This window comes from Taudactylus pleione, unplaced genomic scaffold (genome assembly GCF_031769625.1).
Source record: "Taudactylus pleione unplaced genomic scaffold, aTauple2 ptg000068l, whole genome shotgun sequence".
Classification (NCBI taxonomy): domain Eukaryota; kingdom Metazoa; phylum Chordata; class Amphibia; order Anura; family Myobatrachidae; genus Taudactylus; species Taudactylus pleione.
This window is the reverse complement of record NW_028284470.1, coordinates 2716769-2860947: the sequence shown is the minus strand read 5'-3', so window position 1 is coordinate 2860947 and position 144179 is coordinate 2716769. Positions and strand designations below refer to the sequence as shown.

Genomic DNA, 144179 nt, shown 5'->3' with positions numbered 1-144179 from the left:
AAGTTACATCGTGAATGGTGTTAACCATGTGATTTAGGTGTTCATAAGGTGTGAATGAAAGAACAAATACATATATGATGTACATTGTGTGCAGTAAAACGAATTAATAAGTATCACGTGTTAGAACCATAAACTGATTATTAGTTTAAAGTGTAAAATAAAGAAGGTTTACCTATAGACATAATGTGCAATAGAAAGGAAAAAGAAGGTACTTCTTGTTCCGTGCTAAGTTGTATAAATCATATACTCGAAGTGTTTTGTTTCAAACTGTGGGAAACTGTGAAATTTTTTTTTTTTTTAAATAAACCAAAAATGTAATAAACCAGTGATGTAAGTGAATAAATATAATGAGAAATATCCTCTCTAATAAGATACATATTATAGAGAGATTGGTTACTAATATTATTCAAAGTGTGTGGATTAATCCATTGATAAGGATATTGGTATATAATATAAAATTCATATTATGAATATCCCCAATTCCCCAGATATGGATCCCTTCCCCTAAATCCCTTCCCACTGGATCGATTCCTGCGGAAAAGGACCAAAGTGGGTATTAAATTGTTGGTAAAATAAGTTGCATCTAAGAAGGACCAAGGTAAGTATCCATACTAGGTAATTTATATCAATTATATAGAAAAATATTAATTGGGATTCCATCTTAAATAATATATACATTAATTACAAATAACCCTTCCCTTAATTTATCATTACCATTATATTGGAATATCATTAACCACGATATTGTCTATGATCTATATCTTTTTCCCATGGTTCATTATAATAAAATCAGATCTCAGGTGAAGAAAGGGGGATTTTAGTTATCATAATAGAAATGAAATAGAAAGATTTGTTTAGCAAAGGAAAAGGGTAGTTTTTAAGGCTCATTGGGAGAATGAGTAGAAGAAACTATTTTCTCTCAAAGAAAAGGGGAATAGCTATTGTATTAATTTAGAGTGACCTCTCGGATATAAACTAACCATGAGAAAAAGCATCTTGGTTTCTACTTTAAGGAGCTCCTCATCAAGATTTCCTCCACGGATTCCCATTTGGATGTGTCTCATACCAAATGCCTGTAGGGTATTAGGATTGCTGTTATAATACTTGTGGAAATGCCTGGCTAGGAAATGCCTGGCTACTGATGTAAGAGTTTTAAAATTAGCCAAATCTCTACTTGCACTCCGGATTGTTCCAACATGTTCCAAAATCCTAGTTTTTAGTGGTCTTGAGGTCTTGCCTATATATTTCTTACCACAGGGGCATTCTAAATGGTATACCGTCCCCACTGTGGTGCAAGTAACTTTGTATAGTCCATTTCTTTTTATATTTATCAAAAAAATTTTTTTTTTGGGACCATATATATACACAGGCCTTGCACTGACCACATCCATAGGATCCCTTCTTATTGTACAGTGTTTTTTTTACCGTGGAAAGATGACTATGGACCAATTTGTCCTTGATGTTCCATGATCTCCTCCAGTTAGTTTGAACCTTTTCAGGTAAAATTAGTGCCAGGTCAGTATCAGTGTGTAAGATTGGCCAGTGTTTTTGAAGGATTTCATTTATTTTTCTTCAATGTACAGTACATTCAAGGTCCCAATGTACCTGATCGATACTTCCTCATCCTGTTTTATTTTGGGTTTTGTCGAAGCTGGATAATTGGCTGAGACAAGATCAGTTTAAAATTGAAGCGTGCACGACGCCATCTTGCGAATGGCAGCTAGACTCCATTTTAGAAACAAGAATCTACAAGACGCCATTTTGCGACCAGCGCCATTTTAAGTTACAACTCACAAGCTAAGTACAGATGGCAATGTTTTTGATAATCTACCAAGGGCAACTGGAAGAACAGCCTCCTGAGAAAAAGTAAATAGAATAGACAATGAGTGTTTTACATACAAATTGGGAATCCCTGTATGCAGACATGTATAGGTGTGGCAATTGTAATATAACCCAGGCATTGATCTACACAATTGAATTTGTCTGAATCCTAAACAGGTTTTAGTCCCACACCCAGACAGAATGGCTCCAGCTTCACAGCTGGGGGTAACACATTTTGCATTCACACAAGAGTTTGGGAGAACAAAGGACTTTTCTTTTGAGCCTGGGAAAGGTGGGGGCTGCTGAGAGAGGGGGGGCATGTGGAACTATAAGGCTCAGCATTCCACACTGCTAGGTGTTCACTTTGTAATAGTAAGTGCACCATTTCTCATACACACATTAATACGCACAATTGCGCTGGTAACTAATCGCATATTAGCGAATGCATAAGACCTTGTATGAAAACACTGTTTTATTATCTTCATGCGCACGCATCTGCCCCAAGTTAACTAGCGTCTTTACATCACACCCCTCATACTTACACATTACATATTCACATAAAAGGTTTAATAAGCTATAAAGTATAAGATTTAAGTTTGCTCAGTTAGTATAAATGCTGTGAAATAAAGATTATTTGGTAACTAAGGTTTTATACATGCTAAGTAAGCTGTGTTTGGTTTTGTACTGATGCGTACTCTTTCAACAGAATTCCGGTATTATCGGTGTGAAGATCGCATCATGCATTCTCAACTTATGGACTGCAGAGACTTCAAGTAACAAAATGTATATTATATGAACAACTGTTAGGATGTTGCATGGGGCGGGAGGGCAGAGACCCCCAGTTGGAGGCTGGGTTGAGTCTATTTGAATCAGCCTGTTAAACGCTCTGTAACAGATGCTTCCCCCTTGAGGACCAATGGCATCAACAACAAACTTCTCTATTGTGTTGTCTATTTCTGGGGGTATAAATGTGTGCTCCAACACTGGGTTCTTAGTCTTCTTGCTGAATGCTGATGGACGAGGGGTTTCTTGCTGATGCCTAACATCTGGACCAGAGAGCGCTGCGTATGTATACTGTACTTGGGTCTGTATAATTCCTTTGCGCCGAATTGTGTCTGGATCAATAGCGTGTAACTCACTGTACTTTTACTTGAATAATACTTTGTGCTTTGGAACCACACGTTCCAAGTCTGGAGTCTTTATTTACTGCATGACTGCGTATGCAAAATAGCGTCATCCTTAGAGGTTTATAGGTAAGATATTAGAAGGTATAGGCAGGGGTATATAGAGGTTCAAATATAGATTCCTTAGTTTCAATAGTGACTCTCTTGAGTATTCCTTAGTTTCTCTTATTGCTTTTTTGACGAGTGTTCGGCTATATCCCCTATTCTTAAGTCTTCCACTTAGTTGTTTTTGTCTAATTTTGAAAAATTCAGGGGTAGAGCAATTTCTTTTAGTACACAATAATTCACACTTTGGTATTGCTCGTATTGTGGCAGGTAAATGAGAGCTGGCTGAGTGTAGGATGCTATTTGTAGCAGTGCTTTTCCTAAAATTGTCAGTTGTGATTTGACCTCTCTCTCTGATTTTTATTGTCAAGTCTAAGAAATTAATTTCTTCTTGACTCATCACATATGTCAGTTTTAGGTTAAAGTCATTGTTGTTCAAGACAGAGATGAATTCTTCCAAATCACCTCTTTCACCCTCCCACAGCATAAGGATGTCATCAATGTAGCGGAGATATAACAAGAGATTCTTTGTATATTTGTCATGATGTTCATTAAAGACCACTTCTTTCTCCCACCACCCCAGGTAGAGGCCAGCATAAGTGGGGGCAAAAGCTGTCCCCATTGCTGTTCCTCTAAACTGGAGGTAGTGGTGCTCATTGCATAAGAAATAATTTTTGGTCAAAATAAACTCTAGAAGATTGGTCAGAAAGTCATTAAAATCACTTGATATTCCCATATCAAGGAAATATTTGACCGCTTGGACATCATTCTTGTGCTTGATGCTATTATATAGACTTTCTATATCCCATGATATTAACCATAAACCCGGATTAACATTCTGATCTTGAAGTTTAGTCAACATGTCCATCGTATCTCTCACATACGATGGTAGTGTGAGTACATGTTTCCGTAGATGTTGGTCTACAAATATACTGGCCTTCTCTGATAGATTTCCCATACCTGATACTATGGGTCTAACTGGTGGTACCCTCTCGTTCTTATGAATTTTAGGCAGAAGGTAAAAGGTAGATGTTTTGGGATTGGTAGTAGTCAAAAATTCAAAATCTCTTTTATTGATAGTCCCATTGTTATAGGCTGTGGTGATTAAATTGGTATACTGTCTGAGAAAGTTTTGAGTTGGGTTAAATATGTTGTTTGTAACAGCTACCATCACTTAGTTGTCTATTGAGTTCTTCATTGTACATGGATCTGGGCCATAGGACGATGTTGCCCCCCCTTGTCCAAGGGTTTGATCACAACGTACTCCCATTTAGTGATCTGTTCTAAGGCCAATCTTTCACCCTTTGTGATGTTATCTTTATATGGGTTCTTATATAAGAACAATTTATCCAATTCTTTGAAAACCAAATCCTGATACACCTGGACCGCAAGAAATTCATATATTTGCAAATGTATGTAACTAATACATCTGAATCTCTATTATCATGTAGGATTTAAGTATTTTTGATTTTGCTACAGTGTGCTGGGGGGCAAAACCCTTTTTTCTGTGTTCAGTGTAAACCCCGCCCTATACAAGCACCTGTGGTATGTCATTAAGCTGATTTGAGCAACTACCATATTTTTTGTTTACACCTGAACTGCAGGGCATGTTTTATTACCAGGAAAGAAGGTTGATTTTTTCTTTAGTTTAGTACTATCAAAAGGTATCTGAGTATGAAGTTCTAATGGATCATTTTCTTATTCCAAATCCTCCAATATTTATAAGGCTGGTCATCTGATTGAAGGATATTGCTATCATATCTGGATATTGCATATTGTTCTTATTTGGAGGATTGATGAAGAAATTTTTTTTTCAAAAGAATCTTCCTAGTAAACAAGTGTAGATCTTTTTCGCATTCAAAGCTGTCTGGTTCTTGAGCTGGAGAGAATGATAGACCTTTACTTAAAATTGAGACTTGGTCCTCACTGAGAATCTTCTCAGTTAAATTGTTGATCCTAAGTAAATCATTTTGGTTGGCTAAATCTGTTGTTATTTCCAATACCTCCTCTGTTCTCTTATTTCTTCCTTCCAATCTAATAAGTCTCTTTTTTTCTTTGTTCCCATTGCCCCTGCTAATTTTCCTCCATCCATTTCCATGTTTGTTCTTGCAGTTTTTGAGTTTTGATCTAAAAAATCCCTTCTGTATTTATTGGTCATTGACATGTTATTTGCGATCTCACCATCTGAGGAATCTATTTCAGATGTACTGTAATTGGAGGAATTAGAGTTTCTTTTCCGTTGCATTTGTATATTCCATCTATATATCCTACCTTGTGCGTAATCATCTTTGTCTCACTGAAATTTCCTCCGTTTCCTTTCAACTATTCATCCTCGAATTTTTCAATCTCCTTTTTATATTTTTCATATCTTTGTTGGAACTTTTCCAGAGACTTAAAAGGTTTAAATTTTTCACCTAGTTGTGATATCTCTTGGGTCAGATGATTTAATATAATTTCATCATACTTGATTAGTATTTTAATTAAATTCTCAGAACAATTTGTCAAAGTAGTTTCCCATTCATGTTTCAAATCTTTATTAACCAATTCAAACATGGGAAATAACTTCATTCTCAGACCTCTTGGAATAAGATCACCTTTCAAATAGTTATCAAAAGTAGATCTATTCCACCAAGTTTTACTTTGTTTCATTAGAGTGGATTTCAACATGTAAAGATCATCAGACCAATCATTTGTAGTTGAGTCCTGTCTATCCGAATTAGTTTTGAACAAGGTTTCCGTAGCGTTTTTAAGTTTGTCTCGTCTATCCTCCAAGTCTCTCCTGAGACTGAATGATGTCATGATAGGGGCGTAGTTCAATCAGATTTTGGTGATAAATATATGTACTTAATATTTAGTAAAGTGTAATTAATTCTGATGATCAATAATATCAGAACTGAGTGAACTGACTCAAAATGGTGGTAGATGTGAAAGACTGAATTAACAGTCAACAAACTAGTTATGCATACAAAGGAGTAAATACATCTGCACACATTTATTGATCGAAAATAATGAAAACCTCAAATTGTTATCCTAATATAATTATTCTAAATATTGAGGGTGCTGTCAAACGACAAAAAGTGGCAACAGTCATAGAAGCAAAAAAAAAAGAAAGGTTTTGTCTTCTAGGTGTTGCACAGAAATATTTTATTTATTAAAAATTAAACTTTTAAACTATAAGGACATTCTTTTAAAGTATATCTAATAAACATTTACTTTTTAATAAATAAAATATTTCTGTGCACCACCATATTATATCACTAAGGAAGAGTTTATTATAAGCTAACTGTAGTAACTAACAAACTGACGGGATACTATACTGGCATGTTATGAGCTGCTATAATGTCATAAATACATTTTCCACCATAGCCTACAAATAAGGGAGATCACATTATAAGATTAAGGAGCTCATTCATGTGTTGGCGAGCGATCACTTTGTGTCTATAGACGCCCATTAGCGTATGTAGAGACGCCCACTAGCGCACGTCATCTCCAGGAAGTGTATTAAAACATTGCTACATTGAGGACCATCGGAAGGGTATGCAGTGCCTGTGGTTGCCTTACCTTACCGCAAGCACTGCGAGGACTTCAGTGTTAAAAACAGGCATGTGACGTGTACTCTGACGCTGGCTGATAATTATGCATGCCTCTGAAACGGCGTTGCTACACTCAGGCACGCCTGCGTTCACACCTCCACTCCCCCATTATTAGTGTCCTGCCCGTTAAAACCCACAAATGGCCTCTTCTGTCACTCATTACACTGGGCTGTCTTTGCTGGGTGGCCGAGCGGATTCCGATCGCTCTGAGTACTTTGTGCACACGCAGAATGAAGCGTACGCATGTGCGGTCTGACAACATCAGCCGCGTACAAGCGAGCAGCCGCTTGCGAGCAGATCTGAATCAGGTCCTAAGCTTCAGACAAGCAGCCAGCGCCACTGGTGGTTGTCGGTTTCTGTAACACATATATTTTTACTGCTAAAATAGGAATCTGAATCTCCTAAAGTAACTAATGAAACCGGAGTTGTTATAGTCCTTGACAGACCAGCTATTGGGTTTAAACTGTGGGCCTGATTAATTACCGATCGCAACTGCGATCATGCACACAGACGGCCGATTGTTGCGTACTGCATATGCATCGTAATGCGCGTGCGCGAAGGCTCCACTGCAATCACACTGCGATCGCAGTGACGACGCAGACCCATCGCAGAGCAATTGACAGGAAGTGACTGTTTGGGGGTGGTCAGCAAAAAGCAGGTGTGCCAGTGCGTTTGAACACCGATACCACTGATACAGGGCATAAAATAGCCACTTCGATGCCATACGCAGATTGGGCTTTTACTGCATGCGATGAAGTTAGCAGCTGCAATTGTACTTTCGATCCGTGATGAAACAGGCCCTGGGTGTTTTAATCTGAGGACAAAATGTTTCAATGAAATGAAACTAGGTTGACACTTGATATCAATGTTATTGCTAAACAGACACAGGGCCTGATTCAGACCCGGTCGCTATCTGCGTACGCTCGCTAGATGTGTATGCAACTTTTTCAAAGTGACGCCACGAGAAGCGATCGCTCGCCAAGGCATAAGCACGCCCACCATGTCTTAGCGAGCAATCACTTTGTTTATGTAGACGCCCAATAGAGTATGGTGAGCCGCCCACGTAATCTCCAGGAAGTGCTGAAAAACATTGGTACATCGAGGACTATCGGAAGCGATTGCAGAGTTTGTGGTAGACCCTGGGCTATCGCTAGCACTGTGAGCATTTCAGTGTAAAAAAACAGCAGGTGACGTGTACTCTGACGCTGCCTGTTAATTATGCACGCCTCTGAAACTGTATTGAGACACTCTGGCACGCTTGCGTACCTTCACTCCCCTGTTACTACTGGACTGCCCCTGTTACCACCCACAAACGGCCTCTCCTGTCACCCATTATACTGGGCTGTCTTTGCCAGGTGAGCAAGCGCTTCCCGATCACTATGAGTAGTTCGCGCACGATCACACCGATGCATACACATGCGCAGATTAGCAAACATCGGCAGTAGCGAGAGGACGGCTGATAGTGACCGGGTCTGAATCAGGCCCTCAGTACCTTCCTCCACGGTAGTTGCGTAGAATGCAGTTAAGGAATATGAGATATAACTTTAGCAACCAAGCACAATAATTCTATAATAAATAATTGTTACTATTTCTGTTTGGATTGTGTTAATACACAGGAATATTATTCTATATTAACAGAAATAGCAACAGCCAGGGACTACAATAATATGTGATGAAATAAATAACCTACCGAGGGAGAATCTAATAACACCCATGCATTACTATCTTATAATAATAGGTACAAATTACAAGCATAGTGGTAGTACCTTGTATTTAATGCACATTTTTCTATACTAATTTTACCAATCTTCACTAATTAAAAAAAAAAATATATATATATATTTAACTTTATATATCTGATCAGATCTCTAACCAATAGGATTTGAAAGAATTATTAACAAAATATTATGTTTTAAAATTGCTGCTCTTCTATATTAACTAGGGGTGTGCACCGGCCACTTTTCGTGTTTTGTGTTTTGGATCTGGATCTTTCTTTGTGTTTTGGATCTGGATTGGTTTTGCCAAAACCACCCTTCCGTGTTTTGGGTTCTGGATCTGTATTTTTTTTAAAAAAAGCATAAAAACAGCTAAAATCACAGAATTTGTAGGTTTTTCTGCTCCTATGCTATTATTAACCTCAATAACCTTCATTTCCACTCATGTCCAGTCTATTCTGAACACCTCACAATAGTGTTTTTATGTCCAACAGGTTGCACCGAGGTAGCTGGATGACTATGCTAAGCGACATGAGTGGGCGGCACAAACACGTGACCCATCTAGGAGTGACACTGCAGTGGCAGACAGGATGGCAGTTTGAAAAACTAGGCCCCAAACAGTACATAATTCAAAGACAAAAAAAGAGGTGCAAGATGGAATTGTCCTTGGGCCCTCCCACCCACCCTTATGTTGTATAAACAGGACATGCACACTTTAACAAACCAAACATTTCAGCGCCAGGGTCTGCCACACGACTGTGGCTGAAATGATTGGTTCGTTTGGGCCCCCACAAAACAAGCTGGCAATTAATCTGTCCCTGCACAAACTGGCTCTACGGAGGCAAGATGTCGTCCTCATCCTCCTCATCCACCGATTCCTCACCCTCTTCAGTGTTGTGTACATCCTCATCCTCACAGAGTATTAATTCGTTCCCGCTGGAATCCACAACCACAGGTCCCTCTGTACGTTCTGGAGGCTGGTCTCCCTGGAAGAGTTGATAATTAATTTTATGAACATCATCTTCTCCACATTTTGTGGAAGCAACCTCCTACGCCTTTCGCTGACAAGGTTCCCGGCTGCACTAAACACTCTTTCGGAGTACACACTGGAGGGGGGGCAACTCAGGTAACATAGAGCCAGTTTGTACAGGGACCTCCAAATTGCCTTTTTTTCCTGCCAGTACAGGTACGGACTGTCTGACATGCCTACTTGGATGCTGTCACCGATGTAATCCTTTAACAGACAGACGCATGCTTGTTGCTGCTGCTTTGAGGATACAGGTGCGGCAACAGCCCACACAATTCACAAAGACAGAAAAAAAAGAATTTTTTATTTTTTGTGGAGCGCACTTTGAGGGTTACACCACCCTTTAACAGACAGACGCACGCTTGTCGCTGCTGCTTTGAGGATGCAGGTGCGGCTACTGCGCATACATTTCACACACAAACACAGAAAAAAAGATTATTTTATTTTGTTGGAGTGCACTTTGGGGGTAACACCACCCTTTAACAGACAGACGCACGCTTGTCGCTGCTGCTTTGAGGATGCAGGTGCGGCTACAGCCCACACAATTCACAAAGACAGAAAAAAAAAGAATTTTTTATTTTTTGTGGAGCGCACTTTGAGGGTTACACCACCCTTTAACAGACAGATGCACGCTTGTCGCTGCTGCTTTGAGGACAGTATCATATGCAGTGACAGTAGACTTGTCAGAAATTGTTGGCACGTCCTTCAGTCCGGACCAGATGTCCAAGCCGGCCCTTGACTTATGACACAGGCGCACGCTTGGCGCTGCTACTGTGTTGATGCACGTGCAGCTACATCGCACACAAGTCACAAACACAGAAAAAAAAAAGTTTTTTATTTTTTGGAGCACTTTGGGGGTTACACCACCCTTTAACAGACTTATGGGACACAGGCGCACGCTTGGCGCTGCTCCATTGTTGATGCACATGCAGCTACAGTGCACACAATTCACAAAGACAGAAAAAAAATAATTTTTTATTGTTTGTGGAGCGCACTTTGAGGGTTACACCACCCTTTAACAGACAGATGCACGCTTGTCGCTGCTGCTTTGAGGATGCAGGTGCGGCTACAGCCCACACAATTCACAAAGACAGAAAAAAAAAGATTTTTTTTATTGTTTGTGGAGCGCACTTTGAGGGTTACACCACCCTTTAACAGACAGACGCACGCTTGAGGATGCAGGTGGAATCTAGACGGGATTTGGAACCAGGGACACACTCCCTCCATCAATTGTCTAAATCCCACTGCACTAATGGTGGATACCGGACGCACGTCTAACACCAACATAGCAGCCAAGGCCTCAGTTATACGTTTTGCTTCAAGATGACTGCTGTCGTACTTCATCCTCCTCGCTAAGGACTGTTGGAGGGTCAATTGTTTAGTAAAAGTAGTGGTGTTCCTACTTCCTCTCTGGGATGATGAACAACTCCCAGCAGCAGCAACAGCACTAGGAGGAAGTGGTTCTTGATCTTTCCCTATTTTATTTTTATCAGAGAAAGTTTGGTCCTCCACTTATGTTATATTGATATATACGTGTGGCTAAGGTGCACACAAACACAGAAAATTATTTTTTATTTTTGTTGGAGACTAGTGGACTTTGTGGGTTACACCACCCTTTAAGAAATGAGCCAGCTGGCCCTTTACTTATGGGACACAGGTGCACGCTTGGCGATGCTCCTTTGTTGATGCACGTGCAACTACAGTGCACACAATTCACAAACACAGAAATTTTTTTTTTATTTTGTTTGGAGTGCTCTTTGGGGGTTACAGCACCCTTTAACGGACAAGCCAGTTGGCCCTTTATTTATGGGACACAGGCGCACGCTTGGCACTACTTTGTTGATGCACGTGCGGCTACTGCGCACACAATTCACAAACACAGAAAATATTTTTTTATTTTGTTTGGAGTGTACTTTGGGGGTTACAGCACCCTTTAACGGTCAAGCCAGCTGGCCCTTTACTTATGACACAGGCGCACGCTTGGCACTACTTTGTTGATGCACGTGCGGCTACTGCGCACACAATTCACAAACACAGAAAATATTTTTTTATTTTGTTTGGAGTGTACTTTGGGGGTTACAGCACTTTTTAACGGACAAGCCAGCCGGCCCTTTACGTATGGGACACAGACGCACGGTTGGCGCTGCTCCTTTGTTGATGCACGTGCAGCCAAAGTGCACACAATTCACAAACACAGAAAATAATTTTTTATTTTTGTTGGAGACTAGTGCACTTTGTGAGTTACACCACCCTTTAAGAAATGAGCCAGCCGGCCCTTTACTTATGGGACACAGGCGCACGCTTGGCGCTGCTCCTTTGTTGATGCACGTGCAGCTGCAGCCCACACAATTCACAAACACAGAAAATATTTTTGTTGGAGACTAGTGCACTTTGTGGGTTACACCACCCTTTAAGAAATGAGCCAGCCAGCCCTTTACTTATGAGACACAGGCGCACGCTTGGCGCTGCTCCTTTGTTGATGCACATGCGGCTACTGCGCACACAATTCACAAACACATAAAATATTTTTTTATTTTGTTTGGAGTGTACTTTGGGGGTTACAGCACCCTTTAACGGTCAAGCCAGCCGACCCTTTACTTATGACACAGCCGCACGCTTGGCACTACTTTGTTGATGCATGTGCGGCTACTGCGCACACAATTCACAAACACAGAAAATATTTTTTTATTTTGTTTGGAGTGTACTTTGGGGGTTACAGCACCCTTTAACGGACAAGCCAGCCGGCCCTTTACTTATGACACAGGCGCACGCTTGGCACTACTTTTTTGATGCACGTGCGGCTACTGCGCACACAATTCACAAACAGAAAATATTTTTTTATTTTGTTTGGAGTGTACTTTGGGGTTTACAGCACCCTTTAACGGACAAGCCAGCCGACCCTTTACTTATGGGATACAGGCGCACGCTTGGCGCTGCTCCTTTGTTGATGCACGTGCAGCCACAGTGCACACAATTCACAAATACAGAAAAAATTTATATTTTTTTGCACTTGGGGGGAGCACCCCTGATGGACAGAGCACCCCTTGGACAACACTACAGCACCCCTTTAGGACTGGGACACTGCACAGGACTTTGGAGTGGACACAGCCCCTATGGACAACTGACTGCACAACACAGTCTAGCCAGCCCCTATGGAGTTTGAAGGAGTGGACACAGCCCCTATGGACAACAGCAGCACAGCACAGCACAGCACAGCACAACACTACACTACACAGCCCAGCCAGCCCTAACTCCCACCCTCCCTCTTCACTGTCCACAGCCAAGTGAGAAAATGGCGCAGACGCGGGTACCTTATATAGGATCCAAAACCCGCAAGACCCGGAAGGCGGGATGATGACGTTTTGCCTCGATTTCAGATCCGAGTCAGGCGGGAAAAGTCGAGCCTGACTCGGATCGGCCTCGGATCGGGGGGGCTCGGGGGGTTCGGATTTCAGAAATCCGAACCCGCTCACCCCTAATATTAATCCTCTAGTACGTTTACTTACGAAACACTTTTCTTTCTTTTTGTGTATATACGTAGGGCCTGATTCACTATGGATCGCTATTGCGTTCGCAGCTGTGATTACGCACGCATATCTGCTGCGAAAATATGCTAATGACTGCAATCGCACAGCCAGCATAGAGACGCCCACTACCACTTTCTCACATCCGTAATACCTTGCAGTCCTGCGTATACATCGGGAACATCGAGTAACATCGGCCCCATACGCACAATTACAGCAGGTCTGACCTTACTCAGAATTTGCTAACCTCGGTGCACGCAGTGAGTACACAAGCTGTGTATGCCGTCACAGTGCCTAATTTATGTATGCCCATGCAACGGCGTTCAAACGGACAGGCACGTTTGTGTTTCTCCGACCACTCACCCGTCACCACCCCCAAATGCTGACCTCTCGTCACTCACTGCGATGGCTTTGTATCTGCATGAGATCTCGCAGTGGGCAATGTTAACTCATGAACGTGCACTGCTGTGCATACGCATGTGCAGCACGCACCATCGACCGATCTGCGTACGTTGTTGCAGTTGCGATCAGTGGTGAATCAGGATCATAGATATTATGACCATGTTGACTTTATGAATGGACCCACACTCACATGACATACCGTACACCAGTGGCGGGCTGGGCCGGGGGGCAGGGTGCCATGTGCCCCCTGGGCCGCAGCGTCATGCGGGCCCGTGGGCAGTCTGTGTCACTGTGACACAGACTGCACCGCGTGTGTAGCGCTGACCGGACGGAGTTCGGTCAGCACTACACAAGTGACAAACACACAGCCGCCAGCAGCGGCAGCTGTGTGTTTGTTTTGATCAGCAGCCATTGAGAGTCTGTCAGACTCTCATTAGCTGCTGCTGCGCCCACTGCGGGAACCGCTCCATCTTCCGGCTCACGTAGTGGGTAATGGGAGAGACGTCAAGACGTCTCTCCCATAATGCAGAGCGGCCCGTCCGGGAGGATAGACGGAGGAGCAGATGACGGCGGCGGGAGAGGGGATTCAGGTGTTTTTTTTTATTTTGTTTTTTATATTATGTGTGTCTACTGGGGGGGGGTCTGGCACTACCGGGGGCACTACAGGGGAGGTGGGGGACTACTACTTCTGGGGGCACTACAAGGGGGGGACTACTACTACTGGGGTCACTATAAGGGGGGGACTACTACTACTGGGGGCACTACAAGGGGGGTGGGGGACTACTACTACTGGGGACACTACAAGGGGTGGACTATTACTACTGGGGTCACTACAAGGGGGGGACTACTACTGGGGGCACTACAAGGGGGGACTACTACTACTACTAGGGGCACTACAAGGGGGGACTACTACTACTAGGGGCACTACAAGGGGGGGCTACTACTACTGGGGGCACTACAAGGGGGGGACTACTACTAGGGGCACTACAAGGGGAGGGGACTACTACTAGCGGCACTGCATAGGGGCAGGGGACTACCACTGGGGGCACTGCATCGAGGTACCACTTCTGGGGGCTCTATATAAAGGGCAATACTGGGGGTACTGCATAGGGGGGAGACTACAACTGGGGCCACTATTTAAGGGGCATTGCATAAGGGTTACCACTATTGCGGGCACTGCATGGGGGGTTGATCATTACTGGGGGCACTATATAAGGGGCACTGCATAGGGGGTACCACTATTAGGGGCACTGTATAAGGGGCTTACTACTGGGGGCACAAGGGGCACTGCACAGGGGGGACCACTACTGGGGGCACTATATAAGGGGCTTACTACTGGGGGCACAAGGGGCACTGCATAGGGGGGATCACTACTGGGGGCACTGCTTGAGGCCTGCCTAAGGGTGTTCTCTCCTGTGGTACACGGGGGCACTGCATATGGGCACTGCGACAGGGGGCAGCCCCTAATCTTTATTTTTACCTTACATTAATCCCATATGGACCCGTCTCCTCCCTGGAACACTTGAGGGGGGGGGCACCGTAGCACGCACATTCTTCGGGCACCCTGGCTACATGCTACTCCTCTGCCAGGGCCGCCTGCATGCATTTGCCCCCCAGGCTAAAAGTTGCCAACAAGTCCCTGCTGTACACATTCATATTCTTTACTCTTCCTGCAGCTCACCCTTCTGTACATATTGCTGCCTCTTTAATCTACTCTCCACTTATGAACACACATGAGCTTTTAACTTATCTATACACACTGAAAATAACATTTACAACCTGTCGCCATAAAAATCTTTCGGACAAATCCAACAATTATATATATCTCTCTCCTGCTGCTTCTATTAGCTAGTGACATATCACCAAATCCAGGCCCAACCCACATGCCACATCCAGAACGAACTATAAATCCAGCTAACCTCATAAACATTGCATGCCTCCCTTCACCATCCAAGTCACTAAAATGAGCCTTATGGAATGCACGCTCTGTCTGCAATAAGCTACCATCCATCCACGACCTCTTTATTTCAACCAACCTCAGCCTTCTGGCAATAACAGAACATGGCTTACACAATCAGACACTGTCTCCCCTGCTGCACTTTCACATGGTAACCTACACTTCTCACACACCTCCAGGCCTTATAATTGTAAAGGAGGTGGGGTAGGAATATTACTCTCCCAATCTTTCACATACACAGTTCTCCCACAGGTACCTTCACTCACATTTACATCATTTGAAGTGCATTCTATCAGGACTTTCACCCCTTTCTCTCTGCGAGTTGCTGTTATCTATCGCCCACCTGGGCCACCTCAACAATTTCTGGAACACTTTTCTGCCTGGCTCCCTCACTTTCTATCCTCAGACATCTCCACCATCATTATGGGTGATTTCAATATCCCCATTGACAGCACACAATCTCCTCATGCCTCCAAACTACTCTCTATAACATCCTCTCTTGGCCTCTCCCAATGGACTGACTCCTCTACTCATCAGGAGGGCCACTGTCTTGATCTTGTATTCACCAGACTATGCTCAGTTTCTGATTTCACTAATGCTCCTTTCCCTCTCTCAGATCACAACCTTATCACCTGCACACTCTCCTCCATTACATCAACATCGTTGAAATCAACCAAACCTAAACCCAAAACCCGTAGAAATATTAATGCCATTAACCTTCAACAACTATCTACCTCTCTACAACAACAACTTTCATCAATTTCTACATTCACTTCTCCTGAGACTGCTGCATCACACCTAAACCAGATTCTAGAAAAAGCCCTCGATGAAGTAGCTCCAGCTACCCATCACACACCACGTAGAGTTAGACGTCAACCGTGGCATTCTAGCTTAACAAGGCATCTACAAAAACTCTCGCGTAAAGTTGAACGTCAGTGGCAAAAGTCTCATACTCCACACTCATACTCATACTGCACAAGATCTTGCTTCCTATTTTAGGGACAAGATTGATAAGATCCGAAATTAAATAGTAGGCTCTTCCTCAGCTAGTGACCTGCTCAATTCCTTACCTGAACCCTCTGGCACATTCTCCTCATTTGATCTCACAAACGAAGATGAAGTATCTACACTCTTCTCATCCTCCTACTCTATTACCTCTCCTCTAGATCCTATACCCTCACAAATCAGTAAAGCTCTGTCTCCTGTGCTTATCCCAACCCTAACTAAAATCTGTAATCTTTCTCTCTCTTTTGGCAACTTTCCATCACTGTTCAAGCACGCAGTGATTACTCCCATTCTGAAAAACAAAATTCTGACCCTAGTACTCTCTCAAATTACCGTCCTATCTCCCAGCTCCCATACCCCTCCAAGCTACTTGAGAGACTTGTCTACACCCGCCTCACACACTTTCTTAACTCACACAACTTATTGGACCCACTTCAGTCCGGATTTCATTCCCAACACTCCACAGAGACAGCACTGACTAAGGTAGTAAATGATCTTGTCACTGCCAAGGCTAAAGGCCATTACTCACTCCTAATTCTACTAGATGTTTCTGCTGCTTTTGACACTGTTGACCACTCTCTTCTCATACAAACACTACAATGCATAGGTCTTAAGGGCACAGCTCTTTCTTGGTTTTCTTCCTACCTATCTGATCGCTCTTTTACTGTTTGTTTTTCTGATTCTGCCTCCTCTTCGCTACCTCTATCAGTTGGAGTACCACAAGGCTCTGTCTTAGGTCCTCTGCTATTCTCAATCTATACCACCTCTCTTGGCAAACTAATCAGCTCTTTTGGATTTCAGTACCATCTGTATGCAGATGATACTCAAATCTACCTATCCTCTCCAGATTTATCTCCATCTTGGTCACTGAATGTCTTTCTGCCATTTCATCTTGGATGTCATCTCGCCACCTGAAACTTAATATGTCTAAAACAGAATTAATTATATTTCCACCAGCCAATAACAGTTACCAACCTGATCTCTCTATCACTGTTGATACCTCGAACATCCACCCTGCCCCACAAGCTCGCTGCCTTGGTGTCATCCTTGACTCTGAACTGTCCTTTGTTCCCCACATTCAATCTGTCTCAAAATCATGTTACATACACTTAAAAAACATATTCAAAATTCGACCATATCTCACACAAAACACTTCAAAAACTCTAATCCATGCACTTATAATTTCCTGCATTGACTATTGCAATAGCCTCCTTACTGGTCTTCCCAAAAACAGGCTATCACCATTACAATCCATTATGAATGCAGCTGCAAGGCTTATCTTCCTTGCCAAACGTTCATCGTCTGCTGCCCCGCTCTGTCAGTCCCTCCATTGGTTGCCGGTTTTCTACCATATTCAATACAAAATACTTTCACTTACACATAAGGCTATTAACCAAACCACACCAACATACATCTCTTCACTCATCTCAAAATATCTCCCAACCCGACCTCTCCGCTCAGCACAAGACCTGCATCTCTCATCCCCATGCATTACTTGCTCCCATTCACGGTTACAGGACTTTCTTCACACTGCACCCACTTTATGGAATGAACTACCTCGCACAATAAGACTTTCATCTAGTCTCCAATCCTTCAAGCGATCCCTGAAAACTCACCTCTTCAGGCAAGCTTATCAAATTCCAGAACCTCCCACATAACCTTCATAGCTTCCATATCTAATTACATCCCCTTTTTACAGTCCACACACAATCTTACACATCGTCTTTCTCTCACATCCTCATGACATTTGGTCGACATTCCTGTGTGACTGGATCATGCAGCCAACCAAGAAACTTTGCATTCTGGCTGGACCAAAATGCAATATATATAGCACCTATCCTTGTGTATCAGTGCCTATTTCCCTATAGATTGTAAGCTTGCGAGCACGGTCTTCCTACCTATATATCTGTCTGTTATTACCCAGTTATGTTCTATTAATGTTTACAATTGTAAAGCGCAATGGAATATGCTGCGCTATATAAGAAACTGTTAGTAAATAAATAAATAATAAAATATTCCCCAAGCACACTTAGGGGCACATCTGACTCTGCGAAAGAGCCGAATCTGCAGGCCTTTACGTAAGCCATCTGTATCAGATACCTGGTAATCTCAGGTATAAAGCTTATCCCTAGCTGCTGTGAATTGCTCACGTGACCCACTATTACTTCCTTTACATCTTCCCCCCAGCTCTCTTCTTTTCAATGTTCCAAAAAGGCTGGAGAAAATGACAACTGGAATAGCTTAACTTCATACTATGAAGAACATATATATCCTAATATTGTCCCCATTGACTTTAAATTCTCAAACAACACTGGTCCCCATCACTTTTGACCTTCCCCTATATATACACTAGCCAACTGTGGGCTCCTTGGTCCAATTCTTCATGCCCTGAAATTTAACCAGAAACCTAGTAGGACACTCGTTTATTGAACCAAGCACAATGAACTGCTCACTGCCATAATCGGCCGATTGCGTGCGTATTACCAACTGCGTTCCTTGCTCCTCCTGACTCTGCTCCCCTTCTGGCTCAACTCTGTTCCATGCGGCTTCCCATTGTGTTGGCCATGTCTGGTGGTAGAGTTCCTCTTGGACCATATTTCCTGCCAGTGCTATACTATGGCTCATGCTGCCAAAGGTTCTAAGCAAGGAAGATTCCAAATGTGGTTCAAGGTTGTGGTAAATAGACTTATTTATTACCAGTTATTTATATAGCGCACAAATATTCCCGGGGTGTTTTACAGAACCCATGATCTCAGTACTGTGATAAAGTAATGCTAACCATTACACCAACCGCGCTGCTCCGGGGTCCTGGATCGCAGATGTTTATAGTGGAGCCAGGCTCTAGGTTCTGATCGTGGTCTGTAACCTCTTAGTGATGGACATTCTAAAACAGTTAGGGGTCTATGTACTAAGCAGTGTTAGGAGACAGAGTGAAAAGTGATAAGGTGCCAGCCAATCAGCTCCCAACTGTCATCTCACAGGCTGTGTTTGAAAAATGACAGTTGGGAGCTGATTGACTGGCACATTATCACTTTCTTATCACTTTTCACTCCTAACACTGCTTAGTAATTAGACTCCTTATTTTTTACATCTCCACCACCACTTATCATGTACAGAAGTTTTATCACTTGCCAAATACCAAGAACTCACCACTCAACATCCTATAGACTATTTACTGCCACGACCGTAGGGGCACACTAACTCAGTGGTTCCCAAACTGGGTACACCTTGGGGTGTATCAGGGTACTTGCAGGGGTTTACCGAATCAAATAATTTTATAGTCAATGTGATAGGCAAAACCAGTGCTGGTGGCTGCCAGTAATAAAATATGTGGACAAACAGAAGCACCACCCTGTCCACCACCACATATCTGACCCTTTGGATAGCAAGTCAGCACAATTTACTGGATTTAATCATTTTTGCTGAATTTCCCAATAAGAAACTTTTGGCCTAAGGGTGCCATTAAAAAAATACTGAGGGGTATATTTACTAAAGTGAGAGTTTTGTGTAGATGTTGCCCACAGCAACAAATCAGATTGTACTAAACATTTACCTGGCACCTGCTAGATGATAATAGCTAGAATCTGATTGGTTGCTATGGGCAACATCTCCACTTCTAAAAACTTTAGTAAATATACCCCTGATACTCTAGTGCGCCCGTGATTAAAGAAAGTTTGTGAAGCGCTGCTCTAGCTCGTTTGACCAATGGCCACACTTTATACTCATAACGTTTGCACTGCTAAATATACTTTCTGGGGCAAATGTATGATTTCTAGAGGATAGTCTCCAATTATGGGCCTAATTCACTACGGAACGCAACTACAAATGCAAAAGCAATTACGCACGCAGTACAACTGCGATAGTATGCTAATTCATTGTGATTGCAATGCCATTGCTGCACTACCTAAGGACGTCCACTTTACCTTACATGCATCTGTAATGTTTAGCAAGACTGCAAAACCATCGGTACAATTGAGTACCATAGCAGCCTCATGCACACTTACACAAGCTCTAACCTAACTCAGGAATTGCTAAGTTCACCGCACGCTATCAGGCCTCAGGCTGCTTAGGGCACCGCAGTGGATAATTTATGCACACCCCTGCAACGGCATTCAAACGCATTGGCATTCCTACATTTTTGTTGACCCCCCTCCCCCTCTGTTACCACCCACAAACGGCACTTCCTGTCAATCTCCCTGCGATGGGTCTGCGTAGTCACTGGTTCGCGCACTGCGATGCTTACGCATGCGCAGTACGCATCAATCGGCTGATTGTGGGCCTAATTCAGACCAGCTCGCGAGTGCTGAGCGCTCGCAAGCAGGTCGATGGTGCCCTAGTGCGCATGCGCACAATGGAGGGAGCTCTGCCGTGCGCATGCACGAGACAGCCAAGCTGTCGCTATGGGTCTCACACCAAAGGGGGCGTGCTGTCGATGGTGAGGACAGCATGCCCCCTTTGGTGGGCGTGCCGGGGGCATTGCTGCCCAGATGGAGGCGTTCCCATGGGAACGCCTATCATCTGGGGCCGGCCCCACTGACATCACTAAAGCCAAAAGCACTCCTGGGCTTGCGGCAGCAAGACCCTACTGCAAGGGTCTCATCGCAAGCGCAATGGTCGTGATGGTTTTGACCATCGCGACCATCTTTTTGGCCGCTCGCACCCACAGCTATGCGAGCGGCCAGGAGGCCGCTCCAATTTTAGGTAGGGGGGCCCTGATTCAGAGCGAGCGCTCTGGTCAGAGCATCCGGCTCTGAATCAGGCCCTGTGTTCCTTGATGAATCAGGCCCTACATGCATAGGGAAACCTATTTAGCAAGAATCATGGCAGTACTTGTATCACTACAATGCCTGCTCTGTAATTGTCATATTATGGTAGTGATGCTATATGAAAAATGCAGAGAAGGTGCGAGCAGGGTGCACTGTTTAAACTAAACGGCCACTATGTTTCTTAATCCTCACTTAACTCACTTTTTTTTCCATTTCTGTCTCTTTTGTTTCTTTCTTCCTGTTACTTTTCTCTTGTCTAAGCGCTCTCTTCTTTCTCTGTACTGCAGAATGGCAGGTCTGTTCCTATGGGGAAATACAGGCCTTGCAGAACACTCAGTCACACCCCTTGTGCAGCCTGCAGCTCAGTGCTTGGAAACGCAGAAGGGGAGGAGCCGCCAGGCAGTGAGAAAATAATATTTGCCTCAGTGCAGCGCAGATCATGTGGGTATCACGGTCCTTCCATACTGCTGCATCTCTGATGACTAATCCAGAATATCTCATTCAAGTGCTGAGGAGGGGTTTTTCTGGGCAACCAATAACCCCTCCTAAGTGTGCAAATGACTTTTAACCACATTTATTCCCAGCTCAATTTAGTTTCCCTTCAACAAATCTTTGCTTGTCCCAAGATCAGGCTTCTATATAAATGGGAACAAAAAGGAAATCTAGGTGGCACGTATCTCAAGGGACGAATAACTAATACAAAAGGACCTCTTTTATTGATACATAAAAGTGCAATTTAGTAACAGTAACTTAACATTAATTAACTCCTGGGAGTGTCACAAGCCCCAGCTACAGCTTGCGTCCTGCTCAGGCTCCGGTTGTCGTGAGGCAACCGGGACATCGCTTTTTCCGGCCACAGGCTCCATCAGTTCCTCCGGTTGCTGGGCAACCAGGACACCAGACTGGGACGGCGCCTGCAGTTGCCAGGCGACCGGGATGCCGGGCAGTTGCACGGATTGCTGGGGCTGCCTCTCCTTGATTGGAGTTTATGCTTGACGTGCAGCATCTCAGCTGCTTTTTCAATCATCATGAATCCTGCCTTTTCAGCCTGCAGTGATTGATCTCATTGTTATATAAGCAGTCAGGCTAGCTCCTCCTTGCCAGTTATAGCTTAGACCCTGGTCCTTGTTCGTGGTTGTGAGGAATCTCTGCCAGCTTGAACTTCTGCCTTGATCCTACGAACCTTGTTCCCGTGTCCCAGTTTTGTTATCGCTGCAGCCGCAACTAGATGCACAGTTAAATTTGGAGCAGTGACATCAGCTTGCGGCCTTGCCGCTCATACCACCTCAGTGCTGCGACATCAGCCCACAGGTTTTTAGAAGTGAAGGTGTTGCCCATAGCAACCAATCAAATTCTACATAATTATCTAACACCTTCTAGAAGATAATAGCTAGATTCTGATTGGTTTCTATGAGCAACATTTCCACTTCTATAAACCCGCACTTAAATATACCCTCAGGGGTTAATACATACATACACCTTGGCAGATGGCCAGATACAAATAGTGTAGTAGACAAAAATTAACAAAAATTTAGTTGTCATTTGCAGTTATTCAAATTTTTAAAATGTATATTTTTATTGGTTATACAGTATGTATTTAGTCCTTGCCTTTCTTTGTTATTTTTCTTCTGTCAATCTGTCGCCTATCTAGTAGACATGTGCACTGACCCCCGTGTTTTGGTTTTGGATCTGGATCTCTCCTGGTTTTGGATTTGGATGGGTTTTGCAAAACCTCACCTCCATGTTTTGTTTTTCGGTATTGGTTTTGGATCTGGATTTTTTCTTAAAAAAAATCAGAAAAACAGCAAAAATCACATAAAATGGGCCTGTTTTTGTTCCTACAGTATCATTAACCTCAATAACATTTATTTCCACTCGTTACCAGTAAATTTTGACCACCTCACAGCTCACAATATAGATTTTTTTATCCAGTTAAAGGGCCAAAGGTTGCATCCAGCTAGCTGGCTCAAAACTGATTCATCAATAGAGTTGAGGACTGTGCAAAGATGATGTTTGGGGTACCCCTTGAGGATTGAAGAAGTTATAGTTGATAGTTGGCGCAGCCACTGACTGAAGTAAGAAGAGTTGATACTTGATAATTGGTTCAGCCCCTGGCTGAAGAATTGATAATTGGTGCAGCCACTGGCTGATGAATTGATAATTGGTGCAGCCTCTGGATGAATTGATAATTGGTGCAGGCCCTGGCTGGCTGTAGAATTGATAATTGGTGCAACCCCTGGCTGAAGAATTGATAATTGGTGGTGCAGCCCCTGGCTGGCTGATGAATTGATAATTGGTGGTGCAGCCTCTGGCTGAATTGATAATTGGTGCAACCCCTGGCTGTCGGAAGAATTTATAATTGGTGCAGCCCCTGGCTGAAGAATTGATAGTTGATAGTTAATTGTTGATGCAGCCTCCGGGCTGAGTAGTAGTGGAATACAGAGCTATGATTAGTCCTGCAACAGTCTTGAGGCCTAGAACTCTTGGTAAGTTGTGGCCATTACAGCCTTGAGGGCTGGTGAGGAGTGACAAAAGCTGGCCTTTGGGCCGTGAAGCAAGATGCGGCCTTTGGGCCGTGTAGCAGCCTTAAGGGCTGAGAACCCTTGGCTTAATGTCACTTTTGTGTGACTTGTGCCGTCGGGTTGATACAACAAGCAGCAATTGGCTCAAAATTTGAAAAAAAAAATGAAAGGGGCATGCAGGAGATGCTGTCTGTGGCCATTACAATTTCTGGACATTCATAAACCATAACATTAAAATGTCAGGTAGCAATGCCCCAACCAGCACATAATGGAAAGGAAAAAGTTGCAAGATGGAATTGTCCTTGGGCCCTCCAACCCACCCTTACTTTGTATATATGAAACAGGACATTCACAGTTTAACAAATCAATCACTTCAGCGACAGGGACTGCCACTTGTGGCTGAAATGATTGGTTTGTTTGGACCCCCCACAAAACAAGCTGCCAATGAGCAGTGGACATTGGTGGCAATGATCCCATACTAGAGATGAGCGGTTCGGATTCTGTGTAATCCGAACCACTCCGAACATTGGGGATCCGAGTCCACACGAACGCTGTTCGGGTGTTCCCTGCCTGACTCGGATCCCCGTTGAGGCCGAGCCGCAGCCTCCTGATGTTGGATTCTTGTGAGAGAATCTGACGTCAGGGCTCCTCTAGTATAGGGCAGACCACTGTCATAGCGGTCTGCCCTACACAGACACAAACACACAGCCACCAGCGGCAGCTGTGTGTTTGTAATAGCAGCTAATGAGAGTCAGGCAGACTCTCATTGGCTGCTGCACGGAGGGAGCCGGTTGGAGCTCACTCATAAGCTCCGTCTTCCGGCTCCCTCCTCAGCGCGTGACAGCAGAGTGGACGGCGGCGGGAGCGGGGATTCAGGGAAGTTTTCTTTTTTTTTTTTATGTGTGTGTATAAGGGGGCATTAATGGGGGGTATACTATTACTGGGGGCCTGCTAAGTGGGGGCCTGCTAAGGGGGGGGCACTACTACTACTGTGGGCCTGCTAGTGGGGGGCATACTACTACTGAGGGCCTGCTAAGGGGGGGCATATTACTATTGGGGGCCTGCTAATGGGGGCACTACTACTACTGGGGGCCTGCTAATGGGGCACTACTACTACTGGGGGCACTACTATTACTGGGGGCCTGCTAAGGGGGGCACTGCTACTACTGGAGGCCTGCTAATGGGGTGCATACTACTCCTGGGGGGCCTGCTAAGGGGGGGCACTACTACTACTGGAGACCTGCAAAGGGGGGCATACTACTACTGGGGTCCTGCTAATGGGGGGCATACTACTACTGGGGGCCTGCTAAGGGGGGGCATACTACTACTGGGGCCTGCTAAGGGGGGCATACTACTACTGGGGGCCTGCTAATGGGGAGCATACCACTACTGGGGGCATGTTAATGGGGGCACTACTACTGGGGGCATGTTAATGGGGGCACTACTACTGGGGGCACTGCTACTGGGGGGCATACTGCTTGGGGCATGCTAATGGGGGCACTACTACTGGGGCCTGCTAATGGGGGCACTGCTACTGGTGGGCATACTACTGGGGGGCATGCTAATGGGGGGCATACTACTACTGGGGGCACTGCAAAGGAGGCCCTACTACTAAGGGGACTGCATAGGGGGCACCACTACTGGGGCCATTGTGTAAGGGACACCACTGCTGGGGATATTGTTTAAGTGGCACTACTACTGTGGGCTTTGTGTATAAGGGTCGCTACTGTGGACATTGTGTAAAAGGGTCACTACTGTGGGCATTGTGTAAAAGGGGCACTACTGTGTGTCGTAACATAAATAAGAGACACTACTTTATGGTGTAATGTGAATCAGGCACTATGTGCGGTGTAATGTGAATAAGATTGTGCACTGTGATTCCTTGGGCCGTAGCCCACTATGTAACAAGTACTGTGATTCTGCTGGCCGTACCCCACTGGGTGGGTGCACTACTTTTCATTTCTGCCACTGCTGTGTGGCAATATTTCATAGATGTGCTTTAAATTGTGATGTCTGTGCCGCTGCGCCGCTGCTTTGTTGCTTAGTAACCAGTCAGCTCACTGCGACCTTTTGTACAATAATGTTGAAAACAATATTACAAGATGTGAGGTGGTCTAAATTGACTATAAATGACTGGAAATTAATGTTATTGAGCTAATGATACTCTAAGAAGAAAAAAAAGACAAATTTATGTGATTTTAGCTTTTTTTGTCAATTTTTGTAAAAAAAATCCAAATCCAAAGCCAGTCACAGCAGTTTGGCAAATAAAAATCCAAAGCCAGACGATGAATTAGAACCAAATCCAAATCCTGCAAAAATGGTCTGGCGCACATCCCTATCCCATACACAAACTGGCTTTACAATAAATTAGATTAGATGTCGTCAACGTCTTCATCATCATCATCCCCATCAGTGTGTGCATCCTCCTCTTCTCCACGCAATATGAATTTGTCCCCGCTGGAATCCACCATTACAGAGTCAGACGCTAATGTCATTTTTGGACTTAAGTGCTAGTAAAGGTCATCCTCGTGGAATTTGTAATTCATTTGATGAACATCATCTTTTCCACATTTTGTCGAAGTAACCTCCTATGACGATCACTGACTAGGTTCCCGGAAGCGCTGAAAACTCTTTCAGAGTACACACTGGAGAGTGGGCAACTTAAGTACACCAAAGCCAGTTTGTGTAAGGGACTCCAAACTGCCTCTTTTTCCTGCCAGTAGTGAAACGGACTGTCTGACATGCCTATTTGAATTTTATACCTAAAATAGTCATCCACCATTCTCTGAAAGGTGACCATATCAGACAAAGTCACGGTAGACACGTCACTCATTGTAGGCAGTTCTTTCATACCCAATTAGATGTCATTAGATTTTGCTGACTGATCTGCATCACCACCAGCAGTGGGTCTCTTAGGAAAATGTAGTTTTTTCCTGGCAGCTGTAGAAACTGAAGGAGATGCTGCTGTGTCACGTTCCGCTTGAGCTGAAATTTTTTCACCACCAGCTCTTTGCATCTTATCAGATTTATGTCCGTCAGAAAGAAAGACACAAGGTATGACTTAAACCTACAATCAAGTATGGTCGCCAAAATATATCTGATTTCAAGAGATTGACGACCCTTGGATCCTGTTGAAGCGAATGAAGGGCTTGATCTACAAGTCCCACATACTTAGCAGAATCACTCTGTTTCAGCTCCTCCTTCAGTTTCTCCAGCTGCTTTGAATGACCTGACTCAAGCTGGCAGTGTCTGAACTAATTACATGTGCGGAAAATTCAAAGGGTTTAAGAACTTTGCACAACATAGAAATTGTTCTCCACTGCACTTGACTAAGGTGCATTCCTGCTCCTCTCCCTATGTTATAGGCCATAGTATAGCCTTGGATGGCCTTTTTCTGCTCCTTCATCTGCTGAAGCATATAGAGCAGGGATGTGGAACCTCAGGCCCGGGGGCCATATAAGGCCTCCGGAATCATTTGGTCTGGCCCTCAGAGCTTTTTTCTGTTAGATGAGGCACCTGGCTAGCAGGGTGCCTAGAATGGCACCCTGCACCCAGAATCTATGCAGCAGTGCAGCCTTTGGTGACCTTAGGACCTTTTAGATGGTCACTCTGCTGCCCTTACAGCCCCATGGAGCATCCTCAGAATGCTCTGGGCATTGCTGTAATCACTGGCAATTGTGGCCCCGCCTCGTGTGATGTCACACGGAGAGGGCATGGCCTGCACTGGACCCGCAAATAATGTTATATATATCAAAATGGCCCTCGGTAGAATAAAGATTCCCCACCCCTGATACAGAGGGTAGAATTCCACCTAGTTACTACCTCTTGCTCTAGCTGATGGCAGGGCAAATTCAACAGTTCTTGCTGGTGCTGCAATCTTTGAAACACAGTTGCCTAATGTTGAAAATGCCCAGAAATCTTTCGGGCCACCGAGAGCATCTCCTGCATGCCCCAGTCATTTTTAAAAAAATGTTGCACCACCAGATTAATTGTGTGAGCAAATCATGGCATGTGATCGAATTCACCCACATGTAATGCTTGCACAATATTGCTGGCATTGTCAGAAATCACAAATCCCGAGGAGAGTCCACGTGGGGTAAGCCATTTTGCAGTGATTTCCCTGAGTTTCTTTAAGAGGTTCGCAGTGGTATGTCTCTTACTGAAACTGGTGATACACAGAGTAGCCTGCCTCTGAATGAGCTGGTGTTTCTTAGCTGCTGCTACTGTTTGCACTGATGGAGGCAATACATCTACCCAGTGGGCTATCACAGTCATGTAATCTTTAGTTTGCCCTGTCCCACTTGTTCACATATCTGTGGATAAGTGGACAGTGGGCACAATGGCATTTCGGAGGACATTAATACGTTTTATTTTAATGCCCTTGTAGAGATTGGGAATTGCTATTCTAGAGAAGTGGAATCTAGAAGGCACATTGTAGTGGGGACACAGGACCTCCATTAACTGGGTAAAACCCACTGCATTAATGTCGGACACTGGACGCACATCTAATACACATCTGTTATGGTGTCAGTAATCCGCTGTGCAACTGGGTGTTTGCTGTCATATTTGTTTGCCAATGCAATGGATTGTATGATAGTCAATTGTTTGGTTGTACTTGAACTACTAAGAGTAGTCTTCTTCTTAGTCCCCTTCTGGGATGAAGATCCAGTCATAGAAACCACAGCAGCAGCAGGCGTAATACTCATGGATCCTTCTGAGGAACAACGGATAGAAGAGGAATCAGTCCTTATGATATTGGATGCAAGACTACTTCCGTTCACTAATGAGGATGTTGATTATGATGCAGGTGTTGGTGGTGGGTATTGCAGGTGCTTGGATCCAGATAGGAGGGAGTGGCTTGGTGACACTGGACTGATTGTTGTTTGATTTACTTTACTTTTTGTCCCCAAAGTTTCAATACCATTTCCGATTTGATGAATGTGCTGCAAGTGATGTAACAGGGAGGAGGTATCAAGATGGTTAAGGTCCTTACCTCTACTCACTGTTACTTGGCAACGGTCACAAATGGCTTGGCAAAAGTTGTCCGGATTTGGGTGGAAATAATTCCACACATGAGAAGTGGATTTTTTGGTCCTTTGCCCAGGCATGCCAACAATGGGATTTTTCCCACCATGGGCAACAACAACTGTTGCCTGATTTAGTTTTTACACAAATATCCTCGCCATCAACATCCTCATCATCAGCAACATCCTCATCATCCTTGTTGTTATTGCCAACTACATAAATATCCTCCTCATCCTCCTCGTGCAATTCCACAGAAGCATCCTCAATTTCTACATCAGAAGAAGGCACACAAATGGTGGAAGGTGGATCCTCTTCAAGTACAGTATTACTAGAAAGGTCAGACTCACACATGGCAACAGCGGACCCACTTGTTCTCTCCTCAGGGATTTGTGAATTTTCAGAGCACCCAGTTGGTTCCAGTGTTATACTTGTCTTAACAATTTTTATTTTTTTTGCATCTCTCCTACAAGCAGAGGGGCTTAAATTATCATCACTAGAACCACCAGTCATAACTAATAAAGGCTAAGGCCTTATCTTTTCCTTGCCACTTCGTGTAGGGAATGGCATATTGCCAATTTTTTGTTTCTCTAAAGCTGACTTAGCTTTACATTTTTTGTGCTTTAACAGTTTAAAAGTTAATTTTTTTAGCCTGACTTTTTGGCCTGACTTAAGTCCTGGTACATCGGCCTTCATAGATGATGTTGTTGGCCTTGCATCATCATCATGACTGCTGCCAGCAGCTACACGACTGGTATGTGCATCCTGCTCTCCAGTCATGTGACTGTCCTCCACCTCCATACTCACTATGCACACAACCACACACACAAAAAAATAAATATATTTTTTGTGGCAGCAGCCCTTGACAGACAGCAGCACAGCACCCCTGCACAGCTACACTGATGACATTGACAAGTGTGCAAGTGTGGCTAACGCGCACACACAAAAAAATTATTATTTTTTTTTTTTGGGCAGCAGCCCTTGACAGACAGCAGCATAGCACTCCTACACAGCCACACCGATGACAGTGACAGGTGTGGCTAGAACGCACATGAAAATTTTTTTTTTTTTTTTTTGGGCAGCAGCCCTTGACAGACAGCAGCACCCCTGCGCAGCTACGACGTGGACAGTGACAGGTGTGGCTAACACGCATACAAAAAAAATTGTTGGTACTATTTTTTTTTCCCCGCTATATAGACAACAGTAGCCATCCAGCCCCTATATGGACAACAGTAGCCAGCCGCCCCTTTGGTCAGCAGCAGCAACAGATCCCATCTCCCTCCCTGTGCACGCTCCACAGCCGGAATGAAAAATGGTGGCAATCATGGGACCTTTATAGACTCCAAAACTTGAGAGAATCCGACAGTGGGATGATGACGTTTTGCCTCATTTTCAGATCCGAGCCAGACGGGAAAACCCGAGCCGGCTCGGATCTGAAGCGAATCCCCGATGTTCGGGCGGGTTCGGATCTCTGAGAACCGAACCCGCTCATCTCTGCTATCTATTGGCGAAACAACCGAATAACGCCATTTAGGAAATATAGCAATTTTAATTATTTTCTACGGAGAGTAGTTTTAAAAACCAAACTTCTATTTTTCACAATACAGTAGCATTTATTACAGCCATGAGGTGAAGTGATTTTTCTGCTCTCGCTAACAAGGGACATGTCTCATCTCAGGACCACAAATGAACCATCAGCATCTATAATATGCCATAATAGTTCAGGTTAAATGTTAATGTGCCCTCCTGGTATTCTTGAAATTTCCTTTTTTTGTGTCCGCTGCTGCAGATATTTAACCCTTGAACATTGGAGCGCAGACAATCATTAAAAATAATCATGTTCGTGTTTTCTTGGAGGCGGTTCGTTGTCCTCAAATGATCACATACAGTATGTCATATGGGAGCAGAGGAATTAGAGGCTGAGCCAGGGAACGGTTCATCTGATGCAAGAGCAAATGAGAGCCGTGGTGGTTCTGTGGGTTTTTCCCACAGATATACTGTATGCTTCCAATCTAGATTACAACAGTAATGCTCAGTCTGCATTTAGAAAAATGTTAATAAAATAAAAACAAAACAAAACATTATTTTCTGCAGATTATAAAGAATGGATAAATAATCGTGTGCAGGGATCATCTGTACTGTAGTAATTAGTTTACTTTAATCACTGTGGAGATTCCATGTTCATATATAGCTCTGTAGGGCCTGATTTAGCGAGGACCTGCCCTTACAAGGACACATGGCAAAGCATGTACTGCTGTCAAGCTGGCACACCCTGGTACCAGCTTCAGTTCATTGATCACCCAGGCAGGATATGTCATGAAATATAATTCTAATATATTAAAGCCCACAGCTCTCAGAAGTACAGGGTGTTTCACCAGGGCCGAAACTAGGATTTTTGTCACCCGGGCTAAGCAGCGATTTGGCGGCCCTCCCCCCAACCAAAACTACGTAACTATAGACTTTGTTTTTCAACCCCCCCGCTGTGTACAACAGCTGATATAGTAACAGTGTTTATATATATATATATATATATATATATATACTAGGGGTGAGCGGGTTCGGATTTCTGAAATCCGAACCCCCCCGAGCCCCCCCGATCCGAGTCCGATCCGAGTCAGGCTCGACTTTTCCCGCCTGACTCGGATCTGAAATCGAGGCAAAACGTCATCATCCCGCCTTCCGAGTCTCGCGGGTTTTGGATCCTATATAAGGTACCCGCGTCGGCGCCATTTTCTCACTCGGCTGTGGACAGTGAAGAGGGAGGGTGGGAGTTAGGGCTGTGTAGTGTAGTGTAGTGTAGTGCTGCTGTTGTCCACTACTTCAAAGTCCATAGGGGCTGGCTGTGTTGTGCTGTGCTGCTGTTGTTAATAGGGGCTGTGTCCACTACTTCAAAGTCCATAGGGGCTGGCTGGACTGTGTTGTGCAGTCAGTTCTCCATAGGGGCTGTGTCCACTCCAAAGTCCTGTGCAGTGTCCCAGTCCTAAAGGAGTGCTGTAGTGTTGTCCAGGGGGTGCTCTGTCCATCAGGGGTGCTCCCCCCAAGTGCTAAAAAAATAATATATTTTCTGTGTTTGTGAATTGTGTGCGCAGTAGCCGTACGTGCATCAACAAAGTAGTGCCAAGCGTGCGCCTGTGTCATAAGTAAAGGGCTGGCTGGCTTGACCGTTAAAGGGTGCTGTAACCCCCGAAAGTACACTCCAGTCCAAACCAAAAAAAAATTATTTTCTGTGTTTGTGAATTGTGTGCGCAGTAGCCGCACGTGCATCAACAAAGTAGTGCCAAGCGTGCGCCTGTGTCATAAGTAAAGGGCCGGCTGGCTTGACCGTTAAGGGTGCTGTAACCCCCGAAAGTACACTCCAGTCCAAACCAAAAAAAAAATTATTTTCTGTGTTTGTGAATTGTGTGCGCAGTAGCCGCACGTGCATCAACAAAGTAGTGCCAAGCGTGCGCCTGTGTCATAAGTAAAGGGCCGGCTGGCTTGACCGTTAAGGGTGCTGTAACCCCCGAAAGTACACTCCAGTCCAAACCAAAAAAAAAATTATTTTCTGTGTTTGTGAATTGTGTGCGCAGTAGCCGCACGTGCATCAACAAAGTAGTGCCAAGCGTGCGCCTGTGTCATAAGTAAAGGGCCGGCTGGCTTGACCATTAAAGGGTGCTGTAACCCCCAAAGTACACTCCAGTCCAAACCAAAAAAAAAATTATTTTCTGTGTTTGTGAATTGTGTGCGCAGTAGCCGCACGTGCATCAACAAAGTAGTGCCAAGCGTGCGCCTGTGTCATAAGTAAAGGGCCGGCTGGCTTGACCGTTAAAGGGTGCTGTAACCCCCAAAGTACACTCCAGTCCAAACCAAAAAAAAAATTATTTTCTGTGTTTGTGAATTGTGTGCGCAGTAGCCGCACGTGCATCAACAAAGTAGTGCCAAGCGTGCGCCTGTGTCATAAGTAAAGGGCCGGCTGGCTTGACCGTTAAAGGGTGCTGTAACCCCCGAAAGTACACTCCAGTCCAAACCCCAAAAAAATTATTTTCTGTGTTTGTGAATTGTGTGCGCAGTAGCCGCACGTGCATCAACAAAGTAGTGCCAAGCGTGCGCCTGTGTCATAAGTAAAGGGCCGGCTGGCTTGACCGTTAAAGGGTGCTGTAACCCCCAAAGTACACTCCAGTCCAAACCAAAAAAAAAATTATTTTCTGTGTTTGTGAATTGTGTGCGCAGTAGCCGCACGTGCATCAACAAAGTAGTGCCAAGCGTGCGCCTGTGTCATAAGTAAAGGGCCAGCTGGCTTGACCGTTAAGGGTGCTGTAACCCCCGAAAGTACACTCCAGTCCAAACCAAAAAAAAATTATTTTCTGTGTTTGTGAATTGTGTGCGCAGTAGCCGCACGTGCATCAACAAAGTAGTGCCAAGCGTGCGCCTGTGTCATAAGTAAAGGGCCGGCTGGCTTGACCGTTAAGGGTGCTGTAACCCCCGAAAGTACACTCCAGTCCAAACCAAAAAAAAAATTACTTTCTGTGTTTGTGAATTGTGTGCGCAGTAGCCGCACGTGCATCAACAAAGTAGTGCCAAGCGTGCGCCTGTGTCATAAGTAAAGGGCCGGCTGGCTTGACCGTTAAGGGTGCTGTAACTCCCGAAAGTACACTCCAGTCCAAACCAAAAAAAAAATTATTTTCTGTGTTTGTGAATTGTGTGCGCAGTAGCCGCACGTGCATCAACAAAGTAGTGCCAAGCGTGCGCCTGTGTCATAAGTAAAGGGCCGGCTGGCTTGACCATTAAAGGGTGCTGTAACCCCCAAAGTACACTCCAGTCCAAACCAAAAAAAAAATTATTTTCTGTGTTTGTGAATTGTGTGCGCAGTAGCCGCACGTGCATCAACAAAGTAGTGCCAAGCGTGCGCCTGTGTCATAAGTAAAGGGCCGGCTGGCTTGACCGTTAAAGGGTGCTGTAACCCCCGAAAGTACACTCCAGTCCAAACCAAAAAAAAATTATTTTCTGTGTTTGTGAATTGTGTGCGCAGTAGCCGCACGTGCATCAACAAAGTAGTGCCAAGCGTGCGCCTGTGTCATAAGTAAAGGGCCGGCTGGCTTGACCGTTAAGGGTGCTGTAACCCCCAAAAGTACACTCCAGTCCAAACCAAAAAAAAAATTATTTTCTGTGTTTGTGAATTGTGTGCGCAGTAGCCGCACGTGCATCAACAAAGTAGTGCCAAGCGTGCGCCTGTGTCATAAGTAAAGGGCCGGCTGGCTTGACCGTTAAAGGGTGCTGTAACCCCCGAAAGTACACTCCAGTCCAAACCCAAAAAAAATTATTTTCTGTGTTTGTGAATTGTGTGCGCAGTAGCCGCACGTGCATCAACAAAGTAGTGCCAAGCGTGCGCCTGTGTCATAAGTAAAGGGCCGGCTGGCTTGACCGTTAAAGGGTGCTGTAACCCACAAAGTACACTCCAGTCCAAACCAAAAAAAAAAATATTTTCTGTGTTTAGCCGCACGTATATATCAAATCGATATAACATAAATGGAGGACCAAACTTTCTCCGATAAAAATAAAATAGAGAAAGATCAAGAACCACTTCCTCCTAGTGCTGAAGCTGCTGCCACTAGTCATGACATAGACGATAACATGCCATCAACGTCGTCTGCCAAGGCCGATGCCCAATGTCATAGTAGAGGGCACATACAATCCCAAATGGCAAAGTTCAGGAAAATGACCTTGAAAAAGACATTTAAATCAGCTGAAGAGAAACGTAAACTTGCCAATATGCCATTTACGACACGGAGTGGCAAGGAACGGCTAAGGTCGATCCCTAGTATGTTCATGACTAGTGGTTCAGCTTCACATGACGATGGAAGCCCTCCTCCCACTAAAAATATCAAAAGAGTTAAGCTGGCAAAAGCACAGCGAAGAACTGTGCTTTCTAAGAAGATATCACAAATCCCCAAGGAGAGTCCAAGTGTGGTGGTGGTTGCGATGCCTGACCTTCCCAGCACTGGACGGGAAGAGGTGGCTCTTTCCACCATTTGCACGCCCCCTGCAAGTGCTGAAAGGAGCACCCACAGTCCACTTGCTGATATGCAAATTGAAGATGTCACTGTTGAAGTACAACAGGATGAGGATACTGGTGTAGCTGGCGCTGAGGAGGAAGTTGGCGAGGAGGATTCTGATGGTGATGTGGTTTGTTTAAATCAGGCTCCGGGGGAGACAGTTGTTGTCCGTGGGATGAAAAAGCCCATCACGGTCATGCCTGGGCAGAAGACCAAACAATCCACCTCTTTGATCTGGCAATATTTCTATCCAAATCCGGACAACAACTGTCTTGCCATATGTACCATATGTAAAGGTGAAATAAGTAGGGGTAGGGACGTCAACCACCTAGGAACATCCTCCCTTATACGGCACCTGCAGCGCGTTCATAAAAAGTTACTGTCAAGTTCAGAAACTTTGGCTAAGACCGTAAGCAGTCCAGGGACACCTAAATCCCGTTGTCCTGTTGTATCCAAGCGCCTGCAAACCACACCGTCAACTCCCTCCTCGTCAATTTCCTCCTTAGTCAGGATCGGAAGTAGTCCTGCAGGCCATGTCACTGGCATGACTGACTCTCCTATCCGGGATTCCTCTGGAGGATCCTGCATTGCTACGCCTACTGCTGCCGCTGCTGCTGTTGCTGCTGCTGGGAGTCGTTCATCATCCCAGAGAGGAAGTAGGAACACCACTACTTTTACTAAACAATTGACCCTCCAACAGTCCTTAGCGAGGAGGATGAAGTACAACAGCAGTCATCCTGAAGCAAAACGTATAACTGAGGCCTTGACTGCTATGTTGGTGTTAGACGTGCGTCCGGTATCCGCCATTAGTGCAGTGGGATTTAGACAATTGATGGAGGTAGTGTGTCCCCGGTTCCAAATCCCGTCTAGATTCCACTTCACTAGGCAGGCGATACCGAGACTGTACAGAAACGTCAGAAAAAGTGTCCTCAGTGTCCTGAAAAATGCCGTTGTACACAATGTCCACTTAACCACGGACATGTGGACAAGTGGAACAGGGCAGACTAAGGACTATATGACTGTGACAGCCCACTGGGTAGATGTATCACCTTACGCAGCAACAGCAGCAGCGTCACCAGTAGCAGCATCTCAGAAATGCCAGCTCGTTCCAAGGCAGGCTACGCTGTGTATCACCGGTTTCAGTAAGAGGCACACCGCCGACAACCTCTTAGAGAAACTGAGGGAAATCATCGCCCAGTGGCTTACCCCACTTAGACTCTCCTGGGGATTTGTGATATCTGACAATGCCACCAATATTGTGCGGGCATTACATCTGGGCAAATCCCAGCACGTCCCATGTTTTGCTCACACAATAAACTTGGTGGTGCAGAATTTTCTGAAAAGCGACAGGGGCGTGCAGGAGACGCTTTGGGTGGCCCGAAAAATTTCTGGCCACTTTCGCCATTCAGCGACTGCGTGCCGAAGACTGGAGCGCCAGCAAACACTCTTGAACCTGCCCCGCCATCACCTGAAGCAAGAGGTTGTGACGCGGTGGAACTCAACCCTCTATATGCTTCAGAGGATGGAGGAGCAGCAAAAGGCCATACAAGCCTATACATCCACCTATGACATAGGCAAAGGAGGGGGTATGCACCTGACTCAAGCGCAGTGGAGAATGATTTCCGTGTTGTGCAAGGTTCTCCAGCCCTTCGAACTTGCCACACGTGAAGTCAGTTCAGACACTGCCAGCTTGAGTCAGGTCATTCCCCTCATCAGGCTTTTGCAGAAGCAGCTGGAGAAAGTGAAGGAGGAGCTAAGACGGAGCGATTCCGCTCGGCATGTGGGACTTGTGGATGAAGCCCTTCATTCGCTTTGCCAGGATTCCAGGGTGGTCAATCTGTTGAAATCAGACCACTACGTTTTGGCCACCGTGCTCGATCCTAGGTTTAAAGCCTATGTGGTGTCTCTCTTTCCGGCCGACACAAGCCTGCAGAGGTGCAAAGACCTGCTGGTGAACACACTGTCAGCTGAAGCGGAACGTGACACGTCAACGGCTCCTTCTTCATTTTCTCCTGCAACTGGGGCTGCCAGGAAAAAACTTAGGTATCCTAAGCAACCCGCTGGCGGTGATGCAGGGCAGGCAGGACCAAGTTTGGACATCTGGTCCGGACTGAAGGACCTGGCAACAATTTCTGACATGTCTACTGTCACTGCATATGATACTGTCACCATTGACAGAATGGTGGAGGATTACATCGGTGACAGCATCCAAGTAGGCATGGCAGACAGTCCATACCTGTACTGGCAGGAAAAAGAGGCAATTTGGAGGCCCCTGTACAAACTGGCTCTATTTTACCTGAGTTGCCCCCCCTCCAGTGTGTACTCCGAAAGAGTGTTTAGTGCAGCCGGGAACCTTGTCAGCGAAAGGCGTAGGAGGTTGCTTCCACAGAATGTGGAGAAGATGATGTTCATCAAAATGAATTATCAGCTCTTCCAGGGAGACCAGCCTCCAGAACGTACAGAGGGACCTGTGGTGGTGGATTCAAGTGGGGACGAGTTAATACTTTGTGAGGATGAGGATGTACACACTGAAGAGGGTGAGGAATCGGTGGATGAGGAGGATGAGGATGACATCTTGCCTCCATAGAGCCAGTTTGTGCAGGGACACATTAATTGCCAGCTTGTTTTGTGGGGGCCCAAACGAACCAATCATTTCAGCCACAGTTGTGTGGCAGACCCTGGCGCTGAAATGATTGGTTTGTTAAAGTGTGCATGTCCTGTTTATACAACATAAGGGTGGGTGGGAGGGCCCAAGGACAATTCCATCTTGCACCTCTTTTTTTTCTTTGCATTATGTACAGTTTGGGGCCTAGTTTTTCAAACTGCCATCCTGTCTGCCACTGCAGTTTCACGCCTAGATGGGTCACGTGTTTGTGCCGCCCACTCGTGTCGCTTAGCATAGTCATCCAGCTACCTCGGTGCAACCTTTTGGACATAAAAACACTATTGTGAGGTGTGAGGTGTTCAGAATAGACTGGAAATGAGTGGAAATTAAGGTTATTGAGGTTAATAATAGCATAGGAGCAGAAAAACCTACAAATTCTGTGATTTTAGCTGTTTTTATGCTTTTTTAAAAAAAAATACAGATCCAAAACACAAAACCCAGAACCCAAAACACGGAAGGGTGGTTTTGGCAAAACCAATCCAGATCCAAAACACGAAGAAAGATCCAGATCCAAAACCAAAACACGAAAAGTGGCCGGTGCACACCCCTAATATATACAGTATATATATATATATATAAATGTACATATACTGTATATATATAGAAAGAGTAGAGAAGGTCATATGTATGTTATTTGTATCCTGATGACATATGAGTTTATAAAAACTGAAACGTTGACACATAGAGCCTGTACTTGGAGTTTTTGTTTATATATGCCTTGAGTGCCGCACCTTCTCCTTTCTATACCTACTCGTTTGTGAGGGCACCGGCAGAAGTTGATCACATGGTAACTGTGAGTGCCAAACCATAAAATCTCTGTGTGTGTGTGTATATATATATATATATATATAATTATTAGGGATGAGCGGGTTCGGTTCCCTGAGAACCGAACCCACCCGAACTTCGGGGATCCGGGGCGATCCGAGCCCAAGCTCGGATCTCCCTGTCTGCCCCGGATCCCTCTCCCGAGGCAAAACCTCGAGATCTGCTGTCGGATCTCGAGGTTTTGCCTCGAGCGGCCATTTTAAAAAAAATGCCTTTGCCTTTAATGGGCAAAGTGCTGATTGGCTGACAGAGCCGTCTGTCACGGCTCTCAGCCAATCAGCATTATGGTGCTCATTTGCATGTAGCACGGACTCGTGAGATCCGTGCTACATGCATCTGTGTGATTGACAGTGACACAGAGCACAGATGGGTCAGTGAGACCCGTCTGTGCTGCTGTGTATTTCAATGACACAGATGCACGCACGGACCAGGAGATCCGTGCTACTTGCATCTGTGTCATTGACACAGAGCACTAACGGGTCCGTGAGACCCGTCTGTGCTGCTGTGGTAAAAAAAAAAAAAAAAACCTGTGTAAAAAGAGAAAAAAATGGCGTCCCCCCCCCCAAAAAAAGAGCAACCAGCCCCGGGCATTAGTGACCCAGTGCTGGGTGTGCTTAAATACAGGGGACAAACGACATAGGGGTCCCCTGTACTTAAACACAACCAGCACCGGGCTAGTCAGAACCAGAGCTGGTTGCCAAAATACGGGGGACAAACGACGTAGGGGTCCCCCGTATTCTGCGCAACCAGCTCTGGGCTCTGATCCGGTCCTGGTTCTGGAAATACAGGGGAAAAAAATGAGTAGGGTTCCCCTGTATGTTCCAGAACCAGCACTGGACTTTTTCTAGCGGGGGGCTGATGCCACAGCCAGGGGAGCCCTTTCACCGGGCCCCCCAGCCGCAGCATCAGCCCTGACCGCTAGTCAGCCCAGGCCGGGGATCCCTGGAGAGCTGGGGACCCCCCCAATAAAGGGGTCACCCTCTCCAGGGCTCCCCAGGCCCATGCTGATAGCCCGGGGCTATCCCCGCCACCCCTGGTGGCGGTGGGTGGCGGGTTGATTGTGTGGTGTGGTGTAAATAAAGAATATCAAACATTGTCTTTACAAGTAGAACTGCAAGTCCCAGCAAGCCTGCCCCGCATGCTGGTACTTGGAGAACCACAAGTACCAGCATGCAGGGCATTAAGGGCCCACTAGTACCTGTAGTTCACCTGTAAAAAAATGTTTAAAAAAAACACAGGACACACACACCGTGACAGTATAAGTTTATTAAACATACACACACACACACACACACACATGTACACATACTCACCTATGTAACCCTGTAGCATCGGTCCACTTGTCCGGTAAAGTATCCATAGGGGACCTGTGAAAAAAAACATACTCACCATCTCCTATGCGAGGAGCCGCAAGGTTATTAAAGTTTACCCTGCGGTTCCCACCATTGACTACAATGGAGGGAGCCGTTCATTGGCTGAGAGACGGGAGATGACCTCTCTCAGCCAATGAACGCTTAGCAGCGGGGTTTCCATGGTGATACCCCGCCGCTAAGCTCTCATTCGGGAAGTACCGTTCTATAGAACGGTACTAAGTTCGTGGATCGCGTTTTCGTTTTTTTTTTTTTGCCAAGTCCGGGGATGCCTACTTTGGAACGAAGAGGACAGAACCTTGCATAGGAGATGGTGAGTATGTTTTTTTTCACAGGTCCCCTAGGGATACTTTACCGGACAAGTGGACCGATGCTACAGGTTACATAGGTGAGTATGTGTACATGTGTGTGTGTGTGTGTGTATGTATGTTTATACTGTCACGGTGTGTGTGTCCTGTATTTTTTTAAACATTTTTTTTACAGGTGAACTACAGGTACTAGTGGGCCCTTAATGCCCTGCATGCTGGTACTTGTGGTTCTCCAAGTACCAGCATGCGGGGCAGGCTAGCTGGGACTTGCAGTTCTACTTGTAAAGACAATGTTTGATATTCTTTATTTACACCACACCACACAATCAACCCGCCACCCACCGCCACCAGGGGTGGCGGGGATAGCCCCGGGCTATCAGCCTGGGCCTGGGGTGCCCTGGAGAGGGTGACCCCTTTATTGGGGGGTCCCCAGCTCTCCAGGGATCCCCGGCCTGGGCTGACTAGCGGTCACAGTTGATGCTGCGGCTGGGGGGCCCGGTGAAAGGGCTCCCCTGGCTGTGGCATCAGCCCCCCGCTAGAAAAAGTCCAGTGCTGGTTCTGGAACATACAGGGGAACCCTACTCATTTTTTGTCCCCTATATTTCCAGAACCAGGACCGGATCAGAGCCCAGAGCTGGTTGCGCAGAATACAGGGGACCCCTACGTCGTTTGTCCCCCGTATTTTGGCAACCAGCGCTGGTTCTGACTAGCCCGGTGCTGGTTGTGCTTAAGTACAGGGGACCCCTACGTCGTTTGTCCCCTGTATTTAAGCACACCCAGCACTGGGTTACTAATGCCCGGGGCTGGTTGCTCTTTTTTGGGGGGGTGCACGCCATTTTTTTCTTTTTTTACACAGGTTTTTTTTTTTTTTTTTACCACAGCAGCACAGACGGGTCTCATGGACCTGTCATTGCTCTGTGCCAATCACACAGATGCATGTAGCACGGATCTCCCGGGTTCGTGCTACATGCAAATGGGCACCATAACGCTGATTGGCTTCCTGTCTGCCACTGCAGTGCCACTCCTAGATGGGCCACGTGTTTGTGCCGCCCCCTTGTGTCGCTTAGCATAGTCATCCAGCTTCCTCGGTACAACCTTTTGGCCTAAAAACAATATTGTGAGGTGTGAGGTGTTCAGAATAGAGTGGAAATGAGTGGAAATTAATGTTATTGGGGTTATTAATAGCGTAGGAACAAAAAAAGGCCCATTTATGTGATTTTAGCGTTTTTTTTTTATTTTTTTAAGAAAAAATCCAGATCCAAAACACAAAACCCAGAACCCAAAACACGGAAGGGTGGTTTTGGCAAAACCAATCCAGATCCAAAACACGAAGAAAGATCCAGATCCAAAACCAAAACACAAAACACGAAAAGTGTCCGGTGCACACCCCTAATAATTATATATATAAACATACCAAGGAAAAAAGCGGCACTAGGACTCTGTCAGCAAAAATTTAATTGTGATCCTTCACAATGCCAATACCAACATTTCGGGGCTATATGCGCCCCTTTGTCAAGGTAAAAAGAGTACAAGAAGCTAAAAGATCCTTACCTTATATCCCTAAACAGGATGCAGAGGGGTATCTATTGCTAAAGGGGAAGTCTATAGCTTCACTGACGACGATGCAGAAAGGCTGTGTTTCAAAGATCATCTCAATTACACCGACAAGCTCCAGGGGGCGGAGGATATATATTTCCAATTATTGAAATTGAAGAAAAAAGAAATCGATTTTCTGCTACATGGTATATCTTTATCCAACTATCACAGAGAAAACATGATTCCCCGGGGTTTCAGGGTTCGCAACGTACCCGCGATCGACCGGTATAACCCGGAGTTTTGTAAGAAATGGATAGGGATATTAAACAAATGTAGTCTAGACCTGATTCTTCTAGTAATAGAAGAGGTGGGAAGCGAGCTGGGGGCCTGATTCAGAGCTGAACGCTCTGACCAGAGCGCTCGCCCTGAATCAGGGCCCTCCTACCTTTTTTTGGAGCGCTCGCATAGCTGTGGGTTACCACCCACAGCTATAGCGAGCGTCCAAGATGATGGTCGCGATGGTCAAAGACCATCGCGACCATCGGGCTTGTGACGAGACCCTGCGGTAGGGTCTCGCTGCCGCAAGCCCAGGAGTGATTTTGGCTCTATCAGAGCCAAAGTCACTCCCACTGACATCATTACTGATGTCAGTGGGGCCGGACTCAGACGGTAGGCGTTCCCATGGGAACGCCTCCGTCTGGCCGCCACGCCCCCGGCACGCCCACCAAAGGGGGCGTGCTGTCAGTCACCATCGACAGCACGCCCCCTTTGGTGCGAGACCCCGAGCTCCCTCCGTCGTGCGCATGCACAGTATCACAGCATCGACCTGCTAGCGAGCGAAATTTGCTCGCGAGCGGGTCTGAATGACCCCCTGGGATCTGCCAGGGACAAAATTGTTTGCTTGGAATCCGAACACAAATCGACATTGCTCCAGGATCATTCACACGATTGGGTCACTAAACTTCAATCACAATGTGAAGCATACCGCAGAAACCTGACCAAGTTTAAAAGAAACAAATTTCAGATCGTGATGATGACAATCGTGTATATCGGTGGCTTATGGGAGGGGAGCCGATGTCGCAATCCCAGAGATCATTTAGACATCGGTCGAACTGGCGCTGACGGAGAGAAGGATTCAACCGCACTACAGCCTCCTCTAACAGTGATAGCGAATTCAATCTCATCGACTCAGAGGACCCCCAGGAGGGATCATCAGTTCCTCCAACTGAAGTTGCAAACATCTCCAAAGCATCAAAAAACAGGGGGCGCCCACCCGCAGGGGGGTTCAGAACAAGAGGCTTAGCCGGATTGACTTCCAAAAAGAAGAATTGATATTCAATTTGTCGTCCCGTCAATTAACATCTACCGAAACATCGGTTTTAAACAAAGGCCTTTCTTTTGTACCTACCAACTACCACGATGATCTCTCTTGGAAAATTTATTTACATCAGTTCACACGCAAGTTGAGACTCCAAGAATTTTTCGGTTCAAAATACCCCGCCTCTACACCACCTGAGAGCCATGCCGATTTCATCAAATATAAACTCCGCTCTTCCTTCGATCCTCCTTCATCGAATGCATCCATCAAAGCATTCAATTGTTTACTGGATGATGCAGTCACACGATATACGGCAGCCGCACCTGAGAAACATTACAATCTTTCCAACAGGGAGCAACAAGCTCTGAGGGACCTTGGTCAATACAGGGACATAGTCATATGCCCCGCCGACAAGGGGGGTGGCATCGTCATTCAAAACTTGTCAGATTACAAGGAGGAAATCTACCAGCAATTATCGGTGTCAGACACGTACCAACCTCTCAGTAGTGACCCCACTATTTTGTATAAAAGAGAGCTAGATGACATCCTATTACGGGCCAGAGACAGGAGGCTCTTGACAGATCAATTATTGAAGGCACTAATGACGGAGCATCCAGTAATACCCATTTTATTTACTGTACCCAAAATACACAAGAGCATCACGAGACCACCTGGACGACCGATAATTTTGGCGAGAGGTTCATTATATCAACCTATTTCACAGTTTCTTGACAGCACTGTACAACCTGTTCTATTGAAGCATCCTACCTTCATCAAGGACACCTCAAGCTTTCTGACACTCCTCAACAATGTAGGCCCTGTGCCAGACAATACGTTAACTAATCTGCGTTATGGACATCTGTAGTCTGTATACCTCAATTCCCCATACTGACGGTTTGGAGGCCATAAAAGAATTCTTGATTACAGAGAATGTTGACAACATCGACCATGATCTTTTCTTGCAATTATTAAAATTAACACTCACGAGAAATTACTTCTTGTTTGACGGATGTTTTTTTCTCCAGCGCACGGGTTGCGCAATGGGGAGTAATGTAGCCCCATCATATGCTAACATCTACATGCTGAAAGAAGAACAGTCCATGTTTTATAGTGACATCGGAGTGACAAACAATATCATCATGTTTGCCAGGTACATAGACGATTTGTTCATGCTATGGTCCGGGGGTGAACAGGAATTTATAACGCTGATGTCCCACATCAACTCCAGAGCCTCGCCGATTCGAGTCACTTATCAACACAGCTTCCATTCTCTCAACTATCTGGACGTTCAGGTCTCTATTACTAATGGGCACATTACCACTGGGGTATACTCCAAACCAACTGACAAAAATACCCTATTACTGGTGAGTAGTCATCATCCACCAGTCTTAAAGAAAGGCCTCCCCAAATCACAGATGATCAGGGTGGCCAGGATCACCAGTGAGCGCAGCAATTTTTAAGCAAGCCTGAACGGGATTGTGCGCAAATTTTTACATAGGGGATATGATCCCTCTTTATTACAAAAGCAGAAAGAGGACGTATTGAACATCTCAAGGAATTCTCTATTTCAGCCTAAAGTTAAGAACTCTGAGACACTGATCCCTTGGAAGAGCCAATATAGCACGTCCAGTGCGGTCATTCAACGGGCCACTCGAGCACTTTGGCCTACAGTCACCAGCGACAGGGATCTTCCTTCTCTAAAGGGCAAAAGACCCCTTGCCTGCTATACGCGGGGCAGGAACATCAAAGATATTGTAGTTCACACCGACATCACCAACTTCGGCGTGCATCAGGATGCCCCCACAAGGAATTTTTTATCCAAACAACCAGGGTGCTACAAATGCCTCAAATGCACTACCTGTCAACATATGGTGACCAGCCAAACCTTCACGCACCCCCATTCAGATCGTCTGTTTCACATCAGATATGTCCTGACGTGTACCTCCTCCTTCATCGTATATATTTTGTCAGTTGCCCTTGCAATTTATTCTATGTCGGAAAGACTACCAGAACCATGAGGGAACGCATGGCTTTACATCGTTCAGCCATCAAAGGGGCTCTTGCTGGCAAAACCATCGACCAACCGGTAGCCAGGCATTTTGCAGAGAAGAAGCACAGCCTTTCGGACTTCAAACATATGGCCATTGACCAAGTACCTAAGACCATCAGAGGTTGCGACAGGGCCCTACGACTTCTCCAAGTCGAAGCAAGATGGATTTTTAATTTAAACACCATTAGTCTGGCAGGACTTAATGAGAAAATCGCTTGGAATGTGTTCAACTAATCATCCCTTGTGTTGCCACCTGTTTTTTCCCTCTTGTCCCTTTCCATGCTTCAGTGCACTTGGGTTTTATGTGTTGCACTCAGTTATACCTGAGCAACCTGTTCTCACTTTAATTCTACTTAATAATGTATGTTTATATCGTTAATGCTTTGTTCGCTACAAGTTTCTATCTTTATCCACACATACTGTCATGTGCTTGCATGTTTATTTACCTTTTTGGATGCGTTTTTTTTTCCACCAGCACTGATTTATGGTGCGGTGTAATATAACAGCATTCAAGTATGCAAGCGTTTTGCTCTGCAGTTGCACTTATCGATTAGGCCCTCTACTTTGTAACTTTTAAACCTATTTCTTGTTTTTTAACTGATACATTGGTGTCATGTAGGTGCTTTTCTTTCTTTTCCCTGTTGCCAGGACGACCAGCCGCGTTCTCGCGCCAGCGTCCCCGTTGCCTAGGCCACCAGGGTCACGCAGCGTGACCACGTCATCAGTGCAGGACTCCGGCGACGATACGTGGGGTCCCGGGCGGCGTCCGGGCTCAGGCACTTCGGCGGGCTTCTTTTGACATATAAGGTAAGGCTCTATAAGCTTCTTGTACTCTTTTTACCTTGACAAAGGGGCGCATATAGCCCCGAAATGTTGGTATTGGCACTGTGAAGGATCACAATAAAATTTTTGCTGACAGACTCCTAGTGCCGCTTTTTTCCTTGGTATGTTCATGCATTATGTTAGCTGGCACAGGAGCAACTTAACCACGGTTTAGCAGAGTGCCGGTCCATTTGTTCGCTATATACATATATATATATATATATATTAGGGGTGTGCACCGGCCACTTTTCGTGTTTTGTGTTTTGGTTTTGGATCTGGATCTTTCTTCGTGTTTTGGATCTCTATTGGTTTTGCCAAAACCACCCTTCCGTGTTTTGGGTTCTGGGTTTTGGATCTGTATTTTTTTTAAAAAAAAAGCATAAAAACAGCTAAAATCACAGAATTTGTGGGTTTTTCTGCTCCTATGCTATTATTAACCTCAATAACCTTAATTTCCACTCATTTCCAGTCTATTCTGAACACCTCACACCTCACAATAGTGTTTTAATGTCCAAAAGGTTGCACCGAGGTAGCTGGATGACTATGCTAAGCGACACGAGTGGGCGGCACAAACACGTGACCCATCTAGGCGTGATACTCCAGTGGCAGACAGGATGGCAGTTTGAAAAACTAGGCCCCAAACTGTACATAATGCAAAGAAAAAAAAGAGGTGCAAGATGGAATTGTCCTTGGGCCCTCCCACCCACCCTTATGTTGTATAAACAGGACATGCACACTTTAACAAACAAATCATTTCAGCACCAGGGTCTGCCACACAACTGTGGCTGAAATGATTGGTTCGTTTGGGCCCCCACAAAACAAGCTGGCAATTAATGTGTCCCTGCACAAACTGGCTCTACAGAGGCAAGATGTCATCCTCATCCTCCTCATCCACTGATTCCTCACCCTCTTCAGTGTGTACATCCTCATCCTCACAAAGTATTAACTCGTCCCCACTTGAATCCACCACCACAGGTCCCTCTGTACGTTCTGGAGGCTGGTCTCCCTGGAAGAGCTGATAATTCATTTTGATGAACATCATCTTCTCCACATTCTGTGGAAGCAACCTCCTACGCCTTTCGCTGACAAAGTTCCCGGCTGCACTAAACACTCTTTCGGAGTACACACTGGAGGGAGGGCAACTCAGGTAAAATAGAGCCAGTTTGTACAGGGGCCTCCAAATTGCCTCTTTTTCCTGCCAGTACAGGTATGGACTGTCTGACATGCCTACTTGGATGCTGTCACCGATGTAATCCTCCACCATTCTGTCAATGGTGACAGTATCATATGCAGTGACAGTAGACATGTCAGAAATTGTTGCCAGGTCCTTCAGTCCGGACCAGATGTCCAAACTTGGTCCTGCCTGCCCTGCATCACCGCCAGTGGGTTGCTTAGGATACCTAAGTTTTTTCCTGGCAGCCCCAGTTGCGGGAGAAAATGAAGAAGGAGCTGTTGACGTGTCACGTTCCGCTTCAGCTGACAGTGTGTTCACCAGCAGGTCTTTGCACCTCTGCAGGCTTGTGTCGGCCGGAAAGAGAGACACCACATAGGCTTTAAACCTAGGATCGAGCACGGTGGCCAAAATGTAGTGGTCTGATTTCAACAGACTGACCACCCTGGAATCCTGGCAAAGCGAATGAAGGGCTTCATCCACAAGTCCCACATGCCGAGCGGAATCGCTCCGTCTTAGCTCCTCCTTCACTTTCTCCAGCTGCTTCTGCAAAAGCCTGATGAGGGGAATGACCTGACTCAAGCTGGCAGTGTCTGAACTGACTTCACGTGTGGCAAGTTCGAAGGGCTGGAGAACCTTGCACAACACGGAAATCATTCTCCACTGCGCTTGAGTCAGGTGCATACCCCCTCCTTTGCCTATGTCATAGGTGGATGTATAGGCTTCAATGGCCTTTTGCTGCTCCTCCATCCTCTGAAGTATATAGAGGGTTGAGTTCCACCGCGTCACAACCTCTTGCTTCAGGTGATGGCGGGGCAGGTTCAAGAGGGTTTGCTGGTGCTCCAGTCTTCGGCACGCAGTCGCTGAATGGCGAAAGTGGCCTGAAATTTTTCGGGGCACCCAAAGCGTCTCCTGCACGCCCCTGTCGCTTTTCAGAAAATTCTGCACCACCAAGTTTATTGTGTGAGCAAAACATGGGACGTGCTGGAATTTGCCCAGATGTAATGCCCGCACAATATTGGTGGCGTTGTCAGATATCACAAATCCCCAGGAGAGTCTAAGTGGGGTAAGCCACTGGGCGATGATTTCCCTCAGTTTCTCTAAGAGGTTGTCGGCGGTGTGCCTCTTACTGAAACCGGTGATACACAGCGTAGCCTGCCTTGGAACGAGCTGGCATTTCTGAGATGCTGCGACTGGTGACGCTGCTGCTGTTGCTGCGTAAGGTGATACATCTACCCAGTGGGCTGTCACAGTCATATAGTCCTTAGTCTGCCCTGTTCCACTTGTCCACATGTCCATGGTTAAGTGGACATTGGGTACAACGGCATTTTTCAGGACACTGAGGACACTTTTTCTGACGTTTCTGTACAGTCTCGGTATCGCCTGCCTAGTGAAGTGGAATCTAGACGGGATTTGGAACCGGGGACACACTACCTCCAGCAATTGTCTAAATCCCACTGCACTAATGGCGGATACCGGACGCATGTCTAACACCAACATAGCAGTCAAGGCCTCAGTTATACGTTTTGCTTCAGGATGACTGCTGTCGTACTCATCCTCCTCGCTAAGGACTGTTGGAGGGTCAATTGTTTAGTAAAAGTAGTGGTGTTCCTACTTCCTCTCTGGGATGATGAACGACTCCCAGCAGCAGCAACAGCAGCAGCGGCAGCAGGAGGCGTAGCAATGCAGGATTCTCCGGAGGAATCCGGGATAGGAGAGTCAGTCATGCCAGTGACATGGCCTGCAGGACTACTTCCGATCCTGACTAAGGAGGAAATTGACGAGGAGGGAGTTGACGGTGTGGTTTGCAGGCGCTTGGATACAACAGGACAACGGGATTTAGGTGTCCCTGGACTGCTTACGGTCTTAGCCAAAGTTTCTGAACTTGACAGTAACTTATTATGAACGCGCTGCAGGTGCCGTATAAGGGAGGATGTTCCTAGGTGGTTAACGTCCCTACCCCTACTTATTCCACCTTTACATAAGGTACATATGGCAAGACAGTTGTTGTCCGGATTTGGAAAGAAATATTGCCAGACCAAAGAGGTGGAATGTTTGGTCTTCTGCCCAGGCATGACCGTGATGGGCTTTTTCATCCCACGGACAACAACTGTCTCCCCCGGAGCCTGATTTAAACAAACCACATCACCATCAGAATCCTCCTCGCCAACTTCCTCCTCAGCGCCAGCTACACCAGTATCCTCATCCTGTTGTACTTCAACAGTGACATCTTCAATTTGCATATCAGCAAGTGGACTGTGGGTGCTCCTTTCAGCACTTGCAGGGGGCGTGCAAATGGTGGAAAGAGCCACCTCTTCCCGTCCAGTGCTGGGAAGGTCAGGCATTGCAACAACCACCACACTTGGACTCTCCTTGGGGATTTGTGATATCTTCTTAGAAAGCACAGTTCTTCGCTGTGCTTTTGCCAGCTTAACTCTTTTGATTTTTTTTAGTGGGAGGAGGGCTTCCATCGTCATGTGAAGCTGAACCACTAGTCATGAACATACTAGGGATCGACCTTAGCCGTTCCTTGCCACTCCGTGTTGTAAATGGCATATTGGCAAGTTTACGTTTCTCTTCAGCTGATTTAAATGTTTTTTTCAAGGTCATTTTCCTGAACTTTGTCATTTGGGATTGTATGTGCCCTCTATTATGACATTGGGCATCGGCCTTGGCAGACGACGTTGATGGCATGTTATCGTCTATGTCATGACTAGTGGCAGCAGCTTCAGCACTAGGAGGAAGTGGTTCTTGATCTTTCTCTATTTTATTTTTATCGGAGAAAGTTTGGTCCTCCATTTATGGTATATCGATTTGATATATACGTGCGGCTAAACACAGAAAATATTTCTTTATTTTTGCTGGAGAGTAGTGCACTTTGTGGGTTACACCAGCCTTTAAGAAATGAGCCAGCCGGCTCTTTACTTATGGGACACAGGCGCACGCTTGGCGCTGCTCCTTTGTTGATGCACGTGCGGCTACTGCGCACACAATTCACAAACACAGAAAATATATATTTTTTTGGTTTGAACTGGAGTGTACTTTGGGGGTTACAGCACCCTTTTACGGTCAAGCCAGCCGGCCCTTTACTTATGACACAGGCGCACGCTTGGCACTACTTTGTTGATGCACGTGTGGCTACTGCGCACACAATTCACAAACACAGAAAATATATATTTTTTTGGTTTGGACTGGAGTGTACTTTGGGGGTTACAGCACCCTTTAACGGTCAAGCCAGCCGGCCCTTTACTTATGACACAGGCGCACGCTTGGCACTACTTTGTTGATGCACGTGCGGCTACTGCGCACACAATTCACAAACACAGAAAATAATTTTTTTTTTGGTTTGGACTGGAGTATACTTTGGGGGTTACAGCACCCTTTAACGGTCAAGCCAGCCGGCCCTTTACTTATGACACAGGCGCACGCTTGGCACTACTTTGTTGATGCACGTGCGGCTACTGCGCACACTATTCACAAACACAGAAAATAATTTTTTTTTTGGTTTGGACTGGAGTGTACTTTGGGGGTTACAGCACCCTTTAACGGTCAAGCCAGCCGACCCTTTACTTATGACACAGGCGCACGCTTGGCACTACTTTGTTGATGCACGTGCGGCTACTGCGCACACAATTCACAAACACACAAAAAATATTATTTTTTTAGCACTTGGGATGAGCACCCCTGATGGACAGAGCACCCCCTTGACAACACTACAGCGCCCCTTTAGGACTGGGACACTGCACAGGACTTTGGAGTGGACACTGCCCCTATGGAGAACTGACTGCACAACACAGTCCAGCCAGCCCCTATGGACTTTGAAGTAGTGGACACAGCCCCTATTAACAACAGCAGCACAGCACAACACAGCCAGCCCCTATGGACTTTGAAGTAGTGGACAACAGCAGCACAGCGCAGCACAGCACAACACTACTCTGCACTACACTACACTACACTACACAGCCCAGCCAGCCCTAACTCCCACCCTCCCTCTTCACTGTCCACAGCCGAGTGAGAAAATGGCGCCGACGCGGGTACCTTATATAGGTTCCAAAACCCGCGAGACTCGGAAGGCGGGATGATGACGTTTTGCCTCGATTTCAGATCCGAGTCAGGCGGGAAAAGTCGAGCCTGACTCGGATCTGCCTCGGATCCGGGGGGCTCGGGGGGGTTCGGATTTCAGAAATCCGAACCCGCTCACCCCTAATATATATATATATATATATATATATAAAAAGTTCTAATTGAACTGAAACGTCGATTCAACTTACCGCCTCTTGTCTTTATTGTAATATGCCACGAGTGCCACACTTTGCTTGTTTTACTATCTATAAAATTATATATATCCCCTGTGCCACTTCCTTAATCTGGCCCTGCAGTTGTATGCATAGGAGGTGAGGGCTCAGCTGCATAGATGGGGTGGGTCAGCATTAGCTGTATACATAGAGGGTGCTTAGCTGAATAGGGGGTTTCAGCTCTAAACATAGGTTGTCCCAGCTGTATATTATAACCAGAGCCCAGGCACTTTCCGACTCCCCAGCTGATGTGCGACTACATGTACCAGCAATACATGACACACAGATGATGCTAAGGACATACTGTTCTCCCTGTACCCAAGCCCTCAGATAACACACCTGCCGCGTCCCACACCTGTCTGCAGCCTCACAACATGAAGTAAACATCCAGCTCCAGCAGTCACTCAAGGCCTCATGCCGGAAACCAAAGAAACTACACTTCCCAGAAGCCACTGCATCCTGGAGTGCCATCAGCAGGGTGCCCCAGGAGAGGTGTCAGGGCAGGGGACTGACAGTGGGAGGGCTGTGATTGCTATGGCGACCTGGTTTCCCTTGCCGCCCGGGATCCGGATGCCTCTGCGCAGCCAGAGAGGGAGAGAGGGGAGCGCTGCCAGAGACACACCCGGGAACCACGGTCGGAGGTGAGCTGACATCATCAGTCACATGACATATCTCATCTTGGCTCCCCCTCAAATCCGGCACCCAGTGCACATGCTCCCCTAGTCCCCCCTAGTTGCGGCCCTGGTTTCACTCGCTATTGGCCCCAAAGTTTTCCTTAGAACTTTCAAAGTTTTGACATAGTATAGTGAAATTTGCTACAGCCCCACCTCGTGTCTGTGTGTTACGTGTCAATATGAACGGGTACACAGCTGAACAACGTGTATTTATTGTCCAGTCGTTCTGGAAAACTGAGTCAAGAAAGATTCCTATCAGCACGTAACACACAGACGCGATGAATGTGGACGCCTCAGTACACAACACCACTGTCAGAAGCAGGATTAGCTACTGACTAGCTGTGGTGGCTCCAGAGGTGGGGTTCACTGGCAGTTGGTGTGGTTCCCCTATTTGAATTTTGGACTGCGCATCTGACTAGGGTGGTGAAAGCTGGCCTTCACTTTGCACTTGTGTCATGCCTTCAGCATAGGGTTTATGTTACATTAATTCATATAATCAGCCCCACCAAGTGGTCAGGACAGTAGCAGTTTAAATCTGATCCATTGTGTTCCTCCTAAGATGCCTTAGCAGTCTAGCAATGCATTCTGGGCTAAAGGAGCTGTAAGCAGCCATTTCCTCCACACACATGGTCCTAGACAGACATCACTTCATATGCTCAACCTGTTTGCATATTCCATGTTATGTATATGTTTGCCTTGCATTTCCATGTGCATATTGTAATTGCCTTTTATTGTGTACATTTTCAGTTTTACCATTCACACTCGTTCATACGCACGTATCTGTGTACATTCATACAAGTTCTTCTATTGAATAATAAATTCCGTTCTTCAGATCACATCTGACTGGATTATTGGAAGATAGAGTTTTGGTTATGCTGTCTGATCCAAGTTTGTCAGACACATAGTGAGGGGCAGAACAACTTGTGTGAACAGCTGGCCTGGATGCTAATGGCGAACACTTTCAACACTTGCTATGACTTCCTCATGTTTCTCATAACACTTTAAAAGTTATAATAAAAACTTTGGGGCCAATAGCGAGTGAAACACCCTCTATAAAGGACAACACTGTATTTAATATACACCACAAGCACAGTGAATTTTATCACGCACAGTGCTTGAGTCTACAGTATGCTCACCAGTCAAAGTAGCCCAATTTCAGGAGTCTTAGGGGTAAATTTACTAAAGGTTGGTTTTGTTGATATGTCTGTACTATTTGGCAGTGGTATGCAAAGGTAAATAGCAACACCAGTGGAATTACAGATACACCAAACATCCCAGGTGCATAACCAGGTGAGAGGTTTATTGATGTGTAGTAGTAGTTACTGGTACAGCCGTACTCACAGTTAAGCGGCCTATACATCTATTCGCAATTTCCGTTTTGCTGATGGGGATATTTAGCATGTTGAAAAATCTTGATACTCCGATCCTGACCCAAAAATGGTTGAATCTGCGAGTCAGAGATTCTTTAACATGTTGAGTTTCCACGGTCCACTGACGGATCGGCGATCATTGATGGCCGCTGATCCCTGGATCTGACCGTGGATTGTGCATCAGGTCAGATTGGCAGAAAGGGGAATCAGAGCCATAGATGAATGGGCCCCATTACACACATCTTAATTTGGATGGACCAAAGCTGGAGCGGGACAAACAGAGCACCAGCCGGTGATGTATGTTGGTAGTGGGGAAGACTTTTCCTGTTGAGTATTTTGAGGATCACAAAATTTAATATTTGCAAACTACTTATAATATCTCTTTTGTGGTTTTCCACTGTTTGACCTTGCAGAGGTTCTTCTCTGTAGTTGGATGTCCATTCTGGTAGCCTCTTATTCAGGTATGTCTTCAGCTGCTGGTATATCCAGTAACACATACTTATTTTGCAAATCCAATTCCACCTTTTTCTAAGTGGTGCTGTCTCTTTGAATATGACATTCCTTGACTTGTCAAGCTCTTTGGCATTTGGATTCCAGAGCATGTAACCTTTACTCGCTTGGCAATATCCAAGCAGGATGCATTTCATGGAATTTAGATTGAGGTTACGTCTTCTCTCTTTCAGTATATTTGCATAAGTAGTACACCCAAAAACTCTGGGATGTCTGATAGTTAGTTTCCTCCCAGACCATGCCTCCATTGGTGTCGTCCTTCAAGGCAACTGTGGGAGCACAGTTCTTTAGATAGACTGACATGGACACTGCTTCCACTCAAAACCCCTTGCTTATTTCAGCATACATTAGGCTCTCTCCACTAAAGAATGACTTGCACACTGTGGGGCATATTTATTAAAGTGAGAGTTTTTAGAAGTGATGTTGCCCATAGCAACCAAGCAGATTCTACTTAACATTTAACTAGAACCTTCTAGAAGATAATAGCTAGAGTCTGATTGGTTTCTATGGGCAACATCTCCACTTCTAAAAACTCTCACTTTAGTAACTATACCCCTGTGTATGTGTTTTTTTTATCCTGTTGGTTGATAATGTGGGTATTTTTTTGTACCCTGTGGGGGACGATGTCTGTCTAAAAATTGTATACAGTTTTGCCTAATTTATTTTATTGCACTGTTGTTACTTTTTGGGGGTAATACAGAAGCAAAGAAGAGGCAGGAAGGTTGTCCGCCAAGTGTATGTACACAGCAAAAGCTGCAGCAGCATCCCATTCATTTGTAGGCAGTTTAGCAAAGTCTTTCAGGCAGTGGGTGGCTCCACAGGTGGGGCTGCAGCGCAATCCAAAATTCAAACAGGAGAGCCACACCAACTGCCACCCCAACTGCTGCCAAACATCACCGGCCGGGACTCAGTGGCAGTTGGTGTGGCTCCCCTATTTGAATTTTGGTCTGGAGCTGCCACTGCTCTCAGGTATTATCGGTTGGGGCACTCCAACATTTCTCACACTATATAAGCCACTCAACTCCTAACTGTAATGTTACAGGCTGTTTAACAAATTACAGTTAGGAGCTGATTGGTTGGTAGTTTATCACTCTCCAATTTATCACTTTTCAGAGCTTAATATACTGTATGTGCCCCAATGCGTGCTAGTAGACCTGGAGCCGGCCCTGCTGTTAACCCAATGACTGTATATACTTCTGAAAAAAATAATAATAATTAAAACACATAGGGCCAAATGTAATAGGTAGTCTGTTTTAGTAACAGTACAAACTCGCACTTTCTCGCACTTTTAAAAAGTGCGAGTTTGTACTGAAACTCGCAAATTCAATAGCCTGCAAACTTTTCAGCTCGTGGCTACTGCATTTGCGAGTTTAGGCGAGTTTAGGACTATGTAAACTGACACCTTTAGCATTAAAATGTGCGAGTTTTAGAGAAGCCATCACAGATCAGTGAGATCCGTGATGGCTTCTGTGTGTGTTTTAAAAAAAAAACGTGCATCCCCTCCCCAAAAGCATAACCAGCCTGGGGCTTTATAAAGCCTGTTCTGGTTCTAAAAATACAGGGGCCAAAATGCGTAGGGGGCCCCTGTATATTAAGAACCAGCACAGGGATTTGTTGAGCTGGTCCTGGTTCTGGAAAATCAGGGGACAAAACGAGTAGGGGTCCCCTGAAAATTCCAGAACCAGCACCGAACTCTTTCTAGCGGGGGGATAATGCCACAGCCAGGGAAAACCATTCACCGGTTTCCCCAGCCAAAGCATTATCCCTGACCGCTAGTCAGTCCAGGGATCCCTGGGGAGTTGGGTACCCCCCCAATAAAGGGGTACCCCTCTCCAGGGCACCCCAGGCCTAGACTGATAGCCCGGGGCTATCATTGATGTAACCACAAGATTAACCTCAATTTCGATTTCTCACCATAGAAGGCTATGGGACACACAGGCTGGCCACATTCAGCTAATCAGGGAGCTGCTCCGATGGAGATGCTCCCTGATTGGCTGGCGGCCCCTTCACTGACGGGGCACACGTGTGCCCCGGTCATTTACTTGGAGCAAAGGTATGTGTACACATATACCTTTGCTCAGTCCGGCATGGATCGTTTTTTTGGCGTTTTTTTATTTTAACCCCTGGATTGCCTACTTGGACAAGTGGACGTGATCTACGCATAGGAGAGGTGAGTATGGATTTTTTTTTTTCAGGTACACCCCTATGGATCACTTCGGATACTAGGTGAGTATGTGTGAGTGTGAGTGTGCATGTATATTTTAATAAAATTTTACATTCACGGTGTATGTTTGTTTATTTACGTATTTCTTTAGTTGTGGAACTACAAGTGCCAGCGGGCCCGTAATGCCCCGCATGCTGGTATTTGTGGTTCTCCAAATACCAGCATGCAGGGGAGGCTTGCTGGTACTTGTGGTTCTACAACTAAAGACAATATGGAAAATTTATTTTTACACTTTACACTAACACTATCAACCCGGCACCCACGGGCATAGGGTGCCGGGGATAGCACCGAGCTATCAGTCTAGGCCTGGGGTGCCCTAGAGAGGGGTACCCCTTTATTGGGGGGGTACCCAACTCACCAGGGATCCCCGGCCTGGACTGACATAGAGGATTAATATCACTGTGGAATTGATCCGCACTGCAGCGCTGGGCACTGGGCAGCCGTCACACTGACAGTGACCGTGTACTAGTCTAGCTGCCTTGCTTCCTGTTGACTGGCAGCTGGCCCCTCACCAAGACCAGCCACCTGACAAAGGGCCCCATTTACAAACGAAGGGAAATACCAGCGGGAATTTTCGTTTAGTATCACTGTGATACAAACGAAAATTCCACTGGTATTTAGTAATACTTACCCCTCCGGTGAGGTCCCGCGAAGTTGAAGTCCTCAGCGAGGTCCTCAGCTGGGTTGCTGGCAGCCTAACGCTGCCAGCGACGGGCTCCAGTGTCATGCGCATGCGCGACGGTCCGTCTGCGCATGTGCATGACAGGGAGACCAGGCAGTGCCTGGAAGGCTTCGTTGAAGCCGGAAAGGCACCGCCGGGTCTCCATTGCCGGCAATGGGGCCCGCATCGCTCTCGCCATCTTTTAGATGGCGAGAGCGATGCTGTATAAACAGCGGTAATCTAATATTACCGCTGTTTACTAAATACAGGAAGATGGTATAACCCCTCTAGCGAGCGCTAAAGGGGCTATATTTCGTTTGTAAATGGGGCCCAAAGAGAGGAGAGCACAGAGCAGCCGGCCGGGTCAGCCCACACATGCTGAGCAGCTGCAGCACACTCCTGTCCAGGGGCTGGCTGGCAACTTTTAGCCTGGGGGGAAAATGCATGCAGGCAGCCCTGGCAGAGGAGTAGCGTGTAGCCAGGTTGCCCGGAGCACGTGCGTGCTAGGCACCCCCCCTCAAATGTTTCAGGGAGGAGGCAGGTCCATATGGGATTAATGTAAGGTAAAAATAAAGATTAGGGACAACCCCCTGTAGTGGTGCCCATATGCAGTGCCCCCCTGTGCCCCAGGAGAGGACCCCCTTATGCAGGCCTCCAGTAATGCCCCCAGTAGTGATCACCCCTATGCAGTGCCCCTTATACAGTGCCCCCAGTAGTGGTCCCACTGTGCAGTGCCCCTTGTGCCCCCAGTAGTAAGCCCCTTATTTAGTGCTTCCAGTAGTGGTCCCCCCATGTGCAGTGCCCCTTGTGCCCCCAGTAGTAAGCCCCTTATATAGTGCCCCCAGTAGTGATACCCCCTATGCAGTGCCCCTTATATAGTGCCCCCAGTAGCAGTCCACCCCCCATGCAGTGCCCCCAATAGTGGTAACTCTTATGCAGTGCCCCTTAAATAGTGTCCCCAGTTGTAGTCACCCCCCCTATGCAGTACCCCCAGTATTGCCTTTTATATAGAGCCCCCAGAAGTGGTCCCCCGATGCAGTGCCCCCAGTGGTAATCCCGTCCTCCTATGCAGTGCCCCCAGTGGTAGTCCCCTCCCCCCTATGCAGTGACCCTAGTAGTCCCCTCCCCCCTATGCAGTCCCCCTAGTAGTAGTCCCCTCCCCCTATGCAGTGCCCCTAGTAGTAGTCCCCTCCCCTTGTAGTGCCCCTAGTAGTAGTCCCACCCTTGTAGTGCCCCTAGTAGTAGTAGCCCCCCAGCCCCCTTGTAGTGCCCCCAGTAGTAGTCCCCCCAGTTGTAGTCCCCCCCTTGAAGTGTCCCCAGTAGTGGTCTCCCCCTTGTAGTGCTCCCAGTAGTGATCTACTCCTTGTAGTGCCCTCCCCCTTGTAGTGCCCCCAGTAGTGGTCTCCCCCTTGTAGTGCCCCCAGTAGTGATCTCCCCCTTGTAGTGCCCCCAGTAGTAGTCCCCCACCTTGTAGTGCCCCCAGTAGTGGTCTCTCCCCTTATAGTGCCCCCAGTAGTGGTCTCCCCCCCAGTAGACACACGTAATAAAAAAAGTCAAAACACTTACCTGAATCCCCGCTCCCACCACCGCCATCCGCTTCTCCATCTGTCCTCCCAGTCCGGCCCGCTTTGCATTATGGGAGAGACGTCATGACGTCTCTCCCATTACCCACTGCAGAAGCCGGAAGATGGAGAGGCTCCTGCAGTGGGCGCAACAGCAGTCAGTGAGAGTCTGACAGACTCTCACTGACTGCGACTCAAAACAAACACACAGCTGCCGCCACCGGCGGCTGTGTTTGTCAGTCATTGTGTAGTGCTGACCGAACTACGTCCGGTCAGCGCTACACGCGCGGTGCAGCCTGTGTCACAGAGACACAGACTGCCCGCGGCCCACATGGCGCTGCGGCCCGGGGGGCACATGGCACCCTGCCCCCTGGCCCAGCCCGCCTCTGCTCCTGTCTACAGCAATGCGGACTCCTCCCCAGGCGGCAACAGGGAGCATTGAGGACCCCAAAGCAGCGCACTTTTACAGAGATAAATAGGGAGGGGAGCAGGGGGCACTGTTGACAGACATAAGGGGGGGAGGTGTTACTGGCATATGTGTGGGGGGTGGCACTGACAGAAGGGGGGTGTTACTGACATGTGAGTGTGGGGGGTGGCACTGACAGACAGGAGGGGGGATGTTACTGACATGTGTGGGGGGTGGCACTGAAAGACAGTAGGGGGATGTTACTGACATGTGAGTGTGGGGGGGTGGCACTGACAGACAGTAGGGGGGATGTTACTGATGTGTGAGTGTAGGGGGTGGCACTGACATACAGAAGGGGAATGTTACTGACATGTGTGAGTGTGGGGGGATGTTACTGACGTGTGAGTGTGGGGGGTGGCACTGACATACAGAAGGGGGGTGTTACTGACATTTGTGAGTGTGGTGGGTGGCACTGACATACAGAAGGGGGATGTTACTGATGTGTGAGTGGGGGGTGGCACTGACAGACAGAAGGGGGTGTTACTGACGTGTAAGTCTGGGGGTGGCACTGACAGACAGAAGGGGAGTGTTACTGACGTGTAAGTCTGGGGGTGGCACTGACAGACAGAAGGGGGGTGTTACTGACGTGTAAGTCTGGGGGTGGGACTGACAGACAGAAGGGGGTGTTACTGACGTGTGAGTCTGGGGGTGTCACTGAGACAGACAGAAGGAAATGTTGGAGGATCGCTAAGAAATAGAGGTGGGGGAATGTATGGGGGTGTCACTGAGACAGAGGAATGTGAGGGGATCGCTGAGAGAGAGGTAAATGAGGGAAGCACTGAGGGAGTGAAATGTGGGAGATTACGTCTGCCTGGTACAATAAAGTTTTTTTTTTTTGTCATTACATCATGTGTGCCACACCACTGACAGAGGAACCAGCCACAGCGCGAAGAGGAGCAGCCAGAAGACACAGAAGAGAAGGTAAATGTCTGTAGGCTGTAGGGGACAGAAGGGGTGTTGGCGATGGAGACACTGTGGGGCCAGAGTTGCAGAAACATGGGGGGGTCCTGCCTATTTTGTCAGTCCTGGGCCCCATGGTTTCTGGTGGCAGCCCTGGACGCGGCCCACGCGGCTGCTGCGGGCATGCCCCTCCATGTCCCTCAGCCGGTGGCCACGAGCGATCTGCTGCGTGGTCGGCGGTCACGCGGCTGGTCAGTGTGCTGGATGTGGTTCCCTCCCCTGTTAGCGGCGGCAGTACTCGTCGGTCCGGGCGGGCGGGGGCTTAAGCTGCCATTTTCTTTATCTCCTGGGGGACCAAAATGGCGAGGGGGCGTGGCCGGACAGCGCTAGACTCTGGTGGGGCCCTGTTTTTATTATGTGCTGCAGCCTACAGTTTAGACTAGGCCCATAGTGTTGGGTGGCCTGTTGCTGCACAGCAGGGGCATTTGGGGGCTTCACATAGCCAGTCCGGTTGCGCTGCCCCCTTATATGGTGAGGTAGTAGCTTCTGGGCAAGCTTATTTTGCTCAGGGGCCAATTTTGCTGGCGAACGTTACTGATCTTCCTTTGGCGCATCGTGTTAGATGGGCGCATTTGCGCCAATCGCACATTTTTCCATGACACTGTACACTATGTATGACACATATAATGGGTTACTGTGATCGCTGGTCCGGTGTATAAAAGGAAATTTAATATCCTGAAACAACAATATGACCGGTCATAGAATATCACATATAAGACAATATTATTAACTACAGAAAATTATTATAAGCTAAATAAATCAATAATACACTACAATGTATAAGAAAACCTAAAGGAGGTGGATCCTAAAAAAGGATTGTATTGTGTGATACTCGAAGAATGTAATTTTACATCAATTGATGCAATATGTTTGAAGTCCCGTAGCTAGTGAGCCACGGAGCGAGAGAATTTCTCTCTCGCTCCAGGGCTTGCGTACGCGCAGTGCTACCGCTGCACGTGCGCAGAGCCCACCATCAACCCGCTTGCGAGTGCTCAAGCGCTTGTGAGCGGGTCTGAATCAGGCCCATAGTACACTATGTATGACACATATAATGGGTTACTGTGATCACTGGTCCTGTATATAACAAGAGATATGGTAAGAACTTACCTTTGTTATCTCTGTTTCTACGAAGTCCATAGGGTCCACAGGGTTGACCTTGGGGTATAGCTGGATCTGGATCCATGGGCACCACGCAGTTAAAGCTTTAGCTGCTCCCAGGATGCACTTGGGTCCGTCCTCCTCTATACCCCGCCCCCTAACCACAGCACCTCAGTTGGTAAGCAGCCAAGGCCGGAGGAGGAGACTAAACAGAGAGAAGGAAGACTGGAACACACAAGAAACCATACTCACAGAAAATGGGAGACGGAAAACCGGTGACCAGCCACACAGCCCATTTGAAGCCAGGTGCGTCAGGGCGGGCGCCCTGTGGACCCTATGGACTTCGTAGAAACAGAGATAACAGAGGTAAGTTCTTACCATATCTCTTGTTTTCTACTTCAGGGTCCATAGGGGGTCCACAGGGTTGACCTTGGGGATGTCCCAAAGCAGTTCAACTAAGGGCGGGGACGCTCCTGTGCTGAAAGGAGCACCCGGTGCCCAAAGGATGCATCCTGAGAGGCGAAGGTGTTAAATGCATAGAACCTCAAAAACGTTTGAATTGAAGACCAAGTGGCCGCCTTACACAGCTGAACAGCAGAAGCGCCACGTCTAGCAGCCCAAGAAGGACCCACAGAACGAGTGGAATGAGCCTTAACAGAGGCTGGCACAGGTAAACCCTCCTGTGCATAAGCCTCACAAATAACGGAATGAAGCCAACGGGCTAACGTTTGTTTGTTGGCAGGATAAACAAGGAATCAGAGGATAAACAAGGAATCAGACTTCCTAACCGGAACCGTCTGGTCCACATAGATTCTAAGCGCCCGGACCACATCTAAGGAAGTCTCACCAGCTGAAAGATCAGGGGACTGAAAAGCTGGCACAACAAGTTCATGATTAATGTGGAACTTCGAGACCACTTTGGGCAAAAACTCAGGACGAGTGCGGAGCACCGCTCTGTCCTGGTGAAAAATCAGGAAAGGAGGGCGACAGGAAAGCGCCCCCAATTCAGACACCCTCCTGGCCGAAGCAATTGCCAGGAGAAAAACAGTCTTAAATGTCAGCCAATTGAGCTCCACCGACTCAAGAGGCTCAAACGGAGGACCCTGCAGGACCCGTAGAACCACCGCCAAGTCCCAAGGAGCCACAGGAGGCACAAAGGGAGGCTAGATCCTGAGAACACCTTGGAAAAAGGTGTGAACATCCGGCAGTATTGCAATCCGCTGTTGAAACCACACGGACAAGGCGGACACATGAACCTTTCAGAGATGCAAGGCGTAAGCCGAGGTCCAATCCTGATTGAAGAAAGTCCAAGATCCTAGAAACTCGGAACACCTGAGGATCATAATGTCTGGACTCACACCACTGAAAGTAAGTGTGCCACACCCTGTGATAAATCCGTGCTGAAGCAGGCTTGCGTGCCCTGAGCATGGTACCAATAACCGAACTGGAGAAGCCCCGAGACCTCAAGACGGCTGTCTCAAGAGCCACTGCGTCAAAGACAGCCGACCCAGATCCGGGTAAAGGCAGGGCCCTTGAGACAACAGGTCCCGACGCTGAGGAAGAAGGTACGGCGCGTCGATGGAGAGGCTCCTGAGATCGGAGTACCAAGGACGTCTGGGCCATGCCAAAGCCACCAGCACGAGTGTGCCGCCATCCTGCTTGAATTTCCGCAGAACCCGAGGAAGTAGGGATATTGGAGGAAACAGATACGCCAGGTGAAACGTCCAATTCACCGACAGCGCGTCCACCAGACTTGCGCCTGCATCTCTTGTCCTTGACCCGTAAACGGGCAACTTGTGATTGTGACAGGAGGCCATCAAGACCAGCTCCGGCAGTCCCCACCTGTCCACGTGTAGCTGAAACAACTCTGGGTGAAGCGACCATTCCCCGGGATGCAGGTCGTGACGGCTGAGGAAGTCCGCTTCCCAATTGAGGACTCCGGGGATGAAGACCGCCGAGATCGCTGGAATGTGACACTCCACCCAAGTCAGGATGCGAGACACCTCCGACATCGCTGCCCAATTGCGAGTTCCTCCTTGGTGGTTGATATACACCACCGTGGTGGCGTTGTCGGACTGCACCTGTACCGCCCTTCCGTGAAGAGCGCGACCGGACGACTGCAGGGCCCTGTATACTGCCCGCAGTTCCAGGATGTTGATGGGGAGAAGTGCTTCTTCTGCAGACCAACGACCCTGGAGAGACAATGAGCCGGTCACTGCCCCCCAACCCCGGAGACTGGCATCCGTCGTGAGCAGGACCCAGTCCGGGATCCAAAAGGGGCGCCCCTCGACCAGATGAGCTGTCTCAAGCCACCAAGCCAAAGATTGCCGAACCTCAGGAGACAACACCAGCACCTGAGAGCGATTCCGGTGAGGTAACCCGTTCCATTCCGATAGAATCAGCCCCTGCAGGGGCCGGGAATGGAACTGGGCAAATTCCACCATGTCGAATGTCGACACCATGGACCCCAGAACTCTTATAGCCGAATGGACCGACAGGCTGCAACTGCTCAGGCAACTGTGTATCCGCAGCTGTAGGGAGGCGACCTTCTCCGGAGTCAGGAAGATCCTTTGCTGACGCGAATACAGCAGGGCTCCCAAATGAACCATCCGCTGTGATGGAATCAGGGAGGACTTTTTCCAATTTATCAACCACCTGTGTGCTTGCAGGCAAGCGATCGTCAGGTGGAGATGTTGAAGCAGTACCTCCGGGGAGCTCGCCAGCAACAGGAGGTCGTCCAGATACGGCCATGACTGCCATAATCTTCGTGAACACCCTCGGTGCTGTGGAGAGACCAAAGGGTAGCGCCCGGAACTGATAGTGGTGTTGAAGGATAGCAAACCTCAAGATACCGCTGGTGCTATCAGAACATGGAGGTAGGCGTCCTGGATATCCATGGACACCATGTAATCCCCCGGTTCCATCGCCAGAATGATGGAACGTAACGTTTCCATCCTGAACTTGGGAACTCTGAGGAATTTGTTCAGAGACTTCAAGTTGAGGATAGGGCGATGAGAACCATTGGGTTTCTGCACCAGAAACACAGACGAATAATACCCCGTCCCTCGTTGTGATTGAGGAACGGGAACAATGACCCCTGCTTTCAGCAAGGACACTATAGCCTCCAGAATCTGTAACGCCTTGGTCTTGTCCTGAGAAGGACTCGTGCAGAAAAACTGGTGTGGTGGTCTGTGCCAAAAAGACAGGGCGTACCCCTGGGAGACCACTTCTCGAACCTAGGCATCCGTGGTGGTATTGTGCCAGCACTGGGCAAATAGAAGAAGTCGGCCTCCCACTCTGAGGTCCCCCAGAGGGAGGCCCGTCCCATCAGGCCACAGGTTTATCTTCCTGCTCTGAAGAAGGTCGCCGAGCACTCCAGGCTTGCTTCTTGGGTTTAGAGGCAGTCTCGGGAAGGACTGACGTTTTGCCTTACCCTGAACCCGAAAGGAACAAAAAGCCGAACTCCGAACCTTAGCAGGCAGTGCCGCCGAAGGGAGGAAAGCCGACTTGGATTTAGCCAGGGTATCCACTATTTTGTCCAAGTCCGGACCAAATAGTAATTCCCCATTGAAAGGTAAGGCCTCCAGGCCTTTCTTTGAATCAGAGTCCGCTCTCCAGGACCGCAACCATAAGGATCGACGGGCAGACACCGCTGCAGCCGATACCCGCGAAGTCAGCAGACTAGCATCTAAAGAGGCTTTCCCAATGTAAGAAGCAGTGTCCCTCATCTGTCCCAACAATGCCCTCTGGACATCCGGAGCGTCGTCCGGGAAGGTATCTTCCAATGCATTGGCCACCCAGGAGATGGCCATGGACGGTCGGGCCACCGCTACGGAGAGGGAGTAAATAGACTTTAAGCAAGTCTCAAGTTTCCTGTCCGTGGGATCCTTCAGCGAGGATATAGACGGTAATGGTAAGGTAGCGCCCCGAGTTAAATGGGTGACATGGGAATCCACCGCCGGTGGAGTTTCCCATTTTTTACAATGTGCCAGGGAAGGGATAATTAGAAGCCAACCGCTTCTGAGGAAGGAATCTCTTACTGGGCGCCTGCCAAGCTACCGCCATATGATCCGTAAACTGATCCGACAGGGGAAACACCGCAGAAGCCACCTTAGTTTTTTTGAAACTAGGATACTTCGACTTAGGAGCCGGTGCCTCATCCTCTATAAGAAGAATGGCTCGCACCGCCCTAACCAGTGCTCGCACATTAATGGACGACTTGGTATCCATTTCCTGGACCGAGGCATCCGAGTTAGTGTCATCAGGGACCTCCCCATCATCTGAGGAACCCTCTGAGTCCGATACCTGAGCCGCCCGCGCCATGAGTGGGCATTTTGAAACCCTAGAAGGCATGTCAGTCTGCAACATTGACTGAAAAGCCGAGGATGCGGCCGCCAAATTTTGCACGGAGTTGGAGAGCACATCCACCCAAGGTGGAGGAGTTGCTATAGGGGCCTGAAAAGGTACCACAGGCTGCTGCGGCACAGGGGAAGCCTGTATATACATAGGCAACCCCGTATATGGACCCACAGACTGAGACCCAGGAGGACTCCGCAATAACTGCGGGCCACCAGGGGAATGGGGGATGGTCGGCTGGGGTAACGCCCTAGTAGGGAGAGCAGTCGGGACCGACAGACGGTCCGCAATAGACACCAGCACTTGAGAAAACATCGCCCACGGTGGTTCCTGCGTCAGAGAAGGTCTGGATGGGCCAGAAGCCACCTGGCACCGACTACACAGGCCATCCTGTGACAAATCCTCCCTATCCACTCCTGCAGAACAGCGTCCGCAGGAGGCCAATGCCGGAGCCACTGAGCACTCAACCTCCTCGTCTGATGTGACAGAATATATTATATAGACAAAAAAATATATCTGGCAACAGGGCAGAAGTAAACGCACTCACCGGTGTGTTGAACAACAGCCCACAATATGGGACTGTGTAGCACACAACTGTATGTGACGAACCTCACAAATACGTGATTTATATAGGTGAGGTCTGTAAAAACGCCCCTCCCCCACACACCTGTAGGGCTTGTAGGAGAAGTAAAGGGACAGGTATAAGCTGACAGTAAGCGGAAAATAAGCACAGACAGGCAGCACTAGCAAAAGTCACATACCATGCAGAGAAGATATACTCACTGCACCTTTCCACTACAATCAACCTGCCCAGATTCAGTGTCTGGGAGGACTATAGTGCTGTGTACGCTGTCCTTAAATCGGGGGAGAGGTACACAGGGGGACCGGTCCGCGTGCTCCCTGAGATCTGCGTTGCCACAGAGAAAATGGCCACCAGAGACCTCAGAGGAGGAGTGGCCGAAGAGTCTGCAGCTCAGCGACGCCAGACTGCATGCTGAAAGGCGCGCTGAACTGAGGGGAGGAGCCGCAAGACAGGGAAGAATTCCTCCCCTGGCTAGCCTAATAACCCCAGGGCTTGCCGGCTTCCCGCTTGCCAATATATCCCTGGTGGTCTAGTGGTCCCACAGGGTATTCCTCCTCAGAGGGGGAGCCCGCCGCCACCGCTAGCAGCCCCCGGTCTGTCCCCTAGGACCAGGGGCAAAGGACTGCATTTGCAGGCAATACCCGCGAGCCGCCGCTAATCGGCAACTTGCGGCTTACCTTATCCCCGGCGACTGCGGCAGCAGTCCAGGGAGGTACCCAGAGTCCGGCTAGTACGGACTCTGGCCCCCCCACCGCGATCCCCAGTGCAGTACTGGCATCGTGGCGCCAGCGGGGAAGGAGAGCGGCAGCGTGGGCGTCTGCATAGACAGCCCTTTCTTAAATAACTATGTTATTTTCTTACTGGTTTTACGATGACAGGCCAGTCTGGATTACTGACAAGTCATTCCTTTTATTGGGCTGCTAAGTTGGCCGCTATGCATGACTTAAGCTCTTTTGTTTTGGCCCATGGTGTTAAATGGTTGGGTTTTTAGTGGAATGCTGTGGCGTGAATGATGGGGCGTCTTTCTACGGTGCGACTGGTCAGCCTATGGTTTTTGATTGTGCACTTAAGTGGAGATGATGGTGGAGTTGTGGTTCAGAGTGCACTCAGATTCATGATGTGCATTTGTTGGAGTGGCGAGTATTAAAAGGGCGTCTATGTCTACGGTGCGACTGTTTGGTTGGCCTATGGTGTGATTATGCACTTAAGTGAGATGATGGTAGAGTGTGGTTCAGAGTGCACTCAGATTCATAGACAAACTTTTGTTGGTCTGATGGGGACCAGCTGTCGGAGGTCGATTTGCTTATGTTGGTGGAGGCTTTGTTTAAAGTGATAGTGGAGTTGGTTTAGTTTCTTTGGTGGCGGACTGTGGCTTGAGTTGCCTTGCTTTGGCGGAAAGAACTTTAGTCTGCTTCTAGTTATACAAATTAGATGGGTGCGCTCTCCAATGATAGGCCAGGAACGTCCCTACCGAGAAATGACACAGCCCGTCCAGGCGTGCTTTTTGCAGGGCAGTTGAACACCAACGGTGATGTGTTTGGTCTGCGTGTGTTTGTGGGAGTGTCCGTTCTTTGTTGTCCGCCACCATACTAACTTTAAGCTCACAATCAATTTCAATTGGCAACTTCTAATTATCTAATTAGATAGCCCAAATTCAATATTATATTAATTATTAATTAATTATTAATAATCTAATATGAAATCAATTTTACTTTTAATTTTAAATCCAACTCCTGTTGTCCATGTGTTTATTTTAGATAAGTTTTTAATTGTTTTAAGTTTGAAAGGTATAGAGTACATATCAACCATAGGGAGTTTAATAAGTGGTGATATATTCAATAAATAACCTCCATGCAAAGGAAGAAGCCTTTGCTGACTAAACTCACCGCCGGTGTAATGGTGTAAATGCCTGTTTTATAAATGTGCCCCTTAGTTTGAACGCAAGGACTACAGCATTATCTGTTGTGTTCATTTACTGGTCCGGGTCATTGTGTTCTCTCATTTTTCCATACCAACTGCTTATTCTACTTTATCAAGCTATCATCTTGGTGAGATTCACTTGGTATTATTAATATATACAAGTGTGAAGAAAGTAAAGTGGTTCTCAGGAACCTCATGGGAAGATAGCCGAGAGAAGAGAAATCTAGCTGAACACACAGTAATTGTTCAAACAGAGCAGGCAGGAACAGCTGTGGTCTCAGGCAAAAATTGGAGCATGAAAAATCTGTACGTCGAGGTAAGAAAAAAAGAAATCCAAAAAGCCAAAAAAAAAAATAACAAAAACAAACCCAGACCACATAGACAGTCATAGTCACCACATTTACAACATCTAAGGCTTAAGCTAAAAGCAATGCATAGGCAGCAAGGCTAGTAGGAAACATTTTCAATACGGGAACTTTTTCTTAATTAAAACTATATGCATTTTAGCAAAAACTAGTCATATACTGTATTTAGGTCAGTAAGAAACACAAAAGATACATAGGGGTATATTTATTAAAGTGTGGGTTTTTAGAAGTGGTGTTGTTGCCCATAGCGACCAATCAGATTCTAGCTTTTATCTTCTAGAACAGGGGTGGGCAATAAACGTCCCTCCAGCTGTTGTTTAACTACACATTATAAAAGAGACCAAAGAACCCGCACAGAGATATAGATTGTTGTGTCCTTCCTGATCCTTCCTAATATAGTATCTCCAATGTATCAACAGAGGTGCATCCTGGAATAAATAATGTAAACACTGGACAGAAGATAGAAGAAATTCCTTAGTTGGGGCACTCGCGGATCAAGAATCTTATGAATAAAGATCATATCTCGGCTAACATTGGGATGAAATGACACTTGAATAATTACTTAAAGTAAAATGTAACTTTTATTACTTATTATTAAAATATTGCGAAATATAATACACTTACTAAATAAAATAAAATTGTGTGACCACAATAGATATTGTTTGATTGAATTATATTATATTCTCATCATCATGTGACTGTATGGCTCATCGCGAGTTCAAAATAATAGGGTGTCTGTATATTGGGGGACAAATGCCCTCACTACTGACAGGTTACTGAGATATAATATCTTATTTATGAAATACAAGATCCCAAATATATGAGAACAGTTTTATTCACTCGCTACTAAGCATTATGATTATGTAAATCTCAATATATGCTTATTTAAATCAAATGCTGCAGTGGAATATAATTATCTCCTATTGTTCATAACCATGAATAAACATTATGTGCTGTAGGTATCTCTAATAAGATGTTTACTCATTGGTACTGGTCAGTCACAGTAAACCTATATGAAATTCTAAGATATATCACGCTTGATCCTATATTTCAGCATAGTGTAGTATAACACATTTGTGATGTATTACTACTGTCAGAATCTGGAGAGTGAGGATGCTGTCTGCCTATATATAACCACGTATTGGTCATATTTAAAACGCTCCCCCTCTTCTACCTAAAATGAGAACATATTCTTATAGGTACTATCTTAGAGTCACACAAATCAAAGTGTCTCTAGATGTACCTCTGCCATGTTCATACAGAAGCACAGTCTCCCCTTTTAACTAGACTAGAACAGGTCATATACATCTGCTAGCAAATCCTTGTCATATAAAAGGAGACACCATCTGCATATACAGGTATATGGGTTAATAACCCTGTGGTTGTCGTGTAAGAGGCTTGGGGGTACATTTACTAAAGTGAGAGTTTTTAGAAGTGAGTTTTAAAAGTGATGTTGCTCATAGCAACCAGTCATATTCTACTTAACATTTAACTAGCACCTTCTAGAAGATAATCGCTAGAATCTGATTGGTTGCTATGGGCAACATCACTTTTAAAACTCACTTCTAAAAACTCACTTTAGTAAATTTACCCCTTGTACTCAATATATACCTCCTATTTGAAGTGAGAACAGATCTACATGGGCAGTGAGATCAGGTCGGATAAGATCATAAGTAACAATGTATCTTTATCACTGACACGTTCATGTTGTTACGCTGTATCTCCTAAGCTCCCGAATATGGCTGCTCACATATGCGCCTGCTGGCAAGTCCCTATGTCTAACAGACACCCTGTGTGTGTATCATAAACAATAAACTAACATTGTGGTTTCAACACATAATTTAAAAGGTGTAATACATGCTGGCAAATGAATGCCGCCTGTCTCCCGACGTGCGTTTAGCATCTAGTGCTTAGTCATGGGATCAACCCGCCTTTCCGGGTTGACAGATCTAATATAGCGCTCACTAACCAATCAAAGCGCTCTCTTGTTTGACTGATAGATAAGTCAGCCAATCACTTTGATCCTCAGTGATTGACTCATGATAGAGCCAGTCGGAACAGCCTGTCAGCAAACTGATTGGTCCACAACGTTGTTGTGGATATATTGCATAGAAATGTTTAGAAAAACAATCCTCTGAGCAAGGATTATGTCTCAAAGGCATGTATCGTAAGGATACAGCCACGAATAGCGTTTTACATAAAAATAGAGCACATTTTCCACCAGTGTTGAGGGGGATTCCAAAAGGTGAGTTTTGCCAGCGTGTATTACATCTTTTAAATTATGTATTGAAACCACAATGTTAGTTTATTGTTTATGATATATACGCAGGGTATCTGTTAGATATAGGGACTTGCCAGCAGTCACATGTGAGCTGCCATAGTCAGGAGCTTAGGAGATACAGTGTAACAACATGAACGTGTCAGTGATAAAGATACATTGTTACTTATGATCTTATCCGACCTGATCTCACTGCTCATGTAGATCTGTTCTCACTTCATATAGGAGGTATATATTGAGTACAAGGGGTAAATTTACTAAAGTGAGTTTTTAGAAGTGAGTTTTAAAAGTGATGTTGCCCATAGCAACCAATCAGATTCTAGCGATTATCTTCTAGAAGGTGCTAGTTAAATGTTAAGTAGAATCTGACTGGTTGCTATGGGCAACATCACTTTTAAAACTCACTTCTAAAAACTCTCACTTTCGTAAATGTACCCCCAAGCCTCTTACACGACAACCACAGGGTTATTAACCCATATACCTGTATATGCAGATGGTGTCTCCTTTTATATGACAAGGATTTGCTAGCAGATGCATATGGCCTGTTCTAGTCTAGTTAAAAGGGGAGACTGTGCTTCTGTATGAACATGGCAGAGGTACCTCTAGAGACACTTTGATTTGTGTGACTCTAAGATAGTACCTATAACAATATGTTCTCATTTTAGGTAGAAGAGGGGGAGCGTTTTATATATGACCAATACGTGGTTATATATAGGCAGACAGCATCCTCACTCTCCAGATTCTGACAGTAGTAATACATCACGTATGTGTTATACTACACCATGCTGAAATACAGGATCAAGCGTGATATATCTTAGAATTTCATATAGGTTTACTGTGACTGACCAGTACCAACGAGTAAACATCTTATTAGAGATACCTACAGCACATAATGTTTATTCATGGTTATGAACAATAGGAGATAATTATATTCCACTGCAGCATTTGATTTAAATAAGCATATATTGAGATTTACATAATCATAATGCTTAGTAGTGAGTGAATAAAACTGTTCTCATATATTTGGAATCTTGTATTTCATAAATAAGATATTATATCTCAGTAACCTGTCAGTAGTGAGGGCATTTGTCCCCCAATATACAGACACCCAATTATTTTGAACTCGCGATGAGCCATACAGTCACATGATGATGAGAATATAATATAATTCAATCAAACAATATCTATTGTGGTCACACAATTTAATTTTATTTATTAAGTGTATTATATTTCGCAATATTTTAATAATAAATAATAAAAGTTACAATTTACTTTAAGTAATTATTCAAGTGTCATTTCATCCCAATGTTAGCCGAGATATGATCTTTATTCATAAGATTCTTGATCCGCGAGTGCCCCAACTAAGGAATTTCTTCTTTCTTCTGTCCAGTGTTTAACTACACATCCCAGCATGCCTTGCACCGGTTTTACAATGGCCAAATAGCAAAACTGTGGCAGGGCATGCTGGGATGTGTAGTTCTATAACAGCTGGGGGCCGTTTATTGCCCACCCCTATTCTAGAAGGTGATACATAAATGATAAGTAGCATCTGACTGGTTGCTATGGGCAACAACTCCACTTCTAAAAACCCGCACTTTAGTAAATATACCCCAAAATATCAATTAACAGGACCTTGAGGAGTCACCTGAGACTTTAATAGTTTCCCTTACTTGAAGCTGGATTTAATAGGAATGAATGCAGTAGTTAATATAGCAGCCATTTTGCATCATAATTGCCAAATTTCTGGCTGCCCCTAAAGCTTCTAAAAAGGAAAAGTGGTGGTGTTTCCCATGGTAACCAATCAGATTCTGTCTCTCATCTTCTAGGATGCACTAGAGAAATGATAGCTAGAATCTGATTCGTTGATATGGGCAACAACACCACTTCTCATTTTTAGAAGCTTTAGTAAATATTCCCCTTATAGCAGGGGCTTAGCTACCGTGGGTGCAAGGGGTGTGGTTGCTATGGGACCCACAGCACCTCCGGGGCCCGCCACCCCATGCACCCAGGACCGTTTGTTGGGGTGAGGGAGCTGGCGTTCCAACCCCTGATGGCTGCTGTGGACTCCACAGGCCTAGTGGATTCGCCTTCCGGTACTCTGCTTGGCAGCATTACACCGTGTCGGCTGCGTTGTGACATCACAATGTCATGTTATGCAGCCGTAGAGGGCGCGTTGGGACCCTGAGGAGTGAGGATTGAGTAGCAGTTGCCCTCTATAGAGGAGAGTAGGGAGATGGAGCACCGGTCTCAGGACGCGAGTAGTGTGGGCAGAAGGACATAGCTAGACCTTTGGGGCCCTGTGGAAATTTTGCTATGGGGCCCTCATAGGTCTAGAATGGATACACCTCTGCCTTATAGTATAGTGCAGGGAAGACTTGAGATATTCTAAATCCCATTCACCTTTCTCACTCTTATCTCCTCAACCAACCAGAGTAGAAATACTGAATAAATACTTTAAACCAGGAGCAGCTGTGAAGCTGAAGGTGTAGCAAGCCCTTGCTTCCGAAAATCAGCAACTAACTTACTGTAGGTAGTCTACCAAGTAATGCTATAGCCTAATTGCAGACTTTTTGTTTCTCCTTTCCGGTAGACGCTTGGAGAGAAGGTGCGCTAAGCACTATTATAGCCCTGCCTCCTCCCTACGGACCTGTGATTCCTGCGGTCTTGCACATGCGCAGAAGGACATGTACGCGGCTAAGGAGATGCGCTGCTTGGAGACAGGCTGTGAAAACTAGGAGAAAAGTCTGTCACTTCCGAAAAACTGCTTCGTAGAAACAGCAGTTTTTCGGAAGTGATAGTTTAGGGCAGGAGTTCAAACCCTAATTATCACATGTGATAATTATGTTTTGATGAATAGGCCCCTAAGAGAGGGGGCCATTTAGTTTATTTACAGTCGGACAGGTCAGGATTTACATTTTTGTTTTGTTTACTTTTGTGTAATAAAACTGTGGTTACTTGTACCAAGGCCCTGGACTGGTGAAATACTACTTAGCTGCTGCATGACAAGTGCAACCGGTTACCCCAGGAGATGGCACCTTTTGCCCTGATCTTGCCACACAATAAATACTGTATAATATATAGCCTAAAGTATTTTATTTTTTGAAAAATAAGTAAGAAAAAACATTATTGCACATTAATTTGCACTGGAATAAGCCAGTTTGCCTTGAAAAACGTAATACAATCAGGTTGTGACTTCACTAAAGGGGGGTATCCACTAGACGATTAAGTTGAACAATTGAACGATAACGATCGTTCAATTGTTTGCAAATCGTTTGAAAAAGTGTCTAAAACGACCGGCGATGCGCGTGCCGGCTGGTCGTTTAGACATCTATCATCTTTCCAACATGCTGGTCAACCTGACGATATCTTCAGGTTCAGCATGTTTCCAGATGATTGATGACCCTGCACTGAACGTCTGCTCGTTCAGTGCAGGCTCATCACACGACTGACAAATGACTGAACGATTACAATGTCGTAATCATACAGTCGTTTTCAGATCTTGTAGGGGATACCCCCCTTAACTGTTGTTAAACTATGTCAAATACATTTACTCATCCAGCAGTCCACAGACAATATCCATATTATTCTTTTTAAGCTTATCTAAGGGGCATATTCAATTGGGCGCGAGGTTTAGTGAGATAAAAACCTTCCATCCCTCGCACCCAATTTTGGAATACCGCAGGTATGCGCGCTCCCAATACTTGTGGTATCCAATAAAAAAAATGTGCTCGAAGCTGAAAACCCCAAGGCGCGAGAATTTTTTTTTTTTTTAATCTTCACTTACCTGGCCGGTGGTCTCTGCGGCTGCCGGTGGCCTCCTCTCCATCTTCTCACTGGAGAGGGGGCTGCTGGGAGCCTCGGGGGCTGCTGGTAGGCTCCAGCGGCTGGTGGGAGGGGCAAGGGCTGCTGGGAGATGTAGTTCTCCTAGCGCCCAATCCTGGGGAGGGGCACACACACACAACACTCAAACATACACAAACTCACTCATACACCCTTACAAACACTCACACACAGTGACATACTCATCCTGCAGCAGAGGACCCGGCTTCCGACGCTGGAAGATTCAGAAAACAGCGCTGCCAAAGGTAAGTAACTTTTGCTTAATTAGTCCTCGGGGGGGGGGGGGGGGGTGGCGGTATGCCGCCGGGGTCCCAGAGCAAATCCCAGTGATTTTCCTCAAAAATACAGATTTTGGGAAAAATCACACTTGCTCTTGAGGTGCGTGAAAAAAAAGCTCCCGGGCACAAAAAAGAAAAAAACACGCACCTAATTGAACAGCAAAAATCTTGCACCTGCAGGTAAAACCTCCCAGGTTCAGGATTATTGCTATTCCCGCACCCAATTAAATATGCCCCTATGTGTAATAGAAAATTCCAGCACACTGCACATTGTATAGCTAGCAGTATTTAATCAGAATCTAGTCACGGAGGTCACAGGAAAACACCAACGTTTCAAGCTACTTGTTGCTTGTTATACCACGTAGAGTATAAATATAATGAGGCACTAAGTAAGGACACGGCTCCAGCTTTCTTTAGCAATATACAATGATAACTATGTCTGTGGCCCTCATTCAGAGCCGTACGCTCTGAGCAGAGCGCACGCTCTGAATGAGGGCCGGCCTCCATGAAAATGGAGCGTCCTCCTGGACGCTCGTATAGCTGTGGGTCACCACCCACAGGCTATACGAGCGTGCATTTTGATGGCCGCGATGGTCGTGACCATCGCGACCATCGAAACTGCGAGCCGGAGCCTGCAGTTGAGGTTTTCAACCGCAAGCTACGGAGTGATTTTGGCTCTATCAGAGCCAAAATCACTCCCACTGACATCACTAGTGATGTCAGTGGGCCGGCTTCTGACTGGAGGCGTTCCCGTGGGAACGCCCCCATCAGGGAGGCACACCCCCGGCACGCCTACCAAAGGGGGCGTGCTGTCAATCAACATCGACAGCACGCCCCCTTTGATCAGACACAACGAGCGAAGGACTTTCCTTCGCTCGTCGCGTCTGGCGCATGCGCACGACGGAGCTCCCTCCGTCGTGCGCATGCTCAGTCCAGAACATCGACCCACTTGCGAGCGGACAGCCGCTCGCGAGTGGGTCTGAATCAGGCCCTGTGTCATCTATCCAAAAAACAGTATTTACTTTATCCAGGACATGGAAGTGCCAGCAAACTGAGCAGAATAGTAGTGAATGTGATACGATGGCTAACATGTGAACTGCTGAACTCACATAGAAGGATATGTACCGTGCATTAATGAAACAAGTCCAGCACGATTTGCTTTGAAGTAAAGACTCCATTCATTATAGTAGGACTCGGCATATTGTTGGAAATGTCTGAAGTGTATAGTGGCTGCGAGAGTTATTGTCTGTGATCGTTTCTCATGATAACTGTAAGGCCCATCACCCAGAGCTGCCAAAGCAAGAAGGAGGAAATAGAGGAGCAGGACGTTTTCCTGAGACAAACAGGGAGAGAGAGTGGTTGGCAAATATAGGCCCTCATTCAGAGCCGTACGCTCTGAGCAGAGCGCACGCTCTGAATGAGGGCCGTCCTCCATAAAAATGGAGCGTCCTCCTGGACGCTCGTATAGCTGTGGGTCACCACCAACAGCCTATACGAGCGTGCAGTTTGATGGCCGCGATGGTCGTGACCATCGCGACCATCGAAACTGCGAGCCGGAGCCTGCGGTTGAGGTTTTCAACCGCAAGCTCCGGAGTGATTTTGGCTCTGTCAGAGCCAAAATCACTCCCACTGACATCACTAGTGATGTCAGTGGGCCGGCTTCTGACGGGAGGCGTTCCCTTAGGAACGCCCCCATCAGGGAGGCACGCCCACCAAAGGGGGCGTGCTGTCAATCAACATCGACAGCACGCCCCCTTTGATCAGACACAACGAGCGAAGGAAAGTCCTTCGCTCTTCGCGTCTGGCGCATGCGCACGACGGAGCTCCCTCCGTCGTGCGCATGCTCAGTGCAGAACATTGACCCACTTGCGAGGGAACAGCCGCCTGCGAGTGGGTCTGAATCAGGGCCATAGACAGGAAGGATTTATGGCATACTTCCCAACGCTCTCGGGAACCTCCAGAAGGCTCCAGAATTTTGGGTCACTCTCCCGGATTCTTGAGAGTGTGGGTCAGACTCCCACATAAGGATGCCCATCGACCATCGATGGTTAAGAACCATCGATGGTTTACCACTGGTGCTCAATGGTTTTGCCATTGATGGCAGAGATGTTCTAATTGGCTTGGCATCTTGTCGTCACGAGCAGCATGGATGCCAATCAATGATTTAAACCATCAATGGTTTCCCTTTGATGGTTTACTGCCATTGATGTAACACTGATCACCATTAATGGTTCACCCATTGATAGCCATCCCTACTCCAGCATGCCTCCCAGGGAATTGCATCATTGCCCAAGCCCCCGCTGTACAAGTCAGCCAATTGTCCCCTGTACCTCACACATGGTTGGGGGATTTTTTTGGTATACTTTTAGCAAATAGAAGGTAATTTACTAAAGGTGCAAGTTTAATACTAAATCAGATCTTTATTCCATATTTGCTAGTTTCCTTTTGCACAGGTTACATTGCACCACAAAAATGTTTTTCAGTCACTCATTTGTGAGTGGTTAGTCACCAACCGGTCTATTTTGTGCCTGATAGTATTCTATACAGTGATCTGCACACAGGGCAGTCCCTCTGCATGGGTGCCGAAGGCACGCTCATGCTGGCAAAGGGGGCGGGGTCTGGCTTTAAAAGAGGCATGATCTCACCTCACAGGAGTGTGTTGCGAGTCACAGGGGCTTGGCCTCGCACCCCGTCCCCATCTTTCAGTATCCCTGGCCAAGCAGAGCGCCAGGAGGTGGCGCTGCTTGGCCGGGGATTTACATCGGACGGGCTCATCTGGCCATCGGCCCTTCCAGCATTTGCCAGAAGTCCGGTCCTGTCTGCACAGGTGATAGCTGCTGGACTACAGGAGCAGTGTACAGTAGATGCACCTAGAGGTCCTAGAGGCAAGGGTTAAAGCACACCCAAACTGAGTCGAACCGAGTCCTGGCTCGGATCACTTTAGAGTTCCGAGTAGAAACAAAAAAATACTTGGAGAATCTCGCCAAGTTTGGAACTCAGATCTAAAAAACGAATCTTGCGTGTTTTGGGTTGCATTTAAGTCTTTCTTTCATGGAATGGAATTGACTGGAAATTAATGATATTGATATTAATAATACTATAGGAATGAAAACAGGTCCAAATTACATGAATTTAAGCTGTTTTTATAAATTTTTAAAGAAATCCAAAACTGAAACAAAACCAAAACACTGGATGGTGGTTTTGCCAAAACCAAATGATGATTTAGAACTAAAATCAAAACACCCACATCCAAAGTTAAAACACCGGTGTAATTGCTGGGCTGCATTAGCAGTAAGAGAGACACTGGAAGATTCACAAGGAAATTTCAAGGAAGAAACACAGTGTTTCAAGTTTTGTTTTGTTTTCCCCCCTGTTTTCTTGGTTCACAACAACCTGTTTGCAAGAAAGTCTGGCAATGTTAAGGCATAGTGGGTCTGATTAAGATGTGAACGGCATTGTACAGCCGCAAGGAAGTGGCTGTGCAATACCATCCAACTAATATACTAATGTAGCAGGAGGTGTCTATAGGAAATAGATACCTCCTGCATGCATCTGCGATCCATGTGCAGCGTCTGTAGACAATGCCTAGGATTACCATCACTACCAACTTTCAATATGGTTGCTGCTTTGGTCAGGCTGAGTGAGCCAAAGCTTACTCAACCTGGCCTGCTCGTGGCCGCTTGCAAGGCCAGGAAATCTGTATCATACGACGCAGGCCCTGGCCTTGGCACTTACAGGAAATGGGGCCGATATGCCCCCATATCTAGGAATGCATATCAGCGCCTCCGCCTCCCCATCCTCAGGGGCACTGTGGCCATGATCGGGTCCGAGAATGGGTCCTGCACATGCACAGATGTCCCTCCATCGCATATGTACATAAACCATCGGGTTTACGTGATATCTGAATCAGGACCAGTGTTTCCATATTTGGATTTTTTTGTCCTGGTCGGAGAGAATTTCCTTACATAGAAACATAGAATTTGATGGCAGATAAGAACCACTCGGCCCATCTAGTCTGCCCTATTTTTAAACATATTGTTACCTCAACCCTTATTGATCCTTACGTCTTGAAGAATATCCTTATGTCTATCCCATGAATGTTTAAATTGCTCTACTGTCTTGGCCCCTACCACCTCTGATGGGAGGCTATTCCACTTGTCCACTACCCTTTCTGAAGTAATTTTTCCTCAAATTTCCCCTGAACCTACCTCCCTCTAGTTTCAGAACATGTCCTCTTGTTCTACTACTTCTCTTTCTTTGAAGATTGTCTCCTTCCTTTACCTTGTTAAAACCCTTTATATATTTGAACGTTTCTATCATGTCCCCCCTTTCCCTTCTCTGCTCCAGACAATAGATATTAAGATCTTTTAGTCTTTCCTGGTATGTTTTGTGGTGTACACCTTGCACCATTTTAGTTGCCCTTCTTTGTACAGTCTCTAATGTGTTAATATCCTTCTGGAGATATGGCCTCCAGAACTGAACACAGTATTCGAGATGAGGACGCACCAATGACCTATACAGTGGTATTATCACTTCTTTCTTTCTGCTACTGATTCCTCTCCCTATGCAACCAAACATCTCACTTGCCTTCCTCATTGCTTTGTTACAATGTTTGCTTGCCTTTAAGTCATCTGAAATAGTGACTCCTAGATCCCTTTCCTCTTCAGTAGTTTCCAGTATAGTGCCTTTTATACTATATTTAGCCTTTGGATTTTTGAGACCCAAGTGCATGATCTTGCATTTTTTGGCATTAAATTGCAGTTGCCACGTTCTTGACCATTCCTCTAATCTACCTAGATCATCAATCATTTGTTTTACCCCTCCTGGTGTATCTACCCTGTTGCATACCTTTGTGTCATCTGCAAAAAGGCCATAGTTTCCCTTCAATACCATTTGCAATGTCACAAAAAAAGCACTGGTCCAAGTACAGATCCCTGAGGTTCTCCACTGGTAACAGTTCCCTCTTGAGACTGCACTCTGTTTACTACAACTCTCTGTTTTGTATCCTGCAGCCATGATCTTATCCATTCAACTATCTTTGTATCCAATCCCATGCTTTCCAGTTTATTTAACAGTCTGCGATGTGGAACAGTGTCAAAAGCCTTACTAAAATCTAGATAAGCTTTTCAGTTTAAAATGTTTGTTATTTATTTATTACCAGTTATTTATACAGCGCACATATATTCCGCAGCACTTTTCAGAGAATATTTGTCCATTCTCTGAATTAGGCCCAGTGTTCGTTCAGCCAATCCCCTTTTTCCCCAGCAAGGCAGCCTATGAATACTCTTACCTTTTTTCCAGGTAAGGTCCATGCTTCTGCTGTATGGTTAGGGTTGTCTAGAAGTGCGCTGTGGCTCCTCTTTGCTTTAGTGGCGTGGTGACGTCATGACATCACGCGCACCGGATAAAAAAAACTTTATTGACATGCGTACAGTCACAGCACAGGTCAGTCAGGCACCTCATACATGCCGGGCGAGGCAGTAGCGGCAGGTGGGGGGTCCCATTCATTTACGGTTCATCAGACAGAAGTCAAGCAATAGCGGCGGTAGGAGCAGGAGGGCCCTCCTTCTTTGGCAGAGGGTCCGGAACTGTAGTCCTGACAGTCCCCCCTTGATGGCAGCCCTGCCACCGGTCACATAACTACATCTCGGATCATTGAATCCCTCCCTTGCAGCCTACAGTATACGGTGTGGGCCATTCATGCGCAGTAGATAATTTATGTCAAAAAGTCATACAGAGAGCTATCACCACTATTCATTCTTCGCAGAGACGGGCACTTATAGGAGCTGCTGTCCTAGCAAGTAGCCCCGATAGATAATTTCTTATAGCTGCTACAGTATGTGCAGCATTGAGGAATTTTTCTTTTCAGGGTCAAACTACGAAAGGTCTTAAATAGACCCCTGTGTCTAGTATATACCTTCCCCCCTCTACTAAGCACAATTAAGAAAAAACATTTTTGTAGTTAGAATAGAATGCTCCTTTAAGGATGGTCTGGCCTGACTTCATTGCATCATTAAAACATCATGAAAACAACCAATTCACAGATGTATATTAATTGTATTAAAAGTATTTTGAATACTTAACATAATGAATAAGCTAAGTACTTGATTTTAACTCCTCATCATTTCAACTGCATACTTAAGAAGCCTGCAATTAATTTCTAAAACTAACTGTGTAACTCATACTTACCTACTCTCCCAGGAAGGATTGGGAGACTCCTGATTTTTTGGGTAGTCCCCCCCCACCTCCGGAACAGTGGGTGAAACTCCTAGTGAAGAGGATCTCCTAGTTAAGTGGCAGGATGGGGAGATAAAACTGAGAATTGTTGGTCCGTACAGATGGGGTGGTAAAATTACGTGAATTGCATAATTTTAGCCCCGCCCCTTCCTCACGGATCAATGACAGGGGCGGGGCCTAATGACACGTGAGCCAGGCCCTGCTGTATATATTCTCCGGGCTTCTCCTGGAGAGGAGTAACAAAAATTAGGCAAGTATGATGTACAGTAACTGTACCACCTGACCACTCTTAAGCCACATACAGACTAGACGATGTGTGTATGCGGCAACATAGTCACCGGCGGGCCCGGCAGGTGGTGCCAGCATCGCCAAGTGTATACATACTTGCCAATGCTGACCAGCAACGGATGACGATGGGGGGGGAGCAGGGCCATGCTGCATTCAGCAGGAAGGCATTGCTCACGATGTCCCCAGATTGGGCTGCATGTACAGCCGATTGGGGATAGATGGTCATTTTTCACATACACACTGGCTGATATTGTGAACGATAACGATATCGTTGTCGTTCAAAATATCGGCAAGCGTGTACGTGGCACTACTTTACGTCCTGAAAATATAAATTTTGACAGCACACTGGGTCAATAACTGGGTTTCATGATTGGACCTTCACCCCTTAGTGTGACTCTACCAGTTGTCATTGATGGTTCCCTGTTAGGATACATGTTATGAAATATCCTGAAAAGAAATTGAATTTCAGGGACATGATAGGGTTGACGTTGCAGCAGAACATTGGAAATTGGCTAAGTGATTTCCACATCAAGGAATGACGTGTTTTATCATGTGGTCACAACAGGCTGCAGCTTGAAATGAATTGTCCAGCAGTGACAGAGGCTAATGATAACGGCCCATTCTTGAAGTCTAGCTCATGAAACAGGCTCTGACTACTGAAGACTACAAAATGTATTATTTGCACAATTCTATTTAAGGGTATTTCAACCTCAATTTGACATTCACATACACGCCTGCATATGATATGAATGTATTGATTTCTGCATGACCTCCTGCAGCTATGACGAAATGCATTATTTCATCTTTCTGGCTTTCCCGTGCTTTACAACCAGGTCAGCCTATCATCAGGAAAGAAATAATGTATGATCATGATTAAACGCTTTGGGTTATTCTGCAAAGTTTACATTTTGTAACACTTTATTGATCTACTAACTTATGGTTCAAAAGTAAGCTGATCAAGAGCACGTTTTGTCGTGATCACACATGATCCCCCCCAAAGGAGCTGCTCCACTATATCTGTCAGCGCCAGCATTGTGAATTGGAACTTTTAAGTCAGCAAGGTTGATACTTTTATGTGGATCATCACAGCCAGTGTTACATTAAGTGCATGGACAATAATGACCAGTTTACAATGCTACTACCAATTCAGGAATATAAACATTGTTACTGTACATCATGAGAGTGTTTATCTGGGTTTCAAGGCTGCTATAAGAGACTCCATTTTCTTATTGTATTGTATGTCTTTATAGTGCATTTATTAATATATGGATACACATTATGATCAAATATATAATTTCCATGGAATAAGTAATAGATGAATCATTGTGCTTTTATTTGTTAGATTCTCTTCAGGAGGACACAACCATCTGTGACTGATGCACATTCTAATACTTTTATTATTCCATTGCTTTATTTTTGTGGAGCACATGGATATTGCTCTAACCTATTTTCTGAATATTGTTATATCCAATATAGTGAGCAGATAAGAAATGTTTGTATGCAGGGGCAATACAAATGAACAGCTCTATGTAATAATATAAAATCTTAGGGGCCTATTCATCATCACTTAATTTTTACAAAAGCAGGTGAAAATGCCCATTTTCACCTGCAATTGTAAAAATTAAGTTTTTCGGGCCATTCATCAAAAAGGTAAAGCAGGAGATATCACAGATATACACCCCATACACTAGTATCACAGATATCTCCTGCTTACCTTCCTCTGGCGGAATGGCCCGCTGTCCCCATACACTAGTATCACAGATATCTCCTGCTTACCTTCCTCTGGCGGAATGGCCCGCTGTCCCCATACACTAGTATCACAGATACCTCCTGCTTACCTTCCTCTGGCGGAATGGCCCGCTGTCCCCATACACTAGTATCACAGATATCTCCTGCTTACCTTCCTCTGGCGGAATGGCCCGCTGTCCCCATACACTAGTATCACAGATATCTCCTGCTTACCTTCCTCTGGCGGAATGGCCCGCTGTCCCCATACACTAGTATCACAGATACCTCCTGCTTACCTTCCTCTGGCGGAATGGCCCACTGTCCCCATACACTAGTATCACAGATACCTCCTGCTTACCTTCCTCTGGCGGAATGGCCCGCTGTCCCCATACACTAGTATCACAGATATCTCCTGCTTACCTTCCTCTGGCGGAATGGCCTGTTGTCCCCATACACTAGTCACTGACAGTCTGCTGCCAGACTGCTTGGTTTGTATACCGGATCCCCTGCATCTGTTAATATATATTTATAAAGACTATGGATAATATATAGTGCCACTTTACATGGTATTTATGCTAAGTGCAATTATCACATAGCTTAATTGGTTCTTTTGTTAAAAATGGGGGGAGAATGGCATTGCTCACGATATCCCCAGATTGGGCTGCATGTACAGCCAACTGGGGATATCGTAAAGGACCAGCCGGAGCGCGAATAGATGGTCGTTTTACGCATACACACTGGCCGATATTGTGAACAATAACGATATCGTTGTCTTCAAAATATCGGCAAGTGTGTACGCGGCATTACTTTACGTCCTGAAAATATACATTTTGACAGCACACTGGGTCAATAACTGGGTTTCATGATTGGACCTTCACCCCTTAGTGCAGGGGTTCCCAACCACGGTCCTCAGGGCACACTAACAGTCCAGGTTTTGAGGATAGCCATACTGGAGCACAGGTGACTTAATTAGTACCTCAGTTATTTTGATTTAACCATCTGTGCTCAAGCATGTATATCACCAAAACCAGGAGTGTTAGTGTGCCTTGAGGACCGAGGTTGGGAATCACTGCCTTATGGTGCATACACACGATCAGATTTTTCCTTCAGATATGAACGATAACAATTTAAAAATCGTTCAGTAGTTCATATCTGAAGGAAAATCGTTCATATCTGACATGCCTGAACGATGGACGATCAACGATGCGCGTTCCCGATGGTCAGATAACGATTTCTGACATCTGATGGGTTTGCAGTCAGACTTGGACGATTCCATTCATTTTAATGCAGTCAAAAATCGTTCAATCGTTCAAATCGTTCAAAACTTTGTTAAAATCGTTCAAATCGTTCAGATCGTTTAATCGTTCAATCGTTCATCTGACAAATCTGACAAGTCTGACAAATCTGACCGTGTGTACGCTCCATTAGTGTGACTACCAGTTGTCATTGATGGTTCCCTGTTAAGATACATGTTATGAAATATCCTGAAGAGAAATAGAATTTCAGGGACATGGTAGGGTTGACGTTGCAGCAGAACATTGGAAACTGGCTAAGTGATTTCCACATCAAGGATTGACGTGTTTTATCATGTGGTCACAACAGGCTGCAGCTTGAAATGAATTGTCCAGCAGTGACAGAGGCTAATGATAACGGCCCATTCTTGAAGTCTAGCTCATGAAACAGGCTCTGACTACTGAAGACTACAAAATGTATTATTTGCACAATTCTATTTAAGGGTATTTCAACCTTAATTTGACATTCACATACACGCCTGCATATGATATGAATTTATTGATTTCTGCATGACCTCCTGCAGCTATAACTAAATGCATTATTTCATCTTTCTGGCTTTCCCGTGCTTTAGAACCAGGTCAGCCTATCATCAGGCAAGAAATAATGTATGATCATGATTAACCGCTTTGGGTTATTCTGCAACATTAACATTTTGTAACACTTTATTGATATACTGCTTACCTTCCTCTGATGGAAAGGCCCGCTGTCCCCATACACTAGTATCACAGATATCTCCTGCTTACCTTTCTCTCCCGGAATGGCCCCCTGTCCCATACACTAGTATCACAGATATCTCCTGTTTACCTTCCTCTGGCGGAATGGCCCGCTGTCCCCATACACTAGTATCACAGATATCTCCTGCTTACCTTCCTCTGGCGGAATGGCCCGCTGTCCCCATACACTAGTATCTCAGATATCTCCTGCTTACCTTCCTCTCCAGGAATGGCCCGCTGTCCCATACACTAGTATCACAGATATCTCCTGTTTACCTTCCTCTGGCGGAATGGCCCGCTGTCCCCATACACTAGTATCACAGATATCTCCTGCTTACCTTCCTCTGAGGGAATGGCCCGCTGTCCCCATACACTAGTATCACAGATATCTCCTGCTTACCTTCCTTTGGCGGAAAGGCCCGCTGTCCCCATACACTAGAATACAAATATCTACTGCTTACTCTCCTCTGGCAGAATGGCCACTGTCCATATACACTAGTATCACAGATATCTCCTACTTACCTTCCTATTGCGGAATGGTCGGCTGTCCCCATACACTAGTCACTGACAGTCTGCTGCCAGACTGCTTGGTTTGTATATCGGATCCCCTGCATCTGTTAATATATATTTTTAAAGAGTAAGGATAATATATAGTGCAACCTTACATGGTATTAATGCTAAGGGCTCTATTTACTACAATCCGCATATTGAATGCAGATTGTAGTGTGATATTACCGAGTGAATTCGCATTGCGAATTCAGGCAATATCACAGGGAGTTACTATAAATCCCTTGCAGGGACAGAGCTTGCGATAAAGCTCTGTCCCTGCGGATCCCATCCGCACTCTAGTTGCGGTATTTTCAGAAAAAATACCGCAACTAAGAGCCCGCGCATGCGCCGACCCACCGTCGCTGCTACCTCCCACGATGCTAAGCCCCGTCCCCATCGCGGACCCCCCGTGACCCCCCCTCCCTTCATTACACTTACCTGCATCCTCCTGGCCTCCGGTGATCTTCTCCGGGCTTCCCGGTCAGGTGATCTCCCATACTGCACTGGGACCCGATCACCTGATGACCGGGCAGCAGTGCACTGTGGGAGACCAGCTGACCGGAGAGGAGCCATCACCGGAGGCCCGATCACCGGTCCCTGGATTCAGGTAAGTAAAAAAAAAATGTTTCCATTTTTTTTACAGCAATCAGCTTGCGGTCTGTTTAGACCACATAGCTGATTACTGGTACCGGCTCCCGCCTCTGCTCTCCCCGTTAGAGCAGAGTGGGAGCTCGGTAACCGGGGGAGACCCTGGATAACGCCACCTCCAGGTGGCGTTATTATCACAGGGCTTCCCCCGGTATTTTTTTACAATTTATTTTTAGTAACTGTGGTCGGATCACATTTCCCATTACAATTATGGGAAATGCGATCTGCTTTACTAAAAATAAGTGATACTTATGGGTTGGAGTAGAATTTTACTAATTCTACTCCAATTGCCCTGTAATAACTACAGGTGAAACTAAAATAATGCGAAAAGGGTGTGAAAACATCGCGACCATCGCCACTGCGAGCCGGAGCCTGCGGTTGAGGTTTTCAACCGCAAGGCCCGGAGTGATTATGTCTCTATCAGAGCCAAAATCACTCCCACTGACATCACTAGTGATGTCAGTGGGCCGGCTTCTGACGGTAGGCGTTCCCTTGGGAACGCCCCCGTCAGGGAGGCACGCCCACCAAAGGGGGCGTGCTGTCAATCAACATCGACAGCACACCCCCTTTGATCAGACACAATGAGCAAAGGAAAGTCCTTCGCTCGTCGCGCCTGGTGCATGCGCACGACGGAGCTCCCTCCGTCATGCGCATGCTCAGTGCAGACCATCGACCCACTTGCGAGTGGACAGCCGCTCGCGAGTGGGTCTGAATCAGGCCCTAAGTGCAATTATCACATAGCTTAATTGGTTGGCACCTGTGACACTCCGTAGGTAGTGCCAGCGGCGCACGCGCGCGGGGGGGGGGGGGTCTGATGCACATACAGGGACAGATGTATGAAGCTCTGGTAAGTGATAAAGTGCAGAGTGATAAACGACCAACCACTCAGTTCCTAACTGTCAAGTTACAGGCTGTGTTTGAAAAATGACAGTTGGGATCTGAGTGGTTGGTCGTTTATCACTCTCCACTTATATCACTTCACAGAGCTTCATACATCTGTCCCTGTATGTGGCAGAGAGCATCGGCTGGAGGAACTTCAGGTGTCAAGCCAGTAATATAATACACAGGGTGTTTCACTCGCAATTGGTCCCAAAGTTTATTCACCAGATACCGAATGGTGAATTTTGACGGTGGTTTCTGACCTCCAAACTGCTCAGTAAATTGTTCGGCATGCCTTTATCAACTCAGTTTTCAAATACGCTTAGTTCAGCTGTATATAGGTTCATATCAGCACATAACACACAGACACAATGATTGTGGATGCCACAGTATACAACACCACTGTCAGGAGCAGGAATATCTACTGACAAACAGTGGCGACTCCAGAGGTGTCTGCAGCGCAGACCAAAATTCAAATAGCGAAACCACACTAACTGCCATCCTCACTGGCTGCATCCTCACTGGCTGCATCCTCACTGGCTGCATCCTCACTGGCAGTTGGTGCGGTTCTCCTATTTGAATTTTGTACTACGCTGCTGACTAGGATGGTGAGCAGCTGGCCTTCACTTCGTGCATGAGTGAAGAGCTGGCCTAGATGCTAATGGCGACTACTTCCAACACTTGCTATGACTTCCTCATGTTTCTCATAGACCAAGGTATGTCTGTGTCACATTTCTCTAAATTACGTCAATTACTTTAAAAGTTATAAGAAGAACTTTGGGGCCAATAGCGAGTGACACAGCCTGTATATTCTGTGGAACGTAGTTCATTCCAGGGGGTTGTATTACAGTGGAAGTTATTGAGTTTGGTACCACATGGACTTAGTAACAGTCTGACATTCTGGCCACTTAGACTCTTAAAACAAAAGCTTTTCCTTCGATATTTACAATATGTTTTCCCCTTACATTGATTGCCACTTGTCATGGTTCCATTTCATTATAAAGATCATTGCTTCCTTCACAAATCAATTAGCTTTCAGCTAAATGTCACTTAACTAAGTCTCCGAATTATAGGTTACATTATCTCAACTGAGTAAAGAACAAGTTTAAGTAATTGATAACGTTTTGTAAATCATCATATGTTTTTGTTGTGTGTATGTTTTATATGTGTTTATTTTTCTGTGACATCTGTGATGATAAGACTAGATGAGGGCTGCTTAAGCACGAGGCTATTTAAGAGTCCTCATTTTTTGTAATTGTGTAGTGTAAGTAATCTGTTGCTAGGCAGGGTTAGTTGGTTTTGTATGGGTGCTGTGTAGCCAATTAGAAGGTAACAAGGGGGCGTATACTTTGCAGGGGTATTTAAGGGCCAGTTTGAAAGTTAGTCCAGCCTCTTTTTCAGTTGCAAGTCAGGCTGAGTAGAATCTATTTTGTGGCTTTGTTACTTCAGGTATTTTTCTGTCATTTTCTTCCATTATTCATCTCCTGTTTCTTCTTCCTTTCATTTAATTCTTTTAATCCCCTCTTTACTTTCACCTTTTATACCCTCTGTTCATTCTTTAATTTTCTTTTCCCCCCTTTTAGTGATAATTCCCCAGCTGCTCCTCACCCCTTCAACTTGACATTATGCCCCGTCCAAAGCTTGCGCCCCCCCCCAGCGGCTGGCTGGGGCAGCCCGCCCACTGTCAGCCGCGGGCTACAAGCACCCCAGCGTGGGTGTTCGCTTACCTGCTGCTGTGGCGCCGGAGGGGGAAGTGGCTTGCCAAGCTCCGGCGCGCAACATGGCTCGAGTGTTCCCACGAGCCGTGAGACTGCCGCTCAGGCTGGGGAGGAAGTAGCTGATGACGCGAGCACCGGGGACTGTGAATCCCCGGCTGCGTCTCTCAGTGATAGCCCCATGAGGCGAGGCGCGGGTTTCCAAGACCTCCGTGCGGGGTTCGCGGGACCCGCCCCTGCCAGCACACAGCCAGGCAGCATATCACCGCTAGCAGGGACTTTGTCTGCAGTCCCTACGGTGGTGTTTCAGGCAGGGGATATAAGACCAGCTGTGGGGCGCTTCCAGCGGCTCCTGCGGCTGGATCCCATCATGGGTCCATGTCGGCAGTTGCGGGGGTGCCCCTTGCATCTGTTCCACCATCAGGTTTGCTGGTGTCAACTGCAGGGGCTCCTGTGGTTGATTCACAGACAAACGCATACTGACATTAGCAGGGGCGCCCCCTGCAGGATTTTCCCAATTTACTGTTTCCCATCATTCTATGGCTACTACATTTAATCTACCTGCGCAGCCTTCTCCGTTTTTCACTTCTAGGACTGCAGCGGGTTACTCCTATTCAGCTTTTTCTCCCTCTGTCACATCAATACTGCCTTACTTTCCAGTCTCTGTTAACCTCCCTTTTAGCTCGCAATTCTCTTCAGTGTTTTCCTCTCCTGCACATGTTCAACCCACATGGTCATCGCCAGCTCGGCATGCAATGTCCTTCCCCCAGGGTAGTGCCTCATTGCCTGTATCATATCCGGTTTTCACCCCACTCATTTCGGTGGCCGGGCAGTTCCCCTATTGGCAGCCTCCTTATGCAACTTCGCCACAACTACATAGCACGTACATGTCCCCGTGGCAGACTGCTTATGGCCACAGGGTCCTTGGTTGCAAGGTTACCCTACCTCAAATATGCCGCAATTTTCTGGGGCTGCGGTGCACATGCCCGGCAATCATTTTCTCAGTTGTCTTCATCTGGGAACGTAAATGAGGTGCAATCGGTTTCCACAGTCATAGCTTCTCCCCCTCCCCCGCCACCTCCTCCATCCATGGAACCTGCACCCCTTCCTCCTGCACTGCTTTAACGGTTTCTGCTTTTGTACCCGAGTTTCAGCCTAGAGTTTCATCAGGGCAATCGGTTCAGGTTACGAGAGCACAGAAAAGGAGACAGCACGATGTCGAGCAGTTGGAGACAATGAGGGACTCATCCGGCAAGGTGGTAGATGCTGCAGATGAAGTATCCGAACTTCCAGGTCCAGCTGGATACAGTGAGCATGAAGTTATGCATGATTTATCTGACAGTTCTTCATCCATTTCTAGTGCTAGCAGTGAGTCATCAGGGTCACCTAAGCGCCCGCTTAAACTGGCAAAATTGATAGCGCATCAGCCGGTTAAGAAGAGCTCAAAGCGTAAAGGTTCCAATGCTTCTGCCGCTCAAGCGGAACCGACATTGTACTCAGAAATGGTACATTGTTCCAATACGGCAGTAACTAGGGGTTTGAGAAAAAGGATGTGGGAAAAAATTAGAAAAGGGAAGTATGTTGATGTTTTTACCCTCACGGAAGATATGAGACAGGGGGGTATGGGAGAGAATGCCTTTAGGAGTTACCACCAGTGATTAAGGGGTTTTTTGGTGTTTGCAGCTTGCTACTTAGAGACCAGGCTCAATGAGCATCCCAACGTGATCAAGTACATTTTCTTGATGCATGAGATGTTCATGAAATCCAGGGAATATGTTTGGCGGGATTATGATGAGAAATTTCGCAGAAAGCAGGATGGGAACCCGACCCTGCCCCTGGGTTTTAAAGATGTGGAAGTTTGGCTAGAGGTCACCCAACAGACAAGTAACGGAAATGAGGTACAGGGCGGGAAACCAGCGGCAGGGGTCAAGGGAGGCTCAGGGTATGTAGCAAAGGGTAAATGCTTCGCATTTAATGATGGAAAGTGTACTAGGGACTCCAATTGTTGTTTTTGACACTCTTGTCGAATATGCGGGGCATCCCACCCAGCCAAGGACTGTAAGTCCTCATCGCGGAGTGAGCACACAGATAGGCACAGATAGATGAGAAATAAGGCATCATCGCTGGTGGTGCCGGCAGATTTAGGTAGGTAGTTAAACCGAGGGGGTTAGCCCCCGGCACCAAAACGCGGTATCTATCATATTTGAAACGTGAAAGCGCATCCGCTATCTCGTTGTCAACACCTGTCAATTGTCAATTTGATAGATTCCGCGTTTTCCCCAGCACCTATGCCAGCCCCAGCTGCTGCCCCCCTATGCAGTTCCCCCAGTAGTGGTCCCCCTGTGCAGTGCCCTCTGTAGAGGTCCCCCTATGCAGTGCCGCCTATGTAGTGCCCCCAAGTAATGGTCCTCCTATGCAGTACCTCCAGTAGTGGTCCCCCTTTGCAGTGCCCCAGTAGTGAGGTCCCCTGTAGTCCCCCCAGTAGTAAGCCCCCTGTAGTAAACTCCCTGTAGTGCCCCCAGTAGTAAGCCCCCAGTAATGCCCCCTGTAGAAAGCCCCCAGTAATGCCCCATGTAGTAAGCCCCCAGTAATGCCGCCTGTAGTAAGCCCCCTGTAGTAAGCCCCCGTAATGCCCCCTATAGTGCTCCCAGTAATGCCACCTGTAGAAAGCCCCCAGTAATGCCCCCTATGGTAAGCCCCCAGTAATGCCCCCTGTAGTAAGCACCCGTAATGCCCCCTATAGTGCTTCCAGTAATGCCACCTGTAGTAAGCCCCCAGTAATGCCCCCTGTAGTGAGCCACCAATAATGCCCCCTGTAGTGAGCCCCCCCCGCGAGCGCACACACACACAAAAAAAGCTGAAACCCCGCTCCAGTGCTGCTGCCTTCCATCCCCGGCACCCGCTCCTTGGAACTATGGGAGTGACGTCATGACGTCACTCCCATAGTGCATTGTGGGACCCGGAAGCGGAGCTCAGGAGTGAGCTCCGTTCCTACAGCTACTGCCGGGGGGAAAGAAGGAGCCGGGCGCCCGCTGGTAACACACTCAGCGGACGCCCGGCAAATTGGGGATGCAACCGCACCCCTTGTATTAACGCCGCTCCATAGCAGTGCCCGGAATGGCCTGGGGGATAATGGAGCCAGGTGCCCCCTTAAGGGCTGGAGCCCAGCGGCAAATGACTACATTGTCTCCGGGAGTTCCGCCATCGGGCTTAGGCACAAACAAGAGGGTGAGTCTATGTAACAATGTTTGCTGTCCTTTGTGTGGGGTCACTATCAGCAGGGCAGGTCAAAGTCAGCTATGTCCACGGCATTGGCTGGTGCCTCGTTCCACTCTAAATTGTACCAGGTTCATGACCCCACTAGGTCGTTCATCCTTTACAAAGCCCTCAAAGGCTGGGCCAGAGAGAACCAGACACCTGCCGATGCCCGTCGACCTATCGACTTAAATTTGTTACAGGACCTGTTGTCAGTGCTTTCATCAGTAGCGAACTCCGAGGGCCTGATTCAGACCCGCTCGCGAGCTCTGAGCCCAAGTGCGCATGCGCACGACGGAGGCAGCTCCGTCATGCGCATGCGTGAGACCCGAATAACGACGGCCAAGCCGTCGTTATGGATGTCGATGGTGATTGACAGCACGCCCCCTTTGGGGGCGTGGCTGCCCAGACGGAGGCGTTCCCATGGGAAGCCTACCGCCTGGGGCCGGCCACACTGACATCACTAGTGATGTCAGTGGGAGTGCTTTTAGCTCTGATAGAGCCAAAAGCAATTCCAGGGCTTGCGGCAGCGAGACCCTACTGCACGAGTCTCGTCGCAAGCCCGATGGTCGCGATGGTCTTGACCATCGCGACCATCATTTTGGCCGCTCGCTATAGCTGTGGGTGGTCACAAAAAAGAGGGACGGCCCTGATTCAGAGCGAGCGCTCTGTCAGAGCGTCCAGCTCTGAATCAGGGCCTGAGTTTGAGGTAACCCCTTTCTAGAACGGCTTTTTCTTTTGCGTTTTTGGTGCCTTTAGAGTAAGTGAATTGGTGGCTGCTAATAAGAGTTCTTTGGACACAGGTTTGTTGGTTTTACATGTTTTAGTTAAAAAAGAATCGGTGCTTTGCAAAATTCCCCGTTCCAAAACAGATCAATTAGGGCGGGGACGTTGGATATCGTTAAAAAGCCACCCTAAAGGGGCAATTTGCCCATTTCGCTTAGTGTCAATACTCCTTCAGTTGCGCCCCGCAGGTGGCGCTCAGTTCTTTGTGCATTTAAACTCCTTGCCCCTCACAAAATTCCAGTTTTCTGTCATATTTTAGCGCTGTTTTACCAAGTTGGGCCTAAGGAGTGAGGATTACGGTACTCACTCTTTTCGCATTGGAGCAGCTATTTGCGCTGCGGCTAGTGGTTACTCAAGGTCAGGGATTCAGAGCATCGGGCGATGGAAGTCAGCAGCGTTTAAGAGTTATATTCATTGCGATAAGGTTTAAGTTGCGCCTGTTGCGCTAACCCAAAAACGTAGTCTACCTGTCAGTTTTTGAATGATTAGCATTCAAAAACTGGGGGTGTGAAGGGATTTTTTAATTTTTCCTCCGAGGGGGCCTAATTTCAATTGGCTTACTAAGAGGTCCACGGGAGGTTTTTTTAATTTTTCTCCTTCACTTGGGTTGTTATTCGTTATAACATATTGCTTGTTTGCCATTGCCTGGTTTTGGGTGAGGTTTTTTCTGACCTAAGTGGGAATGATGTCGGTCAAATAAAGGAATTGACCTTATATTGAAGGCTAAGGCTGATTTGACGGAAATTTGTCCTCACTGGCCTCTGGTGAGAGTAGTCTGGTCAGAGAGCGTGCCCAGATACGTGTGGAGAGGTTCTAGGGATCCAAGTGCTTTTGAAAAAGCTAGGAAGAAAATTAACTCAGTCATTTCTAACTTTGTGACATTTTCTGGAGGTGTGATAGTGAAGTATCCCTCTTTAATTTTGCAAAGTCCTCAGTATTTTAGGTTGTGTTAAAAGGTTTAATTACTACTGTAGCAGAATCAATATCGTTACCATTGCTAGGTCCTGAACAAATACTATATATATATATATATATATATATACAATCTGCATTCCCATAGTCATGTTGAACATAAACCATGTGTGAGCTTACAGTAGATGCGCTATTGGAAACACAGATTGCTATTTAATATTATATTATATAATGAATATTCCATGCCCATTTTCCTAAAGTAAGGCTAACAGGACACCTCCCTGGTATAACACTTTTAAACTTGGTACTGTTAATGGAAAACAACTATTGTTTCTTGTTATGCCTTATGGTGCATACACATGGTCAGATTTCCCTGGTCGATTTGAACGATAACTATATTGATATATCATTATCGTTCAAATCGACCAGTTTCTGGCCCCTTCAAACAATCAAACGATGGTCGATGTGCGGGCACGGATGGTCGATATCGATATCGATATACCAGGTTAGCCTGTTTACTATAGGGACCCGCGATTGTTATAGTAGTTGGGGGGTTGATACATGTGTTGGATGTTCGATATCGAACATCCAACACATGCAGGACGACCAGATAACGATCGTTATCGTTATATGATAGTCTCCAAGTCTGAACGTGTGTACCCTCCATTAGTTATCAGGCTTAGGGAAGCCTGGTTATTAAGTTACAGAAATGTGGCAAATCCGTATTTTTGAGAATCTGGGGGTATTTAACAAAAAGGACCAAATTAGATATCAGATATTTCTACTGCGGTCATTGTCTTTACGTTCGCAAATGTAGTGCGAAAATTATCCAGTCATCAACCTCCCGAAAACTAACTCCATCTCCGGTAACTATGCTCGACCAGATATTTTATCGGGTCAAGTTACATAATCACTTTACTTCAGGGTTCTGACCTGTCTCGCTCTCCGCACAAGCACAGATGCTCAGCCAGGTAAGAACCCTGAAGTAAAGTGATTATGTAACTTGACCCGATAAAATATCTGCTATTGCATCGATAAGAAATTAAACTTATAGAGGTGAAAATGTGCATATTGTTAAATCAGCCCCTTCATGTGTTATACAACCATGTTTCTAAACTGTTCAGGTAATTGGATAATCTTAATAATTCAAATAAATTTTCTTCAATAAGGATCATTCTCACTGAGAGGGGCTGGGATAAGGGGCATCGTATGAGGGTAGTTGGTCCGTGTGCAGGGTCTGGGCGGACCCGAACCATTTGTGCCAAACTTAAGCACATAAGGGGAGATGTACTAAGCCTTTAAAAGTGATAAAGTGGAGAGTGATAAAATACAACCAATCAGCTTCTATCACTTTACAGACTGTGTTTGAAAAATGTCAGTTAGGAGCTGATTGGTTGGTACTTCATATCTCTCTGCTTTATCACTTTTCAAGGCTTAGCACATCTCCCCCATAGTTAACTCTAATAGTCTACCGCACAAGCACATAGCTAGTCTGTGCCATATTCCTGGTGATTTCTCTATTGCGCTTATGTCTGGAAGAGATATGGACCCTCGGGAGGTTGTGCTCCCCGTGATGGTTGAGACTGATGAAGGACCTGTTACTAGGAAATGCTGGTAAGCAGGACTGCTCCGGGCAAATAATGTGGACATACATTCAGCATTGGTTACCGCACAGCAATACATTATATTATCAAGGGTTAGTGCATCCGATGTGGAGAGATTCCATGATTTGTAGAAGCAATGGAGTCTCATCAGGGCCATAGAGAGCGAGGAGAGGACCGGGTACCGGAGGGGGCGTGACCAAAGGCTGGAGGCATAGCCACACCCCCTACTAAGAATATACAAAATGTAAAAGTGTGTCGCACATTGCACAATGATTTCTTCCCCCCTGTACAGCAGGCAGAGAGAGACTGGTGATGCTCAGCAGCAGCAGCCTCTCTGGACCCTTAGCAGCCCAGCTCACAGCAGTGGAAAGAGTGTGAGAACAATGGCCCTGAATCAGGGCCGTCCCTCCTACCTTTTGGAGCGGCCTCTTGGCCACTCGCATAACTGTGGGTGACCACCCACAGCTATAGCGAGCGACCAAAATGATGGTCGCGATGGTCAAGACCATCGCGACCATCGGGCTTGCGACGAGACCCTTGCGGTAGGGTCTTGCTGCCGCAAGCCCTGGAGTGCTTTTGGCTCTATCAGAGCCAAAAGCACTCCCACTGACATCACTAGTGATGTCAGTGGGGCCGGCCCCAGATGGTAGGCGTTTCCATGGAACGCCTGTCTGGGCAACCACGCCCCCGGCACGCCCACCAAAGGGGGCGTGCTGTCAATCACCATCGACAGCACGCCCCCTTTGGTGCGAGACCCATAACGACAGCTTGGCCATCGTTATTCGTGTCCCGCGCATGCGAACGACGGAGCTGCCACCATCGTGCGCATGCGCATTTGGGCAACATCGACCCGCTTGCGAGCACTCAGCGCTCGCGAGCGGGTCTGAATCAGGCCCAGTGTTGTATAAATTCTCTCAAGATCAGAGGCGGATTCAGGGGGGGGGGGGGCACCCAGGCAAGTGCCCCCCTGTTGTTTAGGAGATTCTTTTTTACTCTTATTGTAGCTGCAGAGCCGCCACCAGGATTAGGCTGCTGCTGTCAGCCATCCTCGGGCCGTGCAGCTGCTATGATTGATTCCGGCGCCACAGCCAATAAAGTTTTTTTTTAATTTAAGACCCGATGCGCGTGACGTCATGACGTCACACGCGCCGCTGAAAGAGAGGAGCGCTGGAGCCACTTCGAGGGAGCCCGAAGCAGCAATGCAAGCGTGTGAAGGTAAGTGTGGGGGCGGCTGGGGACATGGAAGAGTGCTGCTGAGCATGTGTAAGGGGGCAGCAGAGGACAGATTATCTGTCCTCTGCTGCCCCCTTACGCATGCTCAGCAGCACTGTCATAGATACATGAAAGGAGGGCTGCGGGGGACACAAAGGGGCAGCTGAGGACAGACACAGAAGGAGGGATATAGGGGACACAAGGGGGCCAGTTTAGGACTGAGACACAGAAGGAGGGTTGCGGGGGGCACAAAGGGGCAGCTGAGGACAGACACAGAAGGGGGGCTACGGGGGACACCAGGAGGGCAGCTGAGGACTGAGACACAAAAAGAGAGTTGCGGGGGACACAAATGGGGCAGCTGAGGACTGAGACACAAAAGGAGGGTTGCAGGGGACACAAGGGGGGCCACTGAGGATTGAGACACAGAAGGAGGGCTGTGAGGGACAAAAGGGGGGCAGCTGAGGATGGAGACACAGAAGCAGGGCTGCAGGGGATGCAAGGGGGGCTGCTAAGGATGGAGACACAGAAGGAGGGCTATGGGGGACACAAGGGGGGCAGCTGAGGATGGAGACACAGAAGGAGGGCTACGGGGGACACAAGGGGGGCAGCTGAGGATGGAGACACAGAAGGAGGGCTGCAGGGGACACAAGGGGGGCTGCTGAGGATGAAGACACAGAAGGAGGGCTACGTGGGACACAAGGGGGGCTGCTGAGGATGAAGACACAGAAAAGGGGGCTGCTGGGTACAAAAGAGGGTCTGCTGGAGTCAGACACAGAAAGGGGTCTGTTGGGGACAGAGGTCCAGAAGGGGGTCTGCTGGGGGCGAAGAGACAGGAGGGGGGGGCTGCTGGGTATGGAGACACAGAAAGGGGCTGCTGAGGATGGAGGAACAGGAAGGAGCTGCGGAGGACACGAGGAAGGCTGCTGGGGCTGGAGACACAGAACCAGGGGGCTGTTGTGGATGGAGACACAGAAGGAGGGCTGCCTACAGACTCTCTCATCCTGTCACCCACAATATCTGCCCCACATACTCACCCTGTCACCTACCAGACCTGTCTCTGCACACTCACCCTGTCAACTACCAGACCTGTCTCTGCACACTCACCCTGTCACCTACTAGACCTTTGCCCGCACACTCACCCTGTCACCTACCATACCTGTCCCCGCATACTCACCAGGGATCGCAAAATACTCGCTATAGCAAACTAGGGACCCAGTTTTAAAAACTTATCAGGTCCTGTAGGACCCACTGGTGCTGTTTGTGCTGCAGTAGCCAATCGATGTGCTAAGGTGTCTCCCCTGCCAATCGCGGCGCAGCGACGTCTCCCCTAGCCTATGACCGCACACCATCTCCCCCAGCCAATAGCTGCATGGCGTCTCCACAGCCAATGGCACACGGTGTCTCCCCCAGCCAACCGCAGTGCTTGGGGGCTGCCCGGCATGTCCATAAGTACCGGGCACGCCCCCAGGAGTGCCGAAAAGGGGATGCGTCATAAAGACATGCACCCTTTTCTTTGGTCATGACCCCTTTTCGGGCACGCACGCACCAAAGGCGCGCACACAGAAGTGCCCTATCTCTAGGTCCGGCGCCCTGCCTGCTGCCGGACCTAGAGTGAACACTACAAATTTGTTTTATTTCTTTCCTGTGAGGGTCAATGTGTGTGTTTTTCAATATTAAATATATTGAAAGTTTAATTCTGGATATAGTTGGAAGGGGGCGCTCAAAAATGTCTCGCACAGGGTGCTAGTGAGTTGGGAGTGATGTGAGATGGACTTTGGATGGGCCGAGGGGATATTGTGAGGTAGTTGTTAAAGGGGCTGGGGAGGCGCTGTGTGGTGGGTGGGAGAGTGCTGTGAGGTGGACAATAAAAGGGACAATGAGTGCTGTGAGGTGGGCAGTGGATGCTGTTAGGGGGGCAGTGAGGGACTCAATGAGTGAGCTGTGAGGGGGGTCAGTGTGTGCTGTGAGGGGTTCAGTGTTATATGGTAGGAACTGGCAGTAAGAGAGCTTTGGAGCGGGTAATGAGAGCCAGCTATGGAGGAGGCAATCAGGGATATATGCAGTGGCAATGAGACGGCTATAGAGTAGGGGTGTGCACCGGCCACTTTTCGTGTTTTGTGTTTTGGTTTTGGATCTGGATCTTTCTTCGTGTTTTGGATCTGGATTGGTTTTGCCAAAACCACCCTTCCGTGTTTTGGGTTCTGGGTTTTGTGTTTTGGATCTGTATTTTTTTGAAAAAAAGCATAAAAACAGCTAAAATCACAGAATTTGTAGGTTTTTCTGCTCCTATGCTATTATTAACCTCAATAACCTTAATTTCCACTCATTTCCAGTCTATTCTGAACACCTCACAATAGTGTTTTTATGTCCAAAAGGTTGCACCGAGGTAGCTGGATGACTATGCTAAGAGATACGAGTGGGCGGCACAAACACGTGGTCCATCTAGGAGTGGCACTGCAGTGGCAGACAGGATGGCAGTTTGAAAAACTAGGCCCCAAACTATACATAATGCAAAGAAAAAAAAGAGGTGCAAGATGGAATTGTCCTTGGGCCCTCCCACCCACCCTTATGTTGTATAAACAGGACATGCACACTTTAACAAACCAAACATTTCAGCGCCAGGGTCTGCCACATGACTGTGGCTGAAATGATTAGTTCGTTTGGGCCCCCACAAAACAAGCTGGCAATTAATCTGTCCCTGCACAAACTGGCTCTACGGAGGCAAGATGTCGTCCTCATCCTCCTCATCCACCGATTCCTCACCCTCTTCAGTGTTGTGTACATCCTCATCCTCACAGAGTATTAATTCGTCCCCGCTGGAATCCACAACCACAGGTCACTCTGTACGTTCTGGAGGCTGGTCTCCCTGGAAGAGTTGATAATTAATTTTATGAACATCATCTTCTCCACATTTTGTGGAAGCAACCTCCTACGCCTTTCGCTGACAAGGTTCCTGGCTGCACTAAACACTCTTTCGGAGTACACACTGGAGGGGGGGCAACTCAGGTAAAATAGAGCCAGTTTGTACAGGGACCTCCAAATTGCTTCTTTTTCCTACCAGTACAGGTACGGACTGTCTGACATGCCTACTTGGATGCTGTCACCGATGTAATCCTTTAACAGACAGACGCACGCTTGTCGCTGCTGCTTTGAGGATGCAAGTGTGGCAACAGCCCACACAATTCACAAAGAGAAAAAAAAAGAAGAATATTTTTATTGTTTGTGGAGCGCACTTTGAGGATTACACCACCCTTTAACAGACAGACGCACGCTTGTCGCTGCTGCTTTGAGGATGCAAGTGCGGCTACAGCCCACACAATTCACAAAGACAGAAAAAAAAGAACAATATTTTTATTGTTTGTGTAGCACACTTTGAGGGTGTCACCACCCTTTAACAGACAGACGCACGCTTGTCGCTGCTGCTTTGAGGATGCAAGTGCGGCTACATCGCACACAAGTCACAAACACATTAAAAAAATAGTTTTTTATTTTTTGGAGCACTTTGAGGGTTACACCACCCTTTAACAGACAGATGCACGCTTGTCGCTGCTGCTTTGAGGACAGTATCATATGCAGTGACAGTAGACTTGTCAGAAATTGTTGGCACGTCCTTCAGTCCGGACCAGATGTCCAAACCAGCCCTTGACTTATGACACAGGCGCACGCTTGGCGCTGCTACTATGTTGATGCACGTGCGGCTACATCGCACACAAGTCACAAACACATTAAAAAATTGTTTTTTATTTTTTGGAGCACTTTGAGGGTTACACCACCCTTTAACAGACAGAAGCACGCTTGTCGCTGCTGCTTTGAGGATGCAAGTGCGGCTACAGCCCACACAATTCACAAAGACAGAAAAAAGAAGAATATTTTTATTGTTTGTGTAGCACACTTTGAGGGTGTCACCACCCTTTAACAGACAGACGCACGCTTGTCGCTGCTGCTTTGAGGATGCAGGTGGAATCTAGACGGGATTTGGAACTGGGGACACACTACCTCCATCAATTGTCTAAATCCCACTACACTAATGGCGGATACCAGACGCACGTCTAACACCAACATAGCAGTCAAGGCCTCAGTTATACGTTTTGCTTCAGGATGACTGCTGTCGTACTTCATCCTCATCGCTAGGGACTGTTGGAGGGTCAATTGTTTAGTAAAAGTAGTGATGTTCCTACTTCCTCTCTAGGATGATGAACAACTCCCAGCAGCAGCAACAGCACTAGAAGGAAGTGGTTCTTGATCTTTCCCTATTTTATTTTTATCGGAGAAAGTTTGGTCCTCCATTTATGTTATATTGATATATACGTGTGGCTAAAGCGCACACAAACACAGAAAATATTTTTTTATTTTTGCTGGAGAGTAGTGCACTTTGTGGGTTACACCACCCTGTAAGAAATGAGCCAGCCGGCTCTTTACTTATGGGACACAGGCGCACGCTTGGCGCTGCTCCTTTGTTGATGCACGTGCAGCCACAGCGCACACAATTCACAAACACAGAAAATAATTTTTTTTTTGGTTTGGACTGGAGTGTACTTTGGGGGTTACAGCACCCTTTAACGGTCAAGCCAGCCGGCCCTTTACTTATGACACAGGCGCACGCTTGGCACTACTTTGTTGATGCACGTGCGGCTACTGCGCAGACAATTCACAAACACAGAAAATAATATTTTTTTTGGTTTGGACTGGAGTGTACTTTGGGGGTTACAGCACCCTTTAACGGTCAAGCCAGCCGGCCCTTTACTTATGACACAGGCGCACGCTTGGCACTACTTTGTTGATGCACGTGCGGCTACTGCGCACACAATTCACAAACACAGAAAATATATATTTTTTTGGTTTGGAGTGTACTTTGGGGGTTACAGCACCCTTTAACGGTCAAGCCAGCCGGCCCTTTACTTATGACACAGGCGCACGCTTGGCACTACTTTGTTGATGCACGTGCGGCTACTGCGCACACAATTCACAAACACAGAAAATTATTTTTTTTTGGTTTGGACTGGAGTGTACTTTGGGGGTTACAGCACCATTTAACGGTCAAGCCAGCCGGCCCTTTACTTATGACACAGGCGCACGCTTGGCACTACTTTGTTGATGCACGTGCGGCTACAGTGCACACAATTCACAAACACAGAAAATAATTTTTTTTTGGTTTGGACTGGAGTGTACTTTGGGGTTTACAGCACCCTTTAACGGTCAAGCCAGCCGGCCCTTTACTTATGACACAGGCGCACGCTTGGCACTACTTTGTTGATGCACGTGCGGCTACAGTGCACACAATTCACAAACACAGAAAATAATTTTTTTTTTGGTTTGGACTGGAGTGTACTTTGGGGGTTACAGCACCCTTTAATGGTCAAGCCAGCCGGCCCTTTACTTATGACACAGGCGCACGCTTGGCACTACTTTGTTGATGCACGTGCGGCTACTGCGCACACAATTCACAAACACACAAAAAATATTTTTTTAGCACTTGGGGGGAGCACCCCTGATGGACAGAGCACCCCCCTGGACAACACTACAGCACCCCTTTAGGACTGGGACACTGCACAGGACTTTGGAGTGGACACAGCCCCTATGGAGAACTGACTGCACAACACAGTCCAGCCAGCCCCTATGGACTTTGAAGTAGTGGACACAGCCCCTATTAACAACAGCAGCACAGCACAACACAGCCAGCCCCTATGGACTTTGAAGTAGTGGACAACAGCAGCACAGCGCAGCACAGCACAACACTACTCTGCACTACACTACACTACACAGCCCAGCCAGCCCTAACTCCCACCCTCCCTCTCACTGTCCACAGCCGAGTGAGAAAATGGCGCCGACGCGGGTACCTTATATAGGATCCAAAACCCGCGAGACCCGGAAGATGGGATGATGACGTTTTGCCTCGATTTCAGATCCGAGTCAGGCGGGAAAAGTCGAGCCTGACTCGGATCGGGGGGGCTTCGGGGGGGTTCGGATTTCAGAAATCCCAACCCACTCACCCCTACTATAGAGGGGGCAATAATATAGATATGGGCAGGGAGAGGGCAATGAGAGAGATCCATGTATTCTAATGCTTTATGTTGGCTGGCCGTTGCAGATTCAGGGGGAGGGATCTAACTTATTTGACAGTTCTAAATGTAGGTATTTATTTCCTCTCTCTTTTACAGACAGGTCTGAAACTTTCCAAGATTTAGACAACTATCAACAGAGCTTAGAACACCAGCTGGCAGGTAAGACATAAATTGTCTTGGCCTTGGTAATTAATTGTATGTACTCCATGCAGCAGCATTAAGAAAACTACGATGTGGCTCGAGAGTATGGCATTCCCTGAGACCACGCCCCTTTCTATGAGGCCACTCCCCTTGTTATGTGGTCACACCCACTTTCCCAGAAAATACCCCCTCCCACACCTTCCCCTATCATGGTGCCCCCCCGTCATTTTGTTCTGGATCCGCCCCTGCTCAAGACCCGCTACTTCATCAAAGCCATCCAGCCCTAACCCGCTGCTTCATGCACCTACCCAATTTGTGTTACCCCTGTCTGTCTGCCACTCCCATTTAGAATGTAAGCTCTCACGAGCAGGGCCCTCTATCTTCTTGTGCTTCTCCTTACTTATACTTTCATCTACTCCTTACTCCCCACTAGGGCACCTAACACTTGGGGGTCAATCCAATTACACATGATGTACTCATGGGTGCGAGTCATTGCGACAATGGGCGCACTAGACAGCAGCCCGAATTTGCATAAAAGTGCTGGCAGCCTCATAGGGCTCTGAGCAAAATTATGCGAATTTGGATTCGGAGCCAGACGCGAGGGGTGTGCGTGGCAGTGCTGTTGCTGGCAATGGCAACTCGCACCCTTCGTGTGTAATTAGATTGACCCCTATGTTGCTTATGTCCTGTTGCTTATTTAAGTGTTATGATCGCTATTGCAGCAATGTTTATAAACCATGTCCTTGTCTTGCATTGTATTGTACTGTAAGTAGAGATGAGTGGTTCGGATTCTGTGGAATCCGAACCACTCCGAACATCGGGGATCCGAGTCCACCTGAATGCTGTTCGGGTGTTCCCCCGCCTGACTCGGATCCCACTTCGAGGCCGAACGGCAGCCTCCTGACTTCGGATCGGATCCACTACTGGGGGAATACTACTGGGGGCATACTACTGGGGGCACACTACTAGGGGCACTACTAATGGCATACTACTGGGGGCACTACCAATGGGGGCATACTACTAGGGGCACTACTAATAGCGGCATACTACTAGGGGCACTACTAATGTGGGCATACTACTAGGGACACAACTACTGGGGGCATTACTAATGGGGGCACACTACTAGGGGAACTACTAATGGCATACTACTGGGGGCACTACTAATAGGGCCATACTACTAGGGGCACTACTAATAGCGGCATACTACTAGGGGCACTACTAATGTGGGCATACTACTAGGGACACAACTACTGGGGGCATACTACTGGGGGCACTACTAATGGGGGCATATTACTATGGGCACTACTAATAGGGGCATACTACTTGGGGCACTACTAATCGGGACATACTACTAGGGACACAACTACTGGGGGCATACTACTGAGGGCACTGCACAGGGGGCACTGCTACTGAGGGCATTGTGTAAGGGACACCACTGCTGGGGAGATTGTGTAAGGGATACTATTGCTGTGGAATTGTATAAGAGGCACTACTACTGTGGGCATTGTATAAGGGGCATTACTACTGTGGGCTTTGTGTATAAGGGTCACTAATGTGGACATTGTGTAAAAGGGGCACTACTGTGGGCATTGTGTAGAAGAGGCACTACTGTGTGTCGTAACATAAATAAGAGACACTAGTTTATGCTGTAATGTGAATCAGGGGCACTATGTGCGGTGTAATGTGAATAAGATTGTGCACTGTGACTCCTTGGGCTGTAGCCCACTGTGTAAACAAATACTGTGACTCTGATGGACGTACCCCACTGGGTGGGTGGGTGGATGAGCCCAAGGACCATTCCATCTTGCACTACCTTTCATTTCTGCTACTGCTGTGTGGCAATGTTTTATAGATGTGTTTTAAACTGTGGTGTCTGCGTCCGCTGCGCCGCTGCTCTGTCGCTTAGTAACCAGTCAGCTCACTGCAACCTTTGGCCAATAATGGTGAAAACAATAGTACTGTATAAGCTGTGAGGTGGTCTAAATTGACTGTAAATTAATGTTATTGAGGTTAATAATACTTTAGGAAAAAAAATCCCTATTTATGTGATTTTAGCTTTATTTTAATACATTTTTGTAAAAAATCCAAATCCAAAACCAGTCACCGCTGTTTGGCAAATCCAAATACAAAGCCGGACGACGAATTAGAACCAAATCCAAATCCATCAAAAATGGTCCGGCGCACATCCCTAACTGTAAGTAACTGCTTTCTTATTCACTTGTTTATGTACTTTGTAAGGCACTGCGGAACACTCATAGCACCATATAAATAAAGGATATAATTATCATTATTATTATTATTATTATTATTCTTATTAATAACAATAAAAAATATATGGCGTGTGTATAAGACCAGCTTGGTTAATTAAAAATGTAAAACCTTTTAATGCTAAAAGGAACCCAATACATATCTACAATACATATACAATTCAATATGAGTAACGAAGGATAGATAAAAAAAAATTGTTAAAATTAAAAAAATATATAGGAAGCCATGGGAAAGTCCAGGACCACTCACGCATATAGGTGATTGATTGTCAATATAGTTCTATCCCTGGGACAATATATGCAGTCTGAAAACATGCACAAACGAATAGCCAGTCCAGAAAAATATCCATCATTAAGATTGAATATTACGCACTTAATGAAGAATGGTTTAGTTTGAGCAGTCTTTGTTAGGAAGAAGATCCCACAGTGTGGTATTAGCTGATGGTAGATGCAGGCTGTAAGATGACATCTGTGGATAAAGCTGGTCTGTATAAATAAAGAGGCTAGATAAATGAAAGATATGGGTCCCAAGGTTCTCACTAATGATGGCTTAATGCATTTCACCATGGAAACACCCCACAACTTCCTCAGAAGCGTATAAGTGTACCTCAGTTAGAGGCTGACTTATACAGTAACCACTCAATCAGGAAGCAGGTGTAACTCAAACACATCATCAACCATGTCGTGTTATAAAACATGAATGATAAAAAACTATATAGCAGGCAATCATATATATTAAATGTTAACATAAACTTTATTATCTAAAATATCCATAAACCATGTGGATATTGTTTATAAAGTTAGAGAAACGTGGGGACCAGATGCTGCGCACCTGTGTAAAAATCTGGTCCCCACGTTTCTCTGTATTTACCCACTGGATGAGGTCAGGCATCCCCCAGTGCAGCAGCATACCTGTGGCAAGCAGTACCATCTACACCACTTGCGCAGGACCTACAATCTCTCAAGAAAGATCCATTGTTTATAAAGTTACCTGCATTGAATCTGCTGTGTCCGTGTCATGTGATGTAAGCATGTGACCCAGCAGACCAATCCGAAGCCAGTCTCATATTGTATTCATTATATTGCTTGTACAGATACTTGCACCAAATTCGCCGGGTCTGTGTCACATGATGTAAATAATGAACACATGACCCAGCGAACTAACTGGCAGCTGGTCCCGCATTCTGACACTATTCTATTTGCTTAAATTTTTTACCTTCAAGTCATAGGAATGGCCATGGGAACCAAGTGTGCGCCCAGTTATGCCCATCTATACATGGGAGAGTTTGAAGGCCATGTGGGGGGCATGGTTTTGGCGCAACCATGGTTGGCCATTACATTGACAATCTATTGATCATTTGCGATGGGGATCTTTCCACAGCACACGATTTTGTTTCTTCCTTGAACACCAACACTTTTAATGTATCATATTCACATACAACAGGAATCACATAGATCTTCTGGATGTGACCCTTAATGCCAATGGTTCTTGTATACAAACATCAAATTACATTAAACCTGTTAGTACTTAATCTAATTTACATTTTAGTGCTCATTACAAGCCCTGGAAGACAAATATTCTGAAAGGCCATTTAATGAAAGCTAATGAAATTATCAATTCCTTTTGATATAACGGTTATCCAGAAACATGATTCCAACATTAGGGATTCATTTATCCGGACCAGCCTCTATATTTATCCGGACCAGTATGGCCCAGAAAGGCAATCTTACAGCCTGCATGTAATGTCGGCTTATACCACACTGCGAGATCTTGTTGCTACCACAGACTGCACGTTCTAAACCATTTTTCATTAAGCAGTTAATATTCATATTTTTCTAGACTAAGGGGTAAATTTACTAAGCTGACAATTTCTATTTCATGTCATCCGAGGTCAATCTCAGAAGAAATCGTACGTATTCATGTGTTTCATTTTCCAAACAGGTTACTGGATTTATTAAGCTGCCACGTTCCTGTCATTCGTGTTGTTCGATGACGTAATCATTCCATATTCTCGTATTTTTCATTCATATTTAGCATCCGATTTTGACTAACTCGAACGAACAGATGCACGCACGGATCAGGGAGATCCGTGATGCATGCATCTGTGTGTAAAAAAATAAACACAGATGCACAGACAGATCAGCAAGATCCGTCTGTGCTTCTGTGTTTAAAAAAATTTAAACCTGTGTAAAAATAATAAAAAAAACTGAATGGCTCCCCTCAAAAGAACAACCAGCGCCGGGCTTTGGAGACCCAGTACTGGTTGTGCTAAATACAGTGGACAAATGACCTAGGGGTCCCTATCACCGGGTCCCCCAGCCAAAGCATTACCCCTGATCGCTAGTCAGCCCAGGCCAGGGATCCCTGGTCAACTGGGGACTCCCCCCAATAAAGGGGACCCCCTCTCCAGAGCACCCCAGGACCAGCCTACACCGTCAAAGTAAAAGTTTAATAAAACATACATGCACACACACATGCACACTCACACTCACATACTCGCCTAGTGTCCCTGAAGTCATTCATGTCCCCTTGTCCAGTAGTAATCCATAGGTGGCTGTAACAGAAATTCCATACTCCCCTCCCCCTATGCGTAGATCATGCCCTCTTCATTCCATGTAGGCATCCATAGGTCTTGGTAAAACAACAAACCGAAAATACCGGATCTCACTGATCCATACGTGCATCTGTGTCAAACATCATATCACTTTTATTAGCCACAGAAATGGGTTGTCAGTGATGGTTAAGTATGTTGAGATGTGAAACTCGAATTGAAAAAGGTGTTCTATTTGAGATTTGGCATCTTTTGTTGCCGATTTGCACTATATTTCGGCCATTATAACAAATACGAATCCTTTGTAAATTTCCAGGTCCTATTGATGTCTACGTCAAAAGCCTGCCAAGTTGGACCGATGGTGTATGTGTCCGAAAACATGTTACCATCCGAGTTTCATGTGCTCTCGACCGATTTTTCCGTTTCGAATGGAGCAAAGTCGGCAAAGTTTAGCCTTTAGTAAGTTCCGAATATGCAGTTCACGGGTGATTTTCCAGCATTTGATGTCATTAGAGCTTAGTAAATTTACCCTTTAGAGGTGTATATAAACCCGATGTTTACGTATTTCTTGAATATTTTTAGATCTGAGCATGCGCAGAAGATGCACTGCGCATGTACGGATCTGGGGCTGCATTTTCGCTTGCATTGCCCCAAAAGCCGAAGCATGATTGACATGCTGCTGTCCATTGAGGGTGGCGAAGGCAGTGGCTGATTCCTTCACTGGCCCCAGCAGTGTGAATTCACCGGACATCCCCAGTAACCTGAAGGTTATCCCGATATCCGATTTTCATGCAGTTGATCCAGTGCTGTGTCTTTGGATTCAGCATCAAATCACAGAAGCAGGCAGTGGGTGTAGTAGCCTACTGCGGCTTTTGCATATTTTAGCACAGCTGCTGCGTACCGACATAGGGGGTGGGGCAGAAATGTCCATCTGTGTTTCAGGCCCTTACTATTCATTCGTGCACGTTTTAAGACTGCCTACTGTATATGGTCCTAGGGATGTAACTATATATACAGTCAATCACCTACCTATACATGAGTAGTCCTGGACTTTCCCATGGTGTCCTATATATTTTTTAATCTTACCGATCTTTTTATTACTCTATCCTTGGTTACTCATATTGAATTGTATATGTATTATTGATATGTATTGGTTCTTTTTAACCTTAAAAAGTTTTACATTTTGAATCAACCGAACTGGTTTTATACACACACCATATATTTATTTATACACCTTTATAGCGCTGTTCTCACCCCCTTGTACAATATATTGTTGGAGATTGATCTAAATTTGAACAGTTGCTTCTATGGACAGCGTTGGTGTGGTCATTTCTTCATTATATCAGCACACAGCAGTGTGTTCTGGGCTGGGGAGAAAGGCTGCTGCCGCTGACAGGTAAGAAGTGTAAAGAGGAGGGGTATGGATCTGGCCTCCCCCCAGGCCCCTTCAACTAGCCCGGCCCCTTCTACAAGCATGGGCCCAAGTAATTAGTACCCACTCCCCCCCCCTCTGCACCCTTGAGTCAGTGCCATTGAAAGGAAGTGATACCAAAATATATTGTTTTACAGACTACCTGCCAAACAGCAGTACAATCATTTGTTACACTTAGTCTTGTTAATATGAGTTTGTATTATTTGTTATATTAAATATTTTTCGTGCTTGCCATCTCTTTCAGATGCTATAAACCGAAATATGGTTCAACCATCTCGGTGCGAGACCTTACTGTACCTCTGAATTGTGCTGACTTTAAGCTAACACTGAAAAAGATCACCACTGTATTTGGGCTCCAAGAAAACCCTTTCCCATTCAGTTACCCAGTAATTACAATTGTAACATCCTGCCATATGTCCATTGGCGTCACTGGGGTTGGTGACACCTAGTGCATCCCGATAGGAGTGGGCATAGCCTCATGCCAACAAAGCCATGCCCCCTGATGGAAGACATTATGGGGGTGTGTTAGTGTGTCACACCCTGTTCCCATCATACTGAGAGCTTGCCAAGTGCTCCGGGAGAAGCTGGGCAGCCCCCTGCCTCTCCCCCGGCATAGTGGATGACACACGCATGAGCCTGTTATAAATCACAACTGCTAGCCACTCGGTGACACCATGCAAGGAAGTGACACCAAAATAGAAGAGCAGCTATTTTGGTGTCACCAGGTGTGTCCGGCACCCTCATAGTGACGCTGCTGCATATGTCACTGTTTCTGCATCTCCATTGAGACATTTGATCTGTTTAGGTTATGTGCAAGGCACAAAACAACGGCTCCACACAGCACAGATGCTATGTGGACTCACAAGGGTGCCCCAATTTGCCCAAGTTTACCAGAATTTGCAGATGCAACAAACTGGGAGGAGTAAAGATGTTGCTGCAGAGATTGGTCTAGGCCCATTTTGCTTAGCAGTGAAGTATTTAGTGTAGCTAACTATTAAGATGAGAAAAGGGGTGAATGGATACATATTCAGGTGTGCTCCCTTTAGTGTCCTTACACACTCTGAACTTTTATACGCGATAAGAGCTGGCAGAGATCATGGGCCTGATTCAGAGACGCACACAATCCACACACAAAGCTGATGTTCATGTAATTGAGCGATTATTTGCAACTGCCTACGGCCAGTGGGCCCCCGTTTGGCACCTTACTGTACATGTGCACCACCACATACCACTGAACGCGCGGTTGTGTGAAGGTTAAACAGCCTTGCAAACAAGAGTTCCTGTTCAAAAGTTATTTTGTTGTGGCACTTTGATAATACTTTGATATTTTACTTGGCTACATAGTAAATTGACCATTTATAAGTGACGGTTTTCTTTACACTTTAGCACTTAGAAGCAAGTTTGTGAAGTGCCCTCAATTCTCACTTAAAAACGGTGGTGAGAAAATACTGAACATCTCCTGGGCTCTTTCACGCTGCAGAAACTCGGGAAAAGCAACATTTGTGAATATTATATAATTATACTTTTATTTCGCTTTTCAGTTTACTCTTAAATCTTCTAGGAGGCTGACCAAGCTGTGGAGATCTAGCTGTCGTAAAACAGTAAGTCCCAGCATTCCTGCTAGATAGGCATAGGCTACACCACTGTTGATTACATTTCCTCTTGATATTTAAATATACATATATTGTATTGAAATAAAATTAAAATTGTTTTACTATGCAACTCTGTAAAAATCCAACTTTGTGTATTTGTGGTTGGGGCAATATAAGTGGTGCCGGATCAATACAGGGTGTTTGCCTAGGGCCCCCCATACACAGGCGGGTTCCCACACATAGCTGTATCACCAGCATTGGGGCACTACAGCATAATATGAACTGGGGGCACTACAGTATGTTTAACACATTTGTGGTGCTGAGAGCATTTACGTGTTATACTTTGTAATAGCATCGCTAGCATATCATAATCAGGCGCAAACGCAGGATTTCTAGAGGGGGGATTCCAAATGCTTAATTTTAGAGGGAGCGTGGCCAGTCCATGAAGAGGGCATAATTAGTACTTAAACAGCTATAATATGCATCATACAAAGGGCAGTGTACAGTATGTCATAATTCCGACATATACAGGGCCAGCAAACATAGTTAACCCATTAAATGAGACAGTAGGGCCTTCCTGCCTGAGCTGAATGTTTTTATTTCAGATGTGGGCACCATTCCAGAGCATTGGAGCACATCCAGGAGTTTGGGGGAGCGGCAGAAGAACCTAGCACTGCCCTGGACATATATGTACATATTGGTTTCCTTGTACACTGGATAGTGCATGTTATACAGTATTAATATAATTACCCCTATAGGTGGTCTTTAGTAGTGCACCCCTAACAGTGCATGTTTTCCAGATCTCCTAGTTGGTGCACAGGTGAAATCATTACTGGTTGTGGTAATTATTTGATATGTGATACTGAGACCTTTTAAACATGCAGCTATAGTAAAAATGTATTATATACTGTTATTGTGGTCATGGTGTCTAGGGGAGAGGGGGGTTTCCAGGCAACCGGAACCCCCCATGCGTTTGTCTATGATAATGACAATTTTTAGGGGTCCACAGAAGAAAATTGCTCTGAAGCCCCTACCAACCTTGATTTGGCCCTGAATATAGGATCTGTTTTTCAAATATAAATGGAAAACATAGTGTCGCAAAACTTCACCTACCCATGCCCACTGAATTCTTCAGGCCATTTCCGGTGTAGTGCATGTGTTTTTATTGGACAAGAAGGAGTAGAGTTAAAACACTGTCTGTCTGCCCACTTTCACGTCCTCTCTTCGTAATGATTCCAATTGGTTTTGACTCATGTGGAAACATTTGTTCCAGGGCTCTTTTGTAGATGTTTTGTGAAGAAAACGAAAGAAGAAAAAGGACCCCATCAAATGAGGCACACCCCAAACAGAAAAAGAACACAAGATTAGACCATAAGAAAGAAATATATATGTGAAAAATCATTAAAAGTTCAATTTATTAGTATTAATAAAATCAGTAATAAGTCTGTAGACAAGAGTCACGTAACCAACATATAACACATATCAAAACAGTGGAGACAACCAAAAAACATAAATAAATCAAGATCGTATTGCACGGTAGAGCTGATAGTAGTAATATGATAACCAAATTAATAGATCCGAATGTTATATGGTCATAGGGACTAATCAGGAAACCACCAGATTTAAGATACTCCCCCTCAAAAATAATGTGGGGGATTGATGATCACCAATTGTATAGTGTTCTATAGCCATATATATGTGTACAGAGCACGTACACGTAATAGCTTGAATATACAATGAATTATTACAAGAAATGGCTCTTGACCTAAATATTGCAACACAGATAATAATCCTCTACATTAGGGGATATGTTTTTCATGAACATGGCGAAAATATAACATGACATAACATATATAACATACAATAATCAACAAAACATAACACAATTAAAAAGCTGTACACCACAACCAATAATTGACCCCGTATCATCAAAGGTCTAGTATATAGTATATATAGAGGCGTCCCTCTATTAAATGTGTGAGAGCATATAGTATGTAATAGATTTGAAAAACAGAGCATATGCACTTATAGGTCAGATGCTGCTGTTCCACATCATTGAAATCAGAGGATGTGGAATGAGTTTCACTGTCACATGGCATACATAGAAACAGTGCAGGCTGCCTCTGCTATTAGTGCCACCGTATAAGTGATATCTCTGTTGCTCTAGGCAGTGCAGAGATTCACAATACAGGCATCTAATGAGAGAGCAGTAAAGAAGATGAAGGCAGTACCTGTACGAGGAATGCTCTCAAGCGGGTGTTTGGTAAAGGGATCCCCAGCCCGCACTGGGATCCCCCAGCTGACAAGCCGACGCACGTTTCGCCGGAAGCGAGTTTTCTCAAGGACGCTGTCTCCGTCTTGTATGTGGGCCGGATGTAAATAGTGCCGGCCATCGTGTGATTGGTAATGCTAGGAGACTGACATTACTAAAGGGCCAGTTAGAATTGCGGTAGGCGGGGACAGATATCGTTCCCATAGTAATGCATACAACAATAACACGCCAATATGAGGTAGGACAATCAGGGGTTCCAAAAAGCACCTACTAAACATATGCATGTAATGTTAGACCGGATATAAGATGTTGTCTGGAGGAGACTACGGCACAGCTGAGAAACCTGAAAGCAGCTGGAACCAGCCACTGTTTCTCACCAGTCGTTGACTACAAGCATTAGATGCCAGTGAGTAACTTATATATTAGGAGATCTGCTAATAAAAACCCCATGAATTAAGCCCAAGCAAGGCATATTAATCAGATGGGTGTTTATGTGCTGATTGATTATAACGTAAACTGTTGAGATAGATGGCAATGACAAAGTTTGACATAACAAACTTTTTGGGGTCTATTTACTAAGCCTTGAATAGAGAGAAAGTGAACGGAGATAAGGTACCAGCCAATCAGCTCATAACTGTCATTTTTCAAACACAGCCAGTGACATTATAGTTAGGAGCTGATTGGCTGGTACCTTATCTCTGTTCACTTCAATCTCCATCCAAGGCTTAGTAAGTAGACCTCTTTAAAACAATATTTAAATGGAGCTATAGAATCATAAATGCATGGAGTAATATGTTGTTGCGTTGTGAATAAAATATAAATCTGGGCTTTCAGTTCCACTATAATCTGTCTATGGGCTGAGATGAGGCTGAAACGTTTCTTGTATATTGTGCAGGAAAATAAACTATGAGCTGCCCGTGGTTATATAAAGGTGATGCTGATGCACTCTAGTCCAGCTAATGTAGAAAAAATCTTTGGGAGAGCTAAAGTAAAGAAGTTGCTCATAGCAACCAATCAGCTTCTAACTGTTATTTTTCTAGCACAGCCTGTTTAATGACAGATAAGAGCTGATTGGTTGGTACTTTATCTCACTTTCCGCTTTATCTCTCTCAGTGGTCTATTTACTAAGCAGTGTTAGGAGACAGAGTGAAAAGTGATAAGAAAGTGATAAGGTGCCAGCCAATCAGCTCCCAACTGTAATTTTTCAAACACAGCCTGTGAGATGAAGTTAGTAAATAGACCCCTCCAAGGTGTAGTGTATCTCCAACTGTATCTCTATCCATGTTATCTTTCTGTCCACTTTATCTCTCTCCAAAATTTGATAAAATCTCTCAATGAGAGGCCACACAGGATTTGGAATAGCTCTACAGCTGGACAACCTGAGGGTGTTGGGACCAGGACAGAAAGCCCAAGGAAGAGAGCAACAAAATCAGGACAAAATAAAGGCAAACAGGGGAACAGTGAAACCAGGATACACAAGACACAGACTAATAGAATGACACTAAGGGCAATATGTTCTAAGCTGCGATTTGCAATGGAGTGTGGAAACAGATGGGACCCACCGGGGATTGACTACAGGTTCATTGTCAAAACCACGGTATTTCTAAACGTCTAAACTGAAGTCGACTACCGTTGGATTCTAAACTCTGATCATACCCCAAACCAGCCACAAAGGCACAACAATTTTGCATGGATAATATACCCACCACTAGTCCTTTAAGCCTAGTGTGGTAGTTAAAAAAAATAGGATTTTGGTACCTACCGGTAAATCCTTTTCTATGATTCCACAGGGGACACTGGAGATGCATACGCTGGGGTATAGAGGCGTGGATAGCTGGAGCTGGCACTTCAATAATTTAAAAGTGTGAAGCTCCTCCCCCTCTATGCCCCACCAGCCCTCAGTTTAGAAAATGAAGACCGAGAGGAGATGGAGAACAAATGGAGTAAAAAAGAGAGAAGAACACACAATAACTGAATCATACAACATACAGAACAAGCCGAAGAGGCAGGCAAAGAGCGCAGAGGTGGGCGTCCAGTGTCCCCTGTGGAATCAGAGAAAAGGATTTACCGGTAGGTACCAAAATCCCTTTTTCTCTTTCATCCACTGTTGGACACTGGAGATGCTTATGCTGGGGACGTCCCAAAGTTATCCCCACGGGCGGAAGTGCTCTGTGGCGCCTGCTGAACAAGGCGGCCAAAACGAGATGCCGAAGAAGCAAACGTATCAAATTTGTAAAACTTGAGAAACGTGTGAACTGAAGACCAAGTGGCCGCACGGCACAATTGTGACATGGAGGCTTCTCTACCGGCCGCCCATGACGCACCCACAGAACGTGTGGAATGAGCAGAAATGGACGAAGGAGGCCGACGGTCGGCACTCACATAAGCCTGATGAATAGTCAGTTGGATCCAACGTGCCAGAGTCTGTATAGACGCTGGCTAACCCCTCCAAACAGCGTCATAGAGACAAAAAGCGACTCAGACTTACGGAGGGACCCTGTCCTGGCAACATAGATTCGGAGAGCCCTAACCACATCCAAGGTAGAAGAACCAGAGTCCTCCACCAACGACGGTACCACAATAGGCTGATTGATATGGAACGATGACACAACCTTAGGAAGAAAGGCGGCTACTGTCCGGAGTTCCGCCCTATACGCATGAAACACAAGGTAAGGTGGCTTATAGGTGTTAAATTCGTAAATAAACCTTTTAATATATTCCTTCCTATAAACCTCTAAGATTCACCTGCCTAGAACCTCTAAGACAAAACCCTGCCTAAAAACCTCTAAGACAAAACCCTGCCTATACCTTCTAAAACCACAAGATGCCGCTATTTTGTTTATATCATTAATGAAATACCGAGACAGTTGAATAGCGGTCCGAAGCGCTAAAGATTATTATTCAGGTAAAAGTACAGATGTTACAACGCTATGATCTAATAATGAGCGCAAATAAATTGTACAAACATTAGGTCATAAGGTACAGTTAAAATTCATGAAACTGGTTATTAAAGATCAAAATACAATGAGCAATATAAGAAAGAGAGAGAGAGAAAAAGAGACATATTAAAATACAATGAGAGATATATCAATGTCTGCTGAGAGCACATGTTCAAAATGGCTGGTGATGGAGTGTGTGTGAGGGGGGGGGGGTTGGGAATGCTTCCTGCCCTATTGTCCAAACCGCATGGTCTAGAAACAAACTCCATTATGAAGCTACCTCATTGAAATCTCCCATAATGCCATAGTTAGTTAAATATGCAAGCTGAATATCATATGCTAACACATCAGGCAAACACTGCACCATTTAATATTCCAACATGTACCACACAAGCTGATTCCAATATACAACAATACCATCCTACTACAGACCTCATCCAGTAGTCACTAGACTGTGGGGAGGGGGAAGGGCCGAAGCACATGTTTTTCCTTTGTTCGCAAGCCTCATGATCCCTAGGCAAACTCCATCCTGCACCAAGCTGCAACTCCGCAAATCATCCATCAATGACCACAACCACAACAAAGACAATATACCTATCTGACCCACACAACACCACAACTGGGCAGAATCACCATTTCCCTTGTTCACCCCACATGGAGGCAAGCCATCTCCAACAAACCATCTGACTCACACAACACCACACGGCAACCACCCACGACCATTCAAAGCTGCCATCAATTCAACCTCCACGATACAACACTGACACCACCCTATGATCACATTCATGAGTATACAGCACACACAAAGCTCATCTCTCCAACCAGCATCAATCATTCACAAATGGGAAGGCAAACACAGAACACATCGCAAGGCCCCAACACAGAACACATGGCAGAGCCCCAACACAGAACACATGGCAGGCCCCAACACAGAACACATGGCAGGCCCCAACACAGAACACATGGCAGGCCCCAACACAGAACACATCAGAGGATCTCAATCAACCAGCATCAATCATCCACAAATATCACGACAACTCCACAATCAATCCCTTTCCTGCATGCTGACAACAGACCACTGTACCCTACAGTGCAGATGAAAAGCACAGACCAGACAACACATCATCCACTGCATGCCAACACAGACCCATGAATATCCTTAGAAAACTACAAACCACACACCATGCTAAGCTAATAACAGATTAACACCACATAGCTACAGACACCCAAATAGGCTAAATATTGCACATTTTATACTCAGCTATAACAACCCAGAGGAACTGAGACCCATTCTTCCGTTGTCTGGTCAGGGAGTGTACCTCTCTCTTCCTTCTAAAATCTGCAAGTGCCTCTGCTAAGCTGTGTGTGTTCTCAGGGTGTGCATGCTATGTTCCCGCCCCCTTTTACCTGTGAGGTCATCAGAAAGGGAGTATCCTTTTGGTTACCTGAGACTACTGTTTCTACTCTCAGCTAGCTAGCTCTATTGATTAGACTGGAATAACCAGTCCTTTGGACAAAAATGTAAATAGGCCTACACCATGTTATTGTCATTTGGTAAGGTTAGAAATCTGTTACAGGGCATTTATTGGACAATTCCAAATGGATACAAAAGGTCTCCAACCTCCTTTTGTATCCCCGAACATGCAAATCTAAGCTGCTATGGAAAACAACATTTCAAATAGATATTCTCTCTAACATTCATATTTCATAGCCGCATGTTCTGATCTTCATATTGATGTCACCGGAATGCTGTAAAAACAGAGTCGATCAGTATGGTTCCACACACAGTTCAATTGTCATTTACTAAGCCATAGTTACAGAAAACATTCATTTCTTAATTATCCTTTTTGCGTTACGGGACCATTGCTTTTAAATGTATGTATGCGGGGAAAACACCACTGAATTGCGTTGTGCGTCTGAGGGTCGGTGGGGCACTCAGCGACCAGCACTAAGCTGGAAGGGCATCTATGTGTGTGTGTGGCCATGCCAGTATGATTTTGGGAAGGATCACTAAAAAACTGACTGTATTCTGTTTAACATTGTGTGTATGAGTTGCAGGGAATTTTGCTACTTTTCAAATATAAGTCTGTGTGATATTATAAATGGGCCACATATACACACACATATATATATATATATATATATATACAAGCACACATGTATTTTTCTGATGTTTTTAAACTGCAATTGCAAAATGTGTTTATACAGTGAATTTAATTCTCATACAGGAAGGAGGCTTCCAGCTGTGCTGTCGGAGCCTCCCTGTTTAGTCTGCCTGTGTTTGAGGAAGGCTGACTATGTACCTTTTGTTTACAAAATAGTGCTGTGAGATTTTATTTCTGAGATGGAGTTTTGGCCCTTTACAAGACAGCATTGCGCAGATTCCAATTGCAAACAGATTCTGTCTTCGCCAATTATCCGGTTTTGACATAGGATAGAGCCCCCAACTCCGAAACCCTACGATCCAAAGCGAGAGCCAGGAGGAGGACCGCCTTCCAAGACAGGTACTTAAGATCAACCTCCTCCAAAGGTTCAAACATGGGCGACTGAAGAAACAGAAGCACTAAGTTTAGGTCCCAGGGATCTATAGGATGTACAAAAGGAGGTTGCATGTGCAACAACCCTTGAAGAAATGTCTGCACCTCAGGAATGAGGGCCAATTTCCTTTGAAAGAAAATAGAAAGGGCAGAAACCTGCACCTTTTAAGGTTCCCAGACGAAGGCCAGAATCCAGACCTGTCTGAAGGAAAAGCAGAAACCGGGACAAACGAAAGGTCCTAGACGGAAGACCCCGACTGGAACACCATGATATATAAGCACGCCAGATGCGATGATAATGCGCAGCAAAAACTGGTTTCCTGGCATGTAGCACGGTGGGAATAACCGCGTCTGGGATGCCTCTATGTCTTAGGATATCGGTTTCAAGAGCCACCCCGTTAAACGCAGCTGTGCTAAGTTGGGGTGTATGAAAGGGCCCTGCTGTAGAAGATCCGGGCACAGAGGAAGGGGCCACAGATCGTCTGACAATAGGGACCGAAGGTCCGAGACCCAACTTCTCCGAGACCAGTTCGGGGCCACAAGAATTACAGAAGCTGTCTCCTGTTTTATCCTTTTTAGAAGACGAGGAAGAAGTGGAATCGGAGGAAAAAGGTAAACGAAGTCGTAGATCCACGGACTTGTCAGAGCATCTACTGCTTCCGCCTGCGGATCTCGAGTTCTTGACACGTATACTGGAAGCTGACGATTCAATCGTGACGCCATGAGGTCCACCTGAGGACATCCCCAACGACGTATCAGCACGTTGAATACGTCTGGATGAAGCTTCCATTCCCCGGGATGGATATCCTGTCGACTAAGGTAATCTGCTTCCCAGTTGTCCACACCCGGGATGAATACCGCCGACAGTATTACTGACTGATTCTCGGCCCACTGGAGGATCTGAGTTACTTCTCGCATAGCCATGTGACTCCGAGCCCCTCCTTGACGGTTGATGTAAGCGACAGCCGTTGCGTTGTCGGACTGAACTCTTACCGGACGAGTCTTTAGAAACCCTGTTGCCTCTATCAGAGCATTGTAAATCGCTCTGAGTTCCAACACATTTATTGGCCACTTCTATTCTAGAGGGGACCATCGACCCTGAAAGTGATAATCGAGGACTACTGCTCCCCATCCTCGCAGACTGGCATCCATTGTTACGATGATCCAGTCCCACACTCCAAATCTTCTGCTCGTTAACTGATTTCTGGATTGTGTCCACCAAAGAAGAGCTACTCTGGTAACCGGGTTCAGACGGATCTGTCGATGTAGAAGCAGATGAGACCCTGACCCCTGTGCTAACAGGTCCAGCTGAAACACCCTGAAGTGGAACCGGCCGAACTGTAGTGCCTCAAAAGCAGCTACCATTTTCCCCAAGAGATGCAGACAAAGAAGCATGGACACCTTCTTTGTTCTGAGGACCAGCTGACTAACAACCGGATATCCCTGGCCTTGTCTGTTGGAAGAAAAATCCTCTGTGATTCCGTATCCAATATCATGCCCAAAAACAGAAGTTTCTGGGACGGATTGAGATTCGACTTCTTGAAGCTGATTATCCAACCATGTTGGATTAGAGTGTAATATGTCAGTAAGGCATGATCTAATAGAAGAGACACCGATGGAGCCTTGATTAACAGGTCGTCCAAATAAGGTATTATGGCCCTCATTCAGAGCCACTCGCTATTTGCGGTCGTTCGTTCTAAAACAAGGGGTGGCTATTCAAATGAACCGTTCGCTGTTTGCGGTCTGTTCACGCCTCTATGTCTGAACGAGCGAACAAAACTTGCGTTCGTTTTTTGGAAAGATACGCCCCCTGGCCGCTCGCATCCTACGTCATGTCCGCTATTTATTAGATTAATTGAGTACATCGACAAGGGTATGAACTGCTCGCTATTCTTGGGGTTGGTGTTTGCTACCACAATTTTGCGAGCAGTTCTGACTATAAAATAACCCAGTGACGTGGTCAATGACGCTGCTGTTTTAAATATGCACACCCATAAAACGCCTGTTTTGACCTTTAAGCACGCCTGTGTTCTGATTTCCACTCCCCATTTTCAAGCACCTTCCCCTGTTACCACCCACATACGCCTCTTTCTGTCACTCAAAATAGCAGGCATTCGCTATTTTGCGAGCACATGAATTTCGGCCGCACTGACTGGTTAGCGCATGCGTATAACTATCCATACGCATGTGCAGTTGGGCTAACATCGCTCGGAACGAACGAGCGGCCACTTACGAGCGGCTCTGAATCAGGCCCTATGTTCACTCCTGATGACCGAAGGAGAGCGATCATAGCTGACATGAGCTTGGTGAAGATGCGGGGAGCCGAGGATAACCCGAATGGTAATGCCCGAAACTGGTAATGATCTTTCAAAATGGCGAATGCAGAAAGGCCTGGTGTGGTTCCGAAATGGGAACATGGAGATAGGCATCCCTGATATCCAGGGATATCAGGAACTCCCCTGGTTCCAAGCTCGCTATGACTGACTGCAGAGACTCCATCTTGAAACGATACATTCTCAGATACATGCTCAAAGACTTTAGGTTTAAGATGGGCCTTACCGAGCCACCCGGCTTGGGTACTACAAACAGGTTTGAGTAAAACCCCATACCTCGTTGAAGCACAGATGATACTACTAGAGACTGGATAGCCTCCTGTAGAACCCTGGCTTTGTCTGCCTGTATTGGCAGACTTGTAGTGAAGAACCGAGGTGGAGGGGGTGCTTCGAAGTCTATTCAGTACCCCAGGGAAATTAGTCTGCGGATCCATGGTTCTGTAGAAGTCTGGTTCCAAATTTGCTGAAATCCTTGCAGGCGGGCTCCCACTGCAGATGGTCCTAGGTGGGACGGAAGACCGTCATGCCACCTGTTTCTCGGCTGGTATAGGTTCCTGTCTACGAGCAACCATGTTTGTGGGCGACCTCTACTTCTGCCACCTCTTGGTTGTGCGGGCGCACCTCTGGCCCTACCATGAAAGGAATGTGGCGCACGAAAGGAATTAAACGAAGGTCCAGTGTATGATCTTCTGGGAGCCGGTGCAGTTGACGGGAGGAAGGAAGACTTAGCCCCTGTGGCCTGGGATATCCATTTGTCTAATTCCAGACCGAACAGCATGCTGCCAATGAATGGATTCTGCGTCAAGCACGCAGCCAGAGGGCTCTGCGGCCCGAAATCTCCGAAGCAGACATGCAAGCACTAATATGACTGATATCTTTTGAAGCTTCTCCCATGTAAACTGCAGATTCATGGATGTGTTCTGCTAGTAGACGTAACTCTTCTCTGGAAGTACCTGAGTCCAAACCTGTAATCAATTGGTCGGCCCAGCAAACCACAGCCTTGTTAACCCAAGCGGTAACAAGTGTGGGCCTAAGTTGAGCACCTGCTGCAGTATAAATAGATCTTAGCGTTGTCTCCAACTTACGATCCGACGGATCTTTTAGTACTGTAGCTCCCGGTACTGGGACTGCTGTTTTCTTTGAGAGACGGGAGACAGACGCATCTACTTGAGGAGGTGTTTCCCACTTCTCCATCATGGATGATGGAAACGGGTAGCTAGACGAAAACCGGCACGGAATTTGGAACCGCTTATCTGGCTGTTTCCAGGCCACAGAGAGCTGTTGCTGAAGTTACTGTGAGAATGGAAAAACCGCAGAGCTCTTAGTTTGTTTGTGAAATAATTCAAACTCCTGTGATGGAGGAGTTATATCTTCAGGTAAATTCAGGGTCTTTCTGACCGCCAAAATTAGAGATTCCACCCCGGGAGAGGTGGACTCTAACTCCTGAGGGGTATCGTCCTGTAAAGCTTCATCCAATTCCCCTTCTTCGGTATCCTCCGTAGCGAGAAAGTCTTCGTCCGACTCCTCTGACTGGAGAACAGTCGTCAGAGTACGCTTCTGTGTCGGTCTTTGGGAGGAAGTGGAGGGTGCAGATGCCGCTGTACCCATAACCTGTACCAGGGAGTCTAGAGACTTGGTTAGCCCCGCCACCCAGGAGGCTGAGACCTACGTGCCTCAGCTAACTCTGACGCTAAGTCTGACATAACTCCTACAATGTCAGCGGCCCATGGAGGAGCAGCTGAGTCAGTAGTAGCCATAGGTGGATCTATTGCTATACAAGCATCACATAACGAAGACCCAGTGGCATGCAGCTTAGTAAGTTTGTTGTTACACTTAGAACAGACAAACATCTTTTGATCCGCTTTTGTTCTGTTTGACATGGAAACACACAGTCACCAGAGGGACACAGTAGAAACAAAAGTGAATTAGAAATAAAACAGAAGGCTGGTTGGGACACAAAGGAAGAGGTACCCGCTCCCACAGATTAGATTCCCTGCACTTACACCCCAGTGATTACTCACAGCCTCTTGCCAGGGATGTAGTCAGGAGAATCAGCCTTCTGCATGTGCCGCACCCTACCTATAATGGAGAGATGCAGGCAAACAACAGGTTAACAAACAGCAGCCCCCACGCTGCTCTAACAGCCACTGCCGCGTAAAACAGACAGGGAGCCCGTGCAGTTAAGCTCCGCCCCCTTTCCTCAAGCCTACAGGACTTCTAGTATGGCTGCCTGCAGTAATCACCTTCCCCTGCAAGCCCCGTTGTAGGAGCCGCCAGCCGTGATCAGCTGTGTGGAGAGGGGAGCTGTAAATCCAGGAGCAGCGATAGCAGCTATTGCCAGCCCCGCTGAGTAGGAGCCGCATAGCCGCGCTCAGCAGTGGGGAGAGGGAGAGCAGATGACTCATGCTCCATAGCGCTCTCTGTATGCAACGCTGACAGCGGGGCAGGAGACGGGGGATGCGCTGGTGATATACTCACTGTGCTCCCTGGCTGGTTTCAACAGCACGTGTCTCTGAGCAGTTGAAGTGCTGTGTGTGCTGGCGTTAAGGAGCTGTCAGATGCTTTTCCTTGTAAGCACTGCACACTCCTTCCTGTTAACCCCTGGAGGTGTAACAGGGCACCAGGTGCCCGGACCCCACCTTTAGAGAGGTGGTGAAGGGTACCTAAATAAAAAAATGTAAAAGATGTTTAAAATAATAAAAAAAAAATTAAAAGAATAAATGTTAAATAAAAGAAATAAAATAAGTGTCCTGCTGGAGCACAGCTGGTTGTGACCAGCTCCGTAGGCACATTTTCTAAAACTGAGGGCTGGTGGGGCATAGAGGGGGAGGAGCTTCACACTTTTAAATTATTGAAGTGCCAGCTCCAGCTATCCACGCCTCTATACCCCAGCATAAGCATCTCCAGTGTCCCCTAGTGGATGAAAGAGAAATGGGGTGGTGGGGGGTTACGACAAATGGTATAGGGCCCCTGTCCCATAGTTACAACCAGCCCTAGGCCATTCAGTACAGGGCTTTATTACCTAGGAGGATCATGCATCATAAAAGACGCGTTCCAACGCCCCTGGGCTGTAGGTGTTGGGATAATTATTATAGTTTAAAAGAGTAATATTTGAATTTACTGGCAAACTACATATCCCAGAAAGCCCTGTCATGTCCAATTTTAATTGCTGCCAGGGTATGCTGGCACTTGGAGAACCACAAGTGCCTGCATGCCCTGGCATCCAAGGCTAGGTGGCTTTTTTTGGTCTAAACTGTATTTTTGCTGCATTATTTTGAGGTTGGTTTCCACCTAGTAAATCAGTGGCATTCAAAACCACAGATATTTCAAACCCACCACTTAGAAAATATTCCCCAAGACCAGAGGTCCCCAACAGTTCAGGTGTTAGAGAGATCCATGGTTGAGCAGAGGTGAATGAATTAGTGCAGGGGTCTTCAAACTTGGCCCTCCAGATGCTGTGGAACTACACATCCCAGCATGCACTGCACATAGTTTTAGCATGCTGTTATATCAAAAAGGTGGCAGTGCATGCTGGGATGTGTAGTTCCACAGCAGCTGGAGGGCCAAATTTGAAGACCCCTGAATTAGTGCTTCAGTCCATTTGATTTCACCACCTGTGCTCAACCATGGATATCTCTAAAACATGAACTGTCTGGAAGCCTTGAGGACTGCGTTTGGGAACCTCAGCCCTAGGCCATAGAGTAAATAAGAGTGAGACAAGTACAGAGAGAGTTCAGGTTGAAGACTGCACTGAAATATCCATCTTTTCCTTTCGACTCACAAACATTGCTAGAACGGAAATGTCTCCTGATGATGCTGACACTGGGCTTTAAAGGGGTCATCCAAACAGCTGGACATGGAGTTCACAATAGGAGAGATGTGCCAAGCCTTGGAGAAAGATATAGTTGCCCAAAGTAACCAATCAGCTTTTAGCCGTCATTTCAAAGTCTGTGCTTCGGGCAACTGCTCCACTAGATCTCTCTCCAAGGCTTGATACATCTCCCCCTGGGCGCCTCTAACTCTTTTTAGCCGTGCAAATAGTAGGCCCCAAATTTTCCAATTGTTTCTCTCTGTGTTATTATAATTTTTATAAGAAGAGGACCTAGATCTTGCTCCGCAGCCCCTTTTTCTTTTGCGAAAATCTATGCCCGAAATAGTTAACAGTGGAAACCTGAATAGACGCAGGAAGTTAGAGGACTGGGTGATGTGTCTATGGGTGGGGGAGTAGGCAGACATGAAGCATATGTAGAAGTCTGCTGCAATTACTGTGCAGCATGAGATCTAGTTGACAGTGTTGATAACACGCAATGAATGTAATGCTGCATTAACCATGTGGAAAACACAAGAAGACACATAGCTTGGAGATTTTTCTCAACACTCTGACATGTTTCCCCTGTGCTCTGTTGCATACGGGAAGCAGAAGCTGTTATGTGCCATTTGCAGAGGCATTGTTATGGGGATCTTCGAGGAAGTCAGATAGAGGAGCAGCAGCTCCCCGGGGGTGATGGGACAGATGGTTTAGGAAGATTGTAAATGCTAGATGAGAGAAAGCATACGAGGAAGTGGCATAATCTTTCATATTGATGTTCAGGCTGTTCCATTTTGATAAGTGAGGATTAAAATGATAATTGTCTCATAGTTAGTGAGGTTCAGTTGTGTACATAAACTGCGCTGATCCAGACGAAGGCAACACAAACCCCCCCAATGAGGCCACTGCTAATGTTACCTAACAAAAGTAAGGTGATAAATCCTTCCTGTCAGCGCTATGTAATAGCTCCCAAAACTATTTCTTGTTAATTTACATATTTCATATGTATTAATAATTACACAGCCACAGATTGACCATCCTATCAGTGATATCTCCCCAGGATGTATGTTCTGGGGACCTCAGCAAATATTGGAAGTACAGTATATACTGCAGTCCCCTGTTTTCAATCACAAAGGGCGGGATGTACTAAAGGAAAAATGCAGCAAAAACTCAGTTTTTGGGTTTTTTACTGCATTTCCATATGTACTAAGCCCTGCCCACCCTTTTTTCGGCGCAGAGGGTAACGCCAGAAAAACCTGGTGTTACCCTATAGAAGCCTAACCGGACTCCGCACCTGATGCTTGGCCGCCGCTTTGCCGCCCCGCTGTCGCCTAGCAGTGGCCCCCACTCACCTGCTGTCCATGGTCGCCGGCCCGCGCTCCTCCTGGGTCCTCCGTCTCCTCCTCCTCCTAATCTTCCGGGTGCAGGGAGGAGGAGGAGGAGCCCGGGACTTCCTGCACATGTGACAAGCAGGAACCTCCCGGGGCTCGGAGGGGCCGGCGTCCCACTGAGACCCCGTCACCAGGCATCGGCTGCTTCGCAAAGGGCAGCTCTTATCACAAGAACTGTCCTTTGCACTACTAATCGCATATGTTAGTACATATGCGATTAGTAAGGTTGCAGTGACTGGCGGAATGTACACCACAACCTTAGTACATCCCGGCCAAGGGAAGCCCCCTGAGGTTTTTATATGGACTGCGAATGATCAAATTTACCAAGCTCCAGAATACAAAGCAACTTCAGATGTTGTTATCCATTGTAGCCTACGGGCTACTTTCTGTAAAGTTTTTCAGGAGAGCATAGGGGTATGCACAGGATATTAGGGATGTGTGCCTGCACACCCTTTAGCGCAGCCAATGATCCAGGCCGACACTGACTGCAGTAAAAGTAAACCAGGGGGCAAGGCTGTGCAGCAATGATGTTAGTGGGTACTCAAATCCAATACTGCCATGTCACCAGCTGGCCCCCAGGAAGTACAGGGTCAGCTGGGGCAGTGAGGATAGAACAGCAGAGACAGCTCAGCAGAGGTTCAAAGATGCTTCAAAGGTTAGGTTAGCAGTTTATGTCCTGCAGGATGAGTGGTCTATGGCCCTGATTCAGACCCCCTCGCAGCCGCTGGCCGCTCGCTGGGTCTGGGGACGTTTTTTTTTTTTTGGTCTCCAGGCCACTCGCAAAGCTGTCACAAGCCCAAGTGGACTTCCTGCTTTAATAGAGCAGGAAGTCCACTACTGACATCATGAATGATGTCAGTAAGCCCTCCTACAAACGCCAGGCCTGTGTTTGTCCGGCCACCCCCCTACCCGCCCACAAAACGGGGCAAACTGTCAATCAACATCGACAGCCGCCCCGTCTTGTTGCGAGCCCCGGAGTGACTAAACTTCAGTCGCTCTGCGGGGCACACGCCGGACGCGGCACCTGCGCAGGGCTATAACATCGAGCCGCTTGTGAGCGGCTCTGAATCGGGCCCTATGTCTGTAGAGAGGGTGAGGGTGGGGAGGGGTAGTGTGATGGTGGAGTCAGTGGTGATGGTAAGTGGTGTATGTCCTGAGGGGTCGGGTTGTTTACACAACTTACTCGGAGACTGGGCATCCGAGTAGGAGAGGGGAGGATACTCCCCTATACTATGTGCTTGCACATGCGTAGTACCTCCAAATCTGGATGTAAAGTGATTGCATTAGTGAACACTACTTCTTATATATCACACAGCCCCTGTCCCTGCATATGATTAATAGGAAATTCTGGCCCTCCTTCAGTTCTTACTGTTGGCCTTAAAATTTGTGCTTTTTAAATATTTTATTTTTAAATACTATTGAAATAATGATTAAAATACAAAAATCTATAATTTGACTTGAAGTTAGCTGAATTATTACGTTCAACAAATTTCTCAATTTTTGTACAGGATCAAAAAAAAAAAAAAAAGGGGGGGGGGGTTCGAGCATATATACCAGGCCATATCCAAACCACAACTTTTCTATTGTGAAAGGCTCGTCAGACATATTTCAAATTACAATATACCTTTAGAAGATATAGCGAGGACTCTGAGAAAGAAAAAAAAACAATACATTTCATGCACAGACTACAAGGAATATCTACTGTATTTGAGGAATAAATCCAGTTATTATTATTCTTTTCAGATATTGCACACTTAACGCTTTATAATTTGTGTTTGTAACAGAGTATATCTGACCTATGTTATTAAACCTTAATTTCAATTTAGAATCAGAATATTCACAATATTCAATTAAGAGTGCAAAGTTGACATTTCCGAAAAAAAAATTTTTAGAATAATATTTCATTTGCATAAACTCATCAAGTTTTTGTGTCTTTCTGTTTCGACCACTGCCCTTGCACACAAACCTTTTCATCACCACCAAAAGATTAATAGTCATCTATGGGTCACAACAATTATCCTGAGCAGTACAACAAAGTTCTTATGTTAAATCAAGATAACATGCAGGTCTCTGCAGTTTTAATGTCAGACGTGATACATTAGTTTATTACCGTAAAGGTCAGAGCAGAGCAATGGGTTTCATCAATGTTGTCGATATGTAATTGCAGTTGTTTAGTTTACATACAGTATTTGATCAGGGCTGTAAAAGCCATACAGGCAAACTAGGAATGTGCTGCCAGCAGCACGGTTTATGTTAAATAGTTTTTTTTTTCTTTGTATAAATATTAATATTATGTTTTACTGCCTGGATTTTACCAACTGTTCATGTTTTCTTTTTTTAATGAGTAGTTTTTATTGATTTTTTTTTAAACAACAACACAAAGTATAAGTAGTAACAAAAAAACAACAAAAGTACAGCTCAAAGAGCACAATAATTAGGGTCACCTGACCTGAAGGAACAAATGATGAAACATATGCACTTACAGTACGCATACCGATCAAATGAAATATATGTATAAGCATACAGAAAAACACTTGACATATTGTAGTAACCCAGGAACACATGCCTAGGATTATATTTATTAAGGTGCTTTTGTTTTTAAGTGGAGTTGTTGCCCATAGCGGTCAATCAGATTCTACACATCATTTATCTAGCACCTTCTAGAAAATAATAATGTCAACATTTAAAAGGTTAAAAAAAAACAAAAAACAATAATATAAATATAATTTTTTTTTTTTTCTGAGGCCCACTTAGAAAATGTTTTTAAGTTGAACAATTAGTATGGAATTTAAAGCATAACATTTAATTTAAAATACCCCTAAACACTTTTTCTGGGTTATATACTGTAATCTGAATATGTATGACATTGAACAAATATTAAAATGTTATTAAATCTTTTTCCTTGCAGCTGTATGATAATATTGTCATACAGAAAGTTGCTGAAAGTGGGTGACAGGGAGGCAATATGTGACAGGAGAGCAATGGATCACATGGAGAGGCAGTGGGTGGCAGAGGATAACAGTGGGTGACAAGGAGAGGCAGAGGGTGACAGGGAGAGGTAGTGGGTAATAGGGAGATGCAGAGGGTGACAAGGAGAGGCAATGGGTAACAGGGAGAGGCAGTGGGTGACAGGGAGAGGCAGAGGGTCATAGGGAGAGGTAGTGGGTAATAGGGAGATGCAGAGGGTGACAAGGAGAGGCAATAGGTAACAGGGAGAGGCAGTGGGTGACAGGGAGAGGCAGTGGGTGACAGGGGGAGGCAGAGGGTGACAGGGGGAGGCAGAGGGTGACAGGTTGGGTATGGGATGCCGGTGCCCTGAATCCCGGTGGTCAGAATCCAGGCGCCGGCATCCCGACAGGGTTACGATATCAACACCTGTAGGTTGGTATCCTAACCCTCCCCATTCCGTACTCTTAACCCTCCCTCCCTGGTGCCTAAACCTAACCTCCCCCTAGTGCCTAAACCTAACCTCCTCCTTCCCGCACCCTAAACCTAACCCTCCCCTCTTAGTACCTAAGCCTAACCCTCCCCCTAGTGCCTACTCCTAATCACTGACCCCCCTACTTAGCTTCAGGATCTTCGCTGTCGGGATGCTGGCACTGGAATACAGTTTTGACTAAGTCAGCTCAGCATGTATGTGTGAGGGGTGCTAAGCTGAATGCTATGAGGTGAGGGGTGATGGGTGTTGCTGGCTCAGCTGCTGCTGTGATCTGTGCTACCAGGTGTGGGGTTCTGTGTTGGGAGAGGAGTGCTGTGCAGGGAGAGGAGTGCTGTGCTGGGGGTGGGTTGCTGGAAGAGGAGTGATGACATGCTGTGCTGGGAGAGGCGTGCTCACTTGCTGTGCAGGGAATGGGGTGCTGACATGCTGGGCTGGGTGCTGATATGCTGTGCTGGGAGTGGGTTGCTGACATGCTGTGCTGGGAGTAGGGTGCTGGGTCAGCATAGGTGTTGACATGCTGTGCAGGGAGTGGGGTGATGACATGCTGAGCTGGGGGTGGGGTGCTGACATGCTGTGCTGGGGGCGGGTTGCTGGGTTAGGGGTGCTGACATGCTGTGCTGGGAGAGGGGTGCTGACATGCTGTGCTGGGAGACGGTTCTGGGTGCTCACATGCTGTGCTGGGAGAGGGGTGCTGGGTGCTGACATGCTGTGCTGGGAGAGGGGTGCTGACATGCTGTGCTGGGAGAGGGGTGCTGGGTGCTGACATGCTGTGCTGGGAGAGGGGTGCTGGGTACTGACATGCTGTGATAGAAAGAGGGGTGCTGGGTGAGAGGTGCTGACATGCTGTGCTGGGAGTGGGTTGGTAGGTCAGGGGTGCTGACATGCTATGCTGGGAGTGGGGTGCTGGGTCAGGGATGCTGACATGCTGTGCTATGGGTGTGGGTGCTGGGTAAAGAGTGCTGACATGTTGTGCTGGGAGATGGGTGCTGACATGCTGTGCTGGTGGAGTGGTGCTGTACTGGCAGAGGGGTGCTGTGTGAGGGGTGCTGACATGCTGTGCTGGCAGAGAGGTGCTGTGAGATGGGTGCAGACATGCTGTGCTATGAGAGGAGTAAGTGCTGGGTGAGGGGTGCTGACATGCTGTGCTGGGAAAGGGGTGCTGTGCTGGGAGAATGATGCTGACATGGTGTGCTGGGAGATGGGTGCTGTGCTGGGAGATGTGTGCTGGGTATGTGGTGCTGACATGTGCTGGGAGAGAGGTGCTGGGTGAGGGGTGCTGTGCTGGGAGAAGGGTGCTGACATGGTGTGCTGGGAGATGGGTACTGGGTGAGAGGTCCTGTGCCTGGAGAGGATGCTGTGATTGGTGTGGGGTGCTGTGCTGTGAGGGGAGAGCCGGAGGTGCTGTGTAGTGAGGGGAGAGGGGTGCTGTGAGGGGAGAGGAGTGCTGTGAGGGGAGAGCCGGAGGTGCTGTGCAGTGAGGGGAGAGGGGTGCTGTGAGGGGAGAGCCTGAGGTGCTGTGCAGTGAGGGGAGAGGGATATTTTGAGGGGAGAGCCTGAGGTGCTGTGCAGTGAGGGGAGAGGGGTGCTGTCAGGGGAGAGCCTGGGGTGCTGTGCTGTGAGGGGAGAATGTGCCCTATAGAATGTCAGACGCGCTGCACTAAGGAGAGAAGCTGGCAGGAGGCTCTGTAATGGCGGACGGCAGAAGAGAAGTCTGACACAGAGGGAACATGAAGAACCTGAAGCCTGACACAGAGAGACATGTGCCTGAAAGTGACTGCCCTGGAGAAGACAGAAAAAGCATAGCGTTTGGCGTTACCCAATAGAAGCCTGTGGCTTTTCCCCCCGCAGCACATGTCCTTCTGTGCATGCGCAGAAGGACGCCAGAAGTCTGTCTATCTGAGGGCATCACAAAGGATGGCTCCTATCAGTAGAACTGCCATTTGTGATTTTATTTGCATTTCAAAACATTTATTACGCTAATCAACAGTAGTATGTACCCGATAAGAGGCAGAATGTACAGATGTGATGCTTAGTACATCCCGCCCTAAGTGTTTTATTATAAATGTTTTTACACAAGAAAGAAGATACTGGACTAGCGCTGGAGAAACAAGGGGTGAATGAGGTTGCATGGGATGGGAACACAGTATAATGGGGGAAGGGGAACACAGAACAGCAATAGCGTGCCCCTTCAGTGATGCCACACCCATTTTCAGGATCCCACAGAGGCCAAAATCTTACCTAAAGCACTAATTTGGCTAGGTCTTGGCTCTGTGTAGGCATAAACCTATGGTACCATGGTGTGTATTTCGGGTTACAAATTTCTTAAGGTACTGTCAGGGGCACCAAGAGGGGTTGGGTAGGTACTAATGACCCATGGGGGGTCCCAGCAGGTGCTCCCTTACCTGTCAGCTGCAGCAGCCTGTGTGTCCCAATTCATGCCGCTGTGTGCTGGCCTGTGGTAAGACCAGGGAGGCTGATCGCCCCCCCCCAATTTGCTCCTGGCTGAGAGGCACATGGCACTGTGGAGCTCCCTGCACTGCTTCACAGCACAGCAAATACCATTTCTCTATTATTTTATCTATTACATTAGGTCACCTCCCCCAAAATTACCAGGGCTCGGCACAGCTCTCTACGGCCCTGGGTACGGTAGATGCAGCTCAAAATAAAAATACATGTATTAAATCAACATTTGCCTGGTATAAATGCTGACGACCCTCATTTTCAACTCACAATTCCACTGTGCATGCACAAGATGGTGTCTGTATAGCCTGACCCGGCAGAGTGGTAATCTACTCCAGTATGGTATCGCTGCGACAGCTGATCAATACTCAGTTTATTAATAATAATAATAATAATAATAATAATAATAATAAATCAATGGTTTCAATTAAATAGTAACGATAACTGATTTTGTATTGCCCTGATAAGCAATCAGTCATACTATATTAATTATATTTAAACCTTTTATATTAATTATATTTCCACCAGCCAATAACCGTTACCAACCTGATCTCTCAATCTCTGTTGATAACTCGACAATACACCCTGCCCCGCAAGCTCACTGCCTAGGCGTCATACTTTACTCTGAACTGTCCTTTGTTTCCCACATTCAATTTGTCTCAAAATCATGTTACATACATCTAAAAAACATATCCAAAATTCAACCATATCTCACACAAGACACTGCTAAAACTCTAATCCATGCACTTATTATTTCCCGCATTGACTATTGCAATAGTATCCTTACTGGCCTTCCAAAAAACAGGCTATCGCCATTACAATCCATTATGAATGCAGCTGTGAGGCTTATCTTCCTTGCCAAACTTCCATCGTCTGCTGCATAACTCTGTCAGTCCCTCCATTGGCTGCCGGGTTTCTACCGTATTCAGGGACTGATTCAGACCCGCTCGCGAGCGCTGAGCGCTCGCAAGCGGGTCGATGTTGGCCCAGTGCGCATGCGCACGAGGAAGCCGGCTCTGTCGTGCACATGCACGAGACCCGCATAGCGATGGGCAAGCCGTCGCTATGAGTCTCGCTACAAAGGGGGCGTGCTGTCGATGTTGAGTGACAGCACGCCGCCATTGGTGGACGTGCCAGGGGCGTTGCTGCCCAGACGGAGGCGTTCCCATGGGAACGCCTACTGTGTTGGGCCGGCCCCACTGACATCACAAATGATGTCAATGGGAGTGCTTTTGGCTCTGATAGAGCCAAAAGCACTCCAGGGCTTGCGGCAGACGAGACCCTACCACAAGGGTCTCGTCGCAAGCCCTATGGTCGCGATGGTCTTGACCATCGCGACCATCTTTTTGGCCGCTCGCTATAGCTGTGGGTGGTCACCCACAGCTATGCGAGCGGCCAGAGGCCGCTCTAAAAAAAGAGAGGGAGGGCACTGATTCAGAGCGAGCGCTCTGAAAGAGCATCCGGCTCTGAATTAGGCCCTCAATATAAAATACTCTTACTTACACATAAGGCTATTAACCAAACTAAACCAACATACATCTCCCAACCCGACCTCTCCGCTCAGCACAAGATCTGCGTCTGTCATCCCCACGCATTACTTGCTCCAACTCACGATTACAGGACTTTCTTCAGGCTGCACCCACTCTATGGAATGCCTTACCATGCACAATAAGGCTTTCCTCTAGTCTCCAATCCTTCAAGCGTTCCCTGAAATCTCACCTCTTCAGGCAAGCTTATCAGAATCCAGAACCGCCCTCATGACCCTCATAGTTCCATATCTAATTACATCCCCTTTCACAGTCCACACATAACCTCACACATTGGCCCTCATTCAGACCCGGATGCAAGTTGGCGTACGTACGTTCGGCGTACGTACAGAAATATGTTAATTCAAGCACTCGCTCGTATTTTCGAATGCATCTAAACATCCTCCCCAAACTCTACCAACCCCTCCTCTAACTAACGAGCATGCCAAATAGCAAGCGTACATCCCCAATGTGGCTTGCAGGGAACGCACGCACAAGTTCAACCCGGAAGTGGGCCTGTCAGATTCCGATTACCTGCTCCTTTATTCTGCGTACCTTCCTCAATCGTATCATGCCAATCAATATATCAATTATCTTAATTGCTCGGTTTTTTTTTTGTTTGTTTTTTGGGCAATGCAATAAACTTTACTCTTGTCCGTGTTTGTGTTTACCCGCAGAATACGTACGGCTTAAACATTCGCTTTTATTTGTCAAAATACATGTTTGAGCCAATTATCCATTTGTTTTCTTTGTTTTTAACCACGCATATTTTACTGGGTTCATTTCTTTATTTAAATTAGCTTACGCATGTCACTGCATCAAGCCTATCATAACTCGCAATAGATTTGTGGCCCTGTCGAACACATGACTCATACACTAACCAATAGAATTGGTCCTGTTAATTACCAAAATACATTAGGCAATCATATTTGTTATTGGGGCTTTATTAAAATTGTTTTTAATAAAATACACCATTGCCATCATGAGAGCCTCAGCATTCACCAGGCGCGAGCTGATGGTGTTAACCGAGGTGATGGACAGGCGGATCACCAGCCAGCCTCCCCCCATCACCAATAGGGAAAAGCGTTCCGCATATGCGGAGGTACGTGGCCGCCTGCGTTCCTTTGGCTCACGCCGCCAGATTGGCCAGCTGGAGCGCAGGTGGTCCGACCTGCAACGGCGGACGCCCCGCTTGCTGGCATGCTTTCGCATGCAGATCGCGGAAAGTAAGTTTTTTGGACTGTGGTTTTCATGTTTATCTTTGTGGCCCTAACTGCATGTGCATGTTTTCATGTATGGCCTATTTATTCTTTGTACTCATATCTGCATGTGCATGTTTTCATGTATGGCCTATTTATTCTTTGTACTCATATCTGCATGTGCATGTTTTCATGTATGGCCTATTTATTCTTTGTACTCATATCTGCATGTGCATGTTTTCATGTATGGCCTATTTATTCTTTGTACTCATATCTGCATGTGCATGTTTTCATGTAAGGCCTATTTATTCTTTGTACTCATATCTGCATGTGCATGTTTTCATGTATAGTCTATTTATTCTTTGTACTCATATCTGCATGTGCATGTTTTCATGTATGGCCTATTTATTCTTTGTACTCATATCTGCATGTGCATGTTTTCATGTATGGCCTATTTATTCTTTGTACTCATATCTGCATGTGCATGTTTACATATTTGTGGTGTCAAAAATTAGCGTTTAACAAGGTCAGGGTCGAAAATAACCACAATTTGTTTCCCATCTTTTAGGGGCAGAGCGAAGACTACGGCGTCATCTCCGTCAAAGACGGCGCTCTCGGCCCCTCTCCCCAACCTCCAGCCAAACATCCACACCCCAAAATTCCCTAATTTCCCGCTCCTCCCCAGCCTGCACAGACCCTGTGGAACATGTGTCGGGGCTCCTTCCCCTCCATCCCAATTCCCCCTCCCCTCCAACCACCCGTCTCGTAACTACCCCCTACCCTGAATCCCAAATCATACCTCCCACCTCTTTGGGGAATGTTGGCACCTCCGAGGAGGACGTGGGAGTTGCTTCTGGACCTGGCGTGATTTTGAACGGTATGTTTGCCTTTTTTTTCTCTTTTTTTTAAAAAAATGTTTGTATCTAATCCTGTGTCTGTGCCTTTTACTTTTTTTGGTTTGTCAGAATTTGGTGTAGATTTCTGTTTGTCTTTACATTTTACTGCTGATTTCCCCATACACATATTCCACCTGTCAAAATCTGATTTTTTTTGTGGCAATTTTTTGGGTGTCCATTTTTGGGTCCTTGGATTTTTTGGGTTAAATGTGCTTTTGGTCACAATATTGTCATTTTTGGATACCTTTGTTTGGCTTGTTTTTTCATTGGGTTTCATTAATTATGTATTAAGCCCCACACATTTCTAACCCACAGAGGACCAGAGGCGTTTGGTGAACCTAGCCGGATGCGTCAAAAGGATGCGGGGCTACATCATCGGGCTGCTGATGGTCCTTGACCATATTTCTGTGATCCTGCATCCCTAATTTTTTTTTTTTTTTTTTAAATAGCTGTATTAATTAAAAATTTTAACTTAACGTTCTGTCTCATTCCTTGTCTCCAAATCTTAGATTGTTTACACTGACATAAGTAGACTCTTCCAGCAAGTATTTGCAATTAATGTCACTAAGATTGTGTGTTGTATTTTTTAGGGAAACAGGCACATGAAACACCTAACAGTAACAATCTGCTTGGCCTTTTTTTGTGTGTGACAATTCATATATTACTACATTTTACATGTTCCAATTTGGGGGGCAACCTGCTTAGGCCGAGATTACAAAGCCTACTGATTGTACAGAATTCCTTTTGGTGTTGGTTTTGACCCAGAAAGCATATTTAAATTTAGATCAAATTGCGTCATTACAGAATTAACCCTTAATAAAATTTAACGTGGGTGAACCTGGTTACACTTGCTTGTAATGGTCAATAAAATTTGCAAAATTACACTCTCAAAACATTTATTCACAACATAATTAAAAAACCAAAGTGTTGACTCACAAACAATACACACAGTGAAAACAAAAAATACAACCCATCAAACACCATATGAAAAAAGAAATGAAAAATCAAGAACTGGTTGACGAAGGAGCATGCCAACATGATTCCACAAATGTTGCGTTGCAATATTGGTTCCAGAATATATATCCAATGTGTCCCCATGAAGGTTTTTTTTGGGTAGCAGGAAGTAGTCATCGTTTGAGTCCCAAAGATTATGAAATCAAACAGAAGATGGGAAACAAAAAACAAATTAATTAGATGGTCTCCAAAAATCCGTACCACATTGTGTCTAAAAACTTTTTTGTTGCCAATAATTACCTAAAATATCTGGCCACCACATCATCGCGTATGGCCCCCCCCACATACTGACCTCCGACCAACCTTGGGGGGGGCCATCCTCAGGCAAGGCATCCTCTGGCTGCATTGGGACACCACTCCTTATGGCAATGTTGTGAAATATCCCACACAGGACCACAATTTTCGAAACCATATCCGGCAAATACATGAGCTCGCCACCAGAGTGGTGGAGGCATCTGAATCGGCCTTTTAAAAGGCCGATACAGCGCTCCACCACTTGCCTGGTGGCTGTAAGTGCGGCATTAAAATTACTTTGTGGCCCTGGTGTGGGAGCCAAATAAGGAGTGAGCAGCCAGGGCGTGCAAGGGTAGCCACTGTCTCCTGTGAAAAAGAAGTGACAACATCAGGATCACTGTGTATCAAGCTTAACATTGTTATGTACTAAAGGTCTCCACTTACCCAGAAGCCACGCATCACCAGCTTGTAGGTTGTTTAATTTGTGCCATATCCCTGATTGCCGGATGACGAATGAGTCATGTGCACTTCCGGGTAATTTTGCATTCAGGGACAGGATCTGGAGGGAGGCATCACATACCACCATTACATTCAGGGAGTGATAGTGTTTCCGGTTGCGAAATATGGCCTCCAGCCATGCTGGAGGCTGAAGTGGTATGTGAGTACCATCCACAACCCCTATGATGTGTGGGAAGCCAGCTATTTGGTAATAATTGGCCTTGGCCACACTAAGGGCACCCATATCCAAAGGCATTTGAATAAAATGATGGAGGTGCTTGAAAAGGGCCTCCATCACTGCCCTCAGGATCCGGGAAAAGGAGAATTGTGAGATTCCCGCCACTATTCCCACCGTTGTTTGAAACGATCCTGAGGCACAGAAATGTAACACCGCCATAAATTGCGTAAGTGGTGGTATTGCTGTAGGACTGTCAATTTGCCGCTCAAGATCACTCTCTATTAATGAGAGAGTGTCTATGATGATTCTGGGCGGAAGACGGTAGCGTCTTAACACCTCATCATCGGGCATTCCAAAAAGGGTGACACGTGTTCGATATATCTGGGGCCTTGCACGCCTACGATGCCTACGCCCGGGACGAGATTGAGGTTGGTTGGCTTCCGGGAGCATGGCCAGAACAATCCGACCAAGATCAACCTGAAATGGCAAGATTTGAATGTAAGGCTTTTTTGGGCAAAAATATTTGAAAAATTACTTAGCTTGATGATACAATCCAATGATGCTTACATGCCGGGGTATTGTCATGATTGTCCAAACCTATAAATAATAACAAATAAACAATGCAACAATTTAGGGTGGGCATTTAGGAATCTAAATTGGGTGCAAGACAAAACAGAAAAGGGGAGAAACACACATTTAGGCAAAGAGCAAAACGACAGTGCGCAGACTACCTCAATTTGGGCCCAAATGTATTAAACAAATGCTAAAGGGAAAACACAACCAATTTTACGGAACAAAATAAGCAGATAAAAATGCGCTAATTAGTTTGCAAATACAAGTCAAAAAAGAAACAGATAAAAATGCGCTAATTTGTTCGCAAATACAAGTCAAAAAAGAAACAGATAAAAATGCGCTAATTAGTTCGCAAATACAAGTAAAAAAATACGCAGATAAAAAAGCACGAATTAGTTCATACATTTCGGACTCACAAAACCAAAGGTTAAAAGTGTAAGGTCAAACAAAGTTGCGTTAAAAAAACATGAACATTTAATAAACAAGTGAAAAAATAAACTTACCAATAGAGGATATATAAGTCACCGGATAAAAAGGTCGTTGGGGCAGAGCCAAAAGAAACCTAACAAAGGAGATTTTTGAATAAATTAACGAGCCAAAATTCACAAAAAGAAGGAGACACAAAGTGAACAAAAGTAAGACGGCCAAAAACTTACCAAACAAAAACACGACAAAGAAAACAACCACACCAAAAAAAGCGAACAGGAAAAAAAACTGCAAAAAGACAAACCAAAAACAACTCCAAACAACGCCAAATCCAAATTCCGCCAACAATCCACTCCGACCAACGTAACCTCCAACAACCAACAACCGCCACCTCGACTCGAGACGCCCCAAGCCATAAATAGTGTTTATTTTCCCGCACAAATTAAGGAGGGATCATAGGAATGCACAATCAATGATGCGGCCGAAAAATAAGGACGCATGTATAAATACGTCACGAGCCAAAAAAAACGTTCTGGTGTATTTCTTGTTTGGAGATAAGAAATGGCTACAGACCAGGGAAACAATGGCCAAGAGTCTGCCGGTAAGTATTTCATGCATTTCCAAACAATGATTATTTTGAAACATAAAATTAAATTTCTCAACATTTAAACAAATAGGTGAGGAGGATGACATGGAAGAGGCTGCTGGGCCCAGTATTCCGGCCAAAGCAGGGAAAAAGAAAAGGCAGCCACAATTCACAAGAAAGGAGATGGAGGTTTTGGTTCAGAAGTGTGTGGACATCCTGCCACAGACAGATAGGAATATGAGTGCAATTCAGAAGTGGAGAATGTGGGAGGAGGTAGCCAGTGCTGTCAATAGGGTGGGTGATTATGTCCGTCTAGCCCGGGATGTCAAACGGCGGTAAGTAAAAACTTGACCCCCCTAAAACCAAAACCCCCCAAAAAAACCAGAATAATGGTTCCTTTTTCACCCACAGATGGGGCGACTTCAAATATCGCCTGAAGCAAAAACTGGCGGACAGGGCTAGGCATGCAAGGGGGACAGGTGGGGGTCCCACTCCTGTGTCATTGGAGTTGAATGATTTAGAAGAGCTGGCACAGGGGTGTGTGCAGGCTGTGGAGGTGTTTGGCGTGTCCAACATGGATACGGACATGCCAGACTTTGCGGCTCCTCATGTTGTCCCAGGTAAATATTGTGATGTCACCAACTCTGAAATGTTATTGTGCCAATATGTAGATTCTAATGTGACTCTTTTCTCATTTTTCCAACAGAGACACAGGCGGATGAGTCTGCTCCAGAGGGGAGCCTTGGCCGCAGAATTTCTGCTGGCTCTGCAGGGGAGGAACCAGTACATCCGGCTGAGGACCCTGCAGAAGCCAGTCCAGGGCAATCCCCCTCGCAGGCAGTGTCCCTCCTCACAGAACTCAATTTTAAATCGGATTTCCATACGGAGATTCTGCAGAGGATGGACGCCAGTCTGGTACGGGTGGCTGAGGCCCTGGAGCAAAATGCTGCGGCCAACGTGACCATTGGTCAGGCCCTGGCAGAAAATACCAGGGCCAACATCCGCATCGCCAATGCCCTGGAGCAGCTCGTTCGCCAGCACATGGTGGAGCCGACCTCCCTTCCTGCCGGAACATCAGGATCCTCCACCTCTGGCACAACATCAGTCAATCCTCCAAATGTGCCTAGCCCTGTGCCTAGTCCAGAGGCCACAACATCTGGACAGGCCAGCCCGATGACATCCCGGACCCGGTCTGGTGCCCACCCTCCCCAGCCAAACGGGGGAAAAAACGTTGACAGCACTGGCTACTTTTCCCACACTCCTTCTGTGCTTGCCCCATATTCCTTTCTGGCCAAAACTTCCCTCTCCTTTCTTGTGAATTGTTTTTAATTTTTAGATTTAAGTTTCCATACCTTTTATGTTTGCACAAATTAAAAAATTATTGGGAATAACACTGCCAAAAATGTTTGGGGCAAAAATGTGCCAGAAAATGTTTTTAGTTTCCAATAAATTTTGAAAAAATGTTTGACATTGTATTCTGACATTATTTTAGAAATGGTTTACATTTAATCCTGGCCCACAAGGCAAAAACGAGCTCCCAAAAAATTAAAACGAAAACAAAAAAAAGGGGCAATTTAAGGAACACTTTAAAATTTACATAAGGATGCAAATTCTCCAGACAAAAGCAAAATGGAAAAATACACACAAACATGATGACATTATTGTTACAATAGCACAAAAACCAAATATCAACCAAGAAAAACAGACCAACAAATATACGCTAATTGATTGTGTAATCCTGACATTAGCAGCTATGATTTCCACCTGCGTACGGTTTTGTGGTAACCCAAAAAACTGATTTCAAAACACATTACAAGCTGGTTTTCAATACAAAACTAATTGTTTTTCTGACAAGCCGTGATTAATCGATGAAACATCGTGGAGGGCCGGGACGGAGGAGAAGGCCATCGCCAATGTGATTGAGTAATCCAGACCCTAAGCTGTGCGAGCAGTTTGAACGGAAAGAGGATCAGCCAGTGACGTATGAGTTCGTACCGAACACATTTGACGTTCGCATCAGATAATGTATGTACGCCCAAAAAACGCCTCGCCACGCCTGCGTTTTTCCATCTCCACCCCCGTCAACGCCCAAAAACGCCCTGTTCTGTCAATCACATTTGACATGTCACTTCCTGTACGCAATTTGACGAACGAGTCAAAAAAAGCTCGCAATATGCCGTAGGCACATGCGCAGTGTTGCACCGACGCATGCGTGCTTTCTCAACATCGGATGCAATGAGCGTACTGCTGTTAACGAGCGGCTCTGAATGAGGGCCCTTGTCTTTCACATCCTACTGATATTTGGCCGACATTCCTGTGTGACTGGATCATGCAGCCAACCAAGAAACTTTCCATTCTGGCTGGACCAAAATTACAATATATAGCACCTATCCTTGTGTATCAATGCCTATTTCCCTATAGATTGTAAGCTTACGAGCAGGGTCTTCCTACCTATATATCTGTGTGTTTTTACCCAGTTTTGTTCTATTTATGTTTCCAATTGTAAAGTGCAACTGAATATGCTGTGCTATGTAAGAAACTGTTAATAAATAAAAGTAAAATAAATACTATGGGGGAGATAATATATATCATAGCTTGGAGAATTATAAAGTGGAGAAGTTGCCCATTGTTTTGATAGCAGAAGCCTAATTTCTTGGGGCTTATTGGTCCTTCAACAGTTAGTTATTCCCATGCCCCATTCCTTGTGGTGATTTGCTGTGACGGCAGGCGCTGTATAATCACATTCAGCTCAAGCGCAATAATTTTTCCTGATTAAGTTTCTACATTTAAACTCAAGGAGGGTCAGATAAAATGTATCCAGGGACACTGATATTATACAAGAAAAGGTTTAAGGCATAAAAAGCCCTCAGTAAGGGATGTTCAGTCTATTTTCTCAGCCACAATGTGCAGGCGTCCCAGCTAGGCCGGGATAGATAAGAAAATTCTGTCCTGTTATCTGTGAGGGATCAGCTCTCTAGAGCTCACTATACAGAGCACTATGTCAGTTATTACATTAAATCTCTTCCGAATGATTTTATTCTTAGCATTGATATACTCTAGATCCCGCAAGATTGAGGAGGATTTTGCCTGTTGAGATTTATTTCTTCTGAAGACCATTTACTGCCACAAACACCTACACAAGTAAACTTTTGTATTTAGCAAACATGTATGTTGTTTTCTGCCAGGCATGCAAAAATACTGGATGCAGATAAGATGCCAGTGGTTGGGATGCAGGTGGTCGAAATCCTGGTGCCGGAATCCCAACCCGCGGCCAGAATACCGGCGCTGGAATACCGACATCACTTGATACACCGAAGCCGGAATCCCAACAGGCGGCATCCCAACAGCCGGCATCCTGAACGTAAGTATAGTGGGGCGGGTTAGGTTTAGGCAGCGAGGGAAGGGTTAGGTTTAGGCACTACCGGGGGGGTTAGGGTTAGGCTGTGGGGGGGGGGTTAGGTTTAGGCACCATCAGGGGAGGTTACAGTTAGGCACTAAGGGGGAAGGGTTAGGTTTAGGCACTAATGGGGAGGATTAGGGTGCGGGGGGGTTAGGGCAGTGGCGTCCCTTCTCGTGGTGTTACCCGGCGGGGAGGGATGCTGTGTGCTCTTCGTTGCAGCGTGCTGCCGAAAAGGGGGCATGGCCTCACGTGCAGGGATTTGGCCTCGTGGACAGCGTACATGGCCTCGCAGCCGAACCACCATGGTACCGTTATTACTGGGGGGCAGGGGGGTGCCCTGTGTGCAGTGACGGCCGGCTCCCTCACAGTGTCAGGAGCCGAGTGCTGCACAATTATACAGTGCAGCACTCGGCTGCACCCAGCTCCTTTCACTGAGTGGGAGTCTGCACCTTGGTGTCACCCCTTGGCTGCCACTGCTGATTGGCTGCCAGTCCACGAGCTCTGATTGCCTTGCAACTGGTGGTGCTGTCTCTCCATTACACCCGGGACCCCTCTATGGTCCTCACTGGACCGGACATCCTTGTGTGCGACTGGCTATAGGGGGAGCAGCGAGCCAGAGAGGCAGCTCAGGTACCATAGCAGATGCACCCCTTGCACCCAAAGTAGCACCCCTTGCACACCACTGTTGGTGGAGGGGCAGCACACAGGAGGTGTTTTGGGGGTGCAGAGGGAGAGACGGCTGTGGGGGCAGGCTGCAGGTGTGTGGGGCAGTGGCAGCAGTGGGGGGTGCGGAGCAGTGGCAGCAGCGGGGCAGTGCAAAGGGCAGGTGACAGAGGTGCTCACTGGCGCTGGGCATGCTTTTGAAAAAATAAAATAAGACACAGATGCATGGATGTATCAGTGAGATCCATCCATGCATCTGTGTTAAAAATGTAATATGTTAAAAAAAAATGTAAAAAATGACGTGCCCCCCTCCCCTTCTTAAAGCACAACCAGCCCGGGGCTTTTCACTGCTGGTCCTGGTTGTGAAAATACAGGGGACAAAAAGCATAAGGGTCCCCTGTATTTAGCACAACCAGCACTGGGCTCAGCCGAGCTGGTCCTGGTTTTGGAAATACAGGGGACAAAAAGAGTGTGGGTCCCTAATATTATCCATAACCAGAATGAGCTCTATTTAGCAGGGGTGTAATGCCACAGCAAAGGGAACCCTTTCATCCAGTCCCCCATCCAAAGCACTGACTGCTAGTCAGCCCAGGCCTGGGATCCCTGGGGGTGTGAGGACCCCCAATAAATTGGTCCCCCTCTCCATCTCACCCCAGACCTAAGCTGATAGCCTGGGGCTATCCCCAGGAACCCTTGGAGCGGTGGGTGCCAGGTTGATAGTGTATTGTGTAGTGCAAAGAAAGATGAAATAATATTGTCTTTTGAAGGAGAACTACTGGTCCCAGCAAGCCTCCCCCGAATGCTGCTTCTTGGATGAACACACCTACCAGCATGTAGGGCATTACTGGCCCACTGGTACCTATAGTACCACTGCAAAAGAAATATATAAAAAAAAAGACATTACACACACCGTGAAAATACAACTTTATTAACACATATATGCACACTCACTATCTCACATACTCACCTAGTATCCCTGCATGCATCAAAACACAAATGTCTGCACGGATCAGAAGACACAGATTCATGGATGGATCAGTGAGATCCCCTTGCATCTGTGTAAAAGTATTAAAAAAAAATGGCATGCCCCACCCCCCCAAAGATCAACCAGCTCCGGGCTTTGGAGACCCAGTACTGGTTGTGCTAAATACAGGGGACACACAATGTAGGGGTCCCCTGTATTTAAGCTCAACAAGCACCGGGCATTTCATAGCCAGTCCTGGTTGTCAAAATACAGGGGACAAAAGATGTAGGGGGTCCCCTGTATTTTAGCACAACCAGCACTGGGTTCAGCTGGGCCGGTCCTGGTTTTGAAAATACAGGAGACAAAAAGCATAGTGGTCCCCTGTATTTGCCATAACCAGCACTGGACCCTTTCTAGCAGGGGGATAATGCCACAGCCAGGGGAAACCTTTCACCGGGTCCCCAGGCCAAAGCATTACTCCTGACCGCTAGTCAGCCCAGGTCGGGGATCCATGAGGAGTTGGGGACCCTCCCAATAAAGGGGTCCCCCTCTCCAGGGCACCACAGGCTTAGGCTGATAGCCCGGGTCTAACCCCGGCACTCGTGGACGGTGGGTGCCGGGTCGATTGTGTAAAGTGTAGTGTTAAAAAATATTGTCCTTTGCAGGTGAACCACAGGTCCCAGCAAGCCTCCCCCACATGCTGGTACCTGGAGAACCACAAGTACTAGCATGCAGGGCATTATGGGCCCGCTGACACCTGTAGTCCACCTGTAAAGAAAATATTAAAATAAACACAATACATTTTAATGTTTTAAAAGTCTTTAAGTGCTTTTGCATGGACGCCAGCCAACCAGGACT

General features: G+C 46.3%; 1 long non-coding RNA gene across 3 annotated transcripts; it reads left to right on the top strand.

Annotated features, from left to right (window-relative positions):
- Window positions 1–69867: 69867 nt before the first annotated feature.
- Window positions 69868–135231, top strand: LOC148534341 (uncharacterized). 3 transcript variants are annotated; one of them, XR_015877663.1, is made up of 7 exons: window positions 69868–69969; window positions 102098–102160; window positions 104243–104336; window positions 109955–109994; window positions 110591–110675; window positions 134458–134766; window positions 135101–135231. It is a non-coding gene; the product is annotated as an uncharacterized LOC148534341 (long non-coding RNA). The 3 variants fall into 3 exon arrangements; XR_015877662.1 differs by having other exon boundaries at window positions 109935–109994; XR_015877664.1 differs by lacking the exon at window positions 69868–69969 and adding an exon at window positions 89036–89478 and having other exon boundaries at window positions 109935–109994.
- Window positions 135232–144179: the final 8948 nt, after the last annotated feature.